Genomic DNA, 144179 nt, shown 5'->3' with positions numbered 1-144179 from the left:
TTCTTTCTAAAACCATTTCCCACATATGTTTTACTGACAGGAAAATTACCTTAAGTTTCCTGTTGACTTTCTTTTCATTGTTTATTAGCATATTCAAACAATACCCACAGTGCTTGTTCTTCTCTTTCTCAAATGTTTTCACTGGTGTTTTGAATTGGCGAATACACAAGAGAGATTGTTTCCCATGTAGTTCTCACAAGCGAGGCTGGCAGTATACAATGCATTTTAATTGAAGGAAACCTGCTTTGCTGTTGTGGGAAGCATGTTGTTCTTTGTTGTTGTGGGAAGCATGTTGTTCAAAGTTGACTGTAGTTCTGACTGCCAAAGTAATTAGGGTATTGGACCAGGTCTTGTCCCAAAGGTGATGGCTACAGAATCTTATCAAGGAAAGACTCCACTCTGCACACAGCTTGTATAAACACACCCATCTTAAAACTGATAAGGCAAATCTTTTAGAACAAGCATGAGCGGGACCTTCGCCTCGCTAACACACCCCTGAAACGGACCCTGACACTTTATACTTTCATTTCTTGTCCTTCAGCACCTCTGAGGCATCTAAAACTAGTGGAATGAATTTTCATTGATAAGCTCGCCAAACTGACAAACATTCTGGGGCCTTTTTTTGTAGCAGATCACATGGTCCTATTGGAGCTCCCACCCTTATAAAAGTGATTGTATGCAGTATTTTATGCAGCTTATGTTTGCAGTTTTCCCATGAATATACTAGGCATGTCCCATAGCTTACCCTGGTGTTCTATGTTTGTTAATATGCTTTACCATACTTTGCTGGTCTTTACAATGCTTACCTATGCTTTACCATGCTTATTACACTTTGCTACACTATTACTATGGTTAACTTTTATGTGGGCAACACCCAACTTGTAACCTCTACATATAAGAGCATTCTGCTGGGATGCTTAATAAGGTAATGCAAAGAAATAACCTTTTATTAATTGGGTCTGAACAACTGTTAATTAGCAACGTATTTTGGCTGTGATATGATACAAAAAAACAAACAAACAAAAAAACAGCATTAAAGTTATTATGTAAAGGGGGGGGGTGGGGATATCAGGCACCTGGAGCCGAAGGGGGGCATTTACATCCAAGATGGAGGGAGGGGGGGCGTTTCAGCTAAAAAAAATAAATAAATAAGGGTGGGCCGTTGTGTTTCCTTTTTATTTCAAATTTTAAGGAAACTTTTATTTCAAACAATGTGCCAGTGAGTCAGAAATGTGTGTTCCTACACAATAATGTCACTGCCAGCTGTGTTATCTGGTTTGTCATGCAAATGTAATATGATCCAATCAGAACGAAGCAGCTGTTCCATTTATGCCTGTTGCCATGCTATGGTACACGTCTAAATTTCACAGTTTATTCTTATTGTTTTCCACACAAGGGTTTAATTATTTCTCTGTTTTATGAATGATTTCTCTATAATTCTCAGAACTAGTGGAATTAAATGTAATTAATAATTGATGTTAATTAAACAACATTGTTAATTGGCAATAATTCTTAATCTTTGTTCTTTTCTGTGGCAAGGGGTTGATGACTAAGCTCCGCTGATCCTAAGGGGGCCTTGTTACGAAAAATATTGAGAAACTTTTCATCTAGAGTTTGTTTCAAATATCATTCACAATATGTTATAGGAAATAGCAAAAGATATTCAACACAGGATTGCTGTGAAAATGTGTCTTGTCTTACAATGCATTAATAGTGTTTAAAAATGCAGTTGATACAGTACACCTATCCAATTGCATGTGCATTGCCATGGGCAGCTACTGAATCACTCGCTGGCTGGGGCAGTGTTTGCAGTGTGTACACACGAGACAGTGCAGAGCAGGGCGTCAACAGATTGTTTAGCTTGAAAGGCCTGGGAATCTTTTGAAAGAGGGGAGTCTTACAGCACTCAATCGATCACCCACCCCTCCGATTGCAATTGCTGCATGAATGCCAGTACCTCTAATCTAATGAATCCACTCTTTTCACTTGCTTGGGCAGAACTGGAGAGGCAGGCATGCAGTCTAAAACAACAAGCATTAGAACTGACTGCACAGCTGCAGTCTTGCCTTCGCATATCCCTGTGGAGAGACCTGCACAGTTTTCCTGTATCTAGTGAACCTCTTGTCCAATAAAGCTCAGTTTGGTTAGGTCATTCTTTATGTATCAGAAAAAAACCAATTAGTATCGCAACACAAGAGCAGCAAATCAAATAGCATACAATGATTTACATTTAAATATTCTATTTTTTTTTTTAAAAAGTGGTTCTGAATTTCAGTATGCTTTTAGTGGACCGCCTAGTCATTCAGTTCTTGATATACAATATATGTATTTTTGGGACACTTGAGTCAGGCAAGACCCTGAAAAATAGTGTCCTCTAACTTTGATTCAGTGGTCAATTGTACCTAAGCAGACACATATTTAATAGACACTCACAGCAGTAACACAATCCCAACGGTGAGTCCTACAGTACAAATATACACATTCAATTGTATTTAATGTATAGAAGGCTGTTTTGGAGACACACCAAAATAACTGCCAGATCATTTCACCGTGATTCAAATGTTTCTGGATATATGTTTTGGATTGACCACTGGAGTGATCCTAACCTACAGCACAGGAAATGAACAGGCAGCAGGAAGCTGCAGCGATGTGTTGTTTGTGAATTATCTGCAAATCTTGAATCAAAGCACTGGTATAAGAAAACATGTAAAGAACCATCTTAAACAAAAATAAATGTAGTGGACCGTGATAATGTAGCTAGCTAAGAAAATAACAAAGCTTTGGTTCTTTGGACGAGCCTGCTGAAGCTTAGTTTTTTCTGTCTAAACTGTATAAATAAATAGCTGTTTTAGCCAGGCACCTGAAAGCTGAACTCCTTATCAGTTTGAAGGGGGTGACAGGACTATGAGTGGCCTCTAACTGTGACACAACAAAATGATTTATTAATATTAATAATTAACATGTAAGGGGGAAGGGAGTCTGAATTGTTAGCCCAGAGTGTATATTTTCCCACAATGCAACAGCATCCACGATCTGTAAAGTAATCAGGTCTTAATACTGCCACTCTAAAATGTGTATATATATATATATATATATAATCTCAGTGTGCAAACCCCAGCCTATTCATACAGACCTACTGTACAGAGCAGCGTGTTTGAAATCAACCAGGGCTTTAATCCATTCAAACCACACTATGTATTTTAAAAAATATATATAACACAAATAAATAATACAAAAAATAGAACAATGCAAAACAATGTATTAAAATTCTTAAAGTGGTGAACACACTGTAAAAAAACTACCTTCTAATGAATTTACAAAGATGCCTTAGTGTGCTCAGACAAGGTGGACTGGCTTTCCTTTATTTAGCATGTAGGAGGAAGATTAAAACGACCTTGTTTGCTTTAATGACTGGATGGGATACTCAGCAACTAATGTCACAAAGGTAAGGTTAGTCAAATATAACAGGGTGGATGTATTAATAGAATGGAGGGTTCCACTTTATTTGCAATGACTTCAGTGTAGATTTAGAGGAAAGGAATTATTTTGTTTGGTCAAGAACTTGAAACTTAAATCAATGTTTAACCACAGCAGTTTCAGGTAAGGACTGACTGATCGTTCGAATGGCTGGCAAAGGCATTTCTTTTTCAAGCCTTGTTCAATTAAGAAATTCAGAAGAAATTAAATACGTTCAATGAGAACACAAATACATGCAATACAGAGGGGACAGCAACTGAGGCGTACATGTGGGGAGTGGGGCTATTGTAATGATATTAACAGTAAAGGATCTTAGTATCCCTTAACTCTACACTAACTCTGCTGGTATTGCCATCCCAGGTCAGAATTATTAATAACCAATCTACAGAAGTTCAGTAAAATAAGGTCCATGAATAATCTGGATTATAAATTCTATTTATTATTTGGATCTGCTGCTGTTTAGGTTATTAAAATAGATCTCAGGGTAAGCTATGCATATAAATGCATTTTACAGTTTGGTGTAGCAGGTATTGTTCAGATGACTCTTAGGTGACCCTGCTATTCCATACAGTGCGAATCATGCTTTCAGAGTACTGGAGCGGGCAGGCAGAGAATGTGCACATCTGGGCAGCAGCTGACATGTGGCCAGTTTAATGTTAAGCACTAATATTCTTAAATAGCAAGGGTTCTGTGCAGAGGGGTAAGTGTAGCTGCAATGAAACGATGCTGCATTGGTATAACAGTACAGTACTGGACTCAGCAATGGGATCACAATGGTACACACCAATAGACACTGGCTGGTAATCCACACCACCACAGCTGTACAAGACAGTGGTACTGTGAAATTCTGATTACAAATCCATTGTGTTGCCATTGCTGTCCCTTATAAACGTTTACAATGGTAAAAGCACAGCAAAGTGCATTCCACCATGGTGAACGCATGGTAAAGACCAGAGAGAAAGGGTAATGCACATTAAAATAAAACATGGTAAATGCATAGGAAAACAACAATATTAGCAAAAGGGGTTGATGGTTTGGCTAGGTTTCAGGGTAGTATTTTTATGGTATCAGATTGTTTTCTTCAGAGCTAAATTTAGACCCCCAAACTGACACAAAGTAACCTAAGGTGGATGTTAAAAGATAATGCATCGCCTCACTACCGCAGCTGCATTGGATTTCGCAGTAGGGTTGTTAGGTCTTTCAGAAGCCTGTGTTTACTCTGTTCTGTAAAGTGAAGAAGTGTGTCCTTACAGCTGATACACGCATTCCCTGATAATTCTAGGAGCTTTCTCTGTCATCATTGCAACCCTATCTTTATCTGCACAGCACAGCCACCAGGCCAGTCTTATTCAACTCCCCTAGAAGGTTCCGCCTTATGAGTAACCCAGCTGAGTTAATTGACAAAACCCCACAGACCTACAACAGTCATTGCACAGCCTACAAAATAAAATGCATTTGTAAGATCACTGTTTGGGTGATGTAAAAAAGTGTGTCCTTATCAACATGTGATTGTAGGTACTCTCCATTCATTGATGGGTTCTTAATTCAAGTTGCAAATCATATCATTTTAAATTAACCAATGAAATATTTCCCATGAAGTTGTTTCACCTTTAATTCAATTATACTAGGGTATAGTTGCAGAAATGAGCTTGTCTATTGCCACATTCTTAATTTTTTCTTATGTGAATCAAAACCACTTTTGATCAGTTTACTTTGCATCCAAGCAACACTAAACAAGCTGGCCTCCACAGGATCTATATATGGACTGCACCCTTTATCCAGGTTCAAAGATCAGCCTTTGTCTACAATGCCATAGAAACAAGGCCTCATATTTTATAGCACATCATACATATGAGTCAACTACTGGAGAGAGTTGTAGACTTAATTAGATGTCTATGGTGATGCTACAGCATCTTACACAGATGAGACTGTATAAATAAAACACACTATTTGAGCAATCACACACAGCAATTACAAACACCATAAAAGGACACAGTAAAAAAAACTATTGACTTTAAATGTGGAGGTATTTGCTCCCCAACTGTTTAAAAGGAGCCGTCCTTTTACAACCATGAGAAAACACCCCTAATCTACATAATGCTACTAGCTTATTGAATTTCTCTGAACTTTTAAAAGGTGTTCTAGACATTAATTGTTATCACTCTGTATAGGTAGGGTTATTGATCAGACAAGCAGTGTTGAGTAAATGTGTGACACATGAACTACTCCCTTCTAAGATAGATCTTTCCCTGTACGTTTTCACCTTTCCTAAAGTATGTCACATTTCTTCTGATTTTCAAAATGTAAAAACTTAGAAGTTTAAAGCACCCCTTGGACCTAAACAGGGCTCTCAGAATCATGTCTGACCTCTAAGTACATTTGGAACACCCGAGTGTATCCATTAACCTGTCCCCTGGAAACACTGTCCTTACTGGTGTTAGAAATAAACCAAAAATAGTCCTATAGAAAACAAATGCGATATTTATTTCATTCACTAGTGGCAGGGTGTTGCAGGGGGGACAGGTTAATGGTTACACTGTGGTGTACCAGCTGTGCTTAAAGGTTAGATGTGATTCTGGGAGCTCTAGTGAGGTCACAGGGGTGCTTTAAAAAGTCACCAGGATGAGATGACTAATATATATATATATATATATTGTGATGAATTCTCTCACAGTTCATTGCCCTTTTCAAAGTAGACCCAGGACATGAAAATTGATTTTTCAACGCTGACGCGCACTTTTAATAAACATAAAATCAAAAATTAAACAAAACAAACACCTATCTCCTTCTTTGGAGCACTAACTGTTACACACAGGATTCCCTCACTACTATCCCGGACAGCTAAGCTGTTTACCGGTACCCAAAACATAAAACTCACACAGGTTTCCTGCAGGATTTTACCTTGACTGCTTGGAAGCAGATCATACCTTCTGCCTCTCTACACACAGCAGCCCTGAACAAACTGCCTGTCTCTCTTAAATACCCTGCACCTGGCTCTAATTTCCAACTAACACCAAGTGCAGGGGATTACTAACCAGTAAAACAATTAAGACAGTTGCATTTTCACATGTTTTGGCAGGGAAGGATTTTAACCCCCTCCCTGCTACCTTATATATATATATATATATATATATATATATATATATATATATATATATATATATATATATATATATATATATAGTCACAGTGCATAAAAGAGATCTTTGGGAACTGTGAGCAATGTAAATGCTTGTATTGGAAAGTGAGTTTAATCTGGGTGAAAGTGCCATGCTGGAGGTCATGGCAGAGCTGTTCTGCGTGGGACTCCTTCATATCTGCTGCTTGACCCTCGATGTGTTTTTAATTATGTCCATTTATCGCATGCTTTTTGATAGTGTTGTTTTTTTTTCCACACCCACTGAACAATCTCTATTGTGCTTTTCATCCTTGAAGTTTTCAAACACGTATTAAGGGGGCTCTCTGTGTGCCGATTGTATAGATTTGAAGTGTAAATTTGGAGAGTGTGAGAAGCAAATAAACTAGTTTCTCTTTGTTTTTCAGACTGAAACTGAGAAGCCTCTATGATAATTCTTCTATGTAATGTGATAGTAGAATTGAACATGATCACAAACACAACTGCATATTTTTTTTTGTTGTTTTTTACTTTTCCAAAATAATTTCTCCTGGTTAAATGAAATCACTGGGTTTTAATTGATTCGTTTTAATTTTTTTTTTTTTTTTTTTTTGTAGAATTTGTCCTTTCTGCACATCATTGCTTTTGAGTACTTTAGTTGATTCATGTGCTGTTTTTCCTATAATGTCCCCTTTACCTTAAAGAGAAGTAGCAGGGTTCTGAACAATATAGCATTACACATCCCCATATGTTCCTACAGCTGTTTAAATAACATACCTATATTTTTTTTATTTTCACTGTCAACATCCTGACAACTATTTACATTGATAACTTTAAAGTCTGTTTCAAAGCTCTTTTCAAAATGTCCGCTCTAGTGAACTGATAGTGTCAGGATTATTGCCCACCTTGTCAAACAGGTAACACAAGGGTAAAGATAAAATAGCATAAAATACTTAGTAAATTAACTGAACTAATAGCTGATAATATAAATCCCATAAACCCCCCCCCCCCCACTGAGAACTTTGTCTTGCTTCCTGTGGCTGGTTTCAATAGCACGGTTGAACTTTAGTACAAATCTGCCCTCCCCACCTCACAAACAACTGAAAATAAAACCAGAACCACGTATCCAGGTCATTCATTGGGCAAGTTAGTTATAAACTGGTGTATCATATTTGTTTTGTTACTGCACTATGGCCACAACCATTATTTGACACTTATAACAGCACGCACTGCCAATATTTACTCGTCAGCTTGGTAACACTGCACTGATAGTTGTCATCTTGCGCCTGCACATATTTGATTGATTTATCAAACGCCACCCGAACAAAGTCGTGCGGCAATCCGTTACACACTAGGGGCCCTATTCATTATTGCATTTTCACAGTAACGCTAGCGTCACAATACGCATTAGAAAATAAACGACCGAAAACAATTTAATTTTGAACCTGCTGGTGTGCCAACTTGGATCCTTAATTACCGCAAACTCATCCACGCATTCTTAACGTGTACCAATTAAACATAATTGACACGTCCACAACTGACAGTTGCTGAGCGATTCATTAATTAAAAGTGCGTTAAGTAACTATTGTTACATGACCGATAAATAACTTTTATGAAATAAAAGGGCATAAGGGCACCATCTAATAATGGCATCGTGTTCATTAATAGAAAGGAAGCCGCTTTTTTTAAATTGCACAGCTTTTTAAATTTAATATCGTACGTCAGAGCGCCGGTGTCAGCGGAGGTTTTGTAGTAAATATACCTAGTTTAAGTATTTTAATACAAAATAAATAAAATTCTGTTCATTCTTACAAAATTTTGAACACAAAATGTTAAATGTAGTATAAACTTAGTGATCAGCAAACGCTGATGGAAGTTAAGACTTTACGTTTATAGTAGCTCCACAATAATGTAGTTACGCAATACACAATAAATAAATAAATAAATAAAAAATACATACTGTTGTCAGAGCATCAGAAACCATATGACCAATATTTATTTTTTTCAAACACTCGCTCCTGTAATAAATATATCTAAAAGTTGGGAAGCTAGCAATAAGCTAGCGAAAATACTTCCCATCACTTTGTGTCTCCAGGTTAGGCCTTTGTTTCTTTACTTCCTCGACTAAACTTGAAATACAAAGTATATACTTGTAAAAATCCACGTGTTTATTATGCTGTCAGCTCATAATTTCATGTTTTATAATAGATATCATTCATGTCCAAGTCCACGGCAATGTCTTTTCATATGTGTTCTTTGTTTACAAAGTCTTTGTAATCTTTGTTGGATTTATCATAAAGTAATTTTTTAACGCAGGTCAAATCGGATCCAAGCGAGGATGCAAGGTACAACAAGGGAATGCACACGATCGTTTTGTTTTTTTTCTGTTTAGACGAAATGTTAAATTTGGATGCAAATCCAGTGTGCAATGGCCTTAGAAGTCTGGTTTCTGATAAAGTCAAGTACAAAGATTAAACGTGGAAGAACCAGTAAACAGTCGTTATGAATCATATTTTAGTTTAACATATATTATGTTATATATGTATCTGTGTGTGTGTGTGTGTGTGTGTGTGTGTGTGTGAATATATACAGTGCCTTGTAAAAGTATTCAGACCCCTGACCAATTCTCTTATATTGCCGAATTACAAATGGTACATTGAAATTTCGTTCTGTTTGATATTTTTTTTTTAAACACTGAAACTCAGAATCAATTATTGTAAGGTGACATTGGTTTTATGTTGGGAAATATTTTTAAGAAAAATAAAAAACGGAAATATCTTGCTTGCATAAGTATTCAACCCCTGTGCTGTGGAAGCTCCCAGTTTGCACCAATGAAAGAAATTGCCCTAACGAGGACACAATTACATTACCATTGGCCTCCACCTGTGAACCATTAAAGTTGCTGTCACATTTTCTGGATAAAAACCCAACTGGTGACGGATCATTGGTAAGGCTGTGAATCTGAAGGAAAATGGAGACCAAAGAGCATTCTCCAGAAGTTAGAGATAAAGTAATACAAATGCATAGATTAAGGAAAGGGTACCATATAATATCTGTGTTTGGATATCCCAGGGAGCACAGTTGGATCAATAATCAAGAAGTGAAAGCTGCATCACACCACCCAGGCACTGCCAAGAAAAGGCCGTCCCTCAAAACTCAGCACTCAAACAAGAAGGAGACTTGTGAGAGAAGCCACAGAGAGGCCAACAATCACTTTGAAGGAGCTACAGAGCTCAGTGGTTGGGAGTGGAGTAATGGTGCACTAGACAACCATATCAAGAGCTCTGCATAACATTGGCCTGTATGGGAGGGTGGCAAGAAAGAAGCTGTTACTCACAAAGTACTAGCTGAAATCACGTCTGGAGTTTGCCAGAAAGCATGAGAGTGACCCAGCTGTGATGTGGGAAAAGGTTTTGTGGTCAGATAAGACCAAGATAGAGCTTTTTGGCCAAAACTCAAAGCGCTATGTATGGCGCAAACCTAACACTGCCCATGCCTCAAGACACACCATCCCTACAGTGAAGTATGATGGTGGCAGCATCATGCTGTGGGGATGCTTCTCATCAGCAGGGACAGGGCATCTTGTTATAATTGAAGAAAGAATGGATGGAACAAAATACAGGAAAATACTGCAAGAGAATCTGCTTCTGTCCTCTAAAAAACTGAAGCTTGAGAGGAAATTCACCTTTCAGCAGGACAATGATCCCAAGCACAAGGCAAAGCTGGTACATACTTACTCCAAAAGACTTAAAGCTGTTATTGCAGCAAAAGGTGGCTCTACCAAATATTAATGTGTGGGGGTTGAATACTTATGCAAGCAAGATATTTCAGTTTTTTATTTTTCTTAAAAATATTTCCCAACATAAAACCAATGTCACCTTACAATAATTGATTTTGAGTTTAAGTGTTTTAAAATAAAATATCGAACAGAACGAAATTTCAATGTACCATTTGTAATTAGGTAATATGAGAAAATTGGTCATGGGTCTGAATACTTTTGCAAGGCACTGTATATATATATATATATATATATATATATATATATATATATATATATATATATATATAGTAGTGTGCACATTTATTAGAACACCCCATTGCTTCTGTAGTTTTGATTAGTTGTGCATATGAAATAAAACCACAGGAACTGTAAATTTTGGAAATTGTCAATCTAGACAAATCAGTGACACTAATAGACCACACATGCAATTAATTATAAATATTAAGAGAAAGGGAACACAGCCACAGATGGTAACATTCTTGACACTTTTTTGAAGTTGTCTAAGATGAATAATTAAATCAAAAAGTGGTCTAAAAACATTATCACACGCATTGTTTCTGTATCACAGACCGAAATTGAAAGTCTCACACCCTGAGGTTTTCATGCAGGTATGCACAGGATGTAATAAGTGGCACATTTTGAGGTGTTCTTATAAAAGTGCACACTGCTGTATATGTTTAAGTATATGTTTGATTTAAATGCAAGGCGTGCTGTCTCTTTAAAAACAGCAGTTGACAGCGGCAGGGCGAAAGGTCAGCCGGAGTGAAACTAACTGAATGTGCGTGATACACGCAGAGCACATGTCTAGTCTGGAGTAGAGACCTGCGCAATGCGTAATCGGGCGTTTGGAAAGTGCCATACCCGTTTAAACGTTAAAGGACTCTGGTTAAAGTCTCGAACAACAGTGACAGCGGTGAGTGCGAGGATTCCTAATATTTTACTGGATTTTTCTCATCGCTATCTGGATTTTGTATTTAGACGGTGGTGATCTTTTATTTCATTACCACCGCGATGGAATTTGTGGGCAGTACGTTTCTGCTTTTGTGTGTCGGGTTCATTGTGCTCCCTTCCCGAAGCGAGGGCGGGTGTGTGGATTCGGGACTGTGTTGCCCAGGTAGAGACCACACCTGCGTCAGCGAGGGATGGAGACCCGACAGGTCCCACGGGAGCTGCTACTGCGATCAGGCGTGCGCAGCCACGCTGGACTGTTGTCACGATTACCAGCAAGCGTGTCCAGGTAAGACTGTCCTGGATTATAAGAACATTTCTGTACACTTTGTACAAAGAAAAAAAGTTCATATGAGCCTAGGTAATACTAATAAAAACGCATACAAATAGATATAGATAGCTGATGTTTTTTAAAGGTAATTGTTCATAATTTTACATCTGATAGAACTGTAAAATGTATGAAATGTTTATTGATTTTATATGGGGATTACAGCGTGTCCCACGTCGGGGGCTCTCTAATTAAATCTGAAACAGAAGTCGGCTTTGCATACTTATTGATTGTTTATATTTATGTGACCTAAATTTAAAATCTGTGAGCTGAAAGAAAATCAGACCGATTTCCAGTAGGGTTTCCAGACGTCTTGGGAAAACTGGGATTGTCAGCCTTCATTTTTTTATCCCTGTCAAAATCAGGTTTTGCTATTTTCTATTCACATTTTCTATCTGTAAAAAACTGTAACAGTGTGCTCAGAAAGTTGACGGTACAGTCATTTATTATACGAAAATCAAACCATTACTCGTTTAATAATTCTGATTGTGGGTTTAATAATTAATATTCTGTTTAACCTCCTGGACCAACCTAGTTACTCCTTTAAGTTAGTCACTGCTGCGTTTTGATTAACACAATTAATAACAGATTTAATATGAATAAACACTCTTCAGCATAATGAAATAGGAGACAGTGATGGGTAATATAAATGTGAGAAAAGGGGTTTGAAATATCTTATTATTTTAACAGATTATTAACATTTAACCTGACATAGGTTCTCCCTTAGCATCTTACAATGATACTTCTAATAGTATTTTGTCCTTTCTAAATTACAATTCTACGATATACATTATAAATTGTCCCTATTTACTAAACTTGTTTTAGGAATGTTTTTGTTTATCAAATAAAACGAAAATAAACTTAGAATCCTCTCTCAAAGAGTTGAAAACGGTTTAGTGAAGTACAGCTTAGGTTTAAAACTATTTCGAATCCATTAAGTTGGCCCAAGAAAGATGTGAATTCAATCTAGTGCTGTGCTGTAGTGTCCATCACTCCAGTCACGCTGTATGGGTTCAGTGCAATGGTGCTGTCTGTTTTGCCGGTCAGCGGTGTCCTGTGAGGTCAGTGAATGGAGTGCGTGGTCTGGCTGTGCGGAGCCCTGTAAAGCCACGTTCCGTGTGCGGAGGAGGCGGGTGGTCCGGGAGCCGCAGAACGGGGGGGCGGCGTGCCCCCACGTGCAGGAATACGCTGGCTGTGCGGAGTACTGGAGCCGCCAGAGACAGGAGTGCAGGCAGTCCTTCGGTGAGTATACTGCATGATCCCTGGTGAAACTGAAATGTTACCCCCAAGACACAACCCTCTGAATGTTGACAGCCCCACTGCTGTCCCCCTGACTGCGGGGGACTTGATTGGAGTCTTTAAAATCAGACATGGTAGAGATAAAGTTAACCCAAGACACGACTTCAACTTTAGCACAGAGAGAAGAATGTTAGGTTACTTACCGTAACCCTGGTTCCCCGAAAGAGAAGACGACCACCACGACATTGGTATGGGATATTCCTGCCCTTCAAGTAGGTATTGCTGAGGTCTCTATACCAGAGCTGCTGAAAGGCCCCTTCCTGTGATGACGCACTCGGTCCTGCCTACCGAGGGAATAAAACCGTCACTCACAGGAAGATTCTCCTGTTTTTCCATCGAACCCGTGAGGGCGACCGACAGATGCGGCTTAGAGAGGGGCCGTCCTAAGGTCCGTGTTCCGTGAGAGACAAAGAGCTGGTCAGATTGACACAGAGCTCTTGTCTTATGCACATAGCATCTCAATGCCCGCACTGGGCAGAGGAAATTCAATCTCTCATCCTCCGTAGAAGCAAACGGAGAGGGATGAAAAGACTCCAGTTCCACAGATTGGTTGATGTGGAAGGCTGTAATCACCTTGGGGAGGAAAGTGGGGTTGGTGCACAGCAACGTCCTACTGCCATCTTCCCAAATACACATGCAGGAGCTGTGTACAGACAGGGCCTGCAGCTCACTGATCCGCTTAGCCGAGGTGATAGCCGAGAGGAAGGCTGTCTTCATAGACAGAAACTTCAGCTCTATGGAGTGTAAGGGCTCAAACGGGACCTTCGTGAGAGACTCTAGTATAATATTAAGGTTCAATTCGGGGAGAACAGTCCTCCTAGGAGGGCGTAATTGCCATGTGCCTTTAAGGAAACGGATAGCCAAAAAATTTGCAACCAGAGACATAGAATCAGTGGGGGCATGGCAAGCAGAGATAGCCACTAAATACACCTTCAAGGTGGAAGGCGGTCTTCCAGCTTTGAGCAGTTCTTGCAGAAACTGCAAAATGACTGGTATAGGGCAAGTGATGGGGTCATGGATCCCAGCCAGACACCAGGTTTGAAAATACTTCCACTTGCAGGTATACAAAGACCTAGTGGAGTCTGCCCTAGCGATCTGCATTGTTTCCACAACCGCGTCTGATAGCAGTATAGGCGGGAAACCATACAAAAACACTTTGGACCATTTGTACGCTAGGGCGTTTAAATCGAGTGGACCGCCTAAGCGGTGGAGGGAGTACCACAGGGGGCAATGCGGCATCTCTGCCGAAGTGAAGAGATTGAATTGAGCCTTCCCGAACCGTTCCCAAATTTGCTCCACCATGGTGGAGTCACCACTCAGACGGATGCGGGCCGCTCCTGGAGAGGAGGTCTGCTGCCCAGTTCACCGCTCCGGGAATGTGCATCGCCCGTAGGGACAGCAGATTCCTCTGAGCCCATATCAGCAGCTTGAAAGCTAAAAGATGCAACCCCGGGGACCGTAGGCCTCCCTGGTGGTTGACATACACCACCACTGTTGTGCTGGAGAGCAAGGGACACCGCTTTCAACTCCAGGGATGACCAGCGGTACGACCAGGATCCGCGGACTCCTCTGCCTTCCCAGACCACTCCCCAACCTCGATTGGCAGCATCTGTCATCACCACTTGGCAGTTTAGTACTACTCCCATTGGCACACCTTTGTGCAGGTGAGAGGGAACCTTCCACCAGCGCAGGGCTGCTGAGCACGCGTAAGACACAGTCAGTCAATGGGGTCTGTTGCGTTTGGTATTGAAGTGAAACGCATTGAGCGGGCGCATGCGAAGTAGACCCAGCTGAATGGTCGAGATAGGCACGGCCATCAGACCCAGCAGTTTTTGGCACAATCTGAGGGTGAGCTGTGATCCCTGTTGAAACAGAGAGGCACTCCTGTATAGCTGCAACCCTGTTGTCGGACAGGAGTCCAGCCGGAGCCCCAGGTACGTGGTGCACTGCACTGGTGTAAGCCGATTCTTTGCTTCGTTGATGGTGAGGCCCAGCCTGACCAGATGCTCCATCACAACCGCCGTGTTGGCCAGTGCTCCCTCTCGCGACTGGGAACAGATAAACCATTCGTCGAGATAGTGTAATACTCTGATCCCCTGCAGTCGCAGGGGAGCCAGGATAGCATCTATGCACTTTGAGAACGTACGCGGAGCTACGGAGAGGTCAAATGGCTGCACAACAAACTCGTATGCGCTTCCTTGAAAGGAAAAGTGCAGGTACTTTCTGTGCTCTGGACGAATGGGAACATGAAAGTATGTGTCCCTTAAGTCCACGGTGGTGAACCAGTCGCCCAGCCAGATGAACTGGAGGATGTGACAGTGCGTCAGCATTCAGAACCTCCTTTCTTTTAAGAACCCGTTGAGGAGCCTCAGGTACAAGATGGGGCGAAAACCGCCATCCTTCTTGGGTACCAGAAAGTACTTCGAGCAGTACCCCTCTCCGTGGGAGATGGGGTCTACAAGATGAATGGCTCACTTGCACAGAAAGGCAGCCACTTCTTTCTGAAGTACCTAGGCTTACAGAGGGTCTGTCACGAAAGTATTTGTGTCACCTCGAAAGGGAGGAGGTCCCAAACGAAACTGAAATGCACAGCCATTTTGCATGGTGGTGAGCACCCAGGAGTCTGAGATGCAAGCGCGCTAGTACTGCAACTGTTGTGCCGAAAAGGGTGTCTGAGGCCACCAACCTTCAGGGGTCCTGCTCAGGCTGCCGAGGATGGGGCAGAGCAGATTGGAGTATTCAGGAGTATTTAGGGTGCTGGCCCCGAAAATGTCTCCTCTGACGCTGGTTTGTGGACTGACCATGACCCGCGTTCCCTCTGCCTGCAGGCTGGGCTTGGTTACCTGCTGGTGTGCCCTGAAAGTGATGCCTTAGGTCACCGAGCGGAGTTGTGGGAATTGGGAGTGTTCGTGTGACAGTTCGAGTCTGGGGAGCTCACCAGCGGCTCGACCTACCCCATGCAGAGGCACGGGGAGGCAGCAGTGCTGCCACCTGGCAGGACACCCGGTGGGATCTTTGCAAAATCTCCTCCACAGCTGGCCTAAACGTATGACCTGGGGATATAGGCGGGTCAAGCAGCGCGGCCTTATCCGCATCAGGGACCCTGGCTTGGGACAGCCACAGCTGTCTACAAGCCACCACTAAGCTAGCAAGGCTCTGGCCAAGGGCTGTGCATCCCAAGCGCAGTCTGTATGAGGTACCGTACACTATGTGAACTGCGTACCATGTTTAATCGCGCTAAAGTGGCAGAGGTATCAGCACTTGTGCATGCGTGCACTGTGCAAACCGAGCACCGCACACACCGAATATTAAGGGCACAAAGTGCACCGTGTATTGTGCAGCGTTGTTGTGCACTAACTGAGGCGCTGGGCACCGTGTGTTGCTTATACTAAGCACCTGTGCTCTGAGATGATAGTATCACGAGTTATGCATGTGCCGCGGTACCGCAGTACCGGCAAGGCCACTACGCAATGCACCTAGCCTAACGGCGTGGTCAGCACGTAGCGTAACACGGTGAAATAGAGTTTGTGTACAAGTCCCGACTCACCGAGGTGGTGGGCCTGTGCAGCCAGCAGGGTCTACTCAACAGTGGGGATATGGCAAGGCCTAGCCCCGTGGAGGAGAGCGCGGCTGGGGAAGTCACTCGACAGTGGGGATACGGCAAGGCCTAGCCCTAAGGAGGACACATGTAAGGAAGAAAGTAAAGCTAGAGAGAGTGCACTGTTTTGAAGTCCCGACTCACCGAGGTGGTGGGCCTGTGCAGCCAGCAGGGTCTGCTCAACAGTGGGGATATGGCAAGGCCTAGCCCCGTGGAGGAGAGCGCGGCTGGGAGGTCAACTTGACAGCGGGGATACGGCAAGGCCTAGCCCCGAGGAGGACACGAGTACTCTCAAGAAGAAAGGACAGTCATTCATGGATGACTGCACAGGCAGTCGCTCACATACGACAGACAGATAACCGTCTTGAGAGGGAAAAAGAGGAGGACATTCCTGCAAATGACGGTTTTATTCCCTCGGTAGGCGGGACCGAGTGTGTCATCACAGGAAGGGGCCTTTTGGCATAGAGAGCTCAGCAATACCTACCTGAAGGGCAGGAATATCCCATACCAATGTAAGTGGTGGTCGTCTTTGAATTGAAAGGGAACAAGAGGATATGCATGGAAGCTGAGTTAAAGATAGTTTAGAACAGGAGGTAGGAAGCACTTTTTTTTCGCAGAGAGTTATAAATGCATGGAATAGCCGACCAGGTTGTAAGATCTAAAACAGCGGTAAGTATTAACTTCTTGTTTAAAATGTTTTTGTTATGTATTGTATGCTGTAGGCACAGGCAGTTCATTTCTCTTGTAGTTCCAGGTTTTATATGGCTGTTATTTCAGTATCTCCACTGTTTTTGCACTCTTTGTGTGGTGGAGAGGGTTTTCTTTTTAATCTGGAGGTTGTCTGCATGGAGAATTGTCCCCAGCCCTTTTTATTAACATGGTACTAAGTGCTCAGCACAGCTTGGGAGCGACCGAGAGACTGGAAGGTCAGCCAATAAATTCAGTTTTACTAGGAAACATTTCCTCCTTTTGAAGATAGATTAATAAAAGGAATTCCAGGGCTAATCTGTGATTTCAAAGATTTCAGTGCACTTGTTTAACTGCTGGCAGCTGCCACTTAAAGGTGTAGAAACCAGTGCTTTAAAAACATTTACACCCAGCGCTGCGTTGTTTGAAGCTAACAGAGACTCTGTGTAACACGTGGCAAAGGGCTTCACTTGAGCCACAGAGTACTGAGAAGCAGAACAGGTTGGACACTGTGGCAGGCTGGCGAGTGGATAGAGGCTCAGAGACAGACTGCAGTTCAAAAAAAATATACTTTTATTATAAACACAAAATAAAAAGGCACAAGGGCAAAAATAATGATGTTTAAACACAAATAACCAAACAAAAAAAGCAAAACTTACAAAAATAAAGATTTCCAGGCTGGGCAATGCCTTCACTGGATTTAGAAAAATTTAGACAACCAAACAAAACCAACCTGCTTCCTCAGCTCCCTCCTCCCAAATGAGAAGCAGAGCCCTCCTTTTATGTCAGGTGGCTGGGCGCTGATTGATCGTTAATTAACCTAATCAACCCCAGCCACCTGAACATAATAAACCCAGGCAGGTAGGGGAAATTAACCCCATCCCTGCCAATTTAAAAAGGGCAGAGCTTTGCTCTGCCACAGACACTAACAATAATAATATTAGGTGTAAAAATGTAAGCCTGGGCATAAACATTTATACAATAACGGGGTGGAAATTGGGAACAAATACTGAAAAGAATCTTGGGGTTATAGTGATGTTTATAATATGAGTTTAATAAGAGACACCTGAGGTTGTTATTTGTACACTGTGGAATGTGTGGAACTGCTCTGTGAGAGGAGCCTTATTTCCACCCCTGCACTTTGTCAAGTTTTATTTACATACACGGTTCAATTTACAACATGACAGCCTCATTTCTAGTGTCTTTACAGGGGTCACAGAGCTGCTTCTTTTTGTATTAGAGTGCTGTCTATACCCACATTAAGAGGTGGCTGTTGCATTTCTCGCCTTCAAGTTTGTTGCATTCCGCTCGTGTTAGCGCTGCAGTGGTTTTGATACGCTGAAGCGGGTTGTAGACATTGATTTGATGCCAGCATAGAAAATGCAAGGGCATTGGCTGTGGCCTGGTGGTGGCTGCAGTCCAAGCTTGTGGAGTCTGATTTATGTGGTTTCTTTGCGGTGCCCTGCAGTCCCAGCGCTGATAACTACAGGGGGTTACGGGAACGCCAGGAGAAAGAGGGACGTGCCCACGGACCAGGAGATACCAGGGTGAGTGGCAGACTGTGCCCCAGCTTTACACTTCCCAGTCTTCTTGCAGGAACCGCACTGGTTTTTCAGGGACAAAAGTTTTGCATCACCTAGAATTTTAGGATTGAGACATAACTTTAAAAAAAAAACCAACAACAAAAAAAACCTGTTATGAACATAATTGTGATCTTTTATTTACATCATGTAATCAAGGAAACTACAAAATTTGAAGCAAAATGAGTTCATTCTGTAGGCATACTTTTATCCATACCTGTAAAGCAAGTGTTGTGACGGACTCACTACAAGTCTCAAAAACAGAGATCATTATTATTAATAATGTATGATACTGGTGAACGATAATTTTTTATACGCGGTGGTGGTGGTGCGAGACCCGTGTCTATAAGGTTGATGAGAAAGCTGCTGTCCTCGTTTTTAAATTAATAATAATAAAAAAAAACTCTACCACCAGTACATGAACACAACAATTCAGCATGAATTTTGTAAGAAGTGACCTGGGACACATTCCCCCGTGGGATGTTATGCAGCGTAGACTGATGATACTGAAGGCTAAAATGAATTGTTAACAAATAAACATGTTTTACAAACTTGAAATTCTGTTTTCCAATGTTGTTCCCCACACTTCTTTATCAGTCGTTAAAAATGAAAAATTTCTGTTATGTCACCATGTGTTATAACAAGTGTTATACACCAGAACTGTACATATAGGGCTGTAATTCAATCTGTGTTTCTGGTGATAATTCACTGGCGCTAGTGCTACAGCCTCACATGTACAGGTGGGTGTACATTATTCTTTGTACTGTGTACTTAGTTATCCCATTGGAGACCATTGTATTAAACTGCTGTAGGCTTGAATTCTAATATTGAAGAAGAAACATTTAAATAAGTAGTTTATGGTCACCTAAGTTAAGTACAAACATATCATTTTTGTATTGAATAATATAATAAATAACAGTTCCATTGTTCACTGCTGTACATGTTCAAGTTATTCCAAAGCAATTTCACACTAGTTGAAGGAGCACTTATTTGACACAATATATTCTGCTAATAAATGGCCTCTGGTTTCATGAAGCTAAACAAAATACCTTTCTGCACTCAATCATGTATTTAAATGTGCATATTAATTGCCTGATACCAGTTAAAAGCTTGTCCAGTTTTGGTGCACTGAAATTGGTTTAATAAATGCACTTCCAATAGCTGTTTGCAGTATGAATTCTCCTGGTCTCACCTCTCCTCCCTGTGAAAGTGACAGCTAACAGTTCTACACAGGGAACTTTTATATTATTCAAAAAGCTTGTCGTAAGGAGGTGGTGTTGTTGCTTATTCTTGATAGCTTAATGTGTTAAATAAGTATGATACATAATAGAAGTGCCTTTCACCAATTCACTGTTTATATAGCCCAGTATTTCTCAGTGTATTGCAGTATCCATTGTGATTCTGTAAGGGTACTTCATGTTTCTGTGTGCAGTAACCCCTCTTTTGTTTGTGCAGGTACTGTGTAGAGTTTCAGCTGACATTTCTCACTCCTGGCTGTCTCCACACCAGCGGCTCGCACACACGCTGGATGCAGTACCTGAGGGAGGGGCACACTGTCTGTGTGGAGTGCCAGCCCCCAGCCCTCAGCTCTGGGCACCAGCAGTGCTATGGGGATGGACAGGATGTGAAGTGAGTTTACTATCCTAATGAGCCCTATTGGAAAGCCAGAGCGGCACTGACACACAACATAGAGAGACAGAGGCACTGGGAAGGATTCGGACGGGCACTGTACACATGGGGAAATTACTTTTAAAAATGAATCTGTTAGTTACTTAAACCAAAATTACTAGTTACAGTAACTTCATATTTTGAAAAAAAATGTAACTAGTTACAAATAGTTACTTACCAGACACAGTTTACATTTCACAGAGATTTTGTTTTTAAATATTCCTTCCTTTGTTCCCTGCAGGAATCAGTTTCTCCAGTGGCAGGCTGTGGGCGCCCCGCGCTGTCGAGGGACATGGAAGCGCATTCGAAGACTTGCGTCCTGCACCTGCCCCACCATGCACAGCTTCCTGTTCATCTGAACCGGACCTCTCGCTGAGACGAGGGGGTCACACGGCTTCACCAGTTATCACAGGAGCAATTCTGAATGCGGCTCCGACTCTGTGTGATACACACCAAGGCCACATGTAGAGTAGACATGTCAAGAAGATGATGTTCCATCCATTGTTTGGTTATAAATCCAGTGTTTTATCACAATACTGTAATATTTCTACCTGAGAAATTAAATGGTAATAGAAACAAATTGAGCTCCCTCAGTGAAGGACAGGACACTCTGAAAGGGATGTGTTTTTAAATGGAGTTGTGTTTCTGAAAGCCCTGTAGTGTTTCTTAGAAACACCTTGTACCTGTGCTTGTCCCTTGTGCTCTGTATCACAGCAATATATTTCTCAAAGTAATTTGATTTTCTCTCAGATTCAGGCATCACGGTGCTCAGAAATCACCTGGGGAATATATTTCTCAGCTTTTACTGTGAATCAATCATTCGCCAGGAGAGAGAAATTGTCTCCCGAGCATCGCAGTGTATCCAGCCCCTCCTGCAACATAGCTGCTGGTGCTCTGATAGAAATCAATGGGATATTGAGGAGCAGGGTGCGTGATCTTGTGTGAGAAATTTTGAGGTTGAGGTCTTTTAGACCCCCAGTCTGTTGTGTCGTCTTTCCATTGTTTATACTCTTAAAAATAGTTCTACCAACAGTAGAATCCTACCATCGGAGCTGTGCTTGCGCTTGCGCTACCATTATCCCTTCGTACAACTTCATTGCAGTTCAAGATTGCATTATATTCACTTGTGTGAAGACAGTATTTGGGGGGGGGGGGGGGGGGGTTCTTTGGGGGGGGGGCTTCTTCTACCCAATGATTACTGCATGAATAAAGTATGCTTGTTTTTTTAAAACATGTTTTATTATTTTCTAGTACGACTACACATGCACACAGATTGCATGGTATTACCTTTACAATCAAATAGCAAATAACAGGAATTCTTACTGGAGCCTATACCAAGTTGCACGTCTGTGCTGTATATTATTATTATTATTATTATTATTATTATTATTATTATTATTGGTTGTCTGCTCCCAACTCTTGGCATAGCACTTTGTTTTGTGGAACAGTACTACAGTAGACGAAGAGCGCACAGTGGGCGAATACATTGACCTCTATTGGTCTATAGTTGTAAGTCTTTTGTGTGAAATGGGATGGGATGTATGGCAAGACAAATTATCATTTAGCAATCTGAAATTACATTTCAAGATCTCTTTAAATATCTCTTAAATACGATATATATAAATATTTACAGATTTAGAGATAAAATCTAATAAAAAGGCTTGTATGTGGATTTGAAATGTTATGTCCCATATGTGCATGCTACCGTATTAGCACCTGACTGCAGTATATGTTCCAAATTAAATACATTGTGTCACCATTCTGCTACGTGGTCTACCAGTATTTTTGTAGGGTGATACGCTGGTATTACAACGCAGTGCTGTCTAATTATAGAAAGCTGCAATTTGTCATTCATTCAGGAAGCACTGAACCGTGCCAGACATATTAAATGAACAGATGGTACACGGAGCAGCTCAACAGTGCCATTCTAATATGGCCAGCTAGCGCCACCTTGTGGTTAAAGGGTTATATTGTTCTTAAAGCTGTGCTTGCTGTATTTCACAAACATTGCATTCTTCAGAAAACTCGCTAGTGCAACGGTAATTAAGTGGTAAACGTGTTCTGCATTCTAAAGTCAAGGAAAAGTCAAAATGGTAAACTGAATTAAAAAAAAAAAATCTAGTAACATGGCTTTGTTTTGTATTAAGTTGTATTAAGTATTAATTAACTTGAGGTTAAAATCACCCAATACTATACTAAAATAAACAAGTGAACCTGTATGGCTAATTCTAATGTGATGTAATTTCTACGTGATACAAACCATACGACATAGGACAGATTGTTGTATCACTTCACTGTCAGAGTCTAATTTATATTACTATAATTTAAAATACATAATTAAAGTAAATAATGTCAGTTTAATAATACTTAACCAATCCAGTAATTATAATTGGGAAAAAATACATCTAATAATCTGAGCCTTTCTTAATTTCATTCATTAGTGGGCTTAAAGACAAGGTTAAATAAGTCAAAAGTCCCCCTAATTCTGCACTATGAGTTTGATAAAAACTATGCAGAAGTAACTGTTATAGGGTTTTGCATCGCCCTATAGAATTAACACATTTTATTTAATAAAGTTGAGTGAAACCTGCTGAATAATGTTACGTTAACATATTGAGTTACATACGGCTTAATTTAACGTAAAAATTGAAAAATGCGACATTTGGAAATCTATCATGAAATACTGTACTACTATTATGGCTTCTGGTTTCTTATATAACATGGTTTTCAATCCTAAAATTCTAGGTGAGGCAAAACCTTTGTCCATAGCTGTACTATCTTTAATAAAACATATTTTCTAACTTGTGTCCTTTGCTGGCCTTGCTAACTACTGTGGTTGGTATTTCCCTTTGTGTATTAATATTGATGTCTGCTGCAGATTCCGCAGATGGAATTACTGCATCTGGAGAGTTTCACTTAAAACAGCAGAGCAGTGCATCCACTGCTAGAACATTGTCAGTCTGAAGTAGAGCTAATGGATTAGATACAGACCAGGACTTTTTCAGAAAAGTAGAATCTGAAAATAAGCATCCTCTTTATTAAGCTCTCGATACAGCAGGCTTGTTTGCTTTTTTTATCCCCCAGCTGTGATGCATATTCCTGGCAAAAGGCAGTTGGCGGTGTCTATATTATTCTGTAGTGCTGCTTTACAGTAGATAAATATAGGGAACTGCAAGTACAATTGGGATGCATTGTGATGCAGAGAGTATCCGGGTATATCAAAGAAAGCTGTGATTTAAGTTTCTTGATTCAGACTGCTCTAATTATGTGAGCAGTGCACAAACTGTTTTCTTGAATGAATGGGCATATGGTTATATATTTCCAACCTCTTCACCATATAGAATAGCTTCTGATTGACCTGCTTTTTGTACTTGCCCTGCCTCTGTCTCACCATCAGACTGCAGCTGCTACTCATCCTGGTGGATGGACACTGTGTTACCTATACACTGTATTAAAAACCTGGAGTCATTAAATCCTGGAATGGGTGAAAATGCTATCCAAGAAGTCTTGTCTCACGTCTGGGAAGAAACGCAGCGACACTGAAAGACCAAACCCAAGTAAGCAATGTCTTAAATGCCGCTCAAATAGCACTGAGGGGCCCTATGAAGAGACTAATAGGCAATACCATTCTACTCCTTTGTGTACCTTCATCACAGTGCTTCAGAATGAAAGTGTAAGGGATGGCATTGCCTAAAGATACCCTGCGTATAAAATATGAAAGGGGTGTTTAAATGGTAATAAAGAAAGGTAAAGATGCTATCAAGACAAACGGAGTAGCCAAACCAAACAATGTTAAACAATGATCCAATTGTGGGATTCCTTCAAACATCTGAGCAGCAGTTGTTCCTGGTGGGTCATGGTTGTAAACTTGAACCACTTTTTACTCAAACAAAAAGCAAAATACACATTTTCTAGTAATTCAACAAGGAATCTTTACGAAGAAACAAACACACTTTTTTAATTTAAAGTATTTGTTTGTGACAATTATTGGCACCACTGATTATTTACTGTGTCCCCCTTTTGCTTTTATTATGGCTTTCAGATGTAACAAACTGGTTAAGAATTACCATAAACATCTTGTTAGTGAAATCTGGGCCCATTCTGTCTTGCATGTTTCCTTCACCTCTGATTAGATACACAATGCTTGGCTGCAGCTTTTTTTTCAGATCAGTCCAAAGCATTTCTATTGGATTGGGATCTGGTGATTTCGAAGGCCAGTCGAGAACTTTTATCTTAACTTTCTTCAAGAATTCCAGAGTTGACTTAGCCATATGCTTTGGGTCGTTGCTTTGGAAGATAAACTGTCTGCCAGTGAGCCCATGGTATCAAACGAGTGATACTGTAAAAGAATAGGGAGTGAAACTGACCCAATGCAAACCAAAGCAGAATATAAAAGGGGACTATATTGTATTGACTTTATTTATGATTCAGTATGCAGTGGGGAACACTGCTTTTAAAATCCTTAGACATTTAGACATATTTTACAAGACAAATACAGGATCTGTATGTCACACATTGTTCACAGTTCCGTACCACTACATGCACAGAACAACAGCACTCTGTACAGAAACAACTGGATAGAAAGTCAACAAGTAAAAACTAAGTAATAAAATAAAAAAAAGAACTCAAGACGTACAAACAACATTACATCATAATGGGATGTTTGGGATTGGGGTGTATATTTAGACATGTCACTTTTTCTTCTCTGAAATATTAGGGTGTTTCCTTAGAATTTAAGAGAAGCCTAAATATATATATATTTTAAACACATCATGACATGTTTATTTTGTGCTTTTAAGGACAGGCTAATCTGGAAACTTAATTGGGAGAGGGTAAAGCCATTTTGAAATGAAAAGTTTTTATTAAATTAAAGAGTGACGGCCCTAAATGCCTTCCCATGTTTCAGATCAGTACACCATTGAAATGCTGGTTAAAAAAAAATACAGCTAAATAAAAGTATCGTTTTAAAATAAATATTATTGAACAACTTGATGCTTTTGATGATTTGCCTATAGAGAGATAGGATCAGTAAGGTTCTTTGAAGGAGAATGATTTACACCCAGAGGTTCCCTGTGAATGAAGGGCTTAACCTGCATGCTGCAATTGTCACTTGCTAAGAAATAAGAGAAACAAATGCCCTCCAGACCTTAGTAAGGTTTGTGAAAATCTATTTAGCTGCTTAGCCAACCCTATATTAGGGTTTAAACACATGCCATACACATTTTACATTGATACCACAAATCGTGCTATAAAGAAATCATGCCTTGTCTTTTCTCCCTTTGTTTTACCAGTCTTCCTAATAGTTACCCATATGTCTTACATTACAATATCTAACCTAAGAAATTCCTGCTATTTTTACCATGTATCAGACCTGTCTTCAATGACACCGGTGTATGCCTGCTTATATAAAGCCATAACTAACAACAATGCAGGTGTCTCATATTTATCAAACAGTCATCAACTATGTTTCTCCTGCTTGGATCTGTGTGGATCGCTGTTCTCCACAGTCAAAGAAAAGCAGCGAGCACCACAAACCCAAGCTGCTGTTTCTTCACTCGCTTCCCTTTGACTGGTAGCCCAGTCGACACTAATGATCCCAAGATTTGTCAGCACCTGGTTTCTGTGGTGAGCTCACTCTGAATATTCAAATAACTGGTTAGTGCAGTTCTTCACACAGTTTATTCTCATTAGCCTTCCCAAGCCTCTATTTTGAGGAGAAACGTTTACAGAGATATAATACATAGGCTTTCACCTGATTGCACTTATTAACCTCTCTATAACACTACTCAGTTCCCCCGAAATGTAATCTATAAAAAAAAAAGGAATGTCAAGATAAATATTTATTTAAATAACTGTGCAAGAGATTGCTTACTCTGTACTCTTCCAGCAGTCTGTTTTAAAAAGGCTGTTCCAAAAGTGAGCTGGATACCGGCTTTGTTCGAGGAAGATGGCTAAAAGAATAGAATCTGTATTCATTTGTGTAGCAGGCTAGGGCACTTGTTTCTCTTCTGTGAGTAAGGGAACATGCCAAAGTCTCTGTCTGTTTACCGCTTCTCCAGTTTTGATATACACACAGGCAAGTCAACGCTAAACATTCAAACACATCAATCACATCAATCACAAAGTTCACACTGAAGACGGGAAAGGAAAACCATTACTTTAATGTAGACTTTTAAATAGCAGCTTTTAAAATGGTTTTTTTTTGGCTCTTTACCGAAAGGTGACCATATGGCTCCGTGTTCACCGGCTCAGTTCAGGCTTCTCAACTCACAATCTAATGCATTCTGGTAAGTGTAGTCCTGCTTCTCTTAAAGGAAAGAGGTAAGTGAATGGTACCTGAGACAGGTAAAACGTACCAGAATGCCTTGGGTTGAAAAGCCTGAACTGTCCCAGTGAACATGGAGCCATACGGTCACCTTGTCTTTACCTCATCTATTTCTTTCCCCATTGCTAGCAGCATATTAAATAATAATAATAGGTGATTTCACAAAGTTTAATGCTATCAAATAAATAAAAAACAAACAAAGATGACAGTTCTTGTCTTTGTTGGTTTCCATGGGAACATGAACAAGAAAAAAAAGGGGGGGGGGGGGGGGGGGGGTTTCAAGCATGTGGGGGGGGTTTCAAGCATGTGAAATCACACACACACACACAAACACACACTTAGTTTGTCCAAAATGTCAATTTGCTTTTCTATATAACCCTATGATAATATCTTGTTCTTTCACCCAAATCCATTGATTACGATGATATAATGCATCTTCACACAGCCCTGTGCACCTGCGACTGTAGAAACAAAGGTAGGACATCATACATGACTTGGTAACAAAACAGAAACAGAAAACAAACAAAACAAAAACAAAGTCATTCAATGATTAGCAAGAGCTCTACACAAAATGAACGATTGTCTCTACACAAAGGAACATTTTCTTCTATCTAATCCATTATTATAATTCATAATACAAAAAGAAATTGTTTTAATATATTTTTTTTTACTGAGTTGCATCTAATAAAAATCTGCTAAAAATACTGATAATTCTTTTAATATATTTGAACAGAAAAATAGACTACTCTGAGATGCATGATGGTCATATAACCATTTCCATACACCAAATACTTATAGGAAGCGACTCCATGGCAGACAGGAAGTGACATGGTAAACAGAGTATCTGGACCAGGCTCCCCTTGGTAAACATTCCACAATCTGAAGCACATCTCAACACTGTGCAGTGCTTGATTTAACAGAGTCTTTCTTTGCTTTATGAAGGAAAGAAAACCCAGGCAGTTCAGACGTCTTTGCACATCATTCTGGTAGCATGTGATCAAATAATCGTCCTTGCTTGCGAGATTTATTTGGGTGAGGGGGTGAGGAAGTGAATTGCAAAACTTCAGTCAAACAGTCATAATATATTTACAACAGGTACACGTATTAACAATGCATGATCATCATTTACAGCAGTCAACACTGGCTTGAAGGGTTCTAATGTGATAGGCTGCGGTTGCCATGGAAACTGTGAAGCACTCCCCCCCACCCCCCCCACCCCCACCCCCCCCCCTCCCCCCCCCCCCCCCCCCCCCCCCCCCCCCCCCCCCCCCCCCCCCCCCCCCCCCCCCCCCCCCCCAAACAGTACTAAGAGTTGTGTACGTGACAGTATGCACTAGGCCTTGACCACATCCAGAGCCACATTCTGGCTAAACGTAGGCTGTGTATAGAGAAGGAACTGAGTCCTAAGCTGAGCTTACAAGGAAAGGCACAAGAAATCTACCTGACTTGTAAGCAGTAAGTTAGGACACAAGTAGCGGGGCACTGGGGGTGAGGGTAAAACAAAAAGCGTCTCAAACGGGTCTGATATATTAAGGTAGGAGAGTTCCGTCTAGAAATGTATATAATACAGTAGAAATATTTTACATATAATTACAAGGTGCCGGAGGATATTATAATCATGCAGGTAAATTAAACTTAAACAGAAGCCATCTAACAGGCTCTTTAAAATGAGATAGTCCTGCTATGCATCTTTCAGAACAGGCTTGAGCGTAGTGCTTTGAATGTGGGGTGGCTGTAAATATACTGGATGGTATAGATGATCTAACAGAGCATGTTTGGAGTATATGTGTTAAATGCATTTACCTGCTTGTCAGCCAAAGACTTTCTATATACCAGCTGACAACCACTTTCATTGCATTAGTAGATTTCTCACTATGTTTGCATTGCAAGTGTAGAATTCAGAGAAAGATATCTACCTTCCAAACAATAGGCAAAAAGAACATAACCCAGCACTCACTCATCTGCTCCTGCCAAACGCAACTTTACAAGAAGAGACATTCTCTTGTGATGCAAGCCCCTGTTAGAACTAGGGGCGCTGGAACTAGGGGTGCTGGGGGGTTCAGATGGCTTTACATGGCTTCCATCATATACAGGGGTTACAGTTTTGTTCAATGGCTTTCAGCATCTCTACTTTAAAAGCTGTCCCAGTGCCACTGATTAGAACACCAAATTCTTTGGCTCTTAAGACTTCAAAATATAATAAGCAAACATTATTGTCTATTTATAAAATGAAGAAGCTGAATGGCTAGCTACAAAATAATCATATGAGATCAGAACAATGTGTGAGTGTGTGCAGAAGTCGTTATTTGAATGTAGATGTACAGAAGGAGCTGCACCATTCTCGATTTGAAATTTCCAAAACACCCAGACCACGTGCACTACTGAGCCCTCTCCTAACGATGTGTTTGCTGTTTATGACAATATGAGGGACTGACTAACATTTGTTGTTGAAAATTGCGCTTTGTATGTCTAAAGTGAGGACTGTAAATACGTGTAAACCCTGCACATGATAAAAAAATATACCTGGTATTTAGAAACAATACCAACCCTAGCAAGTGTGTCTGTGCAGCAATGCTCGTAATTTTTCCCCTTATTCAGAAACAGCACAATTCATTCTAACAGCTTCTATCAGCAACCCTGTACCTAAGGTCCGTTTTGGATAAAGTAACAAGGCATTACTTCAATATTAAAACAACCTATCTAATATTAAAACAGGTGCTTCATACATGTGGATAAAGGAAATTAAAGAAGTATGACAGCTCTGGTATATCCTCCTTATAGCACATTGCAAAACAATCTAAAATTTCAAAGTGTGTTTTTATTTTTTATTTGTATTCATAGTCCTGTATTTACATATAGTACTTGTAGCCTCCACAAGAGGTCCATATTAATACTGATTCACAAAGCCTGTTTCTCCCATTCAGGGAGAAGAAAAGGAGAGTAGAATACATTTTCATCAGTATTTGGAAATTCACAGTAATATTTAAATCCCATCTTAAGCAGGACTGGTTCTTTTCACATCTCTCCTTGGCTTCTTCGAAACAGCTGATCATGCCATGCAAAAGCTCTCATTTTTCCCCTAAAGAAGATGTCAGTTTTCCTGTGTAACGTCCCTCTCTGTCGTTGGTCTAGAAGCAGTCAGATGCTTTCATTGTATGTGTTGGAGCGGCTTCTTTCGCTGCTTGGAAAGCGGATGTCTTGTGAGATGTGGTTCTCCAATTTGCTGGTTTCCTGATTGCAACCTGGTGTGCTTCTCCCCGCAATGCCCTCCAAAGGGAAAATGCAGTTTTGACCCACTAACCTCTGCGATGCTGCTACTTCTAGGTGGCTACCTCTCTGCTTCTGATAGCTGCTGTTTACGTTGTACTTTGGGCTTGCGTTACCCAGAAGCCATTTGGAAGCACTTATGTCAGTCCCATCTTGTAAATGTTCTTCTTCATCGGTGTCTGCATCAATATATTTGTTAATGGAAGCATCATGGAAGGTGAACACGTTTGGCATGAGGCTCTCTGGAGATTTAGGAGGTGTTTTGCAACTAGCTGTTGTGTAGATTGAGACTTCGGGACTAAGCAAAGACCGCTCAGAAAACAGAGAGCTATCTGAAAGAGGCCCACTCAGAGTATTTGTAACAGAAGCCGACGTTCCAGGCGCGCTTTGAAAAGCACCGGCTTCCTGGAAATTCACTTTGAAGGACCTGGATTTCAACAGATTGTTGAACCTAAAGGAAGGGGGTTGGGAATTTGGATTGTTGCTATTCATCTCCAGGAAACTGTTCCCCTTGACCGGATAAATTTGTGCGCTGGTGGCAGTTTTAGGAGAGAGCAGTCCTTCGTACTCATGAGTGGTCTCCAGAGACGGATTTGCACTGACTTTGAAGGACAGGGAGGTGATTGGACTGTGAGGGAATCTTCCGCTTTCTTGAAACTCTGTGGCACAACTTATAAAACTGTCAATACTAGACATGCTTCTCATGTCAATAATTCCTTCAGGGGGGGCCAGCACAGGATCTGTTGGACCCGGGATACTGTCCATCTCTATTTCATCACTTTGTTTGTCTACTTTTGATGACTGGCCTCCCTCTTTAGTATTGAGATTGGGCTGGGATTGAGTCTTGGCCATCTTACTATACATTTCTTCCAGCGTTTGCACATTGAGATGCTGAGGGCTCGTGCTTGGTCGAGCTGTGTCCGGCGAGACTTGGTCTTTAATATTTAAAGACTTATTGGAGCTTGTCTCTGACATGGTCCGTTTTGTCCATTTCCATTTGTTGGGTGAAAGGTGGTTGTCCTGCACCTTCTCCTTCTTATCCATGTTTTCTCCACTCTTCTCCACCACGATGTCCATCAGTTCTATACTCCGGGCAAAAGCATCCTTCATGTTCATTGAAACTATGCTTCCATTTCTCTTTGCCCTCTCGAGGGCTTCTCGGCGCTTGATTGCCTTTTCTTGCCTCTTTTGTTCCTTGTAGAATTCTGAGAAATTGTTCACAATAATTGGTATAGGAAGCGCAATCACCAACACCCCAGCGATACAACAAAGCCCCCCAACTATTTTACCCAAAAGAGTCTTAGGGTAGATATCCCCATACCCTACTGTAGTCATGGTGATGGTAGCCCACCAGAAAGAAGCAGGGATGCTCTTAAACTTTGTGTCATCCTCGTCCTTCTCAGCAAAGAACACCAAGCTGGAGAATATCATGATGCCCATTGCTAGAAACAAAATTAGCAACCCCAGCTCATTGTAGCTTCGTCTCAGAGTGAATCCAAGAGACTGCAAGCCTGTGGAGTGTCTGGCGAGCTTCAGAATCCTCAAGATCCTCATGATCCGGAATATCTGGACCACTCTTCTGACGTTCTGGAACTGTAGCACACTTTTATTGGACTCTGTAAGGAAGATTGTGATGTAGTAGGGCAAAATGGCCAACAGATCGATCACGTTCAGCGGCCCTTTGAAGAACTTCCATTTGCTGGGGGAAGATAGGAACCGTAGCAGGTACTCCATGGTGAACCATGCAATGCAAACGGCTTCCACGTGAGCCAGTTGGGGGTTGTCAGTGACCTGTCCGAATTCATCCGTATCCTGCAGCTCCGGGAGGGTGTTGAGGGACAAGGCAATCGTTGATAATACAATGAAGAGGATGGATATGATCGCCAAAATCTGGAAAAGAACAACAATAAAACAATAATTAGCGTTTGAAAAAAAAATAAAAGGGAAACCTAAATTAACTAACCATCTAATGAAAAAACAATTTCTTATGCATTGTACTGTAGCTGTAGTGGCGGCAGAGAAAGGGTGAGGAAACAACGATTCAAATAAATCAAAGCTCTTTTTATTCAAGAAACAGAAAAACTGGGAACCAATGACAGACGTGCCCCAACCAGACAGGTTGGAGACAGAAAATTATAAAGAAAGTAATAGATTCATTTAAATTAAGGCATCACACAGACCAATACACACAGGCACACACAACAACCACTGACAGCTATTTACAGATGTTCACTGTCCCAGGGCCACTCCCCCTGCTGCAGCTCTGTGTCTGTTTCTCCTGCTCCGCCCATCTCTATTACAATGCATTCTGAACACATTTAATCCAACTGTAAATGTAAGTAGATCATATTCCTCCATAAATGCAAGCCCACCTCACCTCAGGTTATTTGGGGGTTTCAAACAGAGTGTGTGTTAAGGTATGAATACTGTACTCTCCAGGTACCAAGTCAAAGCTATTAATACTGTACATACTGATCAGCACATGAACTGTGAAATTTAAAGGCAAGTAACATGCTGTCACATGGCTCACTTTTTGTAGTTTTTTTTTAGTCATGTAAATGTCCTGTTATTTAAAAGACACACCATTTCAGTAAGTGTGTGTGGCGGAGTGTCAAGACCCTTTATGTTTATTAGTGTTTAATGTTGTATGTAGTGTGTAATGTTGGTGTTTATGTATAAAATACACAGGCTATAAATATAGGTTATGAGCACGAGTGTTATAAAGTGTAATTTTGTATTTAGGCACAAGGATTGCACAACACTTCACGTGTACGTAAAATGTAATATGTGAGCAGGGGTAATTGCACTTTTATTAATTCACGTGCAGTTGTACCGAGACTCCAATTGAATGATTGATTAGCAATCGAGTCTCGGTACAACTGCATAAAAGCAGCATGCTTTCACTCACCGTGTGTGTCTGTTCGTCTGCCGTTTGTTAGTGTGTTTCATTTACTCTTTTGTCGTTTTGTTTGTCTGTTTTGTTTGGCGTCAAGTGCCGTGTGCTGTTTTGTCCCAAAAGATGGTATCGGGGGAAGACACAGAGGAGTGGTTCCGCCGGAGGGCTAGGAAGTCAGGACCCAACCGACTGCCATCGCTGTTGTGCCCCCCCTCTGCGAGGGTAAGCATTACTTTACCTCCTGTCCCTTCCACAGTTATGAGGAGGAGGAGGATCCCGGTTGTCCACAGCCCAAAGAGGGAGGAGTCGGTGCATCCAGAGCCCAAAGAGGGGGGAGTCGGTGCTTCTACAGTCCAAAAGGGGGAGTCGGTGTGTCCACAGCCTGAGAAGGGGAATCCCACGGCCCTAGGACCCAAGCCACCAGCAGAGGAAGAATGCCTGCTGTTTCCACCTCCACCAGCAGAGGAAGAATGTCTGCTGTTTCCCCCTCCACCAGCAGAGGAAGAATGCCTGCTGTTTCCACCTCCACCAGCAGAGGAAGAATGTCTGCTGTTTCCACCTCCACCAGCAGAGGAAGAATGCCTGCTGTTTCCACCTCCATCAGCAGAGGAAGAATGCCTGCTGTTTCCACCTCCACCAGCAGAAGAAGAATGCCTGCTGTTTCCGCCTCCACCAGCAGAGGAATAGTGCCTGCTGTCCCTATCTCCACCAGCAGAGGAAGAATACCTGCTGGTTTCGCCCCCTGCAAGTGAGGGAGAGCCGCACTAGTCCCCCATGGGTCAGGAGACCACCTCCCCCCGCAGCAATTTCGCTGAAGGGAATTTGGTGGCTGGAGCCCCATAAGCGGGAGCTGCCGGCTACAGAGAAGAGGGAGAAGGTCAGGAAACCAACCCCACAGACAGCCAGTTGGCCTGGCTGCTACAGCTGCTGGGGTGGGAGGAGGACCTCCCACCGTGGGCGCCACCGTTCCTGGGCCAGGATTACAACTGGGACTTTGGGACTGAGAGGGGAGGCGGCCACTGAGGCCAGGTGTGCTGCGCACGGGGGGGGGGCATATGTGGCGGAGTGTCCTGCCCCTTTATGGTTATTTAAGTGTTTTATGTTGTATGTAGTGTGTAATGTTGGTGTGTATTTATAAAATACACAGGCTAGAAATATGGGTTATGAGCGTGAGTGTTAATAAAGTGTAATTTTGTATTTAGGCATGAGGATTGCACAGCACTTCATGTGTAGGTAAAATGTAATAATATGTGAGCACAGGGAATTGCACTTTATTAATTCACATGCAGTTGTACCGCGACTCCAATTAAAAGATTGATTAGCAATCGAGTCTCGGTACAGCTGCATAAAAGCAGCATGTTTACACTCACTCTGGGTTGTGTGTTCGGTGAGTGGAGAACGGGTGTGGAGAGGAGAAAGCAAAAGCATTAAGTAGATCTTAATTTCACTCACAATGTATGTCTGTTCGTCTGCCATTTGTTAGTGTGTTTCATTTACTCTTTTGTTGTTTTGTTTGTCTGTTTTGTTTGGTGTCAAGTGCCGTGTGCTGTTTTGTTTAAATCTCTTTCATTTTGTTTATTAAATGCTGAGCACAGCTCAGCTTCAATAAACATCCACGTCTCTGTCTGTCCTGTGTTATTGTTCCGGGTCTGACGTCACCCACTGCAGCCGTCTTTGTGACAGTGTGACAGATTTCTAATGAAATCCAAAGCACCCAGATGCAGACATTGCAATACATCCACACTGGAGACTTTTGCTTCATTTCCACCTGCCCCTGAAACTGGCTTGAAAGAGATTTGAAATGAGTCTGGCTCCTTTCCATCAGCAGCTGATCGAGAGCAGCTTGGTTCCCATTGGGACTGTGTCTTTCTGTCTGTCTGTGTGCCTGTCTGTCTGTCTGTCTGTCTGTCTGCCTGAATAAATGTTTCAAAGAGTAGACTGTAGATATTAGACTGCGGACGGGAACCCCTGCTTGATTCTAGAACACTATGAGATTGAGTTTTACAGCCTGGTTTCAAGATGCAGACGAAAAAGTGGCATTTGAGCTCACAAAATATTGAACCACTCGACCAATTAGTACAAAAATAAAGTTCATTGAAGCTGATATAACAAGAGTGAAACTGTCCACTTTAATGATAAACCTACTGAGCCCAACAATTCAGAACAATTATTTCTGTTTTCAGTTAAACGTCTTGGCATTGATTTTAAACAAAACATGATGTAAGATTAAAAATAGTCTGCCTGCCCCCACACTAGTCACAGCGCAATATTAGTAATTCATGACCCACTTATCAGACTGCAAAACATGCCTCCACTACCTCACCTTATAATCACCTGGAAGATGAAACACAGACATTTAATGATGAATGTTTTCATTAATAGTCATACAACCTAAAGATAAGCACACATACATCGATTAATAAATAACTTTTGGACCATTTTGGGTTGTCTTCTAAGCTGGGGTTTTACATTTGACTTATTCTATTAATTGATTCACCTATAGCATGTGAGTGTTTGAATAATCCCAAATCTTTGAAGATGTGGAAATGTAATAACAGCATACTCTCAGCATTATCATTAACGTGTATTATTTCCAGAACGGTTGTTCAGTAAACTCCTTCATTATTCTAAGATGTTTTTACATTTAAACGATTAATCTATCAACAAAAAATGTAATCTCTTTTAAAATAAACCTGTGTAATTAATTAACTGAAATCCCTTATATATGCATTTATTATAAAAACATTATTTTCAACAGTTATCTGCATTATAATACCATGCCTTAACAATACCATAATGAACTTCACTGTAGAATAAAAACTGCCTAGTTCACAATCAAAATTCAAAATATGTTAACATGTTCAATCTCAAAGTAAAGAAATGGATCTAAATACCTCCTAGAATGTAGCAAACCATGCTTCAGAATCTGAATGCACAATAAACTTCAACTCACTGTGGGTTATCCAGCTTTAAAATAGTTGCTGTCATTTTAATAAGCTTGTAACATTACAGGGGAAATGCTTGAATTTTGTACAAAGCTACTACTCTGCTATCGCTTTTAAATAGATCTTGAATTTTTGTATTTATGTAAAAAAAAAAAAACAACCTCTGAATACAGTACAAAGAAAAAGACAGGAGTGAATACCTCTTATGCTTCTCTGCTTGAAAACAGTTTCCTGTCAGAAATATTAATACCGCCTTTTTACCAGGCATTGTCAAGTTACATTAAGCAATAAACATGGTCAGCTGGCTCATGTGGAAAATTACCTGCATAGCAGTGGGATAGAAATAGCTGCTGTGCAATCTCCAGGACACCCCCGAGATAGATAACGCAGAGATCTTTTTATAGTGTCGAACTCAGAGGAGAAACCTCATGGGAAGTGCTGAGTGTCCCTTGTTTGTTTCAGCCTCAGTAAATGCAGACCTTGCTGTCAAGCCTGCTAAGTCATTGGTCCTGATTGCACTCTTATTGTGGCAGCACCCCTACTGAAGCAGTACTGGATTTGCTGCTGCTGTTTCAGGGAATTACATTTTTACACAAGCCTGGCTCACCGCTACAACCCTCATGTTGACCGCCGGGAGAGAGTCTACAGCGTTTGCTGGTGCGCGGTGAACTGAGGACACCCTGACCAACCTAAGCCCTCCCACCCCCTGGCGTTGTTCGGCCAATTGTGCACTGCCCCCTGGGTACCCATCCACAGGCGGCAGTGAAATAGCCTGGACTGGTGATCTCCAGGCTATAGGGTGCATCCTGCACTCCATGCAGAGTGCCTTAACTGGATGTGCCACTCTGGAGCCCCTCCTTAAGAAAGACTTTAACATCAGTACTGTAGTCAGCAAAAAAATGTATTTTTTAACACTTTTATGGTCCATTTTAATAGCTACTTTAATATTGGTCTTTTATGAGTGCACATTAATGCACAAAACAATAACAGTGCAACAGCTTGAGAGGACTAGGGGGTACCTAGGACAAGTGCCTGTGCATAAATGTCTTGGATGCATCATGCATGTGTTCATTTTCCAGGAAGGGGCATTGCGTTCTTCATTTTCATGAAGAACCTTACCTATACAAGTATGCAACTGTTTACTCAGTCAAGGTCTGGCCCCATTCTTTTTTGACTGACTCTGTGTCATATTGTACTGGCAGTGGCATCCTATCTCAACAGAATAGTACTCAGATTCAAGAACCACACAGCTGCACTGCTAATCTAAAGAGGTTTCGAGGGTGAATCTGTGGAAATGAAAACGCCTCTTGTCTGTTTGCATCACACCGACGAGAAGAAATCTGGCATTACATAAAGCAGATGTCCTTTTACATAAAGCAGATGTCCTTTTAACTCCTACTGTGTGCTATAAAATATAGATATACTCGCATTCAGGCACTGCAAGACATCCTTTGTACTGGAGATTGCACCGTTCATCCCGATGAAAGGTTGTGGAGAGAAAGAGGGGAGCAGGGGATAGCAGAGGAAACGGCCCTCTGTGAAGGAACGTCACTGTACTTTTCTACCATCAGCAACGTGGTGGAGACACTGTTGAATGAATTCCTCACTGAATAAGGAAAGCTCTGAGACCACATCTCACACTCAGTTCGGCACGGTGTATAGTGTCAAGGAGGGTTGCCGTGACAACCAGCGTCAGGCCCAGTCATAATAGCATAGTTTTGCTTTTGTTTATGAAAGGCAAGTAGGGTGAATGTAGACAATAGATGACTGTGGTAGGGGGGAGGGAGGGGGTGACAAGTGGAATCATTTATCAGAAAGACTGTTAACAACAGTTCTGCTGTTGGTCGTACTGAATGATAACCATTACAATTTGCATTGGGAAAATAAAAGTTAATCATGGAGCAGGTTGTACAAACAGAAATCTATTGTATTGCGTAGCCTATAGAGCATTGAGCAAATACCTGCCAATTCTACTTAACAGCAGTACATTGCTGTATATTAGTTACACTCATCCAAAACCAGACTTCAGACAGTGTATTCCATCTGCCAAAAGCACAGACATCAAGGCAGTCATTAACTGTGTGGCCCACCTTAGTTAAGCAAAACTGGATTAATTTTTGTCCGAGTTCATTTCTGAGTCTAGAAGCTGTGCGCACTCCGCTGAGAGAATACGAGTGACTCATCAATTAGGATGTTGTTTTCTTTGTGGGTGCTGCTTGGTGGCTTGACACAGCTGTTACAAGCAGTGTTGCAGTAGCCAAGACACGACACCATTTCAAGACGCTGCTATTAAAACCCACGGATAAATCGCATTGCTTGCTGTTGTTGTGTAGTCAGGAAGGGGAGGAGGTGGAGTAGAGGCCAGCTCCAGTTTGACCATTTTTTCACCCATAATTTCAATGTCAATTTGTGGATCACTGGGTGGTCTGAATCATGCTCACGTTAAGGGTATAAGGCAGACACATGCTGAACATACTCATGACTATTAATCTGGACGACGGTTCATAGAGGCAGCGTTGTAGTTCATAATCTAGTTACTAAGATATTACTAAGCGTTAACTGACCACTGAATGTTTGAAGGGTTCAATTGTATGTTTTGAAATAGGGTTAGGAAGGTTCACAATAACAAGACACAGGTCTGGCTAAAACTCCTGCTATCAACATTGTATACCTGGAAGAGTGAACACAACAAAGGTTGAAGTACACGGGGTGATAGAGCTGACTTGGCATGATATCTCTTAGCTGTAGCAAATGCATACTCTCAGAAGTAGACACATCATTGGGCTATTCAGGAGACACACGATGACATCCTTCACTCCTGTACCTGGAAGAACGTCCTCCAGTTCAGGTAGCTATCACGCACCTATTCTGTAACTGTAAGCTAGATGACCATTACATCGTGTCAAGAGGTATCATTGCAATAACTGTGTGTTTCTGTATTACTAATAATCTTTCCATGCTAATACATGAATAATGTAGCTTTAATAAACATTCTTATCAAGTACCAGTAATAACATGGATTAAGGTAAATAGTAAAGTGATTATAGTTGCTTCCACAATCCTCACACATCGACTGTGAAAACACCTTCCTATATATAACATGACAAACTGATGGAATGCTTGTTTTGGCTGCTGGCAGATTGGAGTAAATGTAGGCTTCTCCCTGGAAGCAGGGGAGCAGTGCATTCCACAGCAAGGTCACAGACATGCCGCTGTCCTGCTACATTCGGACACTGGATTATTTGCTGTGAACGATCAGGTGCATTAATTCTAATTAATGTTGTCAGGTGCTTTAAAGCCATGCCCTGCTCGTCAAGCTGAGACATAAAAAAATAAATAAATACTGTATACAGCGCGAGGGCCGTTTTAAATAAGTTCAAATAAAATGCCCTTTTATTCATGCCTGCTTTTTGCGTTACACAATTATTCCCCACTCTTTGTAATTTCTACATACTTTGCGTTAGGAGTGAGGGATGTTTTCCACTGCCCCTGTGTCCACGGCTACTTTTCAAATGCTTTTCTTGTATGATTCCCATTATCCAACATGAACATCATAGAATACAGTTCAAGGCCTCGGTCTCAATGGGTCCTGGTTAAATAAACAAATACATACAAAATAAAAAAAAATGAAGCTAATATCCCATTAGGTCTTTACATTTACAAACTAAAGAATCACAAGATCACAGTGTGCGCCATTTATTTAATAAGACACACCTGAGCTTGTTACATATACACTGTGGCTCATCAGGTTCGCAGTAAAAAAATCTTACTCATTGTTTATACTGGAACAAACTGATCCATTGATTGAGAATACAGAGAGGAAGACCATGCAATACCAAAAACAACCACCAGGGGCCCCCAGTCTCCATGCTAAGACCTCTCAACCCAAGTGCTGCTGCAGTTCAGGGAACATTAGACATCGTTGAAGTTGTTCCTCCAAACCCCCTAAATAAATTGTTGAGTTTGGCACACAGAGGGTTTGCCTTTCCGAAGCTTACATGGTCAAGCAGTCCAGCTTGTGAGCAGTGCAGGCCGTCAGGGTGTGGGACAGCTTGTTAAACTCAATGAAACGCCGACCTCGTCGGGACAGTGACGACCTCATCGGAACAGTGATGTAGGAGCAGGTCAGCTGGCAGACACATTAAGACATGTCTACAGCCTGTTGTGCTGGAGAAGATCTTGTCATACAAATGTGTTAAACGGGACGTTTTCTATAGATGTACCTCAATATAACACATGGTTTGGGCTTTGCAAGAGTCATTTTTTATACTGATTATTGTATTTTTTTTTATTTAACATACAAACTAATTTCACCGCAGAAAAGCTGCATGTAACGCAGTAAAAATGTCATCCACTTTCAACAATATTATAGCTGTGACTTGGATGATCCTAAAGTGTGCCCAAGCCATTTAGTACCACTTAAATCTGCTAGAAAAGCAATAAAATGCTCAGTTTAGTCTTTTGTCAACAAAACTGAAGCCACCTGTGCATGCTCTTGATGATCCTCACTTTTTAAAATTCAAAATGACTTTGGAGTTTTCAGTGTAATATACACACTTGCGTGGCCATATATTATACTGCTGCAAGATGTGTCATTTATACCTTTATATTTAATATACCTACCTGCAGGAAAACCACGGGGTGTGACAATTCACATTTCAGGTCAGTAATCAGTGATATAAAAACATGTCAAAATGTTAGACCACGCTGTGCTTTAATTAGGCATTTTAAACAACTTCTAAGTTTCATGCATTTCATCATGTGTTCCTTTTCTCTTACTATTTTAAATTACTTGCATGTGTGGCCTATTAAAGTCATCAATTAAATTAGACAATCACTAATTTACCAAGATTATATATTTCCAAGATTCTCAGTTCCAGTGGTTTTATTTCATATGCACAACAAATTAAAACAACCGAAGCAATGGGATCTTCTAATACATGTGCATGCTGCTGTATTATAGACAGAAGCAATGGGATGCTCTAATACATGTGCACACTGCTGTATTATAGACAGAAGCAATGGGGTGTTCTAATACATAAGAACATAAGAACATAAGAAAGTTTACAAACGAGAGGAGGCCATTCGGCCCATCTTGCTCGTTTGGTTGTTAGTAGCTTATTGATCCCAGAATCTCATCAAGCAGCTTCTTGAAGGATCCCAGGCTATCAGCTTCAACAACATTACTGGGGAGTTGATTCCAGACCTTCACAATTCTCTGTGTAAAGAAGTGCCTCCTATTTTCTGTTTTGAATGCCCCTTTGTCTAATCTCCATTTGTGACCCCTGGTCCTTGTTTCTTTTTTCAGGCTGAAAAAGTCCCTTGGGTCGACACTGTCAATACCTTTTAGAAATTTGAATGCTTGAATTAGGTCACCACGTAGTCTTCTTTGTTCAAGACTGAACAGATTCAATTCTTTTAGCCTGTCTGCATATGACATGCCTTTTAAGCCCGGAATAATTCTGGTCGCTCTTCTTTGCACTCTTTCTACATGTGCACGCTGCTGTATTATATACAGAAGCAATGGGGTGTTCTAAATCATGTGCACACTGCTGTATATATCATAAAGGCTGCCATACTATACAAGAGGAAATGTACTTCAGGAGCTATCTGACCTTGAGTGGGGTGAAAAATAAACCACCTTGTATTTTACAGAATACAATATATAGTTCATTAAAAATAACGAAGCAGACTACCTAATCTTAATACTACCCATCCAATACAAGTTCTCTGTGTGTGTGTGTGAAATTTAGGCATAATCTTGCAAGCCTGTGTCTATTCTTGAGTAATGGGGTGTCCATCGACTGTGCATTAAGTCATGTTCAGTTTCTTAATATTTTTAGCCCTAGCACCATCTCAGGCTTTTATCAGAGTCTACACGAACCGAGGTAACGTACAGCACACACAGTTCAGAAGGGATTTCATGTTGCACTAATTTACACTCCAGCAGGATTTGTGCTGGTTATTCAAACGCACCGCCCTTTGACCGTTACACAGATTAGTAATTATGAGATGTGCAGTCATTACAGGATCAGGTAATGGAGCATATTGCCATATGTTTTTCTCAAATTGCTTAATAATTAGAGCAGAGTGTGTTGCTTTGCTAGCGTCTGTGAGAATATTTCAGGGTGTCTGAGTGCAGTGCTGCTCCACAGGTGCAAGGATAGACAAGAGGTCTGCATGCACAACAACAACCAGGGAGGAGTGTGTCTTTCTCAAACAGATTATGCATGCATTTTGTGGTCAATGTAATTCTAGAAGGAATTGTAGCACTAGCACGCTTATGTTTGGAAATGGCTGGTGTGGCAATCAGGGTAATAACTGTTTTAATGCAGAGAAATGCATGAGCATCATGTTTATTCCCACTTTCTTGTTTCAACACAAGTGGAACACTCTATTGTATTATAATGTAAAACTATAAAAAACCAAGGAGTTGTTTTTATCATTTATACACCATCAGGAGGCAGTTTTGCAGCACCAGGGAATCCACCTGGATTGTATCAATCATTTATTTTTAGTGGGGATTCAGGGCTAACATTAGACAATTAAAGTGACTGTAGCCAACAAAATAACCCCATAAATCTTAGCCATTTTGCACTTTCATTCACTAGCCCGAACGATCTAATTTGACTCTACATGATAGTGTCTCCCCAAGGTTGAGAGCAGACATTCCTAGCAATGGCTGTGAACTGCTTTGGACTGAAATACAATTGAGTTTAAAGACAGTGCTTCTTGGTGTCTCTAGTAAAGCCCCCCTTCAGTAAACCCATTACCATTGTTGTATTCCAGTCTAGTTAAGAGTTCACATGTTATGTCCAATGATTGTGAATTGTTGCTGGTTGGTTATTTTAATGTTAACTCATTAGATGGATCATTTCACTCAACAGATCTTTCAAATAAATTTCAAAGTTTAGGTCTGTGTTAGCTTGTTAGTCAGCCTGCTTGTATTAACACATCTGAGGCTACTTTAATTGGCCAGGCCTACACCTCAAATGTCAATCTGTTTTCATTTATTTCAGCTGAAGCTCCATTGGGCTCTTCTGATCATAGTATTAATAGTCTGGGCTTTAATTATACATCTTCTCCAGAACTTTCAAGCAGCCACTCTTCTGGCTCTATAAATTGGTTGATTGGGGTCTTGCTAACAACTTGTTAAGAAACTTGCTGGGTTTCCTCTCATGTTGAGGATTCCTGGGCTAAATGTAGTTATTATTATTTAGAGATTATGAAACATTGTATTCCATCCAAACAGATATGTTGTACTGTGCTTTGTCTGCTGAACTTAAAAGCACTAGGGCTAAAACTAGATTGTTTAAAAGGGCCAAACAACTTGATACACCCATTGCTTGGGAAGCCTTTTGTACCTATAGAAATAAACTAACTAGCTTACTAAGGAAAGCCAAGACTGAATGGTTAGAACATATTCCTCAAAACATTTCAAATCCTAAGAAGCGTTGGTCTATGATAAAGGCCAGTTCTGGAAGGGGACAGGGTCTTGTATGTCAAATGGGCAAGTCTCACAGACACTCCTGCTGACATAGCCAAGCTTTTCAATACGTATTTTGCTTCTTGTTTTAATTTATTTGACACACTGCTCCCCAGTCCAGGTTATGGACACAGTACTTAGATTTAAGAGTCACTCAGCTACTGGCCAGATAGCATCTCTGCTGCAATGCTCAGGATCACTGCTCAAACCGTTGCTCCACATCTTTATTTGATGATCAATCTATCCCTAAGTCAGGGAGTGGTTCCTCCACAATGAAAACACTCATGGGTCACTCCAATCCATATAGGAGGCTGTGGCAATCCTTTATAGATTGGCAGGGATGGGGTTAAATTCCCCTACCTGCCTGGGTTTATTGTGTTCAGGTGGCTGGGGTTGATTGGAGTAATTAACGATCAATCAGCACCCAGCCACCTGATATAAAAGGAGGCCTCAGCTTCCCATTAGGGAGAAAAGGGAGCTGAGGAAGCAAGCAAATGGTTGTGCGGCCTGTGTTTTGGTTTGCTGTTGTGTTTTTGAATTTTTCTGGTCCAGTGAAGGCATCACCCAGCCCGGAAACCTTTTCTGTAAGTTTTTATTTGTGTTTTGTGTTTTTTGTGTTTAAGTACCTTTGTTTTGGCCCTTGTGCCCTTTTATTTTGTGTTTATTTGTTAAAAAAAGTATTATTTTTTTGAACTGCAGTCTGTCTCTGGGCCTCTATCCACTCGCCAGTCTGTCACACTTGGTGATAGAAGTGGGATATAGCACCTCCAGGAGGCTCAGAGCAGTACTGCAGGTTTTTAATTTTTTTTAGAACTTTTGGGACAATTTTTTTAAAGATAAAATTAAAAAAAGAAAAGCAGGCAGCGGCAAAATCAGACGGAGATGCAGCAGCCGAAGAAACAGCCACCGAAGATGAAACAGCCACCGCTGGAGGACACGGCCAGCCTCTTCCCCTGGTGTTCCTGGTGCGAGAAAGAGGACCACCGCTGGAGGTCCTGCCCAGAAGTGCCACCTGCAGACTGGTGTGGTCATTGTGAGGAGGATGGCCACACTTGGGCAGGATGCCCCTACAATCAGGCCCAGGAAGAGGAGTAGTTTTCACCCCGGGCATCAGTGGCCACCCCACTACCTCCAGTGCCACCACCTTCACCACCATCCCAGGAGATGTGGGACTGGCTGATGCATCCTGAGGTGGACCTCTTCCACGACCTCCCCGTAGTCATCAACACAGTGTGGTGTTGAGATGGGGTGAGGTTTGAAGAGTGGGAGGAACAACATCACCCAGCATCCTTCCCAGAGGTTGCCCTCATGGTCCTTAATTACCTGGCGGTAGACATGGGAGAGGCCCCAGTCATTCAAACAGAGAGGGTGGAGCCGCCACCCCGAGAGCCAGAGAAGGTGGAGCCGCCACCCCGAGAGCCAGAGAGGGTGGAGCCGCCACCCCGAGAGCCAGAGAGGGTGGAGCCGCCGCCCTGAGAGCCCAGAGGGGGAGGAGCCACCGCTCCGAGAGCCCAGAGGGGGAGGAGCCGAGCCGCCGTCCCCGCCTCTGCCGCCGGAGAGTCGGACGCTGCTAGGGGGACCCACAATGTCCAAGGAGGCCATGCCCACACTGTCCAGGGGTGCTGCCTGTCCGCCAGCGCTGCATCTGCTGGAGGGTCCAGGTCCCATGACAGTGTCACCTTACTTCCTTGGAGATCCGGGGCCCCCTCAACCAAAGAAGGCTTGGGGGATCTGACATCAACCCCGCCCACCACCGCCCATCGAAACAGCCCACCCAAGGGACATAATTTGACTCTTGGGGAGGAGGGCTTGGGTACTTTGTATGTGGGGGGGGAGGTTTATGGCAGAGCAGAGCTCTACCCTTTCTAGATTGGCAGGGATGGGGTTAAATTCCCCTACCTGCCTGGGTTTATTGTGTTCAGGTGGCTGGGGTTGATTGGAGCAATTAACGATCAATCAGTACCCAGCCACCTGATATAAAAGGAGGCCTCAGCTTCCCATTAGGGAGAAGAGGGAGCTGAGGAAGCAATCTAATGGTTGTGCTGCCTGTTTTTTGGTTTTCTGTTTTCTGTTTTTGAATTTTTCTGGTCCAGTGAAGGCATCGCCCAGCCTGGAAACTGTTTCTGTAAGGTTTTTTTTGTGTTTTTTTTGTTTGAAATACCTTTTGTTTTGGCCCTTGTGCCCTTTTTATTTTGTTTATTTGTTAATGAAAGTATTATTTTTTTTTTGAACTGCAGTCTGTCTCTGAAGCCTCTATCCACTCATCAGCCTGTCACGATTCAGGATTCTAATTATAGGCCAGTTTCCTTTTTACCTTTTATTTGGCTTGGGAACCAATTCAGGAACAGGAGATGCACTTCTAACATTTCTTGGTCCATGCATGGATACACCATGTTGATTATGTCTGCGGTAAAGGGGTGGGATTCTACTTATGATAACCTTCTTAGTCGCTTTTATTGTCATTCATTTCTATAAGGTTGTGCATTCACTGTGTTCTACCTCTGTGTCAGCCTGCACTTGTAAAGGAGTTGGGCTAAGAGTCTCCATAGGGCTGCTCTGGCCATCAGTTCTTTCGCCTTCAGCTGTGTCGTTATTTTTTCTTTGGCACAGGGTTATGGAATGCCCTTCCAGATTCCACTGTGTCATAAGCCTCTCTGGGTTTAAAACTGCTGTTCAGTGTAATCTGCCTTTGAGGTGAACATGCTTTAGTTGTAATTTGATTATAATATTTGTATCTTTTAATATATTTGTGTATTGTGTGTGTATATTTGTGTTTTTATTGATATTGCTTGGATGTATGATTGTTGTATTCTTTATTATTGAGTGTGGTCTATTTAGGTCTCTCTTTGAATTTGAAAGACAGCAGAAGCGATCTGTAGTGTTTGGCAGAAGCAGAACGTAATATTCCCATGTGTTTAAACGTGCAGAAAACTGTTTTAGTTGCTATTAGGTGAGATTTTTATAGTGAGAAACTTTTCAAAGTGATATTTTTTTCCATTGCTATGGCTCTTTCAGCCAAAGTGGGACAGCTCAAAAAAATAACATCATAATTATGAAGCTTATCCCAAAGCGCTTTCCAAAAACATACTGCATGAACGCAAGTTCTTGATGTGAGGGATCAGCAAGGTGCTCTTGGAGCTGTGTGTGTGTGTGTGTGTGTGTGTGATACTGTCAAATCAGTTTGGGGGGAATCTATGTGGAAGCACAAGTGCCCAGTTAAAGATTACAATCAGTAATTGATCTGGCAGTGGAAGTGTGCTCCTTGCTGCTCGGCTCAGGACAGTGAAGGATAAGTGTAATAGGATTGCCTTTCTATATAGAGGAGTAAGCCAGGAAAACCTAATGGGCCATTACATGGTTCAGCCCATCACTTTGAAGCAACCCTGTAAGCCCCTCCTCTATTTTGAGAAGCTACCTGCAACTGTTCAATGCTTTATTCCATTCCTAATGCTGTTGTCTCCTCTGAATAACAAGATTTCCACCGAAGACGGAACAAGTACAGGAGCTGGAATAATCCTGTTATGGGCAGAGGAACACTAATCCTGTTGAGCTTTTTCACATTGCTGTCAGGTAACTCCTGTTGTGCCCATTCCGGTCTGGAGATTGCTGGTGTGGGTGTGTTTCATAGCTTTAATGTCATTTCTTCAGTATTCCGCCCGGCCATGGGTGGGGGGGTGGGGTGGGGGTGGGGGTGGGGGGGGGGGGGGGGGGGGGGTGCATGACGTACAGTACAAATCCATTTGTTTCAATCCCCTGACCTTTCACAGAAGAACAGTTTCTTACACTTACTGTTCAGTCCTTTCTTAATTTCTACTGTACACAAGCAGTAGCATAACAGGGATGGAAATAAGACTCCCATTGCATAGCAGTTTGACCCATTCCTGTTTTTTTATGAGTTTAATAAGATACACCTTAGCTTAATACCTACAAACTGTGGCTAATGAAGCTTGTATTAAAACCTGCACTGGGTGAAACTGCCATGCACTGCCTTGTTTCCATCCCTGCGTATAATGTAAAGACATGCATTGTAAAGGGTTACTATGGTAATCTTGGCGCAAGCATAGTAAAGCATGGGAAAGCTGCAAACAATCATGGTCAATCATTATATAGATTTAAACACATAAAGCAAAATAAATACACAGGTACGCATGAGGATAAAATGTGAACTGCGAAACTTATATACAGTAAATATAACCCTGATATTAATGTGATACAGCCATCAGAAATATGTTTTTGTATCAGAAGGAAATGTCATCACATTATTTTTTCTTATTTAACTATATAGAAACAATATAGGGTGCTCTAAAATATAAGCTGATTTACATCCCATTCAAGGCCAATAAGCTCCCAGCAGACAGCCTTTAATTTCAGGATGTCTTCTGAACAATACCTGTTTGTTCAGCTGTGGCTATCTTCACAGACCCTACCTTCTGAAACTTTGTCTCAGGCTCTGTCCTTGTCCTTGATTTAATTTCTCCTGTGTGCATCTCATGAGACAGCCTGCGTAATTAGCTGCTCTAAATTACTGGGAGTCTTTTCAAAGCCTCGCTTTTATCCAACTTGACAAACTCAGCCAGATGCAAACTACTGTCACTTGAAACTGATTCCTCCGAGCTCCCCCCTGAAAGAGAAACGCTGAACCCATCCAAAAGATACAACAACAGCGGACAATATTAATTACCCAGCTTTTTAAAATAAAAGAATTTGCTTACATTAATCCATTTGAATGATCACTAGGCATGATTTGTTAATGATAAATGTTTAAAAAATAAAAACAATGCCTCCTTAATTGGCGCTACTACCCCCTTTTCACTCCCTTCTTTATAACTGTCTAGTTTAATGCTTTCTTGACTCTCTGCAGATACATGACAGAACAGTCATCCTATATGTTGGTTCACAATTCCAGAGTAACCCTGTGCTCTCTGCCTCATCCCCCTGTCTCGCAGTCTCTGTAACGCAGCACGGCTCAGCATGGCTTAGGTGGAGTTAAAGGGACCAGTCTGTGTGAAGGAAATGTATTAAATGAAAAGTTGAAAAAAGAGGCACCAAAGCTATTGAAGGAGAAGGTGGATTGCTATGAAGGTAAATGACACCAATATAGACAGGGGCCCAAAGTTTCAATGGAGTTTCCACGTAATCATCACCAGCTGTCACAACTGGAGTTACTGTCTAGGGAACATTGGGATTGTCCCCAATCAAAAACAGTCAAAGTGTCAAATGAATTGTACCAGGTGATTGGTTTATTTCTCAAAAAGGGGCTGAATTCTCTTGGAGGTAGGAGGGATATCACTTGGTCTTTTATAGCCTGAAGAGAAAGTCTTGTCATTAATGCAAAACGACGATGACAGAAGAAATCTACAGGTAAACTCTAAATGCACATTAGCGCTTTAGAGACTAATAATAGTACAGTTGTAATATCATATGGTAAATACAGGGAAAAAGTTCCTGGCTCTAAAACAATATAATACATGTAAAGTTATCTGAGAAATAATAATGCAATTATGTCATTTATCGTTGTTTTTTTGGTATAGCAGAATGTCTATATACACAAGGATTGCTGAATACTCCCTTTATTAAAATGTAAAAACAGGCAAGATGTCTCCAGCAGAAAGAAGTCTGGCTAATTCAATTTGCTTTTCTGCCAGTGGTACCAAACAATTCCTTTTTTTTGTCTCCCTTAATAAATGGCCTTTGAGAACCGTCTGCAATTAATCCAGGGTTGTCTTTCTTTCCTGTCAAGCCTGTTTATAATTTACATGATCATTTCAGTAAATGATGACATTTAATCCTAGTTTCTATCTGTCAGATGTGTAGCTGCAACACAAGACTCAAACTAAATACTAAAGGCAAAAATAAAAATAAAAACAGAGAAAGCAGTGTGTAAAACTCAACCTCGCTCTGTTAGCACTAAAATATCAATAAAAGACCCCTAATATCGAACATTAGCATGGTAGTTGAGCTTCTTCCAGATGCAACACAAAATGTAATTCTGGATAATCAAGGTTCTATTGATTATAATCAAGACTCACCGCAGCATGTTCATGAGTTATTTGGCTGCTGATCCTTGCCATACCACTACATTATAAATTCACTTCTTGTGTACCAAACCTGCATGCAGTGTCTAATACATCAGTAATATAATACGTGCATTTATGGATGTATTCCTTGTGTATGTAATACTTATAGAATATTGTATAGGGTACTATATATCAAACCATAACATACAGCGATTAATCTCTTTTGAATGATCTAGCGATGAGCTCAAATTAAATCCCATCCAGATCATAGTGATTCTGATGCATTATCATCCCATGACTCTCTCGACTTGATTACTTCATAAAGGATCACATCAAGGTCACCAGAATAATGGGACCAGCTGTACAATTGATTCGCTGTTTGGATGAGCCCCAGGTTTAAAAGGGTTAGAAAATCCTCAAGAGAAATCCACAGAAGGCCCTTGTGACAAAGACGGCTGTAGTGAGGGCGTCAGACCAGAAAAAACACACAGTACTGAGAGAGGAAATGATAAATGGATGCACTGCTGTACAGTTTATTATTATAAAATAAAACAGTACAAAAACACAGGACATGGCACTGGTAGCCAAAATAAACAGACAAACAAAACGGACTAACACTAAACAAAAACACGGTGAGCTTCTATTTTACTTAATATTATTACAATTACCTCAGTCTCCAATCCCGTTCTCCACTCACCGAACACAGAACCCCGAGTGAGTGAAAACATGCTGCTTTTATGCAGCTGTACCAAGACTCAATTGCTAATCAATCATTCAACTGGAGTCGCGGTACAACTGCACGTGAATTAATAAAGTGCAATTCCCCATGCTCACATATTATTACTTTTTACTTGCACGTGAAGTGCTGTGCAATCCTCGTGCCTAAATACAAATATACATTTTAAACACTTGTGTTACACAGACCTGTTTATATCCTGTGTATCAATGACTATACACCAACATTAACACACAACATATAACACAAAATACACACAGGGGCGGGCACTTTGCCACAGCCCTCTATCATACAGAACAAAACACCAATGCTGGAACTGTAGGCTCAGTGGTGCTTCGGTTGTTCAGGCAGAGATTCGAAAGGCAGAACAAGACTTAATCTCCTTTGTCTTTATATTCATATATGATCACAAATGACTTGCATTCCCTTACAGAAAAGCTACCACCGTGTCCTACACTATGCAGCCATGGTTTACTCCCAAGAAACCCCAGGCAGGACCATAACTAGACCACAGCATTACTAATAATGGCAACACAATGGATTTGGAACAGATACCACACAGTACAATGGTCCTTTTATGGCAGCATGCTGTCTTGTACTAATATGACACAATAGTACTGGAGCTGGAGTTGCTCTAGTGGTAGCATTGCCACTTCATACAGAACCACAGAGCCACCGTCTTGAAGATACATGAGGAAGAATTATCAAGCCTCATATTCACCCGATCTGATTTCATCCCTGCATTGAGATTTCTAGTTTAGAAACTTGATCCATAAATTCCTTGAAAACAAGCTCTTGGGTAAATCTTAGTTGTAATCTTGTATTACAATTTTTGTCTATCTGTAGCATTAGCAGATGGCATTTTTCCAGGATACTAATGTATTTCAAGCATTAAAAGGGGGAAGCTCTCTCTGGCTGCAGTGTGGGGCTGAGTATATTAGCTAATGTTCCTTGGAAGCTGAGTAATCAAATATCCCCTCGAAACTGACTCTATAAATCAAGTGTAATAGCAGCAGGTTTGTGAATTACAACATTTAGGCATGATTTTTAGTTACAATAAATCAAGATAAGTAACGTAACGCTGCTAAACCGGGAATGCTAATAATATATCTTGAGGGAAAAGTACAATGAGAAAAGCCAGTGACAAGTTAGAAAATCTGATATAATCAACTCAGGAAATATTATTCAAAGGTTCTTAGGTATTCTTAGGGAGTTTGTTTCAGTAATGTTTTGATACAGGTGCCACTATTGCACTGCTGGCTTTGTGAATATTGACCTGGCTATTATTTTTTTTAACCTGGATATCCAGAACTGGCGCCCCCAGTTCTAGTACTCTCCCGTGCTTGCCTTGAGACAAAACTCACCCTGAATAGAAATAGTGACATCATTGAAAACACATTGAAAGCATACCATTGAAACAATCGGAGAGGATATCTACTGCAAGCAAAAAACAAACATTCAGGCTGGGGCTTCCACGATGCTAAACTGTACCACTTTCAACTGAGCTGCTTTAATCTTTCTGGTTTGTACAAAGCATTCTCAACTTCCCACTGGTTCCAATACATGGCATTAACTTCAACAGTCAGAAGTTTCTACTTTTCTGTTCCAAATGTACAATGAAACACAACCTATCGACCAAATTGCATAATGAAAACTAAACTTTCCACTTTATTGTGGAAATACTGAACTGAGACCCTGCCTCCCAATGACCCCCCCCCCCCCTTTTGCTACCCCACTGGCTCAATAGTTACACCTGTATTGCAGCCTGTTATTCAAGCTAGCACCATTATAAAAGGAAAATCAATAATCCATGAGAGTTATTCTGCCTGTCACTGGACTAGCATTCCAGTAATTTGTAGTGGGGAAGCACTCTATTATGTTTTTAATTCAAATGTTCACCCCAAATTAGTAGGGTAACAAAGCGACCATTTTCATGGACGCGGTCTACAGCATTGCAGATAGATAATAAAAAGCTAAAAAGCTAAAATAACATCTAGTGCGGGAGTCTCCTGGTCCTGGAGAGTCCCAATTCTGCAGGTGTTATAGGTGTCTTTATTGTACTACTCTAGATCAGAAATAAAAGCCTGTGCATGTATAATAAAACAGTCAACAGAGATGACCTTTGAATGATGCAGCAGGACAAGTAGTGTTCTGTCTATCTATCTATCTATTTATTTATTTATATGTTTTTATTAAAGAATGCAATTTTTAGTTCCATGCACTAATAAGTGTGAAGTGCATCAGCAGCAATTGAAAGGGATTCATGACGTTGGGAGCCTGTGAAGAGTACACAGGAAGACATGTGACAATTCTGGTAGCCAATAAGAGACATGGCAGATGATATTGAAAACATGAAACTCCACCAAGGATTTCAGATTGAACAAAGTATTTGAATATCCCAACACCTTCATGGAGAGAGATTATGGAGCGCTTGGTCTCAAACAGAGGAGTACCATTTCATTACAATCAGATGAATACAATGAAAGTGTAGACATTGCTTGTTCACTACTAGTATATATTTTACTCACACAACAACATGACTACATTGCTGCTTTGAAACTGAAGCCTGCAACTAGCCAGGGAGTTTCTGAGGTCAATTAGTCAGCTATTCAACACTACCCCTAGCCCGCAGTACATCAGGAAAACAACATTGTTAAATAATGTTAACGTATGGACTTCCAGACTCACAGTCACATATATACGTGTCTTGTTAACAAATGTAAAGTGTTACATGCCAGTCAAAAAAAACATAGGATTCAACTGCAAAATGGGTGATACAGAACCCTAACAGCCCTACCAAGAGAAAGATCTTGGTATTGTATTAGACTCATTGCTGTCAGCACAGACACTTTGGGGAAGCAATTAAAAAGGCAAACAGAATTCCTGGTTATAACACAGTACAAATCAAAGGGGGTTATGATGAGGTTTACAATGCACTGGTGAGGACACACTTAGAGTACTGTGTCCAATTCTGGGGCCCACATTAACAAAAGGACATTGTGAAACCTGGAGAGAGTCCAGCGAAGAGAAATCAGACTAATCGCAGGGATTAAAGGAATGAACTATGATGTTTAAGGGAACTGAATTTATTTAGCTTGGATCAAAGAAAAATGAGGAAGGACTTGAATTAAGTTTAAAAGCAGTTGACAAAGTTAAACCTATCCAATACTACAATGTTAATGTGATGGTCCTGTATGAAGCGACACAGTAAATTCACAAAGTCATTTTACAATTTTCGGTACACATTTAATGGTCGTTGCTATATATAGATATATATATATTAGTATATAATATATATCTATATATATATATAATATATATAATATATATTGTAACACTATTTACCATAGTTGTGCAATATCTGTTCCACATGCATGATGTTGCTGGTCATGCTGCGCTCTGTTACCAGCAGGGTATTGCACTGGGCTGATAATGGGAGTCCAATGGCATGTACTTTACTACACCTTTTCTTTTTTACCCAGATTGTATATCATTTGTTTTCCACCATTCTCCATTTCTACCTTTGCTAGCTTTTTACCAACCAGAAAAATGACACCTCCAATCAGCTTTCTCCACCAAACCCCTCTGAAACCCCAGCTTGTTCTAACGCTAAGCTGTAATTTTCCTTTTTTCCATGCTTTTGTTGTCTCATGCGAACTGTAAAATATTACATTTTTGGTATGTTTACGATTATGGAAGTGCATATTTGACTATGCGTGTCTGTTGTGTAACGCAATCTATTTTGGCTGACTATCAACACGCATGCATTCATACTGTGATTTGAACCACTACACAGAAGTACTAAACAGAATTGTCTTAGACAAGATGAGAAGTTTGAATCAATACCTTTCTTGTACATCCCATTTCGACCAAGTCATTAAAGTGATGGTGGGGTTCCACTACGCATCATAACATGACGAGCAAAAAAACAAAAAGTAGTAATAATAAAAGCCAGAATAAATTCCAAAGGTCTTTCTTTATGAAGTTTTCAGTGATGTTTTATTAGTTGTTTCTGAGAACTCCATCTCCCAGCAGCCTTTGGAACTCAATTGCTTTGACATATTTTCCCAAGATTCCAGCTACTACAACATATGAGAAAAAAGCAATTCTTTAATTCCTTAAAATAAACGAAAAATGACACTGAATTTCTTAATTTTTGAGCTGTCAGTCCTTTATAAATCAATAACACCAATGGACCATAGTGTTGACCAATAATAGAACTTTTACGGAATATGACTATATTGAGCTGTAACCCTAGTCAAATCTGCAAGCATTTGCTTTTTTTTTTTTTTTAATGGAGTCAAAGTGACTTTGAATATAGGAAAAGAATGACTGGACTCAAGAGTGAAGTGTGTAAGTTGATATGTCACCTGGGAGCGCTCTGAAGTAGAGCTCCTTCTGTGCAATGCACTGCTGAGGGGCTGCAGCACTGCGGAGTGCAGGAGGTGCCGGGACTGAGGCAGCTGAGCTAATATTAGACACTAAATTAGCACAGGAACGCAAAGGCCGACAGCAAAATGTATAATTATATACTTCTGCAGCTGGAGTGCACGCTGGTGCACTGAACAGTATCAGATTTATTTATTTAAAACAGAATGAAACTAAACTTGTTGGTCTGGGAGACAAACATTTTGACAACCTTTTTGACGTGTGCATCTGTGCTTTGTCATTGTAATAATGATCCTTTCAACATAAGCTATTTGTTCAATCACACGTCCCCCCTCCCCTAGATTCATCCTTATCCCATTTGAATAGGATTTCCGTGGTCTAATTTAATCTTGCACAAGGAAAATGACGTAATGTGGTTTGATCCCTATTACCCACCCCGCAAATGAGCAGCACCTTGACGTATAAGTCCTATCTTTCCATCCATCTGTCAATCTGCATATTTGCATATACAGAATTCATATGATTTAGTTTTATTTAGTTGTCTGCCTGTTCATCCATCAGTCTATAAGAAATAATCTGGAGAACTGCTAATCAACTTGTGATTAAGCATTTCATTACTGCTTATCATTCTATACTGTTCTGTATATACTGTTGATACACATCATGGACATCCAATTTTTCATCACACTGAGAGCTCTAATATAGAATTTAAAGCCGTGGTAAGGGATGGATGTTACTGACTTGTGTAGGTCACACACTGTTACAATAGAAAAAGGAGAGGAAAGGTAAAATGACAAAGGCTTTAAAAGCTGAATGTGCTGGTTGACGTTGGAAGAAGCAGTTTTTTGTGAATTTGGTAAAAGTTTGAAATCTACAGCAATAGTACAGTAGAGTGAAAACAAGGCACCATGAAATCCACAGATACAACATGTCATCTGCACAACAGCAAGAGAAAGCAAGTTGTGACCAAGTCCAGGGAATCCATTTAAATAATGTACAGTACCTCCTCCCTATAATTAATTAAACCGTCCAAAAACTGCATCAGCAGCGTAATTAAAGCTGCCAGGTCTTAAAAGCTATCAAAGCGTTCTTTATCAAAGAACAAAGGAAACTGGCAAAGTCAATGTCTTAAAGAAAAAGTAGCAACTTATGGATTTGCTAAAGATTTTTATAGCTAGTCGTCGTTATTCAATAATGTGCTGTGCTTGATTGTTAGTGATCCTGTGGAGGGGTGTGTTCGATGTTCTCCTTGTTCTGTGCTGTGCTTGATGTTAGTGATCTGGGGTCCTTTGTGTGTGGGGTGTGTTCGATGTTCACTGTGCTGTGCTTGATGTTAGTGATAGTGGTGGAGTGTTCGATGTTCTGTGTTTAAGACTAACTATAGTGGTGGAGGGGTGTGTTCGATGTTCTGTTCTGTGCTGTGCTTGATGTTAGTGATAGTGGTGGAGGGGGGTGGGTTGTTCGATGTTCTGTGCTGTGCTTGATGTTAGTGATAGTGGTGGAGGGGTGTGTTCGATGTTCTGTTCTGTGCTGTGCTTGATGTTAGTGATAGTGGTGGAGGGGTGTGTTCTTGATGTTCTGTTCTGTGCTGTGCTTGATGTTAGTGATAGTGGTGGAGGGGTGTGTTCGATGTTCTGTTCTGTGCTGTGCTTGATGTTAGTGATAGTGGTGGAGGGGTGTGTTCGATGTTCTGTTCTGTGCTGTGCTTGATGTTAGTGATAGTGGTGGAGGGGTGTGTTCGATGTTCTGTTCTGTGCTGTGCTTGATGTTAGTGATAGTGGTGGAGGGGTGTGTTCGATGTTCTGTTCTGTGCTGTGCTTGATGTTAGTGATGCTTGATGTTAGTGATAGTGGTGGAGGGGTGTGTTCGATGTGTGTTCGATGTTCTGTGCTGTGCTTGATGTTAGTGATAGTGGTGGAGGGGTGTGTTCGATGTTCTGTTCTGTGCTGTGCTTGATGTTAGTGATAGTGGTGGAGGGGTGTGTTCGATGTTCTGTTCTGTGCTGTGCTTGATGTTAGTGATAGTGGTGGAGGGGTGTGTTCGATGTTCGATGTTCTGTGCTGTGCTTGATGTTAGTGATAGTGGTGGAGGGGTGTGTTCGATGTTCTGTTCTGTGCTGTGCTTGATGTTAGTGATAGTGGTGGAGGGGTGTGTTCGATGTTCTGTTCTGTGCTGTGCTTGATGTTAGTGATAGTGGTGGAGGGGTGTGTTCGATGTTCTGTTCTGTGCTGTGCTTGATGTTAGTGATAGTGGTGGAGGGGTGTGTTTGATGTTCTGTTCTGTGCTGTGCTTGATGTTAGTGATAGTGGTGGAGGGGTGTGTTCGATGTTCTGTTCTGTGCTGTGCTTGATGTTAGTGATAGTGGTGGAGGGGTGTGTTCGATGTTCTGTTCTGTGCTGTGCTTGATGTTAGTGATAGTGGTGGAGGGGTGTGTTCGATGTTCTGTTCTGTGCTGTGCTTGATGTTAGTGATAGTGGTGGAGGGGTGTGTTCGATGTTCTGTGCTGTGCTTGATGTTAGTGATAGTGGTGGAGGGGTGTGTTCGATGTTCTGTTCTGTGCTGTGCTTGATGTTAGTGATAGTGGTGGAGGGGTGTGTTCGATGTTCTGTTCTGTGCTGTGCTTGATGTTAGTGATAGTGGTGGAGGGGTGTGTTCGATGTTCTGTTCTGTGCTGTGCTTGATGTTAGTGATAGTGGTGGAGGGGTGTGTTCGATGTTCTGTTCTGTGCTGTGCTTGATGTTAGTGATAGTGGTGGAGGGGTGTGTTCGATGTTCTGTGTTCTGTGCTGTGCTTGATGTTAGTGATAGTGGTGGAGGGGTGTGTTCGATGTTCTGTTCTGTGCTGTGCTTGATGTTAGTGATAGTGGTGGAGGGGTGTGTTCGATGTTCTGTTCTGTGCTGTGCTTGATGTTAGTGATAGTGGTGGAGGGGTGTGTTCGATGTTCTGTTCTGTGCTGTGCTTGATGTTAGTGATAGTGGTGGAGGGGTGTGTTCGATGTTCTGTTCTGTGCTGTGCTTGATGTTAGTGATAGTGGTGTGTGGATGTTCTGTGCTGTGCTTGATGTTAGTGATAGTGGTGGAGGGGTGTGTTTGATGTTCTGTTCTGTGCTGTGCTTGATGTTAGTGATAGTGGTGGAGGGGTGTGTTCGATGTTCTGTTCTGTGCTGTGCTTGATGTTAGTGATAGTGGTGGAGGGGTGTGTTTGATGTTCTGTTCTGTGCTGTGCTTGATGTTAGTGATAGTGGTGGAGGGGTGTGTTCGATGTTCTGTGCTGTGCTTGATGTTGTTCTGTTCTGTGCTGTGTTAGTGATAGTGGTGGAGGGGTGTGTTCGATGTTTCTGTTCTGTGCTGTGCTTGATGTTAGTGATAGTGGTGGAGGGGTGTGTTCGATGTTCTGTGCTGTGCTTGATGTTAGTGATAGTGGTGGAGGGGTGTGTTCGATGTTCTGTTCTGTGCTGTGCTTGATGTTAGTGATAGTGGTGGAGGGGTGTGTTCGATGTTCTGTTCTGTGCTGTGCTTGATGTTAGTGATAGTGGTGGAGGGGTGTGTTCGATGTTCTGTTCTGTGCTGTGCTTGATGTTAGTGATAGTGGTGGAGGGGTGTGTTCGATGTTCTGTTCTGTGCTGTGCTTGATGTTAGTGATAGTGGTGGAGGGGTGTGTTCGATGTTCTGTTCTGTGCTGTGCTTGATGTTAGTGATAGTGGTGGAGGGGTGTGTTCGATGTTCTGTTCTGTGCTGTGCTTGATGTTAGTGATAGTGGTGGAGGGGTGTGTTCGATGTTCTGTTCTGTGCTGTGCTTGATGTTAGTGATAGTGGTGGAGGGGTGTGTTCGATGTTCTGTTCTGTGCTGTGCTTGATGTTAGTGATAGTGGTGGAGGGGTGTGTTCGATGTTCTGTTCTGTGCTGTGCTTGATGTTAGTGATAGTGGTGGAGGGGTGTGTTCTTGATGTTAGTGATGATGTTCTGTGCTGTGCTTGATGTTAGTGATAGTGGTGGAGGGGTGTGTTCGATGTTCTGTTCTGTGCTGTGCTTGATGTTAGTGATAGTGGTGGAGGGGTGTGTTCGATGTTCTGTTCTGTGCTGTGCTTGATGTTAGTGATAGTGGTGGAGGGGTGTGTTCGATGTTCTGTTCTGTGCTGTGCTTGATGTTAGTGATAGTGGTGGAGGGGTGTGTTCGATGTTCTGTTCTGTGCTGTGCTTGATGTTAGTGATAGTGGTGGAGGGGTGTGTTCGATGTTCTGTTCTGTGCTGTGCTTGATGTTAGTGATAGTGGTGGAGGGGTGTGTTCGATGTTCTGTGTTCTGTGCTGTGCTTGATGTTAGTGATAGTGGTGGAGGGGTGTGTTCGATGTTCTGTTCTGTGCTGTGCTTGATGTTAGTGATAGTGGTGGAGGGGTGTGTTCGATGTTCTGGAGGGGTGTGTTCGATGTTCGGCCCTGTGCTGTGCTTGATGTTAGTGATAGTGGTGGAGGGGTGTGTTCGATGTTCTGTTCTGTGCTGTGCTTGATGTTAGTGATAGTGGTGGAGGGGTGTGTTCGATGTTCTGTTCTGTGCTGTGCTTGATGTTAGTGATAGTGGTGGAGGGGTGTGTTCGATGTTCTGTTCTGTGCTGTGCTTGATGTTAGTGATAGTGGTGGAGGGGTGTGTTCGATGTTCTGTTCTGTGCTGTGCTTGATGTTAGTGATAGTGGTGGAGGGGTGTGTTCGATGTTCTGTTCTGTGCTGTGCTTGATGTTAGTGATAGTGGTGGAGGGGTGTGTTCGATGTTCTGTTCTGTGCTGTGCTTGATGTTAGTGATAGTGGTGGAGGGGTGTGTTCGATGTTCTGTTCTGTGCTGTGCTTGATGTTAGTGATAGTGGTGGAGGGGTGTGTTCGATGTTCTGTTCTGTGCTGTGCTTGATGTTAGTGATAGTGGTGGAGGGGTGTGTTCGATGTTCTGTTCTGTGCTGTGCTTGATGTTAGTGATAGTGGTGGAGGGGTGTGTTCGATGTTCTGTTCTGTGCTGTGCTTGATGTTAGTGATAGTGGTGGAGGGGTGTGTTCGATGTTTCTGTTCTGTGCTGTGCTTGATGTTAGTGATAGTGGTGGAGGGGTGTGTTTGATGTTCTGTTCTGTGCTGTGCTTGATGTTAGTGATAGTGGTGGAGGGGTGTGTTCGATGTTCTGTTCTGTGCTGTGCTTGATGTTAGTGATAGTGGTGGAGGGGTGTGTTCGATGTTGTGATAGTGGTGGAGGGGTGTGTTCGATGTTCTGTGCTGTGCTTGATGATAGTGATAGTGGTGGAGGGGTGTGTTTGATGTTCTGTGTTCTGTGCTGTGCTTGATGTTAGTGATAGTGGTGGAGGGGTGTGTTCGATGTTCTGTTCTGTGCTGTGCTTGATGTTAGTGATAGTGGTGGAGGGGTGTGTTCGATGTTCTGTTCTGTGCTGTGCTTGATGTTAGTGATAGTGGTGGAGGGGTGTGTTCGATGTTCTGTTCTGTGCTGTGCTTGATGTTAGTGATAGTGGTGGAGGGGTGTGTTCGATGTTCTGTTCTGTGCTTGCTTAATGTTAGTGATAGTGGTGGAGGGGTGTGTTCGATGTTCTGTGCTGTGCTTGATGTTAGTGATAGTGGTGGAGGGGTGTGTTCGATGTTCTGTTCTGTGCTGTGCTTGATGTTAGTGATAGTGGTGGAGGGGTGTGTTCGATGTTCTGTTCTGTGCTGTGCTTGATGTTAGTGATAGTGGTGGAGGGGTGTGTTTGATGTTCTGTTCTGTGCTGTGCTTGATGTTAGTGATAGTGGTGGAGGGGTGTGTTCGATGTTCTGTTCTGTGCTGTGCTTGATGTTAGTGATAGTGGTGGAGGGGTGTGTTCGATGTTCTGTTCTGTGCTGTGCTTGATGTTAGTGATAGTGGTGGAGGGGTGTGTTCGATGTTCTGTTCTGTGCTGTGCTTGATGTTAGTGATAGTGGTGGAGGGGTGTGTTCGATGTTCTGTTCTGTGCTGTGCTTGATGTTAGTGATAGTGGTGGAGGGGTGTGTTTGATGTTGTGTTCTGTGCTGTGCTTGATGTTAGTGATAGTGGTGGAGGGGTGTGTTCGATGTTCTGTTCTGTGCTGTGCTTGATGTTAGTGATAGTGGTGGAGGGGTGTGTTCGATGTTCTGTGTTCTGTGCTGTGCTTGATGTTAGTGATAGTGGTGGAGGGGTGTGTTCGATGTTCTGTTCTGTGCTGTGCTTGATGTTAGTGATAGTGGTGGAGGGGTGTGTTCGATGTTCTGTTCTGTGCTGTGCTTGATGTTAGTGATAGTGGTGGAGGGGTGTGTTCGATGTTCTGTTCTGTGCTGTGCTTGATGTTAGTGATAGTGGTGGAGGGGTGTGTTCGATGTTCTGTTCTGTGCTGTGCTTGATGTTAGTGATAGTGGTGGAGGGGTGTGTTCGATGTTCTGTTCTGTGCTGTGCTTGATGTTAGTGATAGTGGTGGAGGGGTGTGTTCGATGTTCTGTTCTGTGCTGTGCTTGATGTTAGTGATAGTGGTGGAGGGGTGTGTTCGATGTTCTGTTCTGTGCTGTGCTTGATGTTAGTGATAGTGGTGGAGGGGTGTGTTCGATGTTCTGTTCTGTGCTGTGCTTGATGTTAGTGATAGTGGTGGAGGTTCGATGTGTGTTCGTGTGTTCTGTTCTGTGCTGTGCTTGATGTTAGTGATAGTGGTGGAGGGGTGTGTTCGATGTTCTGTTCTGTGCTGTGCTTGATGTTAGTGATAGTGGTGGAGGGGTGTGTTCGATGTTTCTGTTCTGTGCTGTGCTTGATGTTAGTGATAGTGGTGGAGGGGTGTGTTCGATGTTCTGTTCTGTGCTGTGCTTGATGTTAGTGATAGTGGTGGAGGGGTGTGTTCGATGTTCTGTTCTGTGCTGTGCTTGATGTTAGTGATAGTGGTGGAGGGGTGTGTTCGATGTTCTGTTCTGTGCTGTGCTTGATGTTAGTGATAGTGGTGGAGGGGTGTGTTCGATGTTCTGTTCTGTGCTGTGCTTGATGTTAGTGATAGTGGTGGAGGGGTGTGTTCGATGTTCTGTTCTGTGCTGTGCTTGATGTTAGTGATAGTGGTGGAGGGGTGTGTTCGATGTTCTGTTCTGTGCTGTGCTTGATGTTAGTGATAGTGGTGGAGGGGTGTGTTCGATGTTCTGTTCTGTGCTGTGCTTGATGTTAGTGATAGTGGTGGAGGGGTGTGTTCGATGTTCTGTTCTGTGCTGTGCTTGATGTTAGTGATAGTGGTGGAGGGGTGTGTTCGATGTTCTGTTCTGTGCTGTGCTTGATGTTAGTGATAGTGGTGGAGGGGTGTGTTCGATGTTCTGTTCTGTGCTGTGCTTGATGTTAGTGATAGTGGTGGAGGGGTGTGTTCGATGTTCTGTTCTGTGCTGTGCTTGATGTTAGTGATAGTGGTGGAGGGGTGTGTTCGATGTTCTGTTCTGTGCTGTGCTTGATGTTAGTGTGGAAGTGGTGGAGGGGTGTGTTCGATGTTCTGTTCTGTGCTGTGCTTGATGTTAGTGATAGTGGTGGAGGGGTGTGTTCGATGTTCTGTTCTGTGCTGTGCTTGATGTTAGTGATAGTGGTGGAGGGGTGTGTTCGATGTTCTGTTCTGTGCTGTGCTTGATGTTAGTGATAGTGGTGGAGGGGTGTGTTCGATGTTCTGTTCTGTGCTGTGCTTGATGTTAGTGATAGTGGTGGAGGGGTGTGTTCGATGTTCTGTTCTGTGCTGTGCTTGATGTTAGTGATAGTGGTGGAGGGGTGTGTTCGATGTTCTGTTCTGTGCTGTGCTTGATGTTAGTGATAGTGGTGGAGGGGTGTGGATGTTCTGTGTTCGATGTTCTGTTCTGTGCTGTGCTTGATGTTAGTGATAGTGGTGGAGGGGTGTGTTCGATGTTCTGTTCTGTGCTGTGCTTGATGTTAGTGATAGTGGTGGAGGGGTGTGTTTCTTGATGTTAGTGATGTTCTGTTCTGTGCTGTGCTTGATGTTAGTGATAGTGGTGGAGGGGTGTGTTCGATGTTCTGTTCTGTGCTGTGCTTGATGTTAGTGATAGTGGTGGAGGGGTGTGTTCGATGTTCTGTTCTGTGCTGTGCTTGATGTTAGTGATAGTGGTGGAGGGGTGTGTTCGATGTTCTGTTCTGTGCTGTGCTTGATGTTAGTGATAGTGGTGGAGGGGTGTGTTCGATGTTCTGTTCTGTGCTGTGCTTGATGTTAGTGATAGTGGTGGAGGGGTGTGTTCGATGTTAGTGGTGTTCTGTGCTGTGCTTGATGTTAGTGATAGTGGTGGAGGGGTGTGTTCGATGTTCTGTTCTGTGCTGTGCTTGATGTTAGTGATAGTGGTGGAGGGGTGTGTTCGATGTTTCTGTTCTGTGCTGTGCTTGATGTTAGTGATAGTGGTGGAGGGGTGTGTTCGATGTTCTGTTCTGTGCTGTGCTTGATGTTAGTGATAGTGGTGGAGGGGTGTGTTCGATGTTCTGTTCTGTGCTGTGCTTGATGTTAGTGATAGTGGTGGAGGGGTGTGTTGATGATGTTCTGTTCTGTGCTGTGCTTGATGTTAGTGATAGTGGTGGAGGGGTGTGTTCGATGTTCTGTTCTGTGCTGTGCTTGATGTTAGTGATAGTGGTGGAGGGGTGTGTTCGATGTTCTGTTCTGTGCTGTGCTTGATGTTAGTGATAGTGGTGGAGGGGTGTGTTCGATGTTCTGTTCTGTGCTGTGCTTGATGTTAGTGATAGTGGTGGAGGGGTGTGTTCGATGTTCTGTTCTGTGCTGTGCTTGATGTTAGTGATAGTGGTGGAGGGGTGTGTTCGATGTTCTGTTCTGTGCTGTGCTTGATGTTAGTGATAGTGGTGGAGGGGTGTGTTCGATGTTCTGTTCTGTGCTGTGCTTGATGTTAGTGATAGTGGTGGAGGGGTGTGTTCGATGTTCTGTTCTGTGCTGTGCTTGATGTTAGTGATAGTGGTGGAGGGGTGTGTTCGATGTTCTGTTCTGTGCTGTGCTTGATGTGATGTTAGTGATAGTGGTGGAGGGGTGTGTTCGATGTTCTGTTCTGTGCTGTGCTTGATGTTAGTGATAGTGGTGGAGGGGTGTGTTCGATGTTCTGTTCTGTGCTGTGCTTGATGTTAGTGATAGTGGTGGAGGGGTGTGTTCGATGTTCTGTTCTGTGCTGTGCTTGATGTTAGTGATAGTGGTGGAGGGGTGTGTTCGATGTTCTGTTCTGTGCTGTGCTTGATGTTAGTGATAGTGGTGGAGGGGTGTGTTCGATGTTCTGTTCTGTGCTGTGCTTGATGTTAGTGATAGTGGTGGAGGGGTGTGTTCGATGTTCTGTTCTGTGCTGTGCTTGATGTTAGTGATAGTGGTGGAGGGGTGTGTTCGATGTTCTGTGTTCTGTGCTGTGCTTGATGTTAGTGATAGTGGTGGAGGGGTGTGTTCGATGTTCTGTTCTGTGCTGTGCTTGATGTTAGTGATAGTGGTGGAGGGGTGTGTTCGATGTTCTGTTCTGTGCTGTGCTTGATGTTTAGCTTGATAGATAGTGTGGAGGGGTGTGTTCGATGTTCTGTTCTGTGCTGTGCTTGATGTTAGTGATAGTGGTGGAGGGGTGTGTTCGATGTTCTGTTCTGTGCTGTGCTTGATGTTAGTGATAGTGGTGGAGGGGTGTGTTCGATGTTCGATGTTCTGTGCTGTGCTGTGCTTGATGTTAGTGATAGTGGTGGAGGGGTGTGTTCGATGTTCTGTTCTGTGCTGTGCTTGATGTTAGTGATAGTTGGTGGAGGGGTGTGTTCGATGTTCTGTTCTGTGCTGTGCTTGATTTTAGTGATAGTGGTGGAGGGGTGTGTTCGATGTTGTGTTCTGTGCTGTGCTTGATGTTAGTGATAGTGGTGGAGGGGTGTGTTCGATGTTCTGTTCTGTGCTGTGCTTGATGTTAGTGATAGTGGTGGAGGTGTGTGTGCTGTGCTTGATGTTAGTGATAGTGGTGGAGGGGTGTGTTCGATGTTCTGTGTTCTGTGCTGTGCTTGATGTTAGTGATAGTGGTGGAGGGGTGTGTTCGATGTTCTGTTCTGTGCTGTGCTTGATGTTAGTGATAGTGGTGGAGGGGTGTGTTCGATGTTCTGTTCTGTGCTGTGCTTGATGTTAGTGATAGTGGTGGAGGGGTGTGTTCGATGTTCTGTTCTGTGCTGTGCTTGATGTTAGTGATAGTGGTGGAGGGGTGTGTTCGATGTTCTGTTCTGTGCTGTGCTTGATGTTAGTGATAGTGGTGGAGGGGTGTGTTCGATGTTCTGTTCTGTGCTGTGCTTGATGTTAGTGATAGTGGTGGAGGGGTGTGTTCGATGTTCTGTTCTGTGCTGTGCTTGATGTTAGTGATAGTGGTGGAGGGGTGTGTTCGATGTTCTGTTCTGTGCTGTGCTTGATGTTAGTGATAGTGGTGGAGGGGTGTGTTCGATGTTCTGTTCTGTGCTGTGCTTGATGTTAGTGATAGTGGTGGAGGGGTGTGTTCGATGTTCTGTGTGTGCTGTGCTGTGCTGTGTTCTGTGCTTGATGTTAGTGATAGTGGTGGAGGGGTGTGTTCGATGTTCTGTTCTGTGCTGTGCTTGATGTTAGTGATAGTGGTGGAGGGGTGTGTTCGATGTTCTGTTCTGTGCTGTGCTTGATGATAGTGATAGTGGTGGAGGGGTGTGTTTGATGTTCTGTTCTGTGCTGTGCTTGATGTTAGTGATAGTGGTGGAGGGGTGTGTTCGATGTTCTGTTCTGTGCTGTGCTTGATGTTAGTGATAGTGGTGGAGGGGTGTGTTCGATGTTCTGTTCTGTGCTGTTGATGTTCTGTGCTGTGCTTGATGATAGTGATAGTGGTGGAGGGGTGTGTTTGATGTTCTGTTCTGTGCTGTGCTTGATGTTAGTGATAGTGGTGGAGGGGTGTGTTCGATGTTCTGTTCTGTGCTGTGCTTGATGTTAGTGATAGTGGTGGAGGGGTGTGTTCGATGTTCTGTTCTGTGCTGTGCTTGATGTTAGTGATAGTGGTGGCGGGGTGTGTTCGATGTTCTGTTCTGTGCTGTGCTTGATGTTAGTGATAGTGGTGGAGGGGTGTGTTCGATGTTCTGTTCTGTGCTGTGCTTGATGTTAGTGATAGTGGTGGAGGGGTGTGTTCGATGTTCTGTTCTGTGCTGTGCTTGATGTTAGTGATAGTGGTGGAGGGGTGTGTTCGATGTTCTGTTCTGTGCTGTGCTTGATGTTAGTGATAGTGGTGGAGGATGTTCTGTGTGTTGCTTGATGTTAGTGATATGTTCTGTTCTGTGCTGTGCTTGATGTTAGTGATAGTGGTGGAGGGGTGTGTTCGATGTTCTGTTCTGTGCTGTGCTTGATGTTAGTGATAGTGGTGGAGGGGTGTGTTCGATGTTCTGTTCTGTGCTGTGCTTGATGTTAGTGATAGTGGTGGAGGGGTGTGTTCGATGTGTTCTGTGCTGTGCTTGATGTTAGTGATAGTGGTGGAGGGGTGTGTTCGATGTTCTGTTCTGTGCTGTGCTTGATGTTAGTGATAGTGGTGGAGGGGTGTGTTCGATGTTCTGTTCTGTGCTGTGCTTGATGTTAGTGATAGTGGTGGAGGGGTGTGTTCGATGTTCTGTTCTGTGCTGTGCTTGATGTTAGTGATAGTGGTGGAGGGGTGTGTTCGATGTTCTGTTCTGTGCTGTGCTTGATGTTAGTGATAGTGGTGGAGGGGTGTGTTCGATGTTCTGTTCTGTGCTGTGCTTGATGTTAGTGATAGTGGTGGAGGGGTGTGTTCGATGTTCTGTTCTGTGCTGTGCTTGATGTTAGTGATAGTGGTGGAGGGGTGTGTTCGATGTTCTGTTCTGTGCTGTGCTTGATGTTAGTGATAGTGGTGGAGGGGTGTGTTCGATGTTCTGTTCTGTGCTGTGCTTGATGTTAGTGATAGTGGTGGAGGGGTGTGTTCGATGTTCTGTGTTCTGTGCTGTGCTTGATGTTAGTGATAGTGGTGGAGGGGTGTGTTCGATGTTCTGTTCTGTGCTGTGCTTGATGTTAGTGATAGTGGTGGAGGGGTGTGTTCGATGTCTCTGTTCTGTGCTGTGCTTGATGTTAGTGATAGTGGTGGAGGGGTGTGTTCGATGTTCTGTTCTGTGCTGTGCTTGATGTTAGTGATAGTGGTGGAGGGGTGTGTTCGATGTTCTGTTCTGTGCTGTGCTTGATGTTAGTGATAGTGGTGGAGGGGTGTGTTCGATGTTCTGTTCTGTGCTGTGCTTGATGTTAGTGATAGTGGTGGAGGGGTGTGTTCGATGTTCTGTTCTGTGCTGTGCTTGATGTTAGTGATAGTGGTGGAGGGGTGTGTTCGATGTTCTGTTCTGTGCTGTGCTTGATGTTAGTGATAGTGGTGGAGGGGTGTGTTCGATGTTCTGTTCTGTGCTGTGCTTGATGTTAGTGATAGTGGTGGAGGGGTGTGTTCGATGTTCTGTTCTGTGCTGTGCTTGATGTTAGTGATAGTGGTGGAGGGGTGTGTTCGATGTTCTGTTCTGTGCTGTGCTTGATGTTAGTGATAGTGGTGGAGGGGTGTGTTCGATGTTCTGTTCTGTGCTGTGCTTGATGTTAGTGATAGTGGTGGAGGGGTGTGTTTGTGTTCTGTTCTGTGCTGTGCTTGATGTTAGTGATAGTGGTGGAGGGGTGTGTTCGATGTTCTGTTCTGTGCTGTGCTTGATGTTAGTGATAGTGGTGGAGGGGTGTGTTCGATGTTCTGTTCTGTGCTGTGCTTGATGTTAGTGATAGTGGTGGAGGGGTGTGTTCGATGTTCTGTTCTGTGCTGTGCTTGATGTTAGTGATAGTGGTGGAGGGGTGTGTTCGATGTTCTGTTCTGTGCTGTGCTTGATGTTAGTGATAGTGGTGGAGGGGTGTGTTCGATGTTTCTGTTCTGTGCTAGTGCTGGTGGAGGGGTGTGATGTTCTGTTCTGTGTTGCTTGAGTGATAGTGGTGGAGGGGTGTGTTCGATGTTCTGTTCTGTGCTGTGCTTGATGTTAGTGATAGTGGTGGAGGGGTGTGTTCGATGTTCTGTGTTCTGTGCTGTGCTTGATGTTAGTGATAGTGGTGGAGGGGTGTGTTCGATGTTCTGTTCTGTGCTGTGCTTGATGTTAGTGATAGTGGTGGAGGGGTGTGTTCGATGTTCTGTTCTGTGCTGTGCTTGATGTTAGTGATAGTGGTGGAGGGGTGTGTTCGATGTTCTGTTCTGTGCTGTGCTTGATGTTAGTGATAGTGGTGGAGGGGTGTGTTCGATGTTCTGTTCTGTGCTGTGCTTGATGTTAGTGATAGTGGTGGAGGGGTGTGTTCGATGTTCTGTTCTGTGCTGTGCTTGATGTTAGTGATAGTGGTGGAGGGGTGTGTTCGATGTTCTGTTCTGTGCTGTGCTTGATGTTAGTGATAGTGGTGGAGGGGTGTGTTCGATGTTCTGTTCTGTGCTGTGCTTGATGTTAGTGATAGTGGTGGAGGGGTGTGTTCGATGTTCTGTTCTGTGCTGTGCTTGATGTTAGTGATAGTGGTGGAGGGGTGTGTTCGATGTTCTGTTCTGTGCTGTGCTTGATGTTAGTGATAGTGGTGGAGGGGTGTGTTCGATGTTCTGTTCTGTGCTGTGCTTGATGTTAGTGATAGTGGTGGAGGGGTGTGTTCGATGTTCTGTTCTGTGCTGTGCTTGATGTTAGTGATAGTGGTGGAGGGGTGTGTTCGATGTTCTGTTCTGTGCTGTGCTTGATGTTAGTGATAGTGGTGGAGGGGTGTGTTCGATGTTCTGTTCTGTGCTGTGCTTGATGTTAGTGATAGTGGTGGAGGGGTGTGTTCGATGTTCTGTTCTGTGCTGTGCTTGATGTTAGTGATAGTGGTGGAGGGGTGTGTTCGATGTTCTGTTCTGTGCTGTGCTTGATGTTAGTGATAGTGGTGGAGGGGTGTGTTCGATGTTCTGTTCTGTGCTGTGCTTGATGTTAGTGATAGTGGTGGAGGGGTGTGTTTGATGTTCTGTTCTGTGCTGTGCTTGATGTTAGTGATAGTGGTGGAGGGGTGTGTTCGATGTTCTGTTCTGTGCTGTGCTTGATGTTAGTGATAGTGGTGGAGGATGTGTGTGGTGGAGGGGTGTGTTTGATGTTCTGTGCTGTGCTGTGCTTGATGTTAGTGATAGTGGTGGAGGGGTGTGTTCGATGTTCTGTTCTGTGCTGTGCTTGATGTTAGTGATAGTGGTGGAGGGGTGTGTTTGATGTTCTGTTCTGTGCTGTGCTTGATGTTAGTGATAGTGGTGGAGGGGTGTGTTCGATGTTCTGTTCTGTGCTGTGCTTGATGTTAGTGATAGTGGTGGAGGGGTGTGTTCGATGTTCTGTTCTGTGCTGTGCTTGATGTTAGTGATAGTGGTGGAGGGGTGTGTTCGATGTTCTGTTCTGTGCTGTGCTTGATGTTAGTGATAGTGGTGGAGGGGTGTGTTCGATGTTCTGTGTTCTGTGCTGTGCTTGATGTTAGTGATAGTGGTGGAGGGGTGTGTTCGATGTTCTGTTCTGTGCTGTGCTTGATGTTAGTGATAGTGGTGGAGGGGTGTGTTCGATGTTCTGTTCTGTGCTGTGCTTGATGTTAGTGATAGTGGTGGAGGGGTGTGTTCGATGTTCTGTTCTGTGCTGTGCTTGATGTTTGATATGTGGAGGGGTGTGTTCGATGTTCTGTGTTCTGTGCTGTGCTTGATAGTGTGGTGGAGGGGTGTGTTCGATGTTCTGTTCTGTGCTGTGCTTGATGTTAGTGATAGTGGTGGAGGGGTGTGTTCGATGTTCTGTTCTGTGCTGTGCTTGATGTTAGTGATAGTGGTGGAGGGGTGTGTTCGATGTTCTGTTCTGTGCTGTGCTTGATGTTAGTGATAGTGGTGGAGGGGTGTGTTCGATGTTCTGTTCTGTGCTGTGCTTGATGTTAGTGATAGTGGTGGAGGGGTGTGTTCGATGTTCTGTTCTGTGCTGTGCTTGATGTTAGTGATAGTGGTGGAGGGGTGTGTTTGATGTTCTGTGTTCTGTGCTGTGCTTGATGTTAGTGATAGTGGTGGAGGGGTGTGTTCGATGTTCTGTTCTGTGCTGTGCTTGATGTTAGTGATAGTGGTGGAGGGGTGTGTTCGATGTGCTGTTGTAGTGATAGTGGTTGATGTGCTGTGCTTGATGTTAGTGATAGTGGTGGAGGGGTGTGTTCGATGTTCTGTTCTGTGCTGTGCTTGATGTTAGTGATAGTGGTGGAGGGGTGTGTTCGATGTTCTGTGTTCTGTGCTGTGCTTGATGTTAGTGATAGTGGTGGAGGGGTGTGTTCGATGTTCTGTGCTGTGCTTGATGTTAGTGATAGTGGTGGAGGGGTGTGTTTGATGTTCTGTTCTGTGCTGTGCTTGATGTTAGTGATAGTGGTGGAGGGGTGTGTTCGATGTTCTGTTCTGTGCTGTGCTTGATGTTAGTGATAGTGGTGGAGGGGTGTGTTCGATGTTCTGTTCTGTGCTGTGCTTGATGTTAGTGATAGTGGTGGAGGGGTGTGTTCGATGTTCTGTTCTGTGCTGTGCTTGATGTTAGTGATAGTGGTGGAGGGGTGTGCTCGATGTTCTGTTCTGTGCTGTGCTTGATGTTTGTGATAGTGCTGGAGCGATGTGTTCGATGTTCTGTTCTGTGCTGTGCTTGATGTTAGTGATAGTCTGGAGGGGTGTGTTCGATGTGTTCTGTGCTGTGCTTGATGTTAGTGATAGTGGTGGAGGGGTGTGTTCGATGTTCTGTTCTGTGCTGTGCTTGATGTTAGTGATAGTGGTGGAGGGGTGTGTTTGATGTTCTGTGTTCTGTGCTGTGCTTGATGTTAGTGATAGTGGTGGAGGAGTGTGTTCGATGTTCTGTTCTGTGCTATGCTTAATGTTAATGATAGTGGTGGAGGGGTGTGTTCGATGTTCTGTTCTGTGCTGTGCTTGATGATAGAGTTAGTGGTGGAGGGGTGTGTTTGATGTTCTGTTCTGTGCTGTGCTTGATGTTAGTGATAGTGGTGGAGGAGTGTGTGATGTTCTGGAGCTGTGCTTGATGTGTGATAGTGAGGGGTGTTCGATGTTCTGTGCTGTGCTTGATGTTAGTGATAGTGGTGGAGGGGTGTGTTCGATGTTCTGTTCTGTGCTGTGCTTGATGTTAGTGATAGTGGTGGAGGGGTGTGTTCGATGTTCTGTTCTGTGCTGTGCTTGATGTTAGTGATAGTGGTGGAGGAGTGTGTTCGATGTTCTGTTCTGTGCTGTGCTTGATGTTAGTGATAGTGGTGGAGGGGTGTGTTCGATGTTCTGTTCTGTGCTGTGCTTGATGTTAGTGATAGTGGTGGAGGGGTGTGTTCGATGTTCTGTTCTGTGCTGTGCTTGATGTTAGTGATAGTGGTGGAGGGGTGATGTTCTGTTCTGTGCTGTGCTTAATGTTAGTGATAGTGGTGGAGGGGTGTGTTCGATGTTCTGTGTTCTGTGCTGTGCTTGATGTTAGTGATAGTGGTGGAGGGGTGTGTTTGATGTTCTGTGTTCTGTGCTGTGCTTGATGTTAGTGATAGTGGTGGAGGGGTGTGTTCGATGTTCTGTGTTCTGTGCTGTGCTTGATGTTAGTGATAGTGGTGGAGGGGTGTGTTTGATGTTCTGTTCTGTGCTGTGCTTGATGTTAGTGATAGTGGTGGAGGGGTGTGTTCGATGTTCTGTGTTCTGTGCTGTGCTTGATGTTAGTGATAGTGGTGGAGGGGTGTGTTCGATGTTCTGTTCTGTGCTGTGCTTGATGTTAGTGATAGTGGTGGAGGGGTGTGTTCGATGTTCTGTGTTCTGTGCTGTGCTTGATGTTAGTGATAGTGGTGGAGGGGTGTGTTCGTGATCTGTTTTGTGCTGTGCTGTGCTTGATGTTAGTGATAGTGGTGGAGGGGTGTGTTCGATGTTCTGTGCTGTGCTTGATGTTAGTGATAGTGGTGGAGGGGTGTGTTCGATGTTCTGTTCTGTGCTGTGCTTGATGTTAGTGATAGTGGTGGAGGGGTGTGTTCGATGTTCTGTTCTGTGCTATGCTTACTGTTAGTGATAGTGTTGGAGGGGTGTGTTCGATGTTCTGTACTGTGCTTGATGTTAGTGATAGTGGTGGAGGGGTGTGTTCGATGTTCTGTTCTGTGCTGTGCTTGATGTTAGTGATAGTGGTGGAGGGGTGTGTTTGATGTTCTGTTCTGTGCTGTGCTTGATGTTAGTGATAGTGGTGGAGGAGTGTGTTCGATGTTCTGTTCTGTGCTATGCTTAATGTTAGTGATAGTGGTGGAGGGGTGTGTTCGATGTTCTGTGCTGTGCTTGATGATAGTGATAGTGGTGGAGGGGTGTGTTTGATGTTCTGTTCTGTGCTGTGCTTGATGTTAGTGATAGTGGTGGAGGGGTGTGTTCGATGTTCTGTGTTCTGTGCTGTGCTTGATGTTAGTGATAGTGGTGGAGGGGTGTGTTCGATGTTCTGTTCTGTGCTGTGCTTGATGTTAGTGATAGTGGTGGAGGGGTGTGTTCGATGTTCTGTTCTGTGCTGTGCTTGATGTTAGTGATAGTGGTGGAGGGGTGTGTTTGATGTTTTGTTCTGTGCTGTGCTTGATGTTAGTGATAGTGGTGGAGGGGTGTGTTCGATGTTCTGTTCTGTGCTGTGCTTGATGTTAGTGATAGTGGTGGAGGGGTGTGTTTGATGTTCTGTTCTGTGCTTGATGTTAGTGATAGTGGTGGAGGGGTGTGTTCGATGTTCTGTTCTGTGCTGTGCTTGATGTTAGTGATAGTGGTGGAGGGGTGTGTTCGATGTTCTGTGCTGTGCTTGATGTTAGTGATAGTGGTGGAGGGGTGTGTTCGATGTTCTGTTCTGTGCTGTGCTTGATGTTAGTGATAGTGGTGGAGGGGTGTGTTCGATGTTCTGTTCTGTGCTGTGCTTGATGTTAGTGATAGTGGTGGAGGGGTGTGTTCGATGTTCTGTTCTGTGCTGTGCTTGATGTTAGTGATAGTGGTGGAGGGGTGTGTTCGATGTTCTGTTTTGTGCTGTGCTTGATGTTAGTGATAGATAGTGTGTGGTGTGTTCTGATGTTCTGTGTTCTGTGCTGTGCTTGATGTTAGTGATAGTGGTGGAGGGGTGTGTTCGATGTTCTGTTCTGTGCTGTGCTTGATGTTAGTGATAGTGGTGGAGGGGTGTGTTCGATGTTCTGTTCTGTGCTGTGCTTGATGTTAGTGATAGTGGTGGAGGGGTGTGTTCGATGTTCTGTTCTGTGCTGTGCTTGATGTTAGTGATAGTGGTGGAGGGGTGTGTTCGATGTTCTGTGCTGTGCTTGATGTTAGTGATAGTGGTGGAGGGGTGTGTTCGATGTTCTGTTCTGTGCTGTGCTTGATGTTAGTGATAGTGGTGGAGGGGTGTGTTCGATGTTCTGTTTTGTGCTGTGCTTGATGTTAGTGATAGTGGTGGAGGGGTGTGTTCGATGTTCTGTTCTGTGCTGTGCTTGATGTTAGTGATAGTGGTGGAGGGGTGTGTTCGATGTTCTGTTCTGTGCTGTGCTTGATGTTAGTGATAGTGGTGGAGGGGTGTGTTCGATGTTCTGTTCTGTGCTGTGCTTGATGTTAGTGATAGTGGTGGAGGGGTGTGTTCGATGTTCTGTGTTTTGTGCTGTGCTTGATGTTAGTGATAGTGGTGGAGGGGTGTGTTTGATGTTCTGTTCTGTGCTGTGCTTGATGTTAGTGATAGTGGTGGAGGGGTGTGTTCGATGTTCTGTTCTGTGCTGTGCTTGATGTTAGTGATAGTGGTGGAGGGGTGTGTTCGATGTTCTGTTCTGTGCTGTGCTTGATGTTAGTGATAGTGGTGGAGGGGTGTGTTTGATGTTCTGTTCTGTGCTGTGCTTGATGTTAGTGATAGTGGTGGAGGGGTGTGTTCGATGTTTGTGTTCTGTGCTGTGCTTGATGTTAGTGATAGTGGTGGAGGGGTGTGTTCGATGTTCTGTTCTGTGCTGTGCTTGATGTTAGTGATAGTGGTGGAGGGGTGTGTTCGATGTTCTGTGTTCTGTGCTGTGCTTGATGTTAGTGATAGTGGTGGAGGGGTGTGTTTGATGTTCTGTTCTGTGCTGTGCTTGATGTTAGTGATAGTGGTGGAGGGGTGTGTTCGATGTTCTGTTCTGTGCTGTGCTTGATGTTAGTGATAGTGGTGGAGGGGTGTGTTTGATGTTCTGTTCTGTGCTGTGCTTGATGTTAGTGATAGTGGTGGAGGGGTGTGTTCGATGTTCTGTTCTGTGCTGTGCTTGATGTTAGTGATAGTGGTGGAGGGGTGTGTTCGATGTTCTGTTCTGTGCTGTGCTTGATGTTAGTGATAGTGGTGGAGGGGTGTGTTCGATGTTCTGTGCTGTGCTTGATGTTAGTGATAGTGGTGGAGGGGTGTGTTCGATGTTCTGTTCTGTGCTGTGCTTGATGTTAGTGATAGTGGTGGAGGGGTGTGTTCGATGTTCTGTTCTGTGCTGTGCTTGATGTTAGTGATAGTGGTGGAGGGGTGTGTTCGATGTTTTGTTCTGTGCTGTGCTTGATGTTAGTGATAGTGGTGGAGGGGTGTGTTCGATGTTCTGTTCTGTGCTGTGCTTGATGTTAGTGATAGTGGTGGAGGGGTGTGTTCGATGTTCTGTTCTGTGCTGTGCTTGATGTTAGTGATAGTGGTGGAGGGGTGTGTTCGATGTTCTGTTCTGTGCTATGCTTGATGTAAGTGATAGTGGTGGAGGGGTGTGTTCGATGTTCTGTTCTGTGCTGTGCTTGATGTTAGTGATAGTGGTGGAGGGGTGTGTTCGATGTTCTCTGTTCTGTGCTGTGCTTGATGTTAGTGATAGTGGTGGAGGGGTGTGTTCGATGTTCTGTGTTCTGTGCTGTGCTTGATGTTAGTGATAGTGGTGGAGGGGTGTGTTCGATGTTCTGTGTTCTGTGCTGTGCTTGATGTTAGTGATAGTGGTGGAGGGGTGTGTTCGATGTTCTGTTCTGTGCTGTGCTTGATGTTAGTGATAGTGGTGGAGGGGTGTGTTCGATGTTCTGTTCTGTGCTGTGCTTGATGTTAGTGATAGTGGTGGAGGGGTGTGTTCGATGTTCTGTGTGCTGTGCTTGATGTTAGTGATAGTTGTGGAGGGGTGTGTTTGATGTTCTGTGTTCTGTGCTGTGCTTGATGTTAGTGATAGTGGTGGAGGGGTGTGTTTGATGTTCTGTTCTGTGCTGTGCTTGATGTTAGTGATAGTGGTGGAGGGGTGTGTTTGATGTTCTGTTCTGTGCTGTGCTTGATGTTAGTGATAGTGGTGGAGGGGTGTGTTCGATGTTCTCTGTTCTGTGCTGTGCTTGATGTTAGTGATAGTGGTGGAGGGGTGTGTTCGATGTTCTGTTCTGTGCTGTGCTTGATGTTAGTGATAGTGGTGGAGGGGTGTGTTCGATGTTCTGTTCTGTGCTGTGCTTGATGTTAGTGATAGTGGTGGAGGGGTGTGTTCGATGTTCTGTTCTGTGCTGTGCTTGATGTTAGTGATAGTGGTGGAGGGGTGTGTTTGATGTTCTGTTCTGTGCTGTGCTTGATGTTAGTGATAGTGGTGGAGGGGTGTGTTCGATGTTCTGTGCTGTGCTTGATGTTAGTGATAGTGGTGGAGGGGTGTGTTCGATGTTCTGTTCTGTGCTGTGCTTGATGTTAGTGATAGTGGTGGAGGGGTGTGTTCGATGTTCTGTTCTGTGCTGTGCTTGATGTTAGTGATAGTGGTGGAGGGGTGTGTTCGATGTTCTGTTCTGTGCTGTGCTTGATGTTAGTGATAGTGGTGGAGGGGTGTGTTCTATGTTCTGTTCTGTGCTCTGCTTGATGTTAGTGATAGTGGTGGAGGGGTGTGTTCGATGTTCTGTGTTCTGTGCTGTGCTTGATGTTAGTGATAGTGGTGGAGGGGTGTGTTCGATGTTCTTTTCTGTGCTGTGCTTGATGCTAGTGATAGTGGTGGAGGAGTGTGTTCAATGTTCTGTGTCCCATGCTGTGCTATTTTTTTATAATTGTGAGTTTTTGAAAGACATTTCGTTTTGGCCATTTTGTCTTTAATTTTGTTAAATGTGTTTTTGTTTGTGTTTTGTTTCTGTTTATTTGTTTATTAAAAAGCACATTAGTGCAATTTAACTTGCAGGATTCTGTGACTGAGCCAGGAAAGAATGTCCTAACGAAGTCGCATCTCAATGGCTTACACATTCCTTTTGATTTATGTGAATCTCTAAGGCCTGATATGTGTATGTAAGAATGTCGCAAGGAATATACATCTCCAACAGGAGGGAGAAAATAAGAAAAGTCAAGTCGATTGTACAGCGCTCATTAACCTCTCATTAAAACTATTCTTCCTTCAGAACTCTTCTATAGCACATGAGCAACGTATATTTAGTTCAACATTTGACAGAATAGCAAGACAGTAGTTAATTTTGTATGTGATGTATTTCTTCTACAACCACTTAGCCTAGATTTTTTTTATTGCATTTTATTTTCATAGATTAAAAGTTCTAATTTATTGTTTTGGATACTCTTATTAGAATATACGGTTACACTACTGTATTTGCAATTACAATGCAGTTCTTGGCCAAAAGAAAAGTTGATTGCTGTTTGTAAAGCATGATAGGCTTAACAAGTGAAAGGTCCAGGAATTATATAGTTTGTAATATAAATACATAGGGATTTCCACAAGCAGCACAGGACACAAGAACTGCAAGGTAGTCAGTGCCTAGCTTGTGAAACTATTCCAAACACACACTGGTAATCCATTGCAATACCATTGCACCGCATCACAACCCACAGTGTCACATTTGTTCCAAACCATTTGTTTTTCAGTATTTATATGAACTAAGTTTTGCAGCAGTAGGGGTGCCCTATAACATTGAGCTGGGGTAAAGATGCCCAGTTTTAGGGGCCAGCAATATGAAATCAAAAGTAATTGAAGAGGAAATGGAAAATACCACAGAGTCACAATTAGAGTGTATAATTAGAATGGCGTGCTTCATCATTCCAGCAGAGTGAGGAAACAGGGACTGTGGTCCCAAATGCATAGCATTTGTTCAGCTCTTCAACAGCAGCGGTCGGATTTATCCTGGTACCAGTACCCCATATTCAAGTGCATTAATTAAGAGTGTCAGGGTTAGGTAACAGTTCCCCGCTGCGCCTTGGAAGTAGCAGAATGACACAGGAATGAATGCACCCAAAGTATTGCTTGGGTAGGAGTTATTAACTAGTATGTCCAACCTGAATCAGCCCCCTCAGAAGGGTGTATAAGGATGTGCAGCTGTTATCTTCCCAGCTCATCCATCGCACAGGCTGACAGGCTGCAAACAGGACCCGGGCTACTGTGCCACTTAGATCTGGAGGCTTTTATTAGCAGGTCTAAATCAAATAACAAAGAGGCTGAACTAGGAGAGATCAATCCGAACTACAACGACGGACTAGCCTCATCAACGAAGAGAGTTATACTACATTCATGAAAACCAGTCTAGTTTTAGAAACATTCTTATTGTGCTTCCTGGTACACTATCACTCCTTGTGTGAAATGCCTGTGTTTCCATGTGTCCGGGTAGACGGTGGAGGGTAGCATATGACATCCTGGCAACACAACTGCTAGAATTCAAGTACTCTTTGCGCAAGAGGGTCTTACTAGGTGACCATAAATTAAATCTCCTCACATTGTATTACTTTTTTAAAGGATTTACTGCTGCATCTACTGCAGTCTTTAACTCCTATTTTTTGAAAAAAGGTACAACACCTTTGCTTTTAAACACTCTTGGGGGGGTGGAGTGGGGGGGGGGGTGGCTTTTCATTTTGTAACACTGACATGATTTTTTTTTCTCCTTTCCAAAATCAGGACTTAATTAAAGAATGGAGGAAACGCTTTGAGAATATGGCCCGTTTTATCAGATTTGCTCCCCAGTGGCTCACCTTATGAAGAGTGTAATTGTGTGATACACTGCTGTTACAGATTCCACCTCGTGTCAGTAAGGCGAGTTGAGGTTAAAAGCTCTAGAACCACAAATTCAGAAAATCCTGGCTAAAAACAAAAAGGAGCTGTCTTTCAAGGGTCGATGCGTGGTAGTTGCATCTGGATGCTGCCTCTTTCTTTAAAGTGGGTGACATTTTAAGCAATGTTTAATAGTATGAACATAAATAAATATCCATCTGAATGAGGCAGCTGTTCTTTTTGTAAGACGACCACTGTTTTTATATGTTAATAATGCCAGACACTGAGTTATTCTATTGATTTTTGGTACACAGCTGTACATGAGGACTGTGGCTTTTTTTTTTTCTTTTTTAAATTAGTTTCCACGGGGATATTTTGTTTTTGTTCACACACAACAAAATAAAATAAAAATAGAATTGCATTTTTAGGAATAAATAGGTAGCTACTTGGCTAATTTAATCATGCAGAAGGACTAATTCTGGGGACAATTAAAGAGTGTGCTTCTAAAATTACTGCCAGCAAATGAAGACATGAACAGTAATATCAATGACATGAATATGTTTCATTGAAGTGGCTTTTACTATTGCAACGCGTCACATACCCATCATGCAAATGGAGTGGCAGATTATCTAAAAAAATTGAAGTTGAGTGACCTCCTTTTAGTACCTCAGGTTGAAAGGTTCAGACAGTTATAGTTTCCATAAGTGAAACTTCGAATGCTGCCATCTGCACAATTACTATATTAGGATTGAATCCCTGTTGTCATAACAACAGACTCAAGGACACAAAGAATGATGTGTCAGTCATAACACATCTTACCCAGAGCAGTTGTGTTGAATGAACACCATTCAGCATCATTAACACAGCTGACTGACTCTCAGAACTGTGCAGCTAGTAATGCTTTCTCCCTCAAAGCAGGGCTCTGACAGGGAAATGTGTTTCAGACTTACACACACCGGGTTTACTTCTTCAGATCATTCTGAAGAGTGGAACTGGTGGTTTGTATCTGTAGTGTGTAGCCATGGTTATATATCAGGAGAGTTATGGTAACCAACCCTTACAGTAGCGTTAATAAACCCCCCAAGAAACTCTGTCTGAACCAGTAGCAAACCCAGGCATATAAGTAATAAAACATTGTAGATTTGAAACAAATATTAGACAGTGAACCTGATATAGAGGCGAACTAAAATATACAATGGATTTGTTTATATAATATGAATTACTTCATACAACGTCAAAATGCTTTGATAATTATTTGCTAATAATTATTTAATAACTAGTCCAGCAAAATAAATTGCCTCTGAAAAGACTCCAAGGCTGGTTTATTTTTTTCTGACGTGAGGTGGGGAAGCATATTGTAGTTGCACTGTGCACTGAAACCTATGGGTGAAGCATTGTGCACTGAAAGCTGTGCAACAAGGAAATGCTTCCCTGCCTCAGCTGACAATGCTGTGTTGTTTTTTTGTGCCATAACCAGACTGCCTCTGACATCTTGTAATATTAAAAATACGCAACAAGATCAAAACTTAAAGGCAGGGTTTCAAGAGCTATTTTTGTTGTTTACACACCTTAACTACATGTTTAGTAATATATTACAAGACATGCCAAGATTTCTTGTGATTTAGTACTGGGATGCTTAATAAAGAAAGCCTTCCTTCCAGCTGGAACCTTGACCAGTCACCCTTCCATTCACTCCCTGGGATCTGTTTATACGACTAAGAAGATTAAAGAATACATCTGAATTAATGCACACATAAGATGCTTTACCAGTATTAACAAGGGTCGCTTCATTTAACCTGTGTGAGTGTGTTAGTGTGTGTGAGTTACTTATGATGTTTCTTAGACAAACATTTAAATCATTAAAATGGACCACACTGCCCTTCTGCAGATCAGGGTAAACAGAGGCTGGTTTGGAATGGAGATGCTGAAAGGGAACCACAATGCCTCCTGTGTAGTTTTCAGCAATATGTGCCAGAAAACATTTATGACCAAGTGCAGAACCCTGAGAAATGTCAAAACAGATTTTAGAAGTCATCTTTCTTCCAAAATAATTGGAGTCTTTCTGTTAGCGATTTGGCAGCGCAGCGTTTCTGAACCTGACGCTACATGCATTGTCAACTCCTCAAGCTGCTGCATGTTTCAGGATCTGTTTATTACACTCTGTTTTATCACTGCACAAAGTGTTTTCTCTTAAGAGTATATGAGTATGTAAATGTTATAGCAAAATGCTTACAAAAAGATTTTGGTAACACTACATTTTGTCTCTAATTACTGTGTATTTACATAGTAGTTACTTAGTACATTGTAACTATGAATGATAACATTGTAATTATGTGTAAGTACACATGCATTTACCAAGTAACTAATATGTAAATACACAGTAATTAGAGACATTTCATATAAAGTGGTACCAAGATTTTAATAGAATGTAGTTGCCAGTTGTATGATATGTCACTATCTATCAAACAATAAAACAAGAGGTAGTCTTCACAATGGGATACTGTATTCCTGAATTAAGCTACAAAGAAAGTCTGAACGAAAGTAATCTATTTATTCTGGAAGAGCCAGGGGGGACATGATCCAAGTCCTTAAAATCTTAAAAGGAGTCGACATAGATAACCCAACATTGCTTTAAACACAATACAGAGAGACCAGGACCAGAGTTAGCACAGTTTGAAATTAAGTGGCGATAGATTAGGAAAGAGGGAAGGAGACACTTCTTCACACAGAGAATGGGAATGGAATAGGCTACCTATTCACGTCGTTGAGGCAGAAACACTAGTATCCTTTAAAACCCAACTTGACAAAGTTCTGATATCAATCAGCTATTAGGAACTGGACAAGCTTAGCCGAACGGCCTCTTGAATATTCTTATGTTCTTAGTTGTCATTAGTATGAACAGTCCCAAATAAATCCAAGCTAAGCAGACCATTTCCTTTTTGAATTATTGTTATTCCAGGGAATTCACCTAATTTAATTTTTCATAGCAAGCAAAGATTCTGAAAGAATAACCTATAAACCTTTCCAGTGCTTATGGCCAGAGGTAACATGACAACAGGTCTTGTCCTAATTATATTGTTAAACATAAAGGTAGTGAAAGTGTGCAATCTACAATAAAATAAGCGTTGTCTCTTTAAAAACACACTGCTGTTGGGAATTTTAAATCTTAGGAGATGTTGTAGCGAACCAGGCTTCATGGAGGTGGGCGTAAATACAGACGTGCTGAGAGTCAAGGCTTATTTTACAGCAATCTTAAGAAAATACCTAAAACAATAAGGATAAAATTGTCAAAACAGGCACATTTGTGATGCTCTAATTTAATTCATGACTTTAATAGGCCACACAAACAATTCCTTTAAAATAGTAAGAGAAAAGGAACACATAGCCACACATGGTAAAATGCATTAGCCTTTTTAGAAGTTGTTTAAGATGCCTAATTAAAGCACAAAGTGATCTAACATTTTCACACGAGTGCCTAGTTTTTCTATGTCAATGATTACTGACTGAAAATGGAAAGCCTCACAGCCAGGTTTCCTGCAGGTAGGTATATAAACAATATAAATGACACATCTTGGTGTTCTAATACATCTGCACACTACTGTCCACAGTATATAGCTTCAAACCATCTAAAGCAAATTACAGAAAGAGAATGAATGGTCCCTGGATGAAGCGATTTGTTTTCTTTCACTGGCGGTAATATGCAGTTAACCTAAACGAATCTGACAGCAGTGAACTAATGCACTCCTGTACAGCCAGACTAGGGAGGGAAACAGAAATCTGCTACTGCTGTTTCCAGTGACACTTGTGATTTGATGGCAGTGATAAGCATTTTGATGACATCTTTCTCATCGTATTGGTCATGTTAGTGCCCTGCAAAGCTGTTACTATTATTTAAACTCATCATTGGAGCAATCTGTAACATGATCCTATATATATATATATATATATATATATATATATATATATATATATATATATATATATATACACACACACACAAAATAATGTAGACATGAATTGTAAGACTAGAATATACAGTACGAGATTAGCAGGATTCTAGTTATCTATTGCATTATAAATGGTAGTATTCACAGTTAGAACCAGAACTGGACGACACCAACTCCGTATATCTTTTGGGAAAGAAATAGACCCGGAGATACAAGCAGTTTGTTTTCTGGCAGCAATAGAAACAGGCTCAGGAGTGACAAGAATAAGTAACCTCTCACAGGAGCAATGATACCCATACTCCTGGAAGTAACTATGGGACCCAAATACCATTGCTGATTTATTTTAGATTTAAGCAGTTCAGCTATGGATGTCATTTCAGTTAATAGATGTATGGAGGTTTGTCAGCAGACATATCTTCTTATTAGGGCGTCATAATGATGTTTGCTGTTGTATAAACATCATTCCTCCAGCTACTGGGCCGATATCCCATTGCTGCTACATTGGCAGAATATAATAACAGTGATGCTAGTGAGAATGTTTCGAATGTTAATAAGGCCTAAGGAAATAAATTATAAAGCTATAGGTAAACTCACACACATTTGTACTGCAGCCAAAGCGTAGAGGTCCATTTGATTAACTAGTTCCTCATCTGGGATAAAAACAGAGGTGGATTTTTAGAGCATTTTACAGCACCCTGGATTCCATCAACCAACTGTTTTAGGGGTAATCCTTGGTTGTCACAGAAGGATAATTGATGGTACCCAGGGCAATTCCCTGGTGCTGTAAAATGATCTAATAAAATCAAGCTATGGCTTATTCCAACAGGGTATTCCTTAGTGAAACAGACCCCTCAATACTAGGGTAAAGTTGTTTTTGTTTTATTCAGTTGAGGCCCTAGGGTTAAGCATATAAGTATATTCTACTAGCAGCAACGCTGAGACCTGACATTTATATATTTTGGAAATCTGTTTTAACCTTGCCCTATTTATTAATAATACCCTGTAATCCTCAGAAGATGAATGGCTGTGTAACTGCTCAATCCCTGTTATGCAATCCGTACTAACTTGAAAAAAATCAAAATAAAAAAGATTCTTTGCTTGTGACCTATTTCCTGTAGAGCTCTGTATAAAAGTTTGACAAGATGCTTTTAAAATAATCATATGCCTGAGAAGACAAGTGCACTCCTCCTCTGAAATGTGGTGTGCTGCACTTAGAAACCCTGCGAGACGTGGAAAGAAAAACTCTCGAGTTCGGCTAAGATTAAGATTTCCTCCAGGAGGGATTCTTCTAAAGTAAATGGGAGAAATTAAGCCGAGTGCTCTTACCCAACCCAGAGAAAAAACCAACAACTTCAAAACAAACACAATAGCTGCTTGGGTTCCTGTTTACCGTCGTGCTCGTCGTTATAGCAACTGTAACAGTTTTCGACCGTACAGTACAAATGCTATTGTATCTGTTAGTGTCAGGGTACTGCTCTGTATTAACTATGACCTACGCAAGTGTACAGTGCCGCTGTTTCTGTTACAGTGATTTTTGTATCATACAGTATGAGATTTTTAAGACAAGTTAATAAATAACATTGACCTCCTTAAATAAACGCTTTGGTTTTAAAGTTTATTTGCCAACTAAGTTAAAGTATAAGAAATGATTAAATGTAATATACACTGAAGACTCGCGTATATATAAAATACACCTAAATATAAACAAGTCAGGTAGACAAACTCTTTGACTAGTGACACCTTTTTTTAATACGCCAAAGGCGACACTGGTCAAATGTGTATCTACTTTACTTAGTTTCTTAGAAATAGTGGGTTGCAGAATAAGGAAAATTCATCAATTTTTGGATCCAAAGATCCAAAATAAAGGTATGGAAAGTACAGCATTTTTTTTTTATTTAGTATAATTTATTTTAAATATAAAAACACCTATGGGACAGAACAATAAGCTAATGTACCACGGGAGGCATTGAATCGTTCAACACTTGCAGCGCTGTGCTTTCGTTCAGAGACTGCCCCATCGCTGTCACATCTCCCTCCCTCACAGCTGATTACCTTGTGCCTCGGCGTGTTGAGGGGAAAGGGCAACTCATTTCATGGGCTTCAGCACAACAATATGCTGCTTTAGTTCCGGTTTATTTACAGCACCTCCTCGCTCTGGGATGTTATTGAGATGCAGAAGGTTGACAGTTGTCTAATTGCTAGATATTTTAAGATGATCTTTCTCACAATGATGTTCAATTTTATACTAAAATAGGTTTCCTGGATTACTATAGCCTTTTGTGCACTCCTCAGCCTTTGTTTACTGTCCAGTTTGTATGCACTCCCTAACGAGCAGAAGTCTCCTCCCTCCTTGAAGCCTTCTCTTATCACAAACCAGCATGGTCTTCCTTCTATTGGCAGCAGTACCTCAGAAAACGCAATTCAATTATTTGAACCTGCTTTTTATTTTTTATATTACCACCAACAAAAATAAATACATTTTATATAAGATAAAAACAGAATATAAGGCCTCAAGAGCCTTTTTTATAAAATCAATATAATTTCTGTGCTATAAAACCGAGCCAAACATATTTTCCTATAACCACCTACTGCTGCAAGAAGTAACAAATGCTTGTCTATTTTGCCGTCAAGCCTGTCTTAATGGAAATGTCATCTAATAGAGGGGGTGGGGTGAAGCTTGCCACTGAATACTATTGAATAAGGGTAACACATACAAAGACAGGCTGTTACAATACTAGCAAGTAACAATTGAACCCACACAAGCCACGTACCCTGTTCCCCATGAAATACTCCATAAAAGGAATTATTGAGAGTACATGTGTACACTCCAGAAAACACTTAGCATTCTGATCATGTGGATGGTGCTTAGGTAACAGGGGGTCAGCCACTGATCTTATTGGCTCACTGTTGCCTGTGCTACAACCCCTACAGCTGTAATTATACCTTCAGAAGCCCAGTTGAATCCTTTCACTCTGTGTCCTGGCAATTTAAGTAGACTACAGTACCCACTAAAACAAAAATGGCATCTTCAAATCATTGAAAGGGCATCTTACACACATCTACACACACACACACACACACACACACACACACACACACACACACACACACACACACACACACACACACACACATCTTCTAGCAGGACTAATAAATAGGCACTTTAGGAAATAAGTTTGTACAACATAAAATGAATGCTAACCAAAGTTTCTTAAATGATTATCCTCTCCTGCTGAGAATCAGTGTGTGCAAATATTTCAAACACAATGCTGTAGATAAGCTGCTGCATCCTGGTGCTTTTGCTGTAAGTCATGTAGTTTGATTGCAGGTTGCCAATTATAGTGAGCTGGAACTTCAGCGTATGAAGCATGGTTTTAAGTAGCACATTCATTCAAGTTCTATAATGTCTTTGAAATACCTGTGGAATTTGGTGGGGGGAGGGGTTGGGGCTTGGTTTGCTGAACTGCAGTCTATGATGTGTCCTATGATCAACTGTGGTATATCAGCCGATCAAAAAGATTTTCACCAACATTCCAAATCCGTCACCAAGGCTCCCATAGACAGCAAATCACGGCACCTGTCTCTTAATGACTGATTTTGTTTGAAGTCAGACTCTGCTGTTAATCAGCTATTCCCATCAAATTCTGGCATGAAAATTGAACAATTTTTCATTCTACAGCAATCTTCTAAGCGTAACCTTTAAACTGTGTAAGCAAGCAGATGAAACGGCTAAGACATTTCTTAACTAAAACTCAGAACCTTTGTTATATGTTATATACTAGCTGTAAGTAGAGGACATCAAGTGTACTTGAGTAAATGTAGAACAATTACTAATTTGACTTGAACGACTTGAATTTGAGTCAAGGTTTAATAAGTTGAATAGTTCAACTAGTTGCCAATGTAAATGTCGCACAGCAGGACAATGTGTACTTCAATAAACAAAACTGGCCAAGGCCATTATAAAACCAAAGACACCCAGCTGAACCATCTGAGTGGCCCCATACATCACGGCTCCTGTGTGAATTATGTGTACTTCCTGTCCTGGTAAATACATAAACAGGTGTCTCATTCTGGGTCTACTAATAGCGCAGCTCAATCCTTCATTACAGAACACTCCCATCACCAACACCAGCTAATTACAATTGCTATTAATCAGTCATTCCCATCACACACGCCTTAGGATGAAAACGAAGCAGTAATGTGGATTTAATATTCCTCTCCATTTAAATCTCTGTGAATTGATTTGATTTGATTACAGAAAATAAAGTCCTCTGTTAATAACTCGGTCACGCACACATTGTTTCACATCATACTCACATGGGAGCCTCAGGCGCATGATTGAGTAGAAAGTGATAATCAGTAGGCAAAAGCCATTGTGCAAGTCGGGAAGCCCAATCAAGTACAGTAACAAAACAAAGGTTTTTGTCAATGACATCTATGCTTAACCTTGTATGAGCTGCTGAGGAAAGGGCAGTCCTGCTGGCCTACAAACAAAGCCTGTAAAATCACTTAACCCCTTCTCCACAGGCACATCTGACCCGTGAGGGCTGAGCGAGAATCAAACCATGAAACTCCGGCTCACAAGACATCTGAATCTGGCTGCGAGCCGAGCCGAGGCAGGGGTGGGGTTAAGGATTTTCATTATTACTTTGTATCAGTCAGTACAGTCCAGAAATAAAAACAACAAACAGCATGGCGGGCAACTCGTGTGATGACAGAAAAGTACAGCCTTGGGACACTGAGGAAGTGCAGGCTCTAGTTGCTCTGTGGGCAGATAGAAGTGTTCAGGAAGATCTACAGTCGTGTGTCAGAAATGAGAAGGTTTATGCCCGAATTTCTGACGATTTGAAGCAAATAGACATAAACTGCAGGTATGGTACACTTAACTCACGCACTCTAAAACACAAAATTCTACTAAATTTCTCATCCTTGACCTTTCTTATATTAATAGAAAGATAAAAAAATGCGGAAAATAAAACAATTCTAAACTTATTTACAAAAATATAGTAAAACAAAATACTGTACAGCTGTGCCATACATACATATACAGCTCTTGCAACCAAACAAGAAACAACTAGAAAAAACAACAGGATATCTTTGGCAAATCATATTTTTAAATATATCTTTCTTTTTTCCCCTTCAACAGAACTAACTGAACTTTAGCAAGTCAATATAATCAGGAAAATGTGTGGATTATAAAGACATTCCTAAATATATTTACAGAATATAGCGATTCAAGATACAGCAGTACCATTGGTTTTTGAACACCATTTGTTTGCGCATCTTTTGTCAAACAGAGTTCATTAATAACAATAATTAAAAACAACTGTCTTTTGTTGCGTGTGACGTCAGTAGCTCGGTACTTTTGTTAGTATGTGCTGTTACAATATAATGTAGGGAATCCAAGGCTCCTATACACCTGCAACAAGGAAATTTATACCATCTGCAAAAACTGTCCATAATGCCACAGCTCTGCAACCATTCTAATTGACAAAAACTGACCTTGAAATCATTCACTGTCAGTTCTTTAGAATTAAGGATCATATGAGCAAAATCTATTAGCTGGCTGCCTGGCAGTCATTAACAGCTCAAGGGCAATAGGTAATAGCAACCAGCAAACCGGACAATAGATTATATTATACCTGTACTGTTTGTGGAATAAAAACAACCCCCAGGGATAGATGTCATTCGTCTTGGGATGATGGCACCAGACATACAACCACATCTTCACGAAGACAAGCGATTTATTACCAGGATTTTGGGCATGTGTCAAAAAACTGACTAAACATATATAGACTGTAGCAGGGGGAGATCTGTGCTGACTCTGCTGGCATGTTCACAGTACTGCAGGAAGAGGGCGGCAGTCGTCCAACAACCGCCTGTGAGTCATGGCAGTGGCACGGGGAGGTGGGAAAGTGGGTGTGTGGACTTTCCCCCTCTCTGAATGGCTGAGAGGCGAGTCTTGGGAGATTGCTAGCCCTATAAAAAATGCTCTGCTGTTTCCTCAGGTCTGCCCTTTAAACGCGCCGAGAGTGCGGAAGCTCTGGTCCCGGACCGAGAATCAGCTGGGAGAAAAAGAAACAGAGTTTCACAGAGAGACAGTGAGAGCGGGGAACCCTTGGGCAGACCTCGAAGCATTGTAAAAGAGCAGGCTAGTTAGCCGGCAATGTAGGACGGTGATCCGGGTCGCACGGGTAGCGGCGACTGGGATATAGCTGTCACGTGCAGCACCTTTTCTTTGTAGTTTTGTTACTGTTTTATTTTCCCTGTTTCTTTGTGCCTTCTGTTTTGAATTATTGTTTCCAAGCACCTGCAAGGGCGTCGGTATTGTGTACCATCGCTTGGTATGCCCGTGGTTCTGTTTACCATCGTTGGTAAACCAGAACTTGAACCCACAGCGCCATCTGTGGGACAAAAGAAAAAAATAGCAACCCGAAATAAAACTGGGCACCTGTGCGGTGTTGCCAAATTCACCTGTCTGTCTCCTGTGTCAGTGAATTACCCACCACCCTTCCACAAGACATCTGTGCAATTAGAACACCCCATTGCTTCTGTTGTTTTGAATAGCTGTGCATATTAAATCAAACCACTGGAACTGAAAATATTGGAAAATTGTCAAAACTGCCACATTAGTGACAGGTCACATATACAATTCATTTAAGATAGTAAGAGAAAAGGAACACACAGCCATAACCGGTAAAATGCAGGAGGCTTTATAGACTTTTTAGAAGTTGTTTAAGATGCATAATTAAAGCATAAAGTGATTTAATTAAACATGCGTGCCTATTGTTTATGTATCACTGATTACTGACCGAAAATTGAAATTATCATACCCATGGAGGTAGGTATATAAAGGATATAAATGACAAATCTTGAGGTGTTTTGCACACTACTGTAATACACCCATTCATTGCTATTTGACAAGAAGCTGTAAAAAAGCACTTTTCGATAAGATGGATGGGCCAATGTGAGAGACAGTAATTTATTGAAACACTCCCTCTAATGGATAGTCTGTAATCTTAAAGGTGCATTTTTTTTAAACTTCCATTTGGATGGGAAAGACATCTTGGCTGTCTTCATTCTTCTCATATTATTCATATCGTAATATCTCTTGAAAGAATAATTTAATAAAATTTAAAAAGTACTTTGTGCATGACCAGAATACATGTGAGATAGCCATTCAATTAAGAACTGCTGCCAAATGATTAGTCAGCATTAAGAAATGTCTTTTTTTTCTCTCTCTTATGTGAGTGTGTACTACCGGTTGTATAAAAATACAATACTCAAATGCTTCCATTCACAGATTATATCTCTAGGCGACTAAAAAGGCAAGCAGAATGTTAGGTTGCCAACAGTATAGAATACAAGTCTAGGGAAGTTGTGCTAAGATAATAAACCAGAAATCTTCTAGTTACACTCTGGCATAGATCAAGTTAACCCAAGTCACTACTTCAAATTCAACACAGAGAGCAGGAGGAGAGGGCACACATGGAAGCAGAGGAAAAGTAAGGCACCGCATTCTGAGGAGGCATTTCATCTATTCGTATTTGATACCACCCTGAGGGAGAAAAGAGGTGTCATGTCCATACGAAAGAAGAGCTGTTTCCCACTGTGAAAACGAGTCCCGCCTGTCCAAAAAGGCCCATTTTAAATGACTTTTGACCTCATTCTTGCTCCATGTGGACAAAAAACATTAGTATAATTGTAGGGCTTGTGTGATTTTCCAAAATAAGAATAACAAAAAAAATTATTGATTCAAGTTATTGACAGGATGGAACCCACCTGTTTCCACACTGAGCTGGAATCAAGCAAGCATAACACTTCCTCTGTAAATATATCAACTTTACATTGACCTATTAACATGTTTGATGAGGCCTTTCGGTTTTGGCAATGAAAGAGTTAAGGGATGGTAAAAAGCTGAGAAAACAGAACGGATTTGAAATGGTTTATAATACTACGCTTTGGACTTCTTTCACCTCCCTCCGGGAGGCATCTGCACTGGTCTGCTTCCCATCAGCAAGCTCTATGACAAGGGATTATAAACCAGGCTGAAGCCTCAAGACAGTTTAAACAACGATTCAACCTCCTCGTAATTATCAGTTCGCAGGCTTCCGTTCCCTTGCTCACAGGCAGCGCTGTGAAGCCTCCCCAGAACATCAGAGAGCTTTGGTTACCATGGTGATGCAAACCTGGCTGGTTAAGACAGCCGTGAGTGGGCCAAGTACACATTCACAAAATAAATACAAGAATACATATATAAAATCCAATCAAATCAATGTGAACCTCATCACCCATTAGGAAGTCTCGGTCTAGCAGCAGGGTTTTGATTCAGAAATAATAGAGTTGCTTAGAATTTGTTCTCTGAAATCAAGGCAAAGCAGAGAAATACCAAATATAACACCATTCACTTTTTATTTCTAAAGTGCGTCTGTGGGGGATCCTCTAGTCTAGACTCCATAATGAAAAGCATGCAGCATCTAACGCTAGAATGGTTAACCAACAAAAATATGCATGCAATTTTCATATTTGTCTACTAGAGCTTTGCAGCACATTAACCACTTAGGGCTAACATGCTTTACATGCAGCTGTGAATTTATCCATTCAGACAGTCTGAGACCACTGGACTGGAGGGTCCCAGTTTTGAGGTGGGGGTACCGGGATTTCAGTATGTCTTCCAGGAATGCCAAAAATTCTAGTTGCCACCTGATGCATAATACCAGATTGAGATGTTCTCAAGATAGCTGCTGCAAGCAGTTCTCTAGTCAACACTGCTTAAGAATCTCAATAACCTCTCGACATAGATGCCTGGAAAAATGACAGATGAACCATATGAAAACAACACGGGGAATGTTAATAAAAACCAAGTTGCACTAGGGGGAAACCAAAAACACGCTTGCCCCAAGTCTGTATTTCCTGTCAATTGTTTACTTGGTCCCCTGGCTGAACTCAGACCTGGACCAAGAGGAGAAAGCCAGCGTCCTATGGCAGGACATTTTATACGTACCACCCAGGAGCAATTGCATACTTCACAGTCTAAAAATGGAAAGATATTTCACAATTAAACAGAATATTTATTAAAAGAGAAATGTTCCCAAATTATTTTTTAAATGCTTACCTGTAAAATCATAGCTGTCCACCTATGGCACTCTATCAGTGAATTACCAAACAAAATAAAATCATAAATACATGTAAAAATAACAACATGTCCCCTTCTTGTACTGGACAGAGTAAGGAACCACGTATTACACTGCAGTGGGTACATTTCACCGAAATCGTGAAATCTGCGATAACCGTGAAAAAAATGCAGCCTTACATATAATTACTAAATTACATCTTTCATCGAATACAGGTACAATGTGTTCCACAGCCTGTAGTGTGCTTTGAGGATAAAGATCTAAGACCGTTTCTTCATGTGTTATTAGTTTGGGGAAACCACCATGCACAAGAAAAATAACAAACCCTGTCATATGCTTTCCAAATTCACTTGACAATTGGGACTGTAATCACACATGCATCTGATGGTGTATCGTGTTCAAAGCCAGACATTGAAATGATTGCAGTGGAAACTACTGGCCTGACAGTATAAATCTTGAAGCATGCAAGAGCACTACATTTCAATTGTCTCATTTCATTAAGTCCTGACAGTTAAAATTAGATTGTCTATAATTAAAAAAAAAAAACGCAATCATGTATTCTGATGAATCTCAACACTGATGAAGGCATTACCTTAAACGCTTGTTAACTTGACAGGTGGTTGAACCCTCTGGGATTTGCCACAGCGGGAGTATTTTAGGGGGTTTTTCCAGGGTGATTCATTCACCAGTGCTATAAAATGCTCTACAAATAAAGCTGTGGCTTATCCTAGAATGATATAAGAAAGGAAGAACTTGATTTGATCAACCTATAAGTTCATAAACAGAAGGAAGTTACATGCCCTTGTACAGTAGGCCTGCTAGCCCAAGCCATAAGCATGCTCCCCCTTTGCAGCCTGCATGCCAGTATCTCACACTGCAGGCATGCTTGCAGAAGTTTATATAATAGGCGAAATCCTTAGGCTCTGCAATGGCTCAAGGAAAAGGGGGTTGCCTTCTTCCATATGGAAAGCATTATTCAATAAACCCCATAGACTTATAAGGCAACAACAACCCTAACCTTCTTTAGAGATACATGTGTAGAGGACTGTTCTCATGTACTAATAGAAGCATTTCCTTGCCAGTGGCTGAATTTCTTTGATCGCAAAGCATGACATGTGCCATGTGCCGCAGCGTCTACATTTGTACATATATCTTTTTTTATACTTTCCTTTTTACCTCATTAACCTATTTCCAGTCATTGTGAATGGTTCTTAATGCAAATACTGAAATATTGTGTTTAATTAGTTCAATTTTGGATTTGCTCTGGTTCAGGCAGCCAGAGTCCCATTGTAACAGATGTGTAACACAGACTAGATCACTGTCCGTTGAAATTTAAGACCCATCCACCGAATCCAGTTTCTGTATGTATTGCTCTCAACATGCAGTACCTGCACATAAACCCTGTTCACAAGATGATTTCACTTCAGCGATCTAGCCTGTGTTACACAGGTCTTCGGTGAAGGACAACCTGGCAACTAGAACAGAAGAGCTGCTCCTGAATTGAAGTCAAAACACATTGTATCAAAAATGGACTTCAATTGAATATCTGAGTGACTGCAATAAGAACCAGTAGGAATGGTGTGGCATGCCATAAGGAGGTAAGTGGACAGTAAAAAAAAATAAATCTATGGAAATCGAATTTAAAGCTACTTACTCTTTAGTACTAAGTCTTGTCAGGCTTGGTTCTTTGCTCTAGCTGCCTCTACCCTCAAAAAAAGCAGTATTGCATGCCACTTATAACATTCTATTGAAGTCTAACTGTGGATGTAGGAAAGTGAGTAAATGCTGTTTGCAGACATGTAAGCATAGGGGTCCATAGGTGGCACATTACGTGATTTACAGGGATATTCTTACAGGTAGTGTCCTGACTGTATGAAGATCCTTGCTTTGGCTTTACTGCTTCCACAAGTTAGGGAGCTCAAATGTGCAGGGGCCGCATAACCTCACTGCGCTACAGTGGCCCCTACTAGCCAGGTGCCGGCTGACCTCAGCAGTCGAGTGTAAAGAGGTGGGATCTGCTGCAGTGAAGGAGCATAAGTAGAATCTAAACTGGGGAGAAAAACCGGCTAAAACAATTGGGTACACTAAATGTACACAGTACTGCCAAGAGTGGCTCTGATCTCTTAGGGTGGTGGATATTAGCTTGTATCGTACAGCACCCTATACAATAGCCAACGCTCGTACATGTCTTTATGATTAAGTGTTTTAAAAGATATAGATATATCCTAATAGAACACAGAAAACTTTAGCATATCAATAGGATACAATACAGTCCCTGTTCCTCTATTCTTTATTAACTTGGTTTGAGCAAGCCTTTAAAGAAAAGCACTGATTGATATATCTTTCTTTAAACTGCAAAGTTGCAAGGGTTAGACAGTAATTGAATTGCCCCAGCATTTCTCATAATGAACGGCCTGTGACAGTAGGAAGAAATGTAATGCACTTCCCTGCAGGACTCTTTAAATATTAGACTTATTGATTCCTGCTAGTCACATTGCCCAAACTCATATATATTTATTAGGCACTTAGTTTATCTGCATTTACTCACACATTGGACTGCATTACTGCAAAGTCAAACAATTCATTATGTGTGCAGCATGCTCTACTGAAAGGCCACAGTGCTCCATATGTTAAACTATTTTTATTTTTACAACTGTTGCTCTGTCCTGCAGCAAAGTAGTTTTGAGCTATTGAGTTCCTCTGTGTATTGCAGCATGTGACTTTGCAATTACACTTCAAAATGCCAAACTGGATTTTCCTTTGCATTGTATTTATATAGTCTGCTCCAGGCTATTCTAACCATCCAATTACACAAACATAAGTACATGTATTTTTTTGAGCAATTTTCTAAATATATCAGGGCACTTGATGTGAGATTGTAATTTCTCATCTGTGGCTGTTCATTAATTTTGAAAAACTCCATTATTTTGTGTTGGGTAGCCAGGAAGTGAAACAATGGCATAACACTATCCCAATTACCTTTGACATCGACCAAATCCATCAGCAATCAAATTCATTCAAACACAAGGACGACTACACAGTCCCACATTTTGCATCTGCTTTAATGAGCATTTCTGAATTACTGATGTAAATGACGACCATCGTCATGCTACAGCCTTGTAGTAAACAGCGAGTGGAAGCGACAGCGTGGAAAAGTACAGAGCAGTTAGAAACAGTTTGAAAGCTGCAGAAACTAAACTAAAATTAAAAAAAAAAAAAAATTAACAGGGTCTTCAAGCCAGTAATCTGTGGCACCTGCATGATGTGGGAAATCCGAGAAAACCCAGCAGAGCTAAACCAAGTGTGCGTAAAGTTCTGCGCGATCCAGGACTTGCATAAACTAGTAAGTATGCTAGAAATGGAGCTGGAAGAAATGAGACAGCAACAGGATCTTGAGGAGCTGGCACACCCACAATTCATTGAAGTCTGCAACCCTAACAGACTGAAAGCCACCAGGGAGATAGAAGAGGGTAAAAACAGTTGGGTTCAGGTAGGCAGAAGCAGGGAAAAAAAGAAACTTCGTCAAACACAACCACCAGAAATCAAAACATACAACAAATTTGAACCAGTTCAAAATTTAGATGATCAAAACCAACATCAAGAAAAGAAAAGGAACAACATCCAGGACCCTATTAACAGTGGTGGCCAGACAGCAAAAAGAAGGGAGGTTATGATTTTTGGGGACTCCATATCAAGAAACACAGCAAGTTCAGTTTGCAGTCTGGACTCCCTTACAACAACAGTGCGCTGCCTTCCAGGAGTCACGCACATCACTGAGAACGTGGAATTATTCCAGGTTTAAAAGTCATGTCATATGCAGACAGGCTAAAAGAATTGAATCTATTCAGTCTTGAACAAAGAAGACTACGTGGCTATCTGATTCAAGCTTTCAAAATTCTAAATTGACAATGTCTACTCAAGGGACTTTTTCGACCTGAAAAAAGAAACAAGGACCAGGGGTCACAAATGGAGATTAGACAAAGGGGCATAGGAGGCACTTTTTTACACGGAGAATTGCGATGGTCTGCAACCAGCTCCCCAGTAATGTTGTTGAACTTGACACCCTGGGATCCTTCAAGAAGCTGCTTGATGTGATTCTGGGATCAATAAGCTACTAATAACCAAACGAGCAAGATGGGCCGAATGGCCTCCTCTCGTTTGTAAACTTTCTTAATGAATGTACATAGAGCAGGGCTCTAGGAAATGGCATTGCTGCCAATTACCAGGACATAGACTTCAATGGCAAAGTCAATGGAGTGTTGATGCCATGTTAATACCAAAGTCACAATTCGATGGTGAACTTTAAAGATATGAAAAAGAATGCCCTTACCGAGGTTCTTTATTGAAAAAGTGGTTCTCTGGATGTGAAAAAGAAGGTTCTTCCTTATAGACAGACAGGGGTCTCAATATATCCCCAGATTCTGATACCCCAAAATATTAGTATGGATTGACGAGCAACTTGCCATAGTAGGTATTCTAATTAAATACACTCTTTTTGTTTACAATAAATTCATGTTGTACCATTTTCTAATGCTGATGACTTTCTGAAGCATGCCTGTGGCTTCAATAGATCTCCCAGCTCTCAAATTCATGTCTAAACTCTAAGTACAGTCTAACAATGTACCCTCATGGTTGATGTAAGAACAAGGGTGTTACATAGAACAAGGGTGTTTCTTACATCCACTCAGGGCAGAGTGTTGCAGGGGGACAAGTTAATGGTTACACTCTGGTGTACAGGATGTACCAACATTTTTAATCATTCATGTGGTTTCAATATAGCTCTCAGAATCATGATTAAAGTTTTAAATAGTCCCCAGGATGTGATGAAAAAATCAAATTATATACTGAATCTAAAACAACAAAAATACATTTTGTTATGATAACGGATGTTTCAAGTCTGTAGAGACATTTATTCAGAATAATATTCAGTAGTACAGCACTGTGAATGCGATAGATGTTTAATTTAAAGTGGAACAAAGCCCTCCCAGATTACCAGCCTACTCATTAAACATCAATCAAGAATCATATAGCAGTTATCACGCAATAATTCAATGTATTCAAGGGAAGTTATATGTTTAATGCAACTGCAATTACACATACAATCATTTTAATCTCTCAACAGAAAATTATATTTCTGTTCCTTCATATATGCTTTATCAAATAATTTCAAGCAGTTTCATAGCACAGTGGTGCTTTGTGCTGGCCTGCAATTATTACCATCCCTGAGGAGCTTTGCAGTTTGAAAATCAGATAAAGTGAACTAAGAAAATATGAAGTAGGTGATGCTAATTAATCCTTTTTGTTTGATATACAGAAAGTGTTATTATAGCGCAACAGGGGGGTTGAAGGGGTGCCCTCCTTGGTTTGAACAGTTACTAGTGTTACATGGCTCACTAGTGTGAGTCTGTGATGTGTTACTCAGAATGCTCAATACAACAACGAGACGGTGTAATACTAACACTTTATTAAGCTTCAAATCACAGCATGCAAAATACAGAATTAGGCAATATTCACTTACAGTAGTGTGCACATGTATTGGAATGCTCCATTGCTTCTGTAGTATTGATTTGTTGTGCATATGAAATTAAACCACTGTAACTGAAAATCTTGGAAAATTGTCAAAATAGGAAAATGAGTGATTGTCTGACTTCAATAAGCCACACATATTTCAAATAGTAACAGAAAAGGAACACAAAGTGACGAACATACATCCCTGCGTGGTGAGGAACAGGCATCCTCGGACGGTGCGGGACAGGCAACCCCGAACATTGCAGGCTCAGCAGCCCCAGACCTTGCAATCTTGGCAGCCCGAGACGATGCAGGCTCGGCAGCCCCAGACGATGCAGGCTCGGCAGCCCCAGACGATGCAGGCTCGGCAGCCCCAGGCGTTGCAGGCTCGGCAGCCCCAGACGATGCAGGCTCGGCAGCCCCAGGCGTTGCAGGCTCGGCAGCCCCAGGCGTTGCAGGCTCGGCAACCCCAGGCATTGCATGGCTCGGCAGCCCCAGGCGTTACTGGCTCGGCAGCCCCAGGCGTTACAGGCTCGGCAGCCCGAGACGATGCAGGCTCGGCAGCCCCAGGCGATGCAGGCTCGGCAGCCCCAGGCGTTGCAGGCTCGGCAGCCCCAGGCGTTGCAGGCTCGGCAGCCCCAGGCGATGCAGGCTCGGCAGCCCCAGGCGTTGCAGGCTCGGCAGCCCCAGGCGATGCAGGCGTTGCAGGCTCGGCAGCCCCAGGCGATGCAGGCTCGGCAGCCCCAGGCGATGCAGGCTCGGCAGCCCCAGCACGTTGCAGGCTCGGCAGCCCCAGACGATGCAGGCTCGGCAGCCCCAGACGTTGCAGGCTCGGCAGCCCCAGACGATGCAGGCTCGGCAGCCCCAGACGATGCAGGCTCGGCAGCCCCAGACGATGCAGGCTCGGCAGCCCCAGGCGTTGCAGGCTCGGCAGCCCCAGGCGTTGCAGGCTCGGCAGCCCCAGGCGTTGCAGGCTCGGCAGCCCCAGGCGTTGCAGGCTCGGCAGCCCCAGGCGATGCAGGCTCGGCAGCCCCAGGCGTTGCAGGCTCGGCAGCCCCAGGCGATGCAGGCTCGGCAGCCCCAGACGTTGCAGGCTCGGCAGCCCCAGGCGTTGCAGGCTCGGCAGCCCCAGGCGTTGCAGGCTCGGCAGCCCCAGGCGTTGCAGGCTCGGCAGCCCCAGGCGATGCAGGCTCGGCAGCCCCAGACGATGCAGGCTCGGCAGCCCCAGGCGTTGCAGGCTCGGCAGCCCCAGGCGTTGCAGGCTCGGCAGCCCCAGGCGTTGCAGGCTCGGCAGCCCCAGGCGTTGCAGGCTCGGCAGCCCCAGGCGATGCAGGCTCGGCAGCCCCAGGCGATGCAGGCTCGGCAGCCCCAGGCGATGCAGGCTCGGCAGCCCCAGGCATTGCAGGCTCGGCAGCCCCAGGCGTTGCATATCTTTTTTATTTTTCTTCTTTAAAATAAAACATTAAGGCAATACAAAAAGACACGATGGCCAAAACAAACAGAGAGAGAGAGGCACAAAACACAGACGCAAACAAGTATCGTGGTGGTTTTAAAGCCTGCATGAGTAGCAATTGTTATTTATATGTTTTTTGTTCTCTTTCATTCACATTACACCTCTGAACACCCAACCCCGATCAGCAAAAGCTGCTGGTTTTTATATGCTATGAATTACCTAGTTTATCCCTCAACCACATTCTGCATGGGCTTTCTCATGTGCATGGTCAACAGCTAATCCATCAAAATCACTCGCTGCCAACAATGCATTCTCATGATTTTAGCTGGATGGGGCGTTTTAACCCCATCCATACTGTACAACAATAAGAACAATAAAACAAATTTTAAACACAAAACAGTACATTTAAACGAGAGGAGACCATTAGGCCCATCTTGCTCATTTGGTTGTTAGTAGCTTATTGATCCCAGAAACAAGCAGCTTCTTGAAGGATCCCAGGGTGTCAGCTTCAACAACATCACTGGGGAGTTCGTTCCAGACCCTCACGATTCTCTAGGTAAAAAAGTGCCTCCTATTTTCTGTTCTGAATGCCCATTTGTCTAATCTCCATTTGTGACCCCTGGTCCTTGTTTCTTTTAACAGGTCAAAAAAGTCCCTTGGGTCAACATTGTCAATACCTTTTAGAATTCTGAATGCTTGAATTAGGTCACCGCATAGTCTTCTTTGTTCAAGACTGAATAGATTAAATTCTTTTAGCCTGTCTGCATATGACATGCCCTTTAAACCCAGAATAATTCTGGTCGCTCTTCTTTGCACTCTTTCTAGAGCAGCAATATCCTTTTTGTAGCGAAGTGACCAAACTGAACATAATATTCAAGATGAGGTCTTACTAATGCATTGTACAGTTTTAACATTACTTCCCTTGATTTAAATTCAACACTTTTCACAATGTATCCGAGCATCTTGTTGGCCTTTTTTATAGCTTACACACATTTGTCTAGATGAAGACATTTCTGAGTCAACAAAACCTCCTAGGTCTTTTTCATAGATTCCTTCATCAGTGTTTACCTTTCATCAGCGCTTTCACCTCTTTCACCTACATATCTGTTAGTTAAAAGTACAGAACAGTTATGTGGGTTTAAATCCTACACAAGGTTATTTATAAATGGATACACATGTCTGTGCCTGCTGGCTAACACACATTTCAATACAAAGTCCAGACAGAACTCACATTATGAAAGGTCACTGATAATTTTTGTTATTAACCCTATCCTGATACCGCCTTAAGAAAGTTAAAATACCCAGCAATCAACATTTCTTTGTCTAACATGATTAAGGGCAGCCTGTACCCAGCAGGGGGCTAGGGCTCCAGTCCTGCTTGGGGAGGAGAACGCCACCACTACAGCAGCATGTTATTCAATGTGCAAAGGGTCCCTGCTACTTTATATGAGACCCTGCCTTCATGTCCTGTTGTATGAGTTGTTTAGTAACGTGGTAGATAAGTATGGGAGGATGGTTCAGTATAATACCAGAACAATACAAGCTGGTGCCAAGTCGGACTTGTCTAATCCATGTAACTGCTATAATCTTACTACAGCAATTATCAACAGCAAGTTATAATCTTGAGCCATACAAATCCTTCAAATTGCTTTAAAACTGGTATTCAGATAAATTTGGGGCTACCATTTCTAATATATATTTCAACAAATTGAATTCATATTTTTTTTTATAGAAAAATTCCTCTGGTTTTATTGATTTTGTTTTTTTTTACAATTAATTATCTTATTTTGTTGGTGCCTTGACTGGCTTTAAAGTAATTGCAGCTCATAAAATAATGGTTTCTATAATGCAACATGTCCAAGCAGGTAAGAAACACTTCCAGGTCTAGACAATTGTTAATGCATCTTCTAATCATCACAGCAAAATATCCACATCCCACCAATACAGTCTGTTTGAATTAATACACTAGAGTTTATATTGAACAGTCAAATGAATATTAACAGACTGAAATTCTTAATGACAAAAAAAACTGCTCCTTTAATACTCCCACCAAGTGGGTTTCTTCCCCAAAGTTAGGAGATACACACGAACTGGCATGGCTTAAAGGAATCCCCTCTCGCAAAGTTAAACATTTCTCTGGTTCATATTAACACACACACTTATACATTTGAATATATACACAGAGTGCCACTGAGCTATTCCCCTGGAGGAATCCCAGACCCTACATGGCTAGCACTCCCCAGCCACTGGAACATTACTCTGAAGAACTCCATGCCAAAACGATCTTCAGGAGGATTAGTTTGGGAATGGTTACGAATTACAATGAAACAACAAAGAAGGAAGAGGCTGTGTGGTCCAGTGGTTAAAGAAACTGGCTTGCAATCAGCAGGTCCCTAGTTCAAATCCCAGCTCAACCACTAACTCATTGTGTCACTTAATCTCCCTGTGCTCTGTCTTTTGGGTGAGAAGTTGTTGTAAGTGACTCTGCAGCTGATGCATAGTTCACACACCCTAGTCTCGTAAAGTGCTTTGTGATGGTGGTCCACTATGAAAGGCGCATGGCTAATCAGACAATCAGGCAAAGGGTGCCCCCTGTGGAGTTAGCATGAACGACAAAGATCAGATTAATACTTAGAATACGAGAACCAAACATAAAGGAGAATTTTACATTATCTCGATTTAAAATCACCACGAGCACGAAATACAAGGGTTTCCCACTCATACTCCTGACTCACGCAGAATATTCCAGTCACCAAATCCCCTTGACAAGACGGCAACCATTTAAAACCTCAAATCAGGAATGCACTTTCACATGTTTAGTATAAAAAACAACAGAATTTCTTCAGGGGGCATAACATAGATTTTGACTGAAATATAACCATAGCATAGTTATATACTTTGAAAAGTTTTCCCTTTTTAACTATTATAATTATTCTGAATTCCTGAAGACCGTGCAGGGCGAACGGCCGATATCTTAGAACAAGCTCCAAACACAGTCGAACAAAATGAACACGCTGCAGGAAACAGATATTTCATTTGTTTGAAACGGTACAAAAAACTTGAGTTGGCGAGTTGTATTTGCTCAGAAATAATCTCCTAGCATTGCTCTAGCCCCAAAGCCAAAAAGAAAACAGCTAAAGGTTGCGCTGCTCAGCAAAGACCCCTGAGCGTCTCATTGCGATCTAACCAAGTATATCTCCATTGGGTGACAGTTAGGTTATCATGGATTTGGTGGGATTTACCCATGCTTTGTTACTTGTCAGTATATAGTAGGGCTAAATTAATTAACATTAGATTGATAAATTGTCACCTAATTTGATTTTATTGTAATATTGTTTGAGTGTAATATTGACTGTGGAATTGTTTTATTTGATTTTTTGAACATATTGTGTGATTACATGTTAAACAAATTCAACTGTTTTGAATACATACCAAACACTGTATGTAAAAAAAAAAAAAACACACAATTTATGAACTTTAAATGAAATGATTGTATTATTATAACGTATATATCTGGTGTCATTTTCAGAGAGCGATATCGTGAAAAGGCTTATATATTATAATAACTGCAATTATTATTCTAATCAGAATTGGAACTATGAAACACCACCAACATCCATGTAGGAATACTGATATCTACTCACATCCCCTTACTGGCTGTTAGTTCCTATGTGCAGACTCTTTTTTCAGTCGTTCTGTTATTACTCAGATAATAAAGCATGGCTGAGAGACAGCACTAATTAATGAAATCTTAAAGTAAAACTACAATAATCATTTAAGAAAAAGGAAAAGCTACACAGGCACAGTGACATAAACTACATGTAGGAACTGCAGGGGCAGGCAAGCGTCAATGTGCAGTGCCGTGCCTGGCCAAGTTGAACAGGTCTGGCACAATGGCTGCTTTAGGACCTGGTTCCACTTTCGAGTACTCTCTACACAAAGGATGGCTATAAAGTTCCTTGGGGACTAAACAGCACTGGTGATGAAAATGAGTCACACTGACATGTGGTAGACAGAGATGATGCGTTCGGTGTTACTGTAGCTTTAAGGCATTAAAAGGGTGAGTTTGCCTAGAAGCCAATCTGTGAAACGATGACTGAGCATGAACTGAAGTTCACACTGAACTGCTGTAGAGCCAAGTCCCACTTCGCTGGAGTAAAAACATAAAACAGCACTTTCAGGTTAGCAGGGCTCCTCCAGTTCACAAGGGGGAGGCATGTGTGTCACAGTTCAGTTAAGATGCGTGGGCTGATAGAAGAAAAATATCCATAAAGGTTGTGCTTTTCTTGGCTTTATGGCATTTCTGAATGTTATGCACCCTTATATAACCCCCAGCACCCACCAACCCAAGCAGAACAATTAGCAAAACACAGCAGTGGCAGGGCAAAGGGTTAAGAACAAATATTGCACATTGGATTGAATTCCCATTGGATTCATACCTAGAAATAAGAAACCGATTCTCCCTGTGGTAACATCAACATCCTCTAGTGCTCCCATTGTCTGCTGTGTGAACGTGATAGTGCTGCCCAGTGGAAAGGGCAGATACAGAATCAGCATGGTCCCTGTCAAATGTCAGCAACTGAATAAAGCCAGTCAGCACTCAGCCTTCTTAACCCTTAATTGATGAGGTAGGGGGTTCCGAACCAACCATGCTGCTTCAACCCATAACAACCTGCTCCTACAAACCACAGCGTTCACCTGCCTTTTACCATTTACAAAGGAGCCCCCACCTGGCTGCTTTTAACCCTGGAGGAAAACCAATACAATTAACAGCTGATCCTCAGTGGTAGTGCAGTCAGCCTATGGTAGTATATGGACAGCCACATTGCAACACTACGTCCAGTAGTGTTGAGTGAACACACAACAGACCCTGCTGGCATTCCATTGCCTTACTGTAAGGATTGCTGTGTCCATGTAAAATGCACAGACAGGGTGATTTTAAAGTCAGGTGGTCAGTTTGCAGTGCCCTCCATAGTTTTTACTGGTTGATGCATTCTGCAGATTGCTATACAAATGAACCGAATGGATTGATGCTAAGTTGCTTTTAAGTTAGTAATACTTTTCTTGAGTATACTGTAACTCAACTTTGCCCAATTCTGGTCCTGGGGGACCCCTGTGTCTGCTGGTTTTCATTCCAACTGAGTTCTCAATTATTTAATCAAACCCTTAATTGAACTAATAATGTGCTTAATTAGACCCTTTTAAATGTTCTCAGCTCCTAATAAGTTGCCGATTTCAAGTTACTTATAAAACTGTATAGTTAACTTCAAATCTCCAACTGTTTAAACGCTGAAAACAATTAAAAAAAAAGGTATAATTAAGCTAATGAATAGTTGCATTAAGGGTTTGATAAAGTAATTGCGAGCTCAGTTGGAAGGAAAACCAGCAGACACAGGGACCCAGGACCAGGATTGGGAAACCCTGCTCTAACTCACCCCTGCATTCCCCTGTGAAAACACATTCTGCTGTTTAAAGATCTTCTTTGAAGTACCTTGAATGAATCTTGATGGTAGTCCTACACTCTACTCTCAATTGCAGATTCTAAGGTCAAAAGTCCAGTAGACAGATGTTTTGTCTACTGCCTTTATCAGATTTAAAATCAAAGCTGTGTCTTATAAAATTGGCCTTATTTAGTTATGTAAAATTAAAGTGGCCCCTTATTTACGCTGTCTTTTATGCAATTTTCCAGGAGCTCAAAAATTACATAGCTAGCACAGTGCATTGTGCAATTAGAATTAAATGTAACATAGTACAATAGCTCACATCAACAATGCTTTGCTATTGCGCAACACAGGAGATCAATAAATGACTCCAGGTCCATTATGTCTTGGGTTTCTGCTTTTAGGTTTTAAACCATAACACAGATGCAATAAACTGTAATTCCCATCTGTGCTATTATTTGATTTGAACAGAACTCCAGAGGTGATACTTTTAAGCATAAACAAAAAAGAAACAGTCAATTTACTTTGAACGATACAGAAACAAAACTGATTTTTGGCCGACTACAAAATTGCTATCCTAGGAGCCACAGGGTGAGTTTTCACTGTGAATTAGAAGGTACAGCTGTAGGCTACCTCGAAGCTGTCCAGTGATTTTAACTTAATTTCAGTGTGAGTAAATGCTAGGTCTGTAGACTGACTGCTTCTCCCAAGCTGGACTGGGAATGGATTCCTCACTCGTGGGCTTCGGTTATTTTAGTAAAGGTCAGACGTGGAGGGGCTCTGCTCACTTGCAGAGCGACGAGGGCTAAAAGCACAGCACAGCAAAGTGTAGAAGTGAAACTGGCTCTGTCACACTAGTCTCTCAGTAGCTATCCAAAGCTGAGGGAAAAAAGTCACTTTTTCAGGAACAGTGGCTTGAAACCTGGTTCCAGGAGATCGGGAGACCTAGTTTAAGGCAACTTTGCTGTATGAAACCCCAAGTCTCCCCTGGTGTGCCATGCAGTGGACTGAAACCTAGTCTCCTGAAACCAAGTTCAAGCCACAAAGTGTTTTCGTGTTCCCTCAGCTTTACTAAACAATGCAGAACATAACAGGAGCTCTTGCAAACAGGCGCATTCCTGTGCAGTAAAGGCACTGCATTTATTTTTGTTAATATGAATGACTCTTAACCTTACCCTGAAGTCTAATTTCCAAGTGTAACATCAGGCTCAATACAATAAATTTAAGTAAAATTTGCTTTTTTTTTTTTTTCTATTTTTTATTAATACATGGAATATCCTACCAGGTGATGTAATCTGATCTAAAACACTGGGAACATTAACAAAAGACTAGATTATGAGCTTTTAAATTAGTTTCCCCCATAAGGGGAGTATGGTTTGTCAACAAGGGACAAGCCTTTATGTTCTGAAAATGTCCATTCTGTTCTATTCTTAACTTGTTTTCAATAACATGTTGTGCTTTTACAACATTTTCTTATTATTTAAATATTGGAGTACAGCTATGGCCAAAAGTTTTGCAGCACCCTAATAGAATTGTATCTAATTTTGCTTCATAAATTCGAATGAAACCTGCTGAATAATGTTACGCTAACATACAGTATAGAATGTACCATATACTTAACTAAAAACTGACACAAATTGAAAAATGTGTACTATTATTGTGGTTTCCGGTAACTATTTGCGAATCATTTTGTAGTTTCTTTGATACATGATGCTAAATAAAAGATCAAAATTATGCTCATCATTTTTTTTTCTCAATCCTAAAATTCTAGGTGATGCAAAACCTTTGGCCATAGCTGTAGAGTTTTTAAAATGAATTCTATCTACCTCAGTAGTAAGACCAGCCCACCAAACAATACTGAGGTTTCACTCTATTTGAAATGGTTCCTCCATTTCCTACCTTTTTTAGAAGGTTTCAGAATGCAAGTAAAGGCATTTCATTGCGTTTCAGGTGTACATCCTCCTTCATAAATAATGAATATGACAAGCAGGCATGCTTTGAAGTTTTAATACAAAGTTGTCATATCAGCTTTATGTAATGAAAACGTTAAAGTCCATTATGCATATAAAGTCTGATGCTTGAGTTTATATGATGTATATATGATGTTTATATTATTTAATAGTCTTTGTGAGTACAGTGACAGCTTCCAATAAAAAGTACCTAATTATCTTACTTGTAAACTGCATGGTTTTTTATTGCATTTCACTTACCAATCCCTCCTGTCTGATAGACATGACCCCTAGAGGCCCCTGTCTTGTTAAATGGTACTACGAGGAGTATTAGATATTTTACTAGGATACTCCATAAACAGATTTTTACATTAGCGGCTGAAAAAGTTTTGCCTCTTAGCACTAGCAACATCACTGGGTCCCCTTTTTTATTGTATTCCAGATGATTTCAGGTCTTTGCTGGTGTTTTTTTATTTTATCAAATACAACACTATAGATTATAATGTCTATAGTGCTTCAGTTTCAATATTGGTACAGTTGACATCGCCTGCGTTCAAAATTTAAAACGGTGACATCACTATTGGCCATGAATCTCAAAGATAGAACGTTAGGGCTGGACAGACCGATTGTTCAGATTAATATATATTCAGGGATACAAAGATATTAGTGTGGGTGGGGTAAATCTGCCCCTTACAGCCATTCAGCATTAATTCACCAGTCCTACTATCTGTGAGAGGGGAGTGGGTATCTCAGTAGCTTCAGGATGATTTTGGGCATGCCATGTGTTTGGCACAATGTTTCTACAGTACGGTTAACAAATAGATAATATGATGGCACTATAATGGAGACAAAAAAACAACACCATAGAGGTACAATGGCTTTTCAATGTATTAAGGTGTACCCTTTTGACAATTATACATTGATTCCAGTGTCCACAGCTAGCATTTTTGGATAGATGTCTGCCAAGCAGGAATAATTCACCCCTGAAGTGACACCAGCACTAAATCAAAATGGCTGCTGTCTGAAAGGGCTGGAGGTTGTCAGATTGAGGCCTGGTAGAAGAATGAAATGCAAGGGAGATACAGTGCTGTGAAAGAGTATTTGGCCTCTGTCTGATTTTCTGCACTTTTGCACATTTTTCACATTGAATTTGGTCAGATCTTTTTGTGGGTTGTAGTAGTACATAGAAGGAGTCTGAGAGAAAAAAATGACACCAAAGTTTGGTGCTTAATTCATTTGTTTGGTGTGCAAGGTAATCAAACATGCAATCTTCAGATGTGAAAAAAGTTACTGCCCCCCTATTTAACTCATCCCAATTAAAGGGATAGTTAGGGTCAGGTGTTTGAATACTTTGGTTAATAATCAGGCCTGATTTGGGCCAGCCCTGCCCAATATAAATCTGACTAACTTTGGCCCTTACCATCAGAGTAAAGTTGTCAGTACACAGGTTCTAAGGCACAGTGCCACGATCAAAAGAAATTCCTGAAGACCTCCGGAAAAAAAGTGGTTGATGCCTATCAGTCTGGAAAGGGTTACAAAGCCATTTCTAACACTCTGGGGTTCCACCAAACCACAGTCAGAGTCATATTGTCCAAATGAAGGAAGTTTGCAACACTAGTGAATCTTCACAGGAGTGTACATCCTGCCAAAATCTCTCCAAGAGCAAGACGTAAAACCGTCCAGGAAGTCACAAAGAACCCTAGAACAACATCCTGGGATCTGTAGGCCTCTCTCACCTCGACTAAGGTCAGTGTTCATGACTCAACCATCAGAAAGACACTGGGAAAAAATGGGATCCATGGCAGAGTAGCAAGGTGGAAACCACTGCTCACTAAGAAGAACATGAATGCTTGTCACAAGTTTGCCAAAAAGCACCTGGATGATCCTTCAGAGTTCTGGAACAATGTTCTATGGACAGATGAGTCAAAGGTGGAACTTTTTTGCCAGCATGTTCATCAGTTACACGGTAAGCATTCAAGATTCACAGACCCGCTCGCCCCACAAAATCTAATGACATCTTTTCTGCCTGGGGCTTCCTCACACTCACATGCTGTGTACTGTACTTGAGACTGAGATGCCCACTTCATTCTTATGAATGGTGTATGAAGGAATATGACTCAAAACCATCCAATTTTGAAGAACTGACATTTCTACTTGAGGTTTGATGTTCTCCCATCATAAACGTCAAATGTCAGAGCAAAAACGAGGTAAAGATATAAAGATTTTACGATGTAAAGATTTTACAAACAGTGTGATTCAGAAATAAATGACCAACTTGTATATTGGTTACAGGTCCTGGAAGAAAAAGCACTTGCTGACAGTGAAATGAAGTTAGAAATGACTTTGATCACAGCTAAGGTCATGCAAAGCTTGTGCAGTATCAGCCCCTTAGAACCCTTCAACTCAAAAAACCAAAAAAACCCTCAATTCCCTTACTCTCAGCAAGACTGTTCAGATTTGACACCTGGCCCTCTAGATAAAAAAAAAGAAAAATGCAAATCCATCTTTCAAGGCTATTCAAAGCAGGTTCCATTAGATTTATCTTATTACAGTTGAGCATGGAGAATATCCATCCTCTCTGTAATTTTGAACCTACTGTGGGTGTTGAAAGAGGCTCAGTAGCCTCCTCTTCCTTGTTTGTATTTGCCTGTGTGAGTATATTTCCTGATGCACTATGGACCTGGCTCCTGACTGCAAGGCTAGCTGTGCTGCCATTGCGATGGTGTGTGTGCATTTATAGAAATCTCAAGAGACGCACAGTCCCAGCATTCCGTGAATTCAGTCCCTGTTACAGAACCTTCTGGTAATATGACACTGTCACAACAAGACATCTGTGGAAAATTCAAAGAATTAGGTTCTTTTGAATACTCAAAAGAAAAACACAGAACCAATAGATTGTTATTGGTGTGCCACTGCTGCATAACCATTTAAAGTACACAGAACTAACTACATCATTTCTGTAAACCTTTCATTGGCCTCTCATTTCCCTATAAGATAATACACAATTTATTAAAAAAGTTCATTAGATTTTTTTTATTATTATTTAAAAAGTACAGTAGTACACACACCTATTAGAACACCCCATTGTTTCATTAACTGAAAATCTTAGAAAATTGTCAGAAGAGGCAAATTAGTGATTAATTTATGATGACTTTAATAGGCCACACATGCAATTCATTTAAAATAGTAAGAGAAAAGGAACACATAGCCACACCTGTTTAGAAGGTTGTATAAGATCCTTATTTAAAGCACAATGTGGTCTAACATTTTCACACATGAGTGACTGTTGTTTCTATATCACTGATTACTCACCGGAAATTGAAATTCTCACACCCTGAGGTTTTGATGCAGAGAGGTATATAAAGGATATAAATGACAAATCTTAAGGAGTTCTAATACATTTTCACACTACTGTATTTTAGTTTTGAAGCTACAAATACAGAAAATGGATTGATCCTTGCTGATATGCCAGTTTTAAAAATCTGGTTCACTCTATTCAACTTCTAGATGGAACACAGTCCACACTGAAAACTCATCTCTGGAAATGAAAAAGTGTTGGGAAACAAGCTAAGGTGTGAAGCTGTTGGGCATTCTTGTGGAAATAAGTGGCAGAAATTCAGACTGTTTCAAGTTTATTTTTAGATCTTTTTGAAAAACTTATTTTTTTAAAATAGGCTCAAGAACTTAAACTCCCAGAAGAAACCAAATGTCATTGTCTGTTGTATTCTAAACTACCTGATGAGCAACAATGTACACAATGGTTGCTCCAATTTAACCATAATGTCTGCTCCTATTATGTAGGAAAGTGTGAGCTCCAGAAAGTACAAAAAAAGAAAACCTAAATCCAATGGTAAACATTTCAATTTGACATTTTTTTCAATGTGCTCTAATGGAAATGTTTCTATTGAATGGCAGTTATTTTAGTATTTTGAAAGCCAGCACTATTCAGTGTATCCTAGTTATGGAGTTCTGCAGAATGATGACCGCCCTAATTAGATTTCCTGTCATTCTTTTGTTAGCTCTATGAACAGAGTCTTATCAACCCATCCATGTCAGTTTGGAACACTGAAAATCCAATATCAGTGGCGACGTAATCATTTCAATCCTTCAAACAAGGTCCAAAAGTGTTAAAGATAACCAAGTGTTAGGAAGCTGAGAGAGATGGATGAGGTAGCCACTCACTGGCCTGGCTCTTCAGCTAGCATAGACACCCTAATAAAGCAATGGATTGAAAAGAATTCAGATGTAATCTGCTACTCCATCATTCAAAGTATCCCAGCCACAGTACTGACAGCGCTTCATTATATGATCAATGTGCACTCACCCCGTCAGTCATACAGCATTTATGCCGCTTTGGTTTTATTAACCTATTAAACAGTTAGTTAAATATAATAATGATGCAGACTGACATTTACAAGAAACCATTTAAACAGAGCTACAGCAATGGCCAAAAGTTTTGTATCACCTGGAATTTTAGAATTGAGACCAAAAAAAAAGAAATATATGAACAGAATTTAGATCTTTTATTTAACATCATGTAATCAGAAACGGTAAAAGTCTGCTGGAAGCCATAATTGTAGTACAGCATTTCATGTTAGATTTATAAATGTCACATTTTTTTTTGTTATTAGTTTTTTTGTTGAGTATATAGAAAAGTACAAAGCAGTATGTATCAACATGTTAAGGTAACATTATGCAGCAGGTTGACTTTATGAAGCAAAATAGCTGTAGAAATCAGTTTTTGCGCTGATTTGGTCATTTCATTTGACAGAACTAAACATGTCTAAAAGGTATAAAAACATTAAATACTACAAATTATTTGGATTTGCGTACATACAGTAACACACACACGAGTACTGCAGGCCCTGAAAATGCAAGTTCTGGTCAGGTCATCATTTCCATGGCAACAGTTTTTCACACAGAACATAGAAGAAATATAATCAATGAAAGACTTCCTCACTTAGAGTATCTTATGTCTTGCAGTTTGTGGAGCTGGCCTGAAATAGCCAGTGGGAGACTTAACAATCTGTAATGAGGGTCCTTCAGCAAACCAGTCCTGAGCTTCTAGATTTTGTTTTGAGTAATAAATACAGATTATTGTGTTTACTCACAAAAGCACTCCTTGTATAGCAACCTTTCAAGCCTCCCAACTGTGTTCACACCCCTCTGTTATCCTGAACTTCTGTCCATTGTTGCAGACCTTTGGAAATCGCATGCCAAATTCCAGTAACTCTGTGAGTTATTCTACTCTCAGAAGCATGTTACCCGTGCTTAGAAATTCTACATTAAAGACGTCACACATAGTAATGCCATCAGAGTGAAGCACAGCAGGTTACTCTGTTTCCTCTCGTAGCCAAGCAGGGTTCCCCATTAGAAGACAACCTGCAGCTTCAGAAATCAACCAGCTACATTATACAGCTCGCTACAATGTCATGATTACTGGGGTTCGAATTCTGCATTCTGCAGTAAATGTACATTGCAGAAGTGCAAGACACGAACTTCCAACATCAATGCAGACAGAAAGGTAGAAAATACACACATCAAGTCATCCCAGCATTATTAATAAAAAATGTTATCTGCGTATTTCAATGTGTTACTTTTGTGATCGCTTCCTGCGCTACTGTTTTAATGAGCAGGAAACAACCTCCAGCTTTGACAAAGTGAGGCAAAATATAATAATTAATTTCACTCATTCATTTTTCTTCGGTCTAGTTGTGGGAATTGTCTTGAACTTTTATTTAAAAAAACAAACCCACATAAAATTAGTATTTATCGCTCAATGCACCAAACAAATTAAGATTTCAACATGGGGCTTCTTGTGAAAGGCACTGGAAATAATAAACATTTTCAAAAGTAACCTAAGCCTTTAAGGAGGCTGAATTTTCAGATTACAATGCGAGTGGCATCACTAAAATGGAGCATCAACAGCCTGGTAATGTGAATTAGGATGTTTGCGTTCATTAATTCTTACTAACATTCCAAGCACACTGTACAGTGGTGCCTGATCCTCTTCCTGGTTTCCTGGTGACCCTGAAATGAAATACAAGCTTTCCCTCACTGCCTGACGATTGTAGCTGCAAAGACTCAAATAAGTAATTAAATAATGGAGATGCTCCAGTGGTCCTAGCAGCTCACTGCTTCTTCATGCTTGACTCCTTACCTTTTATTGTGTCAGCCTGGCAAGGCCTACACTACACACCACCCACCCCTCCCGTCAACAAAAAACAAACCGCCTGCCACCAACTGATGAATAATTCAGTGTTTCTTTCTTTAATGGGGATCTGAAACAGTAACGGATTAACTATATTTCAAATAATAAAGGTAAGCATTGTACTGTTTAGTTGCGATTAATTAAGCTAGGGGAGCTTCTCTGAGACTGACCTCGTAGTTAAGGAGCAGTATAGTCTTCAGCAGTCTGTGGGGTGTTTTCTGCCTCCAGTGAACAATGGTTCATTCACTGTAACAGATAAGTGTTTTGAGAACTAAGTTCAGTACCAGTGCCTTATCAGTCAATCAGTCAGATCCTTTCTCTGACCAGATGAGTAACCACTGAGAACAGAGCTCTCATTTAAAGTGGTGACTAGGTCAAAAAGCTTCACAAAAGCTGCAGTATTAAATTGACACAAAGTATGTCACAAATCCCCTGTCTCATAGCCTAACAGCATTGTTTTTTTCAAATAATGTAAAAATAAAGTGTACTGTAAATGGAAAATGACAGCTCTCTTTACCACGATGTACAGTACAAACAGAATCAATACAAAAATGTAACTGCATGTCCGTACATAGTGAAAGATGTATGCACAAGCCCCTTCCTATAAAAGCAGATTCAGTGGTAAAGAATGTCCTTATCATGTTATTGGATACACATCTCTCTAGATACATACGTTACAGTGAAACTAAAATGACATTCATTGTTCATGCCAGTGAAGCAGAAACATAAAATCAGCTCAAATGAGTGTTGTATATAAAAAAAGATTTCTTCCCACATAAGTCATTTTGATTACAAAATGAACTCAGAAATGACAAGAAAAAAACTAAGAAGTCTATTCAGAGGCTATTGTACCAAAGGGCAACCGCACAGTCAATTCAAAATGGCGACATTACAGTGGGTCACGTACTCCAGCCACTTGGTATTCTCTTTGCCAACCTCTTTTCCATGAAAAGGAACATGGACTAAATAAAGGTTGATCATGAACAGAAAATAAATATTGCCGTTTTCTTTTCTACTTGTATATCACCAATAAAGCAGCATAAGCAATACAGTTATTGGACTTGGAGTGTCTCTGTATGGGTAATATCGATATCCTTTGAGCCTTTATTCGTTCACTGCTGCTTGTGCCAATATCTCCTCATAGACACAACTTCTCCATCCTATTGCCCTTTAACACAACACTTGTAATAGCATGCATCAGCAGGAGACAGCCTGACTGACCCATATTTATTCCAAATGCATTGCTGGTAATTCTTGGTTCTGCGAGGGTAATAACACCTTGACAGGATTTCAAAGCTTGTTTATATTTCTACCCAGGGAGTGATGCTGTATGCATGCAAATAAGCCCGAAAGCTGAGGATCTAGTGAAAGTACTCAGGCAAGCAGTGTAGCTCTGGACCAAGTAGCTTATGCTTGCTGCTTGATGTAAAGAGGACCAGCCTTGTGCTGGTTACAATGCTTGGAAGTGGAGGGTTCTTCTTAGGGTGATAGACTGTGAAGCGGGACCAAAAATAAAAATAACACTATGTAACACAATTTTTGTTCCTGGGTAATAAGTGTTATTTCCTAATTGCTTATGCCTCAAAAGTATAAAAAATGGCTATTATTCCCCACAAACTTTGCTTTTGTGACCAGGACAGGTAAATTTCAAAATATCACTATTTCCAACGAGAAAACGGGCGAATTTGTGTCTTTTCGTTCTCATAAAGTCAGAAAAAAACAACATATGAATCCAAATTAATATGTATTTATACTAAAGTAATACAAAAATGACTACAAAAGATTTAGAAGTGAGTAGTTTTTTGAGATTTATGATTCTACTGTAAATTAAAAAAAAAAATTGTTACACAGTGTAATCCAGGTGCATGGGGAGGCAGGATCAAAGGGCAAGGGCATTTCAAGCACAGCCTCTTTCTTTTCCATGTTTAGCAGATTACCAGCCACATCGGATACTGGATTTATATCATTAATGCACCACAGCCTTCAAGGACAACCTTTCTAAATCCATTTCATTTATCTCTCCACCCTTCTGGCAGACTATTCCAACTGCAGGGCATCTTTACCACAATGCCTTTCTGTCTCTTATTCATGTTTGAGAAGGATAACGTAACCTCCATTACAACATGGGCACTGACTTCTTTTATTATTGTTGTAAAGGAAGATAATTAAACTGTAAATTTTCATTTCTGTGTTTTTTTTTTTTTGTAGGAATAGTCAGGCATGATAGCTCCTTGCAGATTAATCAATCAGAAGGCGTGTGTGGGGGGGGGGGGGGGGGGGGGGGGGCGGTATGGGTTAACACTAACTGGCTCCTCCACGAGCACAAAGCCTCTTGAATCGACACATCTAACTGAAAACCATAAAACCAAACCATTGCTGGAATTTCCATCAGGACCAGGGTCAGATCATTCTTCTAAGACAAGTCCTCAACCAAAACACACCTACTTACAATTTGTCTATCACTGCAAAGAGGACACCCAACTGATCCATTAACTTCTATGATGATCATAACAACAGCAACTTGAATGTATCCTGCAGCTATTCACAAATTCAGGTCCCTGCTACATCAACCACACTGAGTTCTGGTGTTGGGTCGACTCCACCCAGTCGAGAGGGTGGTCCTGATAAAACCTTGACATTTCCAGGTAGAGTATCCTGGGGTTTCGGGTGATTGTATCTCTTCATCTGGAACAACAAGGCTGCTTTACTGACATGCAATTCACTCCCCCCACATATACTATATTACTATGCTTACCGATCAGAGCACAGTTCATCAGTGTCAAACCATCAGACTCATCAGTGAAGGTCGACATCGTTCTGGAAGCAGGGCGTCCAGATCATGGTGTTGCAATGACCCACCTGACTCTCTGTTTAATGCTACCTAATGGTACCGAAGCCTTCTTTCTTTAGAAAGTAATTTGCTGAGGCACTGGGTTACTCCTATGCAAATAACTTTTTGTTTATTTGCACTCATCCTCAGCCATTGCAGTATCAGTGCTATGTGCTTATTCAAACTCACAGGTGCATAAGCCAACATATGAAGCCAAACCTGCACGTTCACAAAAAACACGTGCAGTATGATAGAATACACCTTTTTAGAAGTTACGTACGCATTTATATGTTTTACATATCACCCACTGAGCAGCGTTTCTGTAATTATGTACATCACTGTTAGCAATAACAGCACAATTCAATCCAGGAACCACAGTGTTTTTGTTCCTTGGGTACATGGAATAAGCACAGCTGCAATCCTCTGCAGGTCAAACTCCCAGCCCGTGTTCCTTCATGCTGATTCCCCATGGGGCTGCAATTGATTAGAGTGAGTAATACACATGAGAGCTAGTGAGTATTAAGTCAGAGTATTAAACTTTTGGTCCCTGTCCATGCCCATGTAAGATAGGAAAGGGGTCCTTTTATGAAATCAATTGCTTTATTGATTTTGCACTAATAAGATTAAAGTATAAAAATACTTTTGCTTGAAACATGAATATATTGAACTTTACGTTTTTTTACTAAGAATAATTACTAGATTTACTAGAGCTTTGATTGGGGTTCGATTTTTTTTTTTTACATGTTATTGCACATTGCAAAACTAAAACAAAACTAAATCAAAAATCGGCAAAATGTCCAAAGCACATAAAATGAATAAATAATCCAATTTGCAAATGATAATGCTTCTAGAAGGAATGCTTTGCAAGTACAAGCTGCATTTGTGCATGTCTCATTCCCCCTTCATTATTAAGGTGTATACTCATATACAAGTTGTTCGATTTGTGGGACATGAGATTTCTAGAGAAAACATCTAAACAGCCAAACTAACATCCATCCATATATGGAAGTGTATGAAAACAGAAAGATCATTGCATACACAGTAATAAGTCAATGTTTAAAAGGAGTATATGCATTTATACAATAGGCCTTGTTAACAATATGTTGTGGTGTTTGGGGCTTTATCACAAAAGAAAAGCAATGGTTTGTGTGTGCTGTTTGTCTCTACTGACATGTAGTAATAAAAAATAAAAAATGTCTAATATCCTGACATATAGGAAAGCTATTCAGTGCAGGAATTGAACACAGCCTAGTGTTTTATAGTCATGGATGAAGAACCCCACAGGCCTGACCTGAGCAGAGAGTCAAGGTAGTGAAAGATTGCAATCTGATCGTGGGCGATTGAGAGACAGGAGAGATGAGGCATGGAGGTCTGACAGTCTGCCTGCGGATCAATGTACACCCAAGCCAGTGATGAGTGCTCAATGTATTCCCTTTCTCTCCCTGCACTCAACTTTAATGACAACACATTTTAAAATATCTCTTTGCCCATCTCCCCCCTTGGGATTCTACTCTTCAGTTGTGTGGATGGAATTTTAAAACTTTCTTGTGCTTTACCAGGCTTTCTCCATGATACTACGTATATTGGCTCAGACCATAAGAATTGGGAAACTCAGTTATTTATTAAACAATAATCATAAGTTACAGTTTCAATTTTAGGGTTATAGCCTGTTTTCAATCCAACACTTTTGGATCGAAAACATTTTTTTTCTTAAGCATATTCCAAATTGAGGAATAAAACAACTAAAATATTCAACCTGAAGGAGAGGGACCAGTGGTAATGCTGTTAATGTTAACAGAACACACACACACACAAAAAAAAAGATTTTAAAACCTTCATAGTTACATCTTTAAAAGGAAGCACAGTTTGTCAAATGAAAAAAAATAGATTTTGTTTGAAAGGAGTTTGATAAATTGAAAAAAAGATCAGATTTTTTTTCGCAATAATGTAAGCAGACAAATTCTGTTTTTTTTTTTAATGTAATCCAATCCGAACAAAGAAAAAAACTATTGAAAAAACCCTTAATAATAGTATACAGGACAAATCTCACGGAAAGCCAATTCAGACAAGGACACAATAGGTGGATATTTTATAAAAACATGAGAATACTGGATTTATATAAATCTCCTGTGGCAACAAGCCCAGAAAAATGGAATTATATAAAATAAGCAAAAGTCAAGTCTGTCCGCTCATGATCCAAAGCACGTCTCCTGCTGTTTACATTATTGCAATTTCTAAGCAATGGATTCCTTCACTTACCTGCTTAGGTGTCACTGTGCAAGGGGAGCAGCCAGATCCTTACAGATATTGTTTGATTGTCTGTTTGTTTGAAAGTCAGACTAAACGTCTCTTACCCATCCCGTACCGTTGTCTGTGAAGACTTTCAAACACATTGTTCATGTAACGCTTTCCTTCTTGATTGCCAAGCTGCAGTTACAAAAAAGCTTCATGAAAAATATCAGTTATCTTAATTAATTTATTATCCTTGCTATTTAGATTAACTTTGTATCATTTTCCAATAATATACAGGTGACTTTTTAACACTTAGTTCAAAAGCACTGCTGTGGCCTCAACGGAGCTCTCCGAATCATACTCTCCAAGTACAACAGGTACACCAGAGTGTAACCATTAAAATAACTCTTCCCTCGGAATTTCCACAAGTATTATACCATGATGGGTGTTCCCAATTCTAATGTATTACTGTTTGGAAATCTGACATGTTTAGTAAAGTCACCAGTACATTTAACCCGCTGGGAACAAACCTGAGTCAGGTAGAATTTCTAGAAGGAGCCCTAGAAGAATTTCTAGAAGAATGTCTGCTAGGGGTGCACCTGGGGGTGGACACTGGCATTTTCATTCCCTCTGAACAGTGAGTTGAAAGAGCAGTCAAATTAATACTGACCTTATTACTGAGCAAATACTGTATTTCTTGCACAAGGGGAAAATCCTCCCAAAGTAAATTATAAAAAACTGTCCGAATAAAAATACTGGAGAACAGGGTTAAATATATGTGTGATTGGATCAAACATTAGTGGCCTTAACTCCTATGCTGATGACACCCAGCTCTACCTAAAACTAGACCATGGAGGTCCCTCTGCCATGGTTCAGCTCTCAGCTTACATCCAAGACATTGAGGCGTGCCAATTTTCTTCAGGTCAGCACCAACAAATCTGAACAATTTCTAGTAGGATTGAAAACTCAACTCAAGAATCTCAATATTGCTGCCTTGAACCTCGGAAACTGCATCTGCCTTCCCCCACTGTACGAAGCCTTGGTGTACCTCTCCTTTGACGCCCAAATCTCCTCTGTAGTCAAATCCTCCTTCTACCACCTCTGAAACATCAAAGGCCAAAGGTCCCTCCCAACCTTTCCCTCCTGGATGCAGAGATACTCTGTCATGCATTCATCTCCTCTCGACTCCACTACTGCAATTCTCTCTACGGTGGTCTTCTATCACGCACCATAGACAGACCGCAGCGGGTTCAAAATGCCACTGCTAGGATCCTTACCAGATGTAAAAACACGATCACATTACCCCCTGTATTGCCCAGCTGCACTGGCTACCTGTAATTACTTTCAAAATTCTCCTGCTTGCCTACAAGGCCCTTCATCACACAGGTCCACAATATCTCTCCAACCTGCTGACCCACTATGTCCCTACATGCAAGCTGAGGTCCTCTGGCTCTGGCCTGCTTGTTATACCCAAGCAAAAGCGCGTCACACTCGGAGAGCTCTCTTTTAGCTTCATGGCCTCGACTCTCTGGAACTCTTTCCCAGCCTTAGTTCGTGCAGCTCCCACAATCGCTCGCTTCAAATCAACTCTCAAGACCCACTTGTTCTCTTTTGCTTTTAATTCTGTCTAACCCTGGTATCTGTTATTAATTGTTGTCTAAATTGCTATTTTTTTAAATGTTGTATTTAATGCACTATGCCCTGTATTTCACTATATTAAATGCATTATGCATTGTTCCTCACTATCTTGTAAAAAGCTTTGTGATGGTGTTCCACTATGAAAGGTGCTATATAAAATAAACATTGGTTGACTGATTGACCATCCATAACTATTAACATTCATATTTAGAAATACTAAAAGAAACTTAACAAATTCCAATGTCAGTTGTTCTGATTAGAAGTCTTTTTTCAGTGTTTCAAATCAATGCTTGACATGCTTGAATCTATCAATGACTAGCTAACACAATAATTCCATAACTCTTACAGCCTGTGTACTTCCATTCATTATATAGGTCTCCAATGTCAATTGTTACAGACAAACCTGTTATTGTAAACATGTGTTTGTATTTAAAACATGCACTATCTTACACTTGCTGCTTCATCACCTGTAAGGTGATATTTTCCCAACTCTTTAATGGCTTTTTTCTGGTCAATAACCAACCAGCTACTCCTGCTATTGACTGACATGCTTTCAGCCAGTCACATGACCCAGAAGACACTGCTAAGGGGAAATGACCCAGGAAGTGAAAGTGTAACATATATCCTGTGAAAAAGGCAGAGAAAATGGAAACTTCCTCTAAACCCACACTAGTAACAGCTATTAGAATGTGTTTCTTTCAAAACTGCTGATTTGAGACTGGTGTAGTTAATGGACATGTAAAAGAGGTAAGATTGACAGAATGCTTGTTTAACTACAAGTGCTTTAGGTTTCTTTAAAATATTTTTAATGTTTGTGTGTAAATGGTAACAAGCTGCATATAAATTCAGGATATTTTGGCTGGGTGCCTGCCAGGCATTGTGACACAGAGATACAGCCCTAATTTGTTGGCAGGCCTAATAAACATACTCTGATATAATAGTATTGTGCACGTTCCGGTGCCCAGGGTTACCGCAGCAAGGGAATCAGTCAGTACCAGCTGGAGCATTCAGATTGATGTACTGCAGGTGTTATATTTCACATGGTGGAGCCCGGGGCTACAGTAGATGGGTTTGACTGGAGTACTGTATTTAGCCAGATTGAGTTACATTGGCTTTCACACTAGTGTCAGGAGTCTTAAATGACTTGTATGAAATGGTTTGCTGTATGTAAACACAGACAAAAGAGCAGCAGCTGGCAGTATTCTCCGGTTAGGAGTTACATTAGTAAATTAGCCATTGTGGTTTAAAAGTCGAAGGTGCTAATGAAATAATTCCAGTAAATCTTACCTAATATGTATTGCTGACATTGAAAGCATGTGTGCCATAGGAAAAGCAGCATTTCTTTTTCACCTGTGTTGGATGCGCTCCTTCAACAGGCGGTGAGGCATACCAAACTAGGGTGCAAAATGGAGTTCGGCAATTTTGTTGTTTACAAATGCTAAGAAAAAAACTACTGTTAAAAATGAAATGCATATTTTATCCAATGTGCGCATCTTTCATTTACATAAAATGTGAGCTATGCGAAGCCACGGCAGAACGTATTAGACAAGACCGTCGTTCATGTGAAAAGACCAAACAACTTCAAAAAATGGCTACTGCATATCTGCTTTGCTGTCCATTCCCCGAAGCTGCCACAAGCTTCCTCCCCCACTTATAAACTGAAAAAATATAGAAATAAACAACTAATGCGTACAGTATATCTAGTTCCTGTACCGCCCAGCAGTCTTGATGAATTCTGTTAAGCATGCAACAGGTCCAGTAATGCAATGCACTCAGGTGTGACCAGCATGTTTATCTGCTGCAAACATGTCTGCTTGGTTGTTAAATAAGACTTAGACAATATTGAAGAGCCTGTATGTATTAAAATGACTTTACTGAAAAGCTGTAACAAAATACATGTTGGCTTGTTGCTGGGAGAGTGACACTATATTACAGGAATATCATGTGTCCCCTGGGTATGTAGGGATAATTAACAATCTTTTAGGGCACCTGCAAGTGTAACGGGAGCTACAACTTCTTAGATTAAAAAACATGACCCCCCCTACATGATCCCATTACAAAAAACATGACCCCTCTACATGATCCCATTACAAAGCAGATCTTGTATTTGCTATATTATATTATAGTACTACAGCTTAATATCTAGTAACTTCTAAAAGGGGTGTAAATATAATATATTTCTAGATGGATGTCAGGACTATGTCATTGTTTTAGGATTGCTGCCTTGTACAATATTTGTATGTAAGGCTGCCAAGAGACAGAAACTGAGAGATGAAAACTGTTAGATCAAGCACATGTTGATATGTCTTGACAGAGTGTTATTATACACTGCAATGAATATTCTTTCAATTTAAATGAATATTTCAATATTCTTTCATTTCAAACTATATATTGTATAGCTTGGAAAATAGATATTGCTACAATGCTTTCCTATGGTTTACCATGCCTCATTATTATTTACAATGCTTGCCTATGGTTTACCATGCCTCATTATTATTTACAATGCTTGCCTTTGCTTTACCATGCCTAGCTATTCTTTCACTCTGTTATACTTTGCTGTGCTTTTATTATGATAAACTAACTGGGCACAGATAATGTTAGTGTGATTAAGTTGGTCTGAAACCAATCATATTCCCAATCCTGTAATCTAACATATTGGAAAAAAATTAAACTCTGAAAATAAATCTGACTTTCAGATAAAATGACATTTGGGTTGAATCCAAAGTTAGCTCATCCAAAAAAAAACCCTGCTGCAAAACTCAAGCCTCCTCAGAGGAACATGTAATACGCTTTGGGCTTTATTCTGAAGCAAGTGCAGAGGTGAAGGCTAACTTTATGAATGGAATAAAGTTATTTTAGGAGGTACAAAGTCATCTAATTAGAACAGTGAATGACCCTACCTTCAACGAGGCTAAGTTGCTTCATGTACAGTTCTTTTTAAAAGCGTGTCAAAAAAAAGTAACTTCAGAAGTTGTTTTCTTCTTCGTTTTTACTGTTACCTTGCATGATGCTTGCAATCACTCAAACACTGGTTTTCTTGCAATGTTTCTGTGTTAAGGTGCTTTCCACAGTTCAGGAGCCCTGCCTGCCAAAGATATATGTAGCCTGTGCTAGCCAATGTGTTGTTATAGGAGTAAAAGCCAGCATGTCTAGTGATCTGCTGCCTTAGATCACGTTTCCTCTGCACAGGACAGCTACTGGATGCTTACCAATAAAAAGACACTTAGACATATATAACTTTTGGGCATAGCTGTATGTTAGTAAACAAAGAGTATTCTGCAGCCGGCTCTTCCCATAGAGCTGAGGACAAATGTAATAAATTCAGCCATGCCCGTAGGTCAAGGTATCAGATGCTGCAACAGGCTATGCAAAACTGTAGCTACAAACTCAAGAAAAAAAAAGAAGCAAACAGACAGACCAAGACACCGCTGCAAGGTACAAACAATAAGAGTCACAGCCACAGCCGCGCTGATAAAAAACATCCTCATCTGTCATCCTGTGACAGAGATGGGGGGGGGGGGGGCGGAGAATAAGGGGTGCCTGTGGGCCCGATTTACTAAGCTTCAGTGCGGCAGCAGTGCGATGTTAACCCGTCGATCACATTTGAGATCGTTCAGTCTTAGGCTCGGTAAAAGCTGATACACTGTGCTGGACTGGAAGGTGGTTTTGTGATGTGGATTACACTGCTGTTCAATGAGGGCTGGGATGAGACCACCAAGACCATTGCGCATACCCATGGGGAGTATTTATAGACATTAGTGAAACCACAGCAGCCAGCACGATTCCAGCTGCTACTCGCTATCTCACAAACCACTTCAGATGGCGGCTTTACACTTTCTGTGCCAACAATGCCCTTCACTTTGACCTGAGACAGAAAATGTGGCCCTTTTTGGTTTCTGGGTGATAAAGACTGAACACTTTGAGACAATGTTTCAATCATAAAAACCTTTGGCCATAGCTGCGGTCAAGTTCGATTGTGCTTGATTTTTAAAGCCACAGGGTTACTTTAAACTTTTTCACCAGAATTTGATGACTGAAACAGAAAAGAAAACATTAGTTAATGCTGATATTACATATCTATTCCAGGTGTTACATTCTGTTTAGTTTCCTAAACAATACCCATGTCTATAAGACTACCTGTGCTTACCTGTGTACAACGCTAATGTGTGCACTATGAATACACATTGAATAATGTTCAGACAACCTGTTTAGATGGCGTTTAAACTTTAAACTATGAATCCCTCTAATACCAAACTGCTCTTTAACCAGTTGGTCCACATGGAGACTAGGGGCTACAGGTTCAAAGCGTTTACTCCAGTCTAATTAACTCTTGTTTTTTGAAAGAGGTAAAACACCTGTTAATTTAGTTTTTTCTTCTTTCAAAATAGGAGTTAATTTAAGAATAAAGAAAATGCTTTGAAAATATATATCAATAGTTTAAAGTGGAGATGTTAAAACGTTAGACGAGTATTAAACCTTTATGCCTAAACGTTTAACCAAGTCTAGGTGTTAGCCTTAGTGTTTATATAGCAGTAAGTGTACAGTGTGGGCCAATTTATCTCATACTTCATATTTCTTCACTGACATTTTCATATACAGTACAATTAAATGGTGTGCATGCAGTCTGATGCACAGTTGTTTATAAAAGGCCATGGAAAGAATCTTTCTTTTCTGATTGGTTACAAACATTCACAGTATGTTAAAGTTTTAAAGTGCTTAAACTCAAGTTTAAACATTTAGGTAATGAAACAGAAGTAAATTCTCTACTAGACACCCCATACACAATGCTCCAGCCCATGGTGTGCACTGTGAATGCAGTCACAGTTCTGTATATAGGTGCTTGAAAGCAGAATGTAGTTACCTTCTCAGAGCAGGTTTTACTTCAAGCAGAGACAATCCAATAAGCTACATAAAGGTCATCTGTGCTGTGAACAGGCTGCCTTCAGGCCAGAAAGGAACACCCAAACAGGCAGTATTGGCGGATGAAACTGAGACACAATGGCTGCGCTCAGTGCGTTTATTGAATAAAACAAATAAAAGGTTTAAACAAAAACAGCACACGGCACTTGAGGCCAAAATAAATAGACAAACAAAATGGATTAACACTAAACAAACAGCGGACAAACAGACAAACACGGTGAGTCAAAACAAACAGACAAGTGTCGTGTTGATCCTTCCAGCACAAAATAGCAATTGTTAGTACTTTTTTATTTACTTTTCCTATCCTTCTCTCTCACGTTCTCCACTCACCGTACACACAACCCCGAGCGAGTGAAACACTGCATCATTTATGCAGGTGTATCGAGACTCGATTGTGAATCAATCATTTAATTTGGAATCTCGGTACATCTGCACGTGAACTCATTTGTGCACTTCTCCGTGCTCACATACAAATACCCCTTTTAATCTGCACGTGAAATGATTGTGCCATCCTCGTGTCTAACTACAATTAAATATTCGTGCTACACAGACTCATTTATATCCCGTGCGCCAACATCTACACACCAACATTAACACACCACATGCATTCATCTTTAGCTTGGTAAAAAAAAAAAAAGAAACAAATGTATGTTTTTAAAATACAGTGAAGCATACAAAGCTTTCAGTACAGTAGTTCTCAGTCGGAGGCCAGGTGCCTCTACCCCCAAACGCCAACCATTCCTGCCATTCGTCCGTTAAGCAACTCTGAATGGTGCATGCCACAAAATCTGCAGATGCTAATAAAGGATTGCTTTCATCGGTGCAAAGTACTGATTGGCTATTTTTGGTGGATAATGAAATAAATGTGGACCAACTGGGTCTTTGTTTATTTTTAAACAAATATTTATTTACTCTTAAATTAAAATATGCAGATGAATACTTAAGGAAAATAAATCTGCATCACAGTAGCAATTAGAGGTGGAATCAGTAACCAGTTTTCTGCTCTGATAAATGACAGGTACACTGAGGAAACCTCACTATTCAAATATGTAAGGAAAGTCAAGATCAGCTACCACACGGTACAGCCCTCAAATCGACAGGCATTATTGCTATTAGAAAACAATTCGTTACCATCAGCCAGTCAGCTTCCAGCTCTAGCAGGCTTCTGCCAGACACTAGATGCCAGCTGGAATATGCAGCACCAACTGTGATTCAAACTTTTAATCAATCCACATTTTGGTTTTTTCATTTTGATTTGCAAATACTAAACAAAGACACAATTGGTCCAAATGCATTTAATTATCAACCAAAATCAGCTAAACAATACATAAAAAAAAATTGCATATTATATGCTGTATTCAAATACATGCATTTGTGCAAAAGCAAGAAACAAACTACATCTGAAAACCTGATGTCCCAACCCTAACAAATAATATTATTCTGTTCATTTATTCCCCCCAACATACACACATTGTTATAACACAGAATTGTTTTTTCTGTTCATTTTTTGGGGTAATTTTACTATTCCCGCTTAATAACCGAATAAACTAAAATGAGAAGAAGTGCACAAATGAGTAGTCTGTAGTATATAAGTATTCTGTAAAATAAGTAATATAAGTAGTCTGTAAAACTCTCCACATGTATTTAGAATAGACCAAACATACAGTAAAAAAAATGATTCCACGGGGTCTCATCTATACGATAAAGGATGCAAAACTGCAAGGCACAGTAGAGTATTTAAACTGTCCCTTAGATATCTGTAACGCACACTAAAATGCTTCGGTGCATTAGTCTGCATTGCCCTACTGTATAATTGTATTGTATGCTATCAAACCCTGATAACATGACAGCAAATAAGAACCAATTCAGCTAATCTGTCTCAGTGAAAGCTCAAAACTTATTTGGCAGGAGTGACTCCATTATTCCCATATAATAAATCAAAGAATCTGCTGTATGTCCCTTGCCACGCTCTTGATTCGGTATCACTGCCAGGCATAGGCCTAATCACTATTCAGAAACAATGCCAACTGATATTTATACATTCTTAAAAGATCCCCACCATTTCACAAAGTGTAGCAATATGTACTAGATGACAACTATGAAGGATTGCTTGGAGATTAAATGTATTATATTTCTAGTGGTTCCTAATGGTTGTAATGGTTCGTCTGGGGACAAATATACAACTTCAAATAAGTAGAAATCAATTGTTTTAAGAGGTTGCTCATTGGAAAAAATATTGGAAAAAACCTTCCAACTGTAGCACAGACTTTTATGTTTGTGAGCTGTCCAAAACATGACTGGCTCATGTTATGCACAGAGCATCCTTGAGATCTGTTCAGTAATTATGCTGTAACTGCATGCATAATTGCACCATGTTAATTCCTATTTATGTATCTACTTTATAATGAAAATATATGTTTCTTTGAAAGTATTGTCAGGACACGTTCTCGAACCCCATGCTGCTTTTAAAAAAACAACCCCCCCCCCCCCCAAAATGAAATGTAAAAATCATGACCGAAAGGGATATGTAAATACTTCCTGTTGGGAGTCATTGGTAGGTGGATTTGATATACTTTTAAACAGTTCTGATAACAGGAGCTCGGTTGGAAGGTGCTTCAATATCCAAGACTGCACAGAAATATCTCTCCAGAAAATGTAATGTCCTTAACATGTCAAATAAATCAGTGTTATTCAAGATTCCTTCACTGTTGACAGTGTTAAGGCACGTATTGATTTTTTGGTACAAAAACAATTTGTCCACTTTTTTTAAATGTGAATAATTGCTGTCATAAATCAAAAGGCTAAATAAAACCATGCCTATAATCTATTGACATCATCTGTTTTGATAAATGCAATACCCCAGGCCAGACGCTGAAGATCAAACCTCCAGTTCTCAAGGACGTCCTGGAACAGCCCCTGAAGACATCCCCATTTAGACAAGAAAAACCCAGAAAAACACCAGACACTTTACACTATCAGTCACAACAGACACAAACAAACATGTGTGTTATTTTAAAAAGATGTGTACAACACAGGGGCCCCATATCAGCAGAGAAAATTCCAGTTCCAAATATGAAGATCAACCTCAAACCTGTAAAATACATACACTGTATGCATACATTTTGGGTGAATTGGTAGGACTGGAGATTTTCTCTAACGTACAGTGCCTATAGGAAATATTCACCCCCCTTGGACGTTTTCACAGTTGATTGTGTTACAACCTGAAATCTTGATGCATTTAACTGGGATTTTTTTTCCTTTTGATTTACACAACCTACTCAACACTTTCAATGTGTAAAAAATAGGGGGAGGGGGGAAACAAATCAATTAAAAATAAAATACTTATTAGATGAGTATTCACCCCCTTTGCTGTGACACTCCTAAATAAGTTCAGGTGCAACCAATTGCCTTCAGAATTCACACAATAAGTTAAATGGAGTCCATCTGTGTGCAATAAAAGTGGTTCAATGATTTCAGATTAAATACACCTGTCTCTGTAAGGTCCCACAGTTGGGTAGTGCATTTAAAGCAAAGATACTACCATGAAAACCAAGCAGCTTTCAACACAACTCCGGAATAAAGTTGTGGAAGGTATACAGCACCACTCAGAATCTGCTTAGAGCAGGCCGTCCTCCCAAACTGAACAGCCGGGTAAGAAGGGCATTGGTCAGAGAAGCCACCAAGAGGCCAATGACAACTCTGAAAGATCTACAGCATTACATGGCTGAGATGGGAGAAACTGTCCATGTGTTAACAATAGCTGAGGTATTCCACAAATCTGGCCTGTATGGAAGAGTGGCAAGAAGGAAGCCATTTCTGAAAAAAGCCCATGTAAAATCCTGCTTGGAATTTGCAAAAAGGCATGTGGGAGACTCTGAAAAGATGTGGCAAAAGATTTAGTGGTCCGATGAAACAAAAATGGAACTATTTAGTCTAAATGCAAAGCGTTATGTCTGGCGCAAACTCAACACAGCACATCACCCAGGTAACACCATTCCTACTGTGAAGCATGGTGGTGGCAGCATCATGCTATGGGGATGCTTTTCATTGGCAGGGACTGGGATGCTTGACAAGGTAGAGGGCGAAATGTATGGAGCTAAATACAGGCAATTCCTTGAGGAAAACCTGCTTCAGTCTGCAAAAGACCTAAAACTAGGACAGAGATTCACCTCTCAGAAGGACAATGACCCCAAGCACACAGCCAAAGTGACACTGGAGTGGCTAAAAAACAAGAAAGTGAATGACCGAGAGTGGCCCAGTCAAAGCCCAAATTCTCTTGCCTCTTCAAAGTGTTGAGTAGGCTGTATAAATCAAAGGAAAAGAAAATCCCGTTTGAAAGCATCAAGATTTCAGGTTGTAACACAACAAACTGTGAAAATGTCCAAGGGGGGTGAATACTTCCTATAGGCACTGTATGTTAGAGAAAATCTCCAGTACTACCATTCTATTTATTTGTAGCAGGAAAAGGTGTTCCGGGGAGTAGGCAACAGCTGTAACCCATTCTTGTGTTTTATAACTAGTATGACATCACATGAAGTAAAACAGATTTATACAGTATGTGCTGTGAGTAAAAGTAGACATTACTAAATAAAGTGTACATATAATATTGGATGCTGTCCAACCTTTTCTGATACTGATGATCAGGTAGTTTTTAAAGTGCCATAAAAACAAAACACAAAATCACAAACAACTGTTTAACAAGAGTTCAAGAGCGCTTTAACAAGAGCGCTTTAATAGTGTTGTGTGCCATGTGTTTTTACCAAAAACTACAGAATAAGTAAAAAAAGCTATGCTGTGGCTAGGCACACACACAATAGAGATTTGTTATTGGCTGAGGTACCTGCCATTCAAACTTGACACTATCAATGAATAAATCAACTGAGAAATTGAACAGAACTGCATATGCCAGCTGAATTGAAAGCAGTATTAATTTTGTACTGTACAGCCTATTTTTATATCGAGAAAAGTGAATGGCTCACTTTCATAAGCCCTGTCCCATATCAAAACACAAGAATACAGAACACCAAATCATACCTGTTTTAAAAGTCTGATCAATGAGTTCACTAGTTAAACAGAGCTGAACTCTTAACACTACAGCCTGATGTAGTAGTACAGGAAAGCACAGCAGTCTAGCAAAGCTGCATGCCCACATATCATTTATGCAAAGACATCATTATGATGTGTTTCTTTCTTTGAACCCTACTTTGTTTTCCTACACTACATCCCATTAAAAACAGATTAGCAGAACACTGTGTTCAGTGACTGAAAGGGACTGCGGAGGGACAAGAGTAAGGATGGATATGTAAAAAGGCAGATAAATTAATCCTGTTTTAAATACCATTATACACAGCTGTAACCATTTCTATATTCACACAATTATTTTTTGGAGATTCCGTTTTTATTAGGGAGCTCTCCTGAATCCCTTGTTTAGAAAGATACAGGGTATTAATGCTTGTGACAGAGTAGCTGTCTGCCGTGTGGGCGGCTGCATTTGCTGCTGAGTGACAGGCAGGATTGAGAGAGAGGTTGAAGTTGATACGCCCCCCGCAGGAAAACAGGATTTATTTACATATCAACAAACTGAGCAGCTCACATGACGCTACCAGCAACGGCAGCGCAAGGATCACATACAACACAGTGTACAGAAACTGTGTACAAAAACTCTGGTAGGATTTACAATCCCTGAACTAATCTTCTCTGTTCAATAATAAACTAGCATTGCTGAAGAGCTTGGTGGATAAGTGGTTAGGGCGGGTGTGACTGGCAGATACGTGGCGACAGATTGCTGTATTAGTTTTATTTGCTAATTTGACCAGTTAACCGTGATCAATATGAAGACTGCTTGGTTTTATTCAATGGGCTTAGCCAGTGCTATGGGGTTTAGGAATGGAAGGAAAAATGTATTTGAGGAAGAACAAAAGTAACTTTAAAAAAAACAGTGCTACAGGTAGTGGACAAAAAAATGGAAACACCAATGTAAAGTTACTTAATAGGGCGTTGGGCCACCACGTGGGGCCAGTATGGCCTGTATGCATCGTGGCATAGAGTCTACCAGCCTTTGGAATTCTGCAGGAGGGATGCGGCACCATTCTTCCACGAGAAAGTCAATCAACTCACAACTGGTTGATGGAGGTGGAAAATGCTGTCTCAGGCGTTGTTCCAGAATATCCCATAAATGCTCGATTGGGTTCAGATCTGGTGACTGAGAAGGCCATGACATATGGATAACATCAGTGTCATGCTCATCAAACCATTGGGTGACCACACGTGCTCTGTGGATGGGGGCATCGTCATCCTAGAAGACCCCCCCCCCCCCCAGCAGGAAAGAAATGCTGCAACATGAGGTGAAGATAATCACTCAGTACCATTAAGTATCGATTAGCATTGACCTTGACTTCTAAGGGAATGAGTGCACCCAAACCATGCCAGGAAAATGCACCCACAACATTACAAAACCACCAGAACCCTTCACTGTTGGAACCAAGCACTCAGGGCTGTAGAGTTCTTTAGGTTGGCTCCACACGTGCACTCATCCATTTGTCGAGAACATGGTGAAGGATGATTCATCTGACCATATCACATTTCTCCCCTGCTCTGTAGTCCATCTTGAGCTGTCTTGGTCACTGAAGCGCCTGCCAAACTCGCCCCAACAATCACCCCTCTTTCAAAGTCACGAGGTCTCCTCTTGCAGCCATGCTAGCCATAATTATTAATGCCTTAATAATATAATTATTAAGGCAACCAGGCCTGTTCAGCATTTTTATACATAATCGTAAGCATGTTGGGATGTTATTTGCTTAATTAACGCATGAGCCACACCTGTGTGGAAGCCCTTGCTTTCAATATCCTTGGTGTCCCTCATTTACCCAGGTGCTAACATTTTTTTGTCCACTACCTGTGTATTGACCTAACTCGAATACATATACCTTGATAATTAGCAGCTTTAAAAAACAAAACAAAACAAAAAAATAACAGCTTTTAATACAGAATAACCAAAGGGCCCTATTCAAATGATTTCCAGCTGGGAAAAAATGGGTTTTAGAAAAATACAAATTCACATGTAATAAATACGTTCCTCCATTTATTAAATTAAATTCTCATTAACGCAATAAACTAAATCAACATTTATTTTTTCTAAAATGCCTACATTTAATTAAATTGGCCCCCAAGAGAGGTTACACTAAACAGATAAGCAGACATGAAAAGGATGTGCAGGTGCTATTCCAGATGCTGAAATGAATACATGCAGTACATCCTACACTGAAACAATGGCGACGTTTACATGGCAATGGCGATGTGTTTGTCATACTTTTCAGGAAATGCGTTGCTATGCAGTTCTGATTTGGAGGGGGGGGGGGGGGGGGGGGGGGGGGGGGGGGAGTAATAGATTACTCAATTCATAGTCATTTAGGGGAGGGAATATTTAAATGTCAGTGTCTGCTTACTAAATAGGAAAAGAACGACTCTGAATATCATAAGGAGAGCTTCATGTGTTGCCATAAAGATAAAATCATTTAACAAGAGAAATAAAATGTGTTGTCGTGCACATTCTGAATTATGTCATGAATTAGCTACTTGTTTGTCTGGTTACCTTTCCAACACACACACGCACACACACACACACACACACACACACACACACACACACACACACACACACACACACACAAAATCTATATATAAAATATAATTTCTACTAAGTACAAGATTTACTACTTAAAATTTATATTTCTGTGTGTGTATGAATGTATGTGTGTGTGTGTAACATCTAAAAGTTACATTTCATTAACACTAGAATGTTAGTTTACCTACCGTAAACCTGATTCCCTGAAAGAGAAGATGGCCACCAAACATTGTTTATGGGATACACGCCTGCCTAATCCTGCTCTTACTATCAAAGCTGCTGATAGGCCCCCCTACCCTCGATGACCTCCTCAGTCCCACCTACCAATGGGATAAAGCCGTCATGGAGGGAAGGATCGACCTCTTTTCACGACAAAACTGCGATGATGACCGACGTGACCTTGTGGTTGGTGGCCATCTTCTCTTTCAGGGAACCAGGTTTACGGTAGGTAAACTAACATTCCCTTTCAATTCGAAGATGGCCACCAAAACATTGTTTATGGGAAAACGAATACCAGAGCCATCGCGAGGGAGGGAACAACAGCAGCACACGAGAGATGCCTCAGCTCTGCCTGACCAAAGGTCAGCGGTGCAAGCGAGCGACCTGAAAGACGCTTGTGCCCATCGAAGGCAACGAGGGATCTATCACATTAAGGTGATAGAACCTGGAAAAAGTATGCGGCATATCCCAACTAGCCACATTACAAATCTTAGCCGTGGAGGCACCTCTAAAGAGGGCCCATGACGTAGCCTCACCTCTCGTGGAATGTGCGGCTACCTGCCCAGGTCGGGGTAAGCCATCACCACCATACGCAGTCGAGACTGCGTCCGCAATCCAATGCAACAGTCACTGCTTCTAGAGGGGCTGTCCCAGGGTACGTGTCCCATGATAGACAAAGAGCTGGTCAGACTGATGCAATGCTCTCTTCCTAGCCACGTAGCATCTCAATGCCCGCAATCCACATACAGACGGAAGGCGGGCACGAACCTGGGCCCACTCGCACTAAAGCATAGAGCCGATACCGATAGAGCGTGGTTACGTCACCTACCAGCCCTGCTGCTGCCTATGGCAAGCCGTTTTAACATTTAATCTTCAATTGCTGATATCAGCAATTTTAATACTGATATCAATAATTTTCAATGTTATTTTTTTTATATCAAAAATAGAATTGTTGATATCGGAAACACAATTGTTGATATCTAAAATAGAATTATTGATATCAAAAACAATACCTTTTATTTTGATATTAACAATTGTATTTCTGATATCAACAATTCTATTTTTGATATCAAGAATGGCGTTTTTGATATCAAGAATGGCGTTTTTGATATCAAGAATTCTATTTCCAATATCAAAAATGCATGCTAATGAACATCCAGATTCAATTTTGGACTTCAAAAACGCATACTAATAAGACAGGAGACTTCCAGTCGACACATTTGTAAGCACATTATCCTGGGTATCTGTTGTATTAAGGCACGCTTTTTCATCTACAGAACGGGCCAGAACGGACATGTCTAACAATAACGAAGCATCAGACTTAGTGACTTTAACATGCAGGTCTTTTCAAAGATGAAGAAAAAGAGATTTAACAATTTATCACCTAATTAGTATGCATTTCTGATATCAAGAATTCAAACCGGATGCTCATTAGTATGCATTTTTGACATCAAGAATGGCATTTTTGATATCAAGAATGTGATTACAATACTGATATCACAAATGCAATTCTTAATATCAAAAATACAGTTCTTAATATCAAAAATGCCATTCTTGATATCAGAAATGCCATTCGTGAGATCAATAATGTCATTCTTGATATCAGCAACTGAGGATTAAATGTTGAAACTGCTTGCCATATGCCATAGCCCCAGACTTGCTCACCAGGCTACAGTCTGACAAGTGCGTGCCGGGGTACCTGCATCCCATTTTAACAAAAATCACCTACCAGCCCTGCTGCTGCCTTCCCTTGTAAACGCTACAATATGTTACTTTCGTTTTAGATCAAAAACTACTTTTTTTTTTACAGTTTTGTACGTAAATAAACCTGTTTTACACACTAGTTTCTTTTGAAATGTTTATTTTATTATAGTTTTTCATTTTTTGAAGCAGTGCTTTATACGTGGTAAGAAAGAAAATAAATCCTTTCATATTTAATTGTTCATTTAAATATGACGTTTCGGCTGTGCAGGTGTTTGATATGATGTGCTTGAATTAAACTTTTGAGCCATATCCGATAGATTGTCTTTCATTTTAATATTGTTGTTTAAAATGTACCGTGATAATGACTGCCTTCGGCAGTTGTAGGTATGAATATAACTGCGAAGGTTCTAGTGTTAAAGTAGTCCATACATGTACATTTTGTGTGTGCGCATGTGTGTTTTGTACGGCCTTTCTACTGGAGATTAGTGAGATTAAGTGAGAAGAACTTGATCTTGTGAGCCACAGGTATGATTCCTGGTCTAGCTTACATAGGTTTTTAAAGCTATTTTTATCATGAGAAAGTGATTGACCTTGTCCTTAAAGTCGTGCTATTTAACGATGTATCTGCATGGCAACCTCACACAGTTATGACTGTAGAGTCGATTTTCAGGTGCATGTAAACCCAACTACTCTGAAAGCAAATTGTTTTGAGTTCATAATTTAAACAAAACATGTCTTGATGTGTGCATCTGTTTATAAAATCAATACAAGGCCTTCGAAACCACATACATTTATGATCTCTGCATTAGAAATGGAAAACCTAAAATGATGTTTGTATTCATTCTGATTGTCCACTATTTAGGCCTGTAACAACCATTTTGTCAGTGTGTGCGCCTGCCTTAAAATGTCTGGAACAGGAGCACGTGGAGTTGCTGCTATGGCTGACAGTATGGTACACACACACTGACAGCAGTGTTACACATTCTAACTGAGGCTCTACCCTGCTGGTCAGAGATATGGAATTAGTGCAGCATTACTCTGCAAAGGGGAACCGCATACTCTACTCTAGCTGCTACAAAACAGAACCAGGTGTTAAATTTTCACACTAGGCATATTTGATCAAAGCAAGTTCTCCTGATTTTGCAAAATATAAATAAATAATTGAATTTGTACACTATCTAAAATTTACAAACATTCATCTTTGGTACAGCTTCTTTATTTTTAGTTTTTGCTTTCCTTATAAATATTAGTGTAAAGAATTCCTCAATGCTGTAACTTGTGAGTTATTTAAGTTTTGATCTGTAACAGACCATGAATAGGTAACAGACTTAAACATACTCTTTAAATAGGCCTAAGTTAGGGTTTTGGGAATAGGACTCGATATTGTATCATACAGAGTTGAGCACTGCTCAAAAGAACATTTTCATGAGAGGAAGCATTCCTTGTCGCACGCTATTAAACATGAATTATAATTACACAGTAATGTGTAACCCAAACAGGGTTGTCCTGTTCACATATATAACATAGTGACTTGTTGAGCAAACATAACCATATTGAAACTTTTGTGGTCTAACCAAGTCAACAGAAAACGACTGGGTTTAACACGTTTTGTCATTTGTGTGTGGGTTAACAGACTTACATCTCATAAGGTATGATGGACCATTCTTGTTGAGTGCTATAAAACGACTCTTTGCGTTATTATTTAAAGCAACATTAGCGTTACCTTGGCGGCCACAGAAGAGCTGGGTTTCTCCAGAAGGTCCCAAAGCTTCCTTCTTTTTTCCGCGCAACATGTGTTTTCAAACTCATCTCCTTCCCTGTCCCGCATAGTTTCGGCCTCTCGTTTCAGTTCCTCGTTCATTTGTTCCTTTTTCTGGTGATATCTGGCTTGGCAGCAAGATTCCAGATATATCTCGTCTATTCCCCAGTAATCCAGTTCCTGACTGAACGACAGCGCGCACATTTCCTCCATCATGTGCAACTTACCAGTGCGGTAAAAATTCAAAATAGAAGTGAACGCCCCGGGATGGCGATCAAAAAAGTACTCGTTATCGTCCAAGTTGTAATCATCACATATTTCAGTAAGAGACTCGTGCGTGTTGCAGTCTCTTAGTTTCCCCAGCCGCGTGCGGGGTAACCTGTCCAGCGTTCTCCAAAGAACCTCGTGCGGAAGCCCCCCAACGTTCAGCCGCACTCTCCTGCAGCAGGCTTTGCTCCTTATGATATCCATGGGGTCTGGAGGCAACGAGGTAGTTGATTTAGATCCCGGTTTATTCATCCCGGCTGACATATTGTACAAGATAAGGCTCCTCAAAATTATTACTTTATTTGTTATAACGTCCAGAAACCACCGTCTACAAGTTATTGTTTACATTTGCGCTTGTTTACATCCATTCTTGCAGCTGAAAAAAAGATAGAAAAGAAATATCAGTGACACTTTCTAAAATGGAGACCAAGCCCAGATGCCCTACACAACTGGGAAAGAACATTCCTCACGCAATGTAAGGTGGGTTATCCACTTATCAGTGCAACAAACAGATCATTTAATCTGCTCAAGTAGCCTCCACACTTTGAGAGAATGCAACGCGTGAACTCTACTCTGACAGTGAGCGCTGTTCAGTCGATCAGTGCTGAAACCACTGCCTCCCCGTTACATAGAAGTAAAACGGGTTTCATTCCCCCCTTCCTGTTACATGTAATCAACTGCAGTGAGCTGTCCAGCACTGCTGGTGCTGAAGGCATTGAGAACTTCTATTACAATGTGCGCGGTCGCACGGCTTATTGGAGAGAGAGCCAGGCAGCGCTCGGAGTGCAGTTCATTGTCATGTGAAGAACTGCAAGGGCTGATCTCCCCTAAACCTATAATAATACTGTGTCACCAGCTATAAGTAAGCGCTTCCGTTCGAAAAAGTGTCGGGATAATTGCTGCCCTTTAAAAACCGCGGTGCTAATAAAATGTGACACCCGAGCGAATGGTTTGGGAAAAAAAAAAGAAATAAATAATTTCGTATTTAAAAAAAACAAACAAAAAAACCCATCTGTTTACTAACATCCACAGGCTGATATCAAGAAGCCTGGTCTCATGGTTTTGATTCCGTATTAAGACAAACAAATGTTAGCAAAAGGCGTAGGATTTTATGGGAGCACATTTTACATTTAAAAAAAAAAAAAATATGATCATCAGCCACTTAACCCAGCGCCATTGCCAATTTCAAGGTGGGCATATTTAAAAACGTAGTTTTGAGCCTTGTTAAATAAAAGCCATGACGATTTTGTGTCTGTTTCCCGGGGGAGGGTGTCATTTCATTCTTTCATCTTCCGCGGCTGCGTTTACTTATAATGCTCTGTGGATGGCAACACATCTTCAATATCACCTTATAGGTTCTGTGCATAGAATGATAAAAGCAATATACCAAAGGGCCCGTCGTAAGTGACTTAGATGTCACAACTGCAAACACGCACACACACATACAAACTACGTTTTAAAGACAGGCGGCTGCTGTGTAACCCTCTTCACATATCTTCTTCCAAGTGTCACGCAGCAGCACATTTATAACATTCCTTTCTGCGAAAGCCATTTCCTCAAATACCAATAGCAGATGCCATAGCCAGTAGGACCCCACATTTATTAATATTCATAACATAACGCACACGTCTAACACGAGACTTAAAATACATTAGACTTCAAAAACATCCGCGAAGAAAAAAAAAAATAAGAGAAATGGACAAACTGTTCACGTACCTCCATTAACACCCATTAACAGGTAGAAAAATCGAAATGACTCCAGCCACTCCAAGGGAATTGATGGCGAAAACCTCTAATCGCACAATAAACACCACACAGACGTGTTGCACGCCAATCACCAGTGCGTTGAAGTTTTTTTCCCTCAATTCGAGACATACAAGCAACGGTTTTTTTAAAATATTTATTTATTTATTTTTCTGATACCCGTCTCTCTGCAGCTTAATGGTGATCAACAAGTCTGGTCCGACTCTCTATAATTTCAGTGCTTCTGCCTTGTGGAGAACAGCCTGTTCTTGCATCGGCGAGGAGGGAAGTAGCTCCACCAGCCGGTTAGTGCTGGAAGACAGCTATGCTTAACCATTCACCTACCGGGACAAGACTGCATGTTATTGGACAAACCTGATTGTTTCATTAGAGACACATACCTGCCCTGATAACGGCCGTATTTTGGTCACCGAGCTTGTGTTCATTATTAAAGATGAACGAGGCTGAAGTTAATGTTCTGTGTCATCATAATTCCACAACAAAAAACAAATTAAAAAGTGTGTCTTTCATGGCCCGCTGATGGGATAAGCATCAATTGATTAATGCTGTTTAAACTTCATTATCACTAAGCAGTTCTCGTATGTCATGCTGTAGGAAGAAACATATCTCCTTAATAATGTATAAGTGTGCCACTATCAATTATATTTTAAATTCCCCAAAACAATTCATTAAATTATGCTGATGGTTGTGGGACTTGGTTCCGCCTTGAAATGCGTTATTACGTATTGACAGAATTCCAATGTTGAGGAAAGATTAGGTTAGCTTCATTAAAACCTGGTTGAACAGTTTTGCATTTTCTTTAGGCATGATGTCGTTTTCTCATAAAACCCGCATATCACTGTTAATCTCGTATTTGATATCAGTGTGCAACTAAGCTAGCTTGGTAAAACCAGAGCATTATTGAAGAAAGGGTTAAGTGTATCTGTCCAATGTCGATTTGTATTCAGGGATGCTCGCCTGGCGGGTCTGACAAAGTAAATCCAATTAAGGTAGAACATGACTTTTAACCTCCCTCTACAACCGTTTGAAAAAGTACGGTTTTAAACAACCGACTTGTTTTGTCACTTTGCAGATTGACACACGGTTCCTCACTGTTAAAAAACATGCAACATTAACAGACGGTGTTTAATTTATAAAAACGCCATTAAAATCCGTACATTTCTTTTAAAAACACATCAGTGTAAACGTGTTTTTTTTTTTTTTTTTAATTATTGGTAACGTTTTGGAAATTCGCCAGTTAAAATTTTCAAAAAACAAAAAAACAAAAACAAAAACAAAAACAAAAACAAAAAAACCTATATATACAGTATATATAAATAAACAATTGTAAATACGTTTAGTCTACTACGGTATACACTGCTGCATTCATGGTATTTTTTTCATAGTTTTAAAAGTAGTTACATGTAACACCGTAAATGCACCAAAAATATCCTGAAATAAAATAACGTCCAAGTAATGACAGTAGATTAAACACCATCAACGAAGCTTTATTGACACTGAAGTATCTGACCCGGCAGGACTCACCTGAAAAAACATTTAGCCATTATAGTGGTTTCCACCACACTCACCTTGATGTAGATCGCAGTAACAGGTTACTCTCCAGGCTGGTGGTTTTCTATGGTAAAGATTACATTTATTGTACACAGAATTCCAGATATGTAATGTCATGTGACATCGTTTATGTGCTCAGTTGATAAAGCATTCATCATTTTAACAACTATATCAGGTGCATAGCCTCCACCTCTGTCACGCTGTGTAAATATAACACTATAAACATCAGCATCAAGCAGATCAATATGAACTATACAGACTCCCCAGAATCTGATAACCTGTGCTGTCCTCAGCAAGTTTAATCACAATGGGATCAGTGTTTTTAAAGTGTGACATACAAACAGAAGGACAGACACTCAAATCAGTCCATATGAGGCTGAGAGATGTCTTGTTGAGGTTAATCAGAGGTTACCTCTTGCCCAGGACTACAACCCCAAAAGTCACTGCAGAGATGGTGTGCACATTAGGTGATTTCTATGGAAACAAGCACACTGAAAAACAAGGAAGCAAAATCGAAATGACTGTATATCAACCAGATAAAAAGTAAGACAACAGTCACAGATAAAATGTGTGTTTTTGTTTGTTTGATCATGTTGTCAGCTTGATATTGATTGGTACTCCCTGCAAAAGAGGCAAACTGTGTTCTGTCTAATCAAAAACGTGTTAAAAAGCTTGTATTCCATTGTAATAATCACATAACATCTTAAATCATGTTAAAGGGAATTACTTGGATTATCTGTGTATCTGCACACCCCTGAGGGCTGGTGAAACCACAAAACGAGGCAGCTGCTGTGCCCCCAGAATTAAAATATTAAAAATTACAGGGAGTAGATACATTGCCTCAAGCAGTAAGGCAGGGTTGACCAGCAAAGAAAAAATGAAGCAAGGAGATGGTGAAAAATGTAGAGGTAATGAATGGATAATTTATTTTTAAAACATTTGGGATTCATATTAAGTACAAAAAAAACCTTTCCTTTTTTATTCAGGAGAAATACTTTTTTTCTCCTGGGAATTGCTTCCTTCCTGTGTTACAGAAAATAGAAACTCACCTGAAACATACTCTTGTGTCCTGCGCTCCACATATTAATTGAACGGGGATCGGAAATCGCAAAATCTTCTCAAAATACTGTTAGTCAGTGTAGTGTGTGTGAAATTGAGTCCTCACTGGGCTAGGCCTGCATTATAATAAACCATTGTTATTATGAAGTCTGTGTTACTTTCACTTGAGTTTGGGATCTGTTCTCGTTGCCTGTCATAGATATATTTAATGTGGGCTAGATTAGAGGCTAGAAGAGGCAGCACCATCTAGCGATCCAGCACTAACAAGTTTCCTTTAATTATACTGGAATGTTAGGTTACTTACCGTAACCCCGGTTCCCTGAAAAAGAAATGTCAACAATTACGAGTTGGGAAATGACCCTCGTGAGACAAAATGACATGAGCACATATTTAAAATGCTGCCTGACAGGCCCGGTGTGACCACGTGTCTGTTGCATTCTGGAACAAGACTCTACGACACACAGCAACCTTTGCCATTTGATTCCATGTGGCAATGAAGGCGAGCTAGCAACCTTGCAAATTTAATGTTTCTTTTTCATTTCTTTTTCAGGGAACCAGGGTTAAAGTAAGTAACCTCGAAATGTCAACCATTACAATTTGGGAAATGTATACCCAAGCTGTCGCAGTGAGCCAAAGCAGCCACAAGCCTTGCTCTGGCGCGAGCCTAACTGGAAAGCTGCAGTGCAAGAGGGCAAACTGCATCAAGGACTCTGGACCTCACAGAAGGCGCCGCTGAAGTAGCCACATTCAGTCAGTAAAACCTTATAAACATGTGCGGTGTGGTCCATGCCACAGTATTACATATGTCAGGAAGGGATGTCCTATGAAACACTGCCCAAGATGTCATAGTCCCTCAGTGGAGTAAGCTGTAACATCACTTGGAGAGGGTAGGTTAGCCAGCTCATAAGATAGTGGATACGGATTGTATCCACTATCCATTGCGACAAACACTGCTTGGAAAGCGCCTGACCTTGACGCGACCCATAACACGCCAAGGTTGTCCGTCGCCATGATTGAGACCTATAAATGTAACACCTCAGTGCCCTGACAGGGCAGAGTGTGTTAAGTCTCTGATCTGTATCAGAGGAGAAGAGGGGCGGGTGGAATGCCTCCAATTCCACCGACTGGTTCAAGTGAAACTGTGAAACAACCTTAGGCAGGAAAGTTGGGTTAGTGTGTAAAGTAACGTTATTCCTGCTGCTGGCAAAGTGAAAACAGGAACCCTCTACGGAAAGGGCCTGTAACTCACTGACACGTTTGGCTGACATGACGGACAGGAGAAAGACTGTCTTAAAAGACAAGTATTTAGGGTCCACTGAATGTAGAGGCTCAAAGGGAGCCTTCATAAGAGCCTCTAGAACCAAGTCCAGATGCCAGGAACTACTGGTCTAAGGGGAGGGTGGAGCAGCCTAGCCCCTTTTAAAAACTGCACTGCCAAAAAATGAGCTCCGGGAGACACAGTCAATTTTGATGTGGCACACAGATATAGCAGCCAGGTACATCTTCAACATAGAGGGGGATTTACCCTCCTTTAGGAACATAAGAACATAAGAAAGTTTACAAACGAGAGGAGGCCATTCGGCCCATCTTGCTCGTTTGGTTGGTAGTAGCTTATTGATCCCAAAATCTCATCAAGCAGCTTCTTGAAGGATCCCAGGGTGTCAGCTTCAACAACATTAGTGGGGAGTTGATTCCAGACCCTCACAATTCTGTGTAAAAAAGTGCCTCCTATTTTCTGTTATGAATGCCCCTTTGTCTAAACTCCATTTGTGACCCTTGGTCCTTGTTTCTTTTTTCAGGCTGAAAAAGTCCCTTGGGTCGACACTGTCAATACCTTTTAGAATTTTGAATGCTTGAATTAGGTCGCCACGTAGTCTTCTTTGTTCAAGACTGAACAGATTCAATTTTTTTAGCCTGTCTGCATATGACATGCCTTTTAAGCCCGGAATAATTCTGATCGCTCTTCTTTGCACTCTTTCTAGAGCAGCAATATCTTTTTTATAGCGAGGTGACCAGAACTGCACACAATATTCAAGATGAGGTCTTACTAGTGCATTGTACACTTTTAACATTACTTCCCTTGATTTAAATTCAACACTTTTCACAATGTATCCGAGCATCTTGTTAGCTTTTTTTATAGCTTCCCCACATTGTCTAGATGAAGACATTTCTGAGTCAACAAAAACTCCTAGGTCTTTTTCATAGATTCCTTCTCCAATTTCAGTATCTCCCATATGATATTTATAATGTACATTTTTATTTCCTGGGTGCAGTACCTTACACTTTTCTCTATTAAATGTCATTTGCCATGTGTCTGCCTAGTTCTGAATCTTGTCTTGATCATTTTGAATGACCTTTGCTGCTGCAACAGTGTTTGCCACTCCTCCTACTTTTGTGTCGTCTGCAAATTTAACAAGTTTGCTTACTATACCAGAATCTAAATCATTAATGTAGATTAGGAATAGCAGAGGACCTAATACTGATCCCTGTGGTACATCACTGGTTACCACACTCCATTCTGAGGTTTTTCCTCTAATAAGTACTTTCTGTTTTCTACATGTTAACCACTCCCTAATCCATGTACATGTGTTTCCTTGAATCCCAACTGCGTTCAGTTTGAGAATTAATCTTTTGTGCAGGACTTTGTCAAAAGCTTTCTGGAAATCTAAATAAACCATGTCATATGCTTTGCAATTATCCATTATCGATGTTGCATCCTCAAAAAAATCAAGCAAGTTAGTTAGACACGATCTCCCTTTCCTAAAACCATGTTGACTGTCTCCCAGGACCCTGTTACCATATAGGTAATTTTCCATTTTGGATCTTATAGTTTCCATAAGTTTGCATATAATAGAAGTCAGGCTTACTGGTCTGTAGTTACCTGGTTCAGTTTTGTTTCCCTTTTTGTGGATCGGTATTACGTTTGCAATTTTCCAGTCTGTCAGTACCAGGAGGTTCTGCAGAAACTGTAAAATAACTGGTATGGGGCAGGAGGTGGGGTCATGGTCTCTCGCCAAGCACCACTCCTGGAAAATCCTCCATTTATAAGAATACTGAGACCTCGTTGAAGAGGCTCTAGCATTCTGTAGTGTGGCTATAACAGCGTCTGAGAGTCCAAGGGCAGTCAGACACTCCCGTTCAGGGGCCAGACCCACAGCTGGACTGACCCGGAGTTCGGGTGCCACAGACAGCCCTGAGCCTGACTGAGCAGGTCCCTGTGTAGTGGGATCCGCCACAGCTGTCCCTGAATGAGCTGGCTCAGAGTGGCAAACTATATCCTCCTGGGCTAGTATGGCACAACCAGGAGGACCCTCACACCCTCATTCCATACTTTCTCGAAGAAGGGCGGGATCAGCGCTACAGGGAGGACCGCATACAGCAAGCCCTGAGGTCACCTGCGGGCTAGGGCATCAGTTCCCAGAGGGCCCCTGCCTCTCTGAATCGAGAACCAGAGGGCAATGTGTGGACTCCTCTGAGGTAAACAGGACGGCTGTCATGCTGCCGAACCTGTGCCAAATCATGACTACCACCTGGGGATGCAGGCGCCACTCGGCATGCCGAGGAACCCCCCTTGACAGCAGGTCTGCTGCCTGGTTAGAAACCCCAGGCAGGTGGACTGCCCTGAGGGACAGAAAAAGCGGTTGTGCCCAGGTGAGGAGCTGGAACACCACTTGATGCAACCCAGGGAACCGTAACCCCCCCTGGCGATTGACATATGCCAGGATAGTGGTATTGTCCGTGCACGCTAGTACATGCCCGCCGTGCAGCCCACCGTGCAGGGCCAAGTGCACTGCCCTCAGTTCCAGAGCATTGATGTGGATGGACTACCACCTGCCAGTCAAGACCCCACGTGTCCCTCTGCCGTTCCAAACTGCCCCCCAACCGAGGTTGGAGGCATTCGTGGTCAGCACCTCTCTCCAGTATATTACACCCATAGTTACTCCCTCGCTGAGGTGGCGAGGATTCTACCTATAGCTCAGGGCATGGCAGCATGACCGAGACACCGTCAGCCGATGGTCTCTGTCTTGAGCTGGGTGAAATACTTGGACAATGAGCCATGCCTGCAAGGGGCGCATATGGAGGAGACCGAGAGGGAAGACAGTTAGCAACCGTTGGCACAGCACCACCTGCACTGACTGTCTGAGTTGAAAAAGGGAGACAGGCTTGCAATGCGCTTACCCTGTCGGCCGACAGGGAAGTGAGCATGGAGCGAGAATCCAGACGGATCCCCATGAAAACCATTACTTGTGCCTGCTACAGGAAGCTCTTCTCCAGGTTGAGTGTGAGCTCCAGCCGGGTAAGACACGTCTTGTTCCCGCGACTGGCCATAAATGAGCCAGTCGTCCAAGCAATCGAGGAACCTGACCCACTGCAGCTGCAGGGGTGCCAGAACAGTGTCCATGCACTTGGATAAAGTCCTGGGAGCAAGAGACAGACCGAATGGCAGAACAAGAAACTTGTACAAGCTGCCCCGAAAGGCAAAGTGGAGGTACTTTCTGTGGCCAGGACATATCGGGACATTAAAGTAAGCGTCCCAGAGGTCCACGGTTGCAAATCAGTTGCCCTGCCGGACGAACTGGAGAATGTGACGGGTAGTTAGCATCTTGAACTTCGTCTCCTTCGGGAATAAGTTCAGGCCTCCAAGATCCAAATTGGAACAGAGCCTGCCATCCCTCTTTGGTACCAGAAAATACCCTCCTGTTGACACTGGGGTTCTACAAGGCAAACTGCATGCTTTGTGAGTAAAGCATTCAATTCTTGCATGAGGACAGAAGCCTGTACGGGGTCGGACATCAGTGTTCACAAGACCCTGGAAGGGAGGAGGTCCAGCTTGAAACTGGAGTGAGCAGCCGGAGTGGATGGTTACAAGCACCCACACATCGGTGGTGCTGGTCATTCACCAGCTTCAGCTCATTAATAATATGAGGAGAAGGCTGGGCAGTCCTGCAGCAGCTGCGATTGGTACATAGTTAGCAGACCAGCAGTGTTTGCTAGTCTTGCTGCCAGTGCCCTCATGCTGTATGCCCTTTTTAAGTGCGTCTCAGTGACCCTACACTGTTTATTTGGGCAGGAGAAGTCACAGGACAGTGTTGAAATAGTCAGTGTCTGCACTAAGGCAGCCACAGCGGAATCAACGGGCAGGAAATGCTGGAGCCTCAGCTTCTCCGCGCCCTGGGAGGCATACAAGGCTTCCACCCCTCTGGAGCAAGTGGGCACTGATGGTGGGTTGCCCCATGAAGACTGCAACTCCTCCACAAAATCCGGGAGGTGATTATAGCACTGTGTATTTGACACCGAGGTTTCAAAAACCGATCGCCGGACCTTGGTCTCCTCAGTCCAAGGGATCTGGACCAGGGATCAGCTCTGCTCACTAGGCTGCTAGCTCATCCGCCAGTGGACCGCTAGGAGCCATATATGTCTTAGACAAGGAGCCCTCTAAGCAGGAGGGTTCCTCCATTTCCACTTCGAAATCGCCTTCCTCCA

General features: G+C 41.5%; 2 protein-coding genes across 3 annotated transcripts; one reads left to right on the top strand and one right to left on the bottom strand.

Moving 5' to 3' along the window:
* The first annotated feature begins 11176 nt into the window (after positions 1-11176).
* On the top strand, positions 11177-21622 carry LOC121319214 (somatomedin-B and thrombospondin type-1 domain-containing protein-like). Its single transcript, XM_041256416.1, has 5 exons — positions 11177-11610; positions 12697-12891; positions 18702-18780; positions 20269-20442; positions 20723-21622. Exons 1-5 carry the CDS (start codon positions 11385-11387, stop codon positions 20838-20840), a joined length of 792 nt encoding a protein of 263 aa, XP_041112350.1. The 5' UTR covers positions 11177-11384; the 3' UTR covers positions 20841-21622.
* Positions 21623-28106: 6484 nt separating this feature from the next.
* On the bottom strand, positions 28107-136171 carry LOC121319213 (potassium voltage-gated channel subfamily B member 1-like). Of its 2 annotated transcripts, XM_041256414.1 has the most exons (3): positions 136038-136171; positions 134019-134697; positions 28107-31963 (listed from the first exon to the last, which is right to left on the bottom strand). In XM_041256414.1, exons 2-3 carry the CDS (start codon positions 134583-134585, stop codon positions 29945-29947), a joined length of 2586 nt encoding a protein of 861 aa, XP_041112348.1. In that variant the 5' UTR covers positions 134586-134697; positions 136038-136171; the 3' UTR covers positions 28107-29944. The 2 variants fall into 2 exon arrangements, with proteins under 2 accessions (XP_041112348.1, XP_041112349.1); XM_041256415.1 differs by lacking the exon at positions 136038-136171 and having other exon boundaries at positions 134019-134794.
* Between the last annotated feature and the right edge of the window lie 8008 nt (positions 136172-144179).

This window comes from Polyodon spathula, chromosome 8 (assembly GCF_017654505.1).
Source record: "Polyodon spathula isolate WHYD16114869_AA chromosome 8, ASM1765450v1, whole genome shotgun sequence".
Lineage (NCBI taxonomy): Eukaryota > Metazoa > Chordata > Actinopteri > Acipenseriformes > Polyodontidae > Polyodon > Polyodon spathula.
Note: the sequence above shows the minus strand (reverse complement) of the source record. Positions and strands in the feature narration are given on the sequence as shown.

Bases quoted from the DNA above. Each gene is read 5' to 3' on its own strand.
- LOC121319213 (XM_041256414.1), bottom strand. From the start codon at position 134,585: ATGTCAGCCGGGATGAATAAACCGGGATCTAAATCAACTACCTCGTTG. The intron at 31,964-134,018 runs GTAACGCTAATG...GTTCTTTTCCAG, and splicing joins GCTCTTCTGTGGCCGCCAAG to ATTTTGGCGATCATATCCAT.
- LOC121319214 (XM_041256416.1), top strand. From the start codon at position 11,385: ATGGAATTTGTGGGCAGTACGTTTCTGCTTTTGTGTGTCGGGTTCATT. The intron at 12,892-18,701 runs GTGAGTATACTG...GGTGCCCTGCAG, and splicing joins GGAGTGCAGGCAGTCCTTCG to TCCCAGCGCTGATAACTACA. The intron at 18,781-20,268 runs GTGAGTGGCAGA...TTGTTTGTGCAG, and splicing joins ACGGACCAGGAGATACCAGG to GTACTGTGTAGAGTTTCAGC.